Source organism: Quercus suber, unplaced genomic scaffold, assembly GCF_002906115.3.
Source record: "Quercus suber isolate HL8 unplaced genomic scaffold, Cork oak 2.0 scaffold_183, whole genome shotgun sequence".
NCBI lineage: Eukaryota > Viridiplantae > Streptophyta > Magnoliopsida > Fagales > Fagaceae > Quercus > Quercus suber.
This window is the reverse complement of record NW_027069641.1, coordinates 328,922-472,236: the sequence shown is the minus strand read 5'-3', so window position 1 is coordinate 472,236 and position 143,315 is coordinate 328,922. Positions and strand designations below refer to the sequence as shown.

The window sequence follows — 143,315 nt, the reverse complement described above, 5'->3', positions numbered from 1 at the left end:
GTGAACATAAAAAGTTTATACCTTCTGCCTATCATTGATAAAGACCAAATTTAGTTGCTCTGGATTCCCAATATCATCTAAAAATTGTTGAAGGAACCAAACCCAAGAGTCCTTGTTCTCTTGTTCAACCATAGCAAGGGCAATTGGAAAAATATTATCATTTCCATCCCTAGCTATGGCAGCTAGTATTTGCCTACCAAATCTTCCTTTTAGGTGGCACCCATCCAATCCCATAATTGGTCTACACCCTCCCAAGAAACCAACCTTTTGTGCATTATACCTTATATACATCCTCCTAAATTTTGGTTGGTAATTTCCATTCTCCATCTCAATTTGCAAAATAACCTTACTTCTCACATCATTCAACTTTATCATCTTTGCATAGTCTCTTAGCTTTCTATATTGCAACTGCTTATCCCCAGTAATCAAATCAATGGCTTTCCTCTTAGACCTATATACTTGACTCACACTTATGTCAACCTTAATTTTGTTCTTCACATGGTGTTGCACACCCTCTATAATCCAATTAGGGTTCTTGCTAAAATCCTGCATGTACTTCTTAGCAACATAGGCTGATGTTACTTGGCTGTTTTGGAGGGGTCTAAGGCAGATGCACTTAGGTATCCATGTCTTTATTTGGAAGGTCAACTCCCTACTAACTTTGGATGCCTAACACCTCCATCCACACTTGTTCTTACAATAGACAGATACCTTCTCTTTCTCATTCAATTTGAACCAAATATCCACAAGTTTCTGTATAGCACATTCCCTCAATGCCTCCCTAAACACCTTAGCATTAGGAAACTCCATTCCCTTACACAGCTTTGGTTTTTTCATTCTAGTTTGAATAATAAACACCTTCTCTGTTGAACCAGTAGCAGGTTCATCATCATCAGACCCTACCAAACTTTCCATGTCATCCTCAACAGGTGGTTCAAGCCAATCATTTTCATCCACACCATCAATTTCCCAAGCATTATCCATTTGTGGGGCATTATTACCTGTTGCATTACTGCTCTGTGGGGCCTCAATAGCTACTACATTACTCCCCTGTGGGGCCTCAATAGTTGCTACATTACTCCTTTGTGGGGCTGCAGTCTCCCCAACTCCATTCCCCTCAATCTGTGTAAATGCCCCAAATACATCGTCATGAAATCTGGCCTTTCTAGCCCTTCCTCCAACCAATCAAAGTCCACATTGTCATTTTGCTCAATTTCTAGCACTTCATCTCCTTCACCATCCACATTCACTTCTTCATCTACATCACTCACATCACCATTTTCTTCATACTTTACATTACCACCTTTAACAGCAAGTGGCTGCTCACCACCTTCCACATATAATACCAACCTATCTGTAGGCCATGCTATGTGAATTTCACACATATACCGCACCTTAGCATCCCCTTCCTCCAAATTACCTCTAGGAATTAGGTAATAATATGTACTAGTACGGGGTGCACCGTACTTCTCACACAGTCCTTGTATTTCAAAAAAACTTAGAAAATCAGGGTCAACATTTTCATATGCTATGTTGCCACCTATATATTCTAGGTTTGGGTTCCACACAAACTTGCCACCATAATTAATCTCAATAGTCAACTTTAAATCTGCCATCTGCATAAATAAAAGTGTTAAACAAAGTCCACATTTAAATAAAAGTGTTATTTGACAAAAGAATAAAACAAAAACATAGCAAAAACAGACAAAAGTGTTTATTCTGTTTTTGGGAGACAACCACATGAGAATGGACCATAAAGTCCACATGTACACATTTTTTCCTCGATACAAAAAGATTCTTTGGGTCCACACAGAAACTTTTAGCTCATTAAACAATATATAAATTTCAGCAGTTGAAAATTTCTACAGGTTCCTAACGAAATATGCACATTAAAAAAAATAAATCTTTGTTTTGTATTTGGGAGGCAACCACATGGGAATGGACCAATGTCATTTATTTTATTATTATATAAATTGGAAAATTCTACAACAAAACAACTTCAAATAGACCAATGCAAGAACCATATGAAAAAGCAATTCAGTAATTGGTCTTCGACTTATTAACAAGACAAATAGGAAAGAGCTTATGAATGTTTGGTTTACGTGTTGCGCTAGGAACCAAGAAATCAAGTAATCTACAACAATCTATCAAGTAAGCTACCAGCAAATTAAATATATATATATATATATATCTACCAGCAATTTTTGAAAAAGAAATCAAGAACCTTAACTATCAAAATCGTACCAATTGTTTAAATCAAGAGATAAAATCTTCAATATCCTTCACATGGGTTTTGATCAGACTGCCATCTTCTCTTGATGTTGAGAGTTTCACGGGTTGATCTTGATGGAGTGGATCACAATCTTGAACAAAGGGTGTATGGGTAAAGGAAAGCTTTTTTTTTTTCTCAAAGGGAAGTGTTTTGATTCAATTGCTATTGTTTTTGTAAGGTTGAAATTTATCAACCATCTTTTTGGCTTTATTCCGTGCCAATTTGCTTGTAATTTAGCACTTAGTAACCTTGTACTCAGATGGGATTCATGTAGGGGTAGTGTGTGAAGAGAGTGTGAAGAAAAGTTTAAGTTTGTGCAAGGAAGAAGAGTTTCGCGGCTAGGACTCGCAACTGACTCGTGACTGGCAAGCCGCCAACTGCAGGCACGTGAGAAGCACACAGGGGAGCTGAAGGGTCGTGCCAGCTGTCACACTACAGGACAAAAGTCTCAGGCTGGCCAAGCCGTTACCTCGTGACTTGAACTCACGACTTAGACAAGCCGCAATGTCAAGCCGCCAAGTTACCCTGTTTGGCAAAAACTGACTCTTCGTATTCCAAATATACACCACTATATATAGACCCTTATACCCACGAAATCGAGAGAGCTTCCAAAGAGAATTTTGTGAGAGAAACCCTAGAGAAAAACAAGATTATCTCATCCCTAATCTTCACTAAGAGACTCTACAAATTCCTCTACTCTCTTCCTCTCTATTGATACACCCTTGAGAGGTTATTGACCAAATCCTTATCTCACCACACCCACGTCAGTGAGTATGTACATTTGGTGTTAAGAGAAGCAATTTGGAAGGAACCAATGTCTATTGGTTGATGCTATGGTCTAGTAGCGGAATTCGGTAAGTTAAAGAAGAAATAGGTTCGACACAACCTCGTCGGAGTAAGAAGTTTGGAGGGCTTAGGTACACTGGGTAGATTAGGCTTGGAGGGTCTTCTGCTGTTCATGTATCCCAACTACATTCTTTAGTGGATTATTTACCGCTTGGAGGGTGGCGGAAAGGTTTTACGCCGAGGGCTTCGGTTTCCTCTTCGATAACACATCGCGTGTTGTCCTTGTGTTTGCATCTCTCTTCCTTTATCTTTGCCTTTTATTTTCTGTTGTGGATGTGGTTATAATTGGCTTAAATTGTTTATCAATTCTGTGTTTGGCTTATGTTTATGTTCCGCACGTTAATTGTTTGATTATAAGCTTGAATTGATATTTTGTAATTTGGGGTTTAAACATTCAAAGGTGTTTTACACGCATTTTGAACTTTCATTTGGTATCAGAGCAGGTACACTCGTTGGGGTTTAAATACCTGAGTGTGATCCTTGACCCTTTTGAGATGGATAGGTCTCAATCCTTAAATGTTTCACCATTTTTTGATAGTAACAATTTTGCCTTCTGAAAAGTTAGAATGAGGGCATTTCTATATTCTATTGATAACACCGTGTGGGATGCAGTTAAAATAGGTTGGACTAGGGCAGAGGCTGCTAAGGCAGCTCTTGCGGCAGCCAATACTAACAGTAAAACTTTAAATGCTATTTGCTGTGGTGTGTCTCTAGATAAATTTCACAGAATATCTCACGTGATAGTTGCCAAGGAAGCTTGGGAGATTTTGGAGACAACTTATAAGGGGACTAAGAAGGTGAAGGACACAAAGCTCCAAATGTTTACCACCAAGTTTGAAGAGCTCAAGATGGATGAAGATGAATCGTTTGATTTATTCTATGGAAAGCTTAACGAAATTGTCATTGCTAAGCTCAATCTTGGTGAGAAGATTGAAGATACTAAGGTGGTGAGAAAAATTTTGAGGTCCTTGCCTGCAAGCTTTAGAGCAAAAGTCACAGCCATAGAAGAGAGTAAATACTTGGATGAGATCAAAATTCAGGAGCTGATTAGGTCTTTCCAAACATATAAACTGGGACTGCCTTCCCACAAGACGAGTAAATCGCTTACTCTCAAAACCATCATCGAAAGAATGAATGATCCTTCCGAAGAAGATGGAGTGGAAAAGGAAGTAGCATATCTTGCGAAAGACTTTCAAAAATTTCTGAAGATGAAGAACAGTGGGAAACCATTCAACAGAGGGAAATTTTCGTCTTCAAGAGGTGATAGGAAAGAGTTTATGAGGAAAGAAGGGAAGGATTTTCAATCTCATTCGGACATTGTGTGTTATGAATGTAATGGCCATGGACATCTCAAGAAGGAGTGTCCCAATTTCTTGAGAGGGAAAGGCAAGGCATATGCCACAACACTGAGTGATACAGACTCTTCGAGTTATGATTCTAAAGAGAGTTGTGATGGAGAAGGAAACTACTCTGCATTCATGACCATTGCACATGTGGAGTCCTCAGATGATTTGGGTACACTTATAAAGGAGCTTGGGGAGCATTCTAATTTGGAGTCTACTGGAATAAATGAGGAGTCTGAAGATAAGGAAGTTGGAGAAGCAGTGGGATTGCAAGAGACTTACAACTCACTTTTTGAGAAGATCGGTGAATATGCTAAGGTGGCTGATGCAGCCATTAAGAAGATGAAGAGGGCTGAGGAGGATTACAAAAGTCTTCTGGCACGATACAAGGAGGCAAAGTGTGAGATTGAAACACTAAATGATGAGCTATCAAAAGCTTACACAAAAGTGAGATTTCTTGAGCAGGAGATAGTGCAAGCTCATGCCAAGATAGAGAGAGACTCCTCCAAAAAGTTAGAAGATGTTATTTCATCTCAAAAACCTTCCTCAGACAAGTCCGAGTTGGGTTACACCGGAAGGAGTAGCTCATCAGCCAAGGTCGTCAAAGAAGTGAAGTTTGTAAAGGCTAAAGAGACAACTGTGGATAGGTACATTCCTGAGAAGATTAAGAATGAGAAGATGAAGAATGTGGCTGATCAACGGGTGTTTAATGAGTCCCGTAATCAATCAAAAGCCAGATTTGAAGCTAGAGGAAGATCTTTTCCGAGATCACAATGGGGTCCTAGATCGAACCATGTTTGTCACTTTTGCAGAGTGCAAGGACATACAAGATCTAACTGTCACAAGCTGAGAGCATTGAACAATGCAAGTGCTCCTCGGTCACGAGGAAGAAGAAACGACAATATGTCTAGGGGTGGTGAGCGACCAAGAAGTCAAAACCGTGATCCCGGAATGATGGACATGATGAAGATGATTAGTGCCTTCACAAATTGCTTGGAAAGCTTCACATGAAGGTTTGATAGTCCAAACTCTCGTACCCAATCCGTAAAGGATATCACCCCAAACGCACGTGACGTGTGGGTGACAAAGGGTACTCATGCATAAGCATCATAACATGTCCATGCATCAATTCTTCCTATGCCTTGTGAATATGTTTGGGTGTTTGCTTTATCCCTCTGTTTGTTTTGAGTTGTTGCTTGTTTATTTGTTTCGCTTTAAAATGTTTTTACATTATCTTTGATCAATCTTTTATTACTTTTATGTCAAAAATCCAAAAACACATAAAAAGTAGAAAATCTAAAAGTTTGATCAACTTTGTGCATTTAACGAGCTTAGATTGTCTCTTATGCACTCATATCATTGTGAAAGAAATTCTGAAATCTATTTGACTATTGTAAACAGATCTTCAACCTTGTCATGAATGACTAGTGAATGGTTTTGTTGATCTTGAGACATGCATAGACTTGTGTCTATATATCTTCCCACTTTTATTTTTATTGCTTTTAATTAAAGATCTCACCAAATGTAAATCTCCAAATGAAAAGAGATATTGAGCTGCAAAAGCCTGTCGCACATACTAGTATTTGACCAAGAAAAAGGGAAAGCAACCAAAACAAATTATATGATGCCCAAAAAACCAAAGGCTAACTCATCAAAAGTAAAATATTATAAATTTTAGGCATCGATCTCACAATGAGATTTATTTATTCAAAAAGATCAAATGAATTGTTGAAAATGGAGCCAAATGAAAAGCTTCAAAGAATAGTACTCAAGTTTATATGGGATGTCATATATGCACATTTCTATAATTGAGATGGGTCACATTATCTAGTACTAGTTATGTATGCCTTGATTAAATTGATCATTAAAACTTCACATTAGACTAAGGACTATCTCACTTTTGATATTCACACACAACACACAAGTCTATATTCAATGAATGTCATATTCATTTGTGTGATTGTACTTGTTTAAATGTGTTTTCACAAGCTCAATCTCTGTTGATCAAACACAAAAATATTTTTGAGTATTTTAGTTTGTTTTTGGAAAGTATTTTGTTTTCACAAGATTGTCCAAAATTTCAAAAACAGTGTTGCCCTGTTTTGGCAACTCAGTCACGGGTAGGTCCAGTCGCATGCCCAAGCCGCGAGCTTACTCCGAGATGTTTCGCGGATAATTGGCGAGTCAAGGCTGCAGTCGTGAAAAAGACTTAGAAAATATTTCAAAAATTTGAGTTTTTATGGTTTTGCAGCTCAGTGTGGCAACTTGTTCGTGGGTGGAAGGTCTAGTCGCGAGGGGTACACAGAGATTTTCGAGGCTCTCCTGGTGACTATCTCGTGGGTAGACCTTCTAGTTGCGAAAAACACTTAGAATATTTTTTGAAAATTTTGGCCTTACAATGTTTCGCAGCTTACCCTGGCGACTAACTGGCGATTTAACTAAGTCACGAAAAACGCATGTTTTGCATTTTAAAAACATTCTTTAAAATGGTTTTTCAGTTTTTCCCTCGAATATTTGTGACTATTCATTGTCTTCCCAAAATCTCTCTCTCAACACTCCGTGTCCTTTTGCAAAAGCTTTCAAAGTCTGCATCATGTCTTCATCAAACACTAAGAAAAAGGTATGGGTTTTATATATCTCACTTCACTCTTACTGTTTTGGTCATTTTTTTCTTGTTTTGAATGGTGCATCTACGTTCTGCGATATATTGTGTTCAAAAATGGGTTTGCCTAAATTTGTTGAGAATGTTTGTGTGAAGATATTTTCTCTTGTTGCAGAGGTGTTCTAAGGTTTTGTGTCTTCATCAGGTTGATAATCTCTGGTCTGAGAATTGATATTTGATAGATTGTCTTTGGGCATATGGGTTTGGGGTTTTCTGTATTTCTCCTTGATTGAGGTTCTAAGTTTGTCAGTTTGATTGTATTTTTGGTGTTTGTGATTAGCATTAGTTTGTTTTTAAATCACCATATCTCGTTTGTGTTGCTACCTTTGTTTTCTTCTTTGCACAATTCATACTCATTAGGTCATGTCTCATTGACATTTGCTCAAGTCTATCTGAATGTGTCTGCATACATACTGTTTAAACATGTTTGACTTGTTCTATCCAATTTTTGGTTATCAATTGTGCTTAATCTATGTTTTGTCTGGTCATTCTGTTTCTCTCTGTGTAACTAACTTGTTACTAATGTGTGTGCATTTCCACATTCTATGCTATGTCTTGTTGTGGCCTTTTCTGCTTGTTTTACAGATGACTACATCTCCAACAAAGAAGAAGACTGTTGCTAAGAAATCTGACAAAAGACTGAAAATGGACCCTAACCTATTTAGGTCTATTTAATTAACACTTTGAGAGATATAGGGATTCTTTCTCAAAAGGAACCATCATTTGGGAGAGATTTATTGATTTCGGGGAATTGAAGGACACCTTCATTCCAGGTTGTTTTAAGGGTAGAGGTTGGGAAAAATTACTGAGTGACCTACCTCCTGTTTGTAAGCCTCTAATCAGAGAATTCTATGCAAATGCTATGATAAGGGAGGAGGAGTTGAGTTGTTGGGTGAGAAGAAGGGAATTTACCTTAGATGCTCATGACATTGATAGGGTTCTAGGGCTTGAGGGTTTAAAGGATTATGAATTCACTAAGTACAAGGACAGAATACTTTCTCTAGACACTGTCCAGACTAGGATTGGTGGGGTTATAGAAAAGAGATGTCTCAACACTTCTACTTTTCCTAAAGACATGAGGTGTTTGACCACCATAATGATGTACAATCTGTACCCTATAAGGAAGATGACTACACTGACAAATGCCAGAGCCATCTTTCTCATGGAACTTTAGGAGAAAATCTTCATTGACATCAGTTCTCACATTTTTGATACTATAGTGGATGAGACTAGAACCACCTCAAGACCCAAGTTGATATTTCCTAGTCTTCTCATAAGGATTTTCAGAGCAAAGGGTGTTACTATCCCTCAGGATATCAGTCCCATGGCTCCTCTGTTAACCATCAACAAGTTTACCTTCATAAGAATACAAAGTCGTCTTCCAGGTGAAGAAGAGGAAGATGTCCAAGAAGAAGGGGATCAAATAGAGACTAAAACAGAAGCTGTAGAACAATCAGTCACACCCAGAAGCAAAAGAAAGAGGAGTAGAGCCTTAACTTTATCAGCTGTACCTCCTTATGCATTTCAGATCATCCTAGAGAGGCTTGATACACTCAGAGAGGTTCAAAATCAACATACTGAGAGGATGACAGCAATGCAGGATCAGCTTGATGTTCTTTCGGCTAAGATTGACAGTTTTCACACCAACCAGGAGCAATGACCCTTTGGCCATTCCGGTCAAAAAGGGGGAGAATTTTTGGGGCAGTTCTTGAGGGGGAGCTCTTGTTTGAAGGGGGAGCTTTCATTTTTAAGATGTTATGTCTATAGCTTTGATATTGTGTTTTTGGTTATCTACTGGTAGTATAGGTTTGTTACTCAGTAGTTTCTATTTTTGGTTTGGCTAAAACTCTTAACTCTTGGATAGTTTTATTTCAGTAGTTATTCAGTATATAATATGTTGCTTATTCAGTTTTTTTTTTTTTTTAGGTATGTGGACTACAAAAAAAAAAAAAAACAAAACTTCAAGTCTAGCTTCCTTCTAGTTTGATGGTCATCATGTATTGCCCTTCCCACCAACTGGTTGAAACTTTGATGGTTTTGATGTTTTGCCCTTACCACCTATTGCCTATGATTTTGCAGCACTTGATATATTGGCCTTTCCTCTAGTACCCATAGTAGTACCTCTACCATTTATTTGTCTAGCTACCCCAGCAACAACAGATGCACCAACCACACTAGCTACACTAGCAACACCACTTCTTGGCTACAAAATTAAATCATAATCACAGTCAAGTTAATTGATGGTAAGGTAAGACAAAAATTATATAAATAAAGTTGTAATACCTAGGATGATGATGGTCTAGAATCCCATGTCTCTCTAGGTGCTCGAAAGTTTGGTTGGCTAGATGAAGAGTACCAATAGGCCCTAGAGGCAGCTTGTGGAGTTGAAGCTCTATTAGTTGGTTGTGAGGATGAAGGCTGAGATCTAGAGGTGTCAACAAAAAGTTGATATGCAAGTTAGGATGCAGGTTAAGTATAGTTTAAGGCCTTGCTTCAGTAACATTCTTCTTGGTCCTACTTGCAGAATTAACTCCCTATGCATATATCACAACAGTACAAGTTACAAACATACGACAACAATAACGACAGCCTACAAACATATGAAGCAATAAACGAAGTGGGTAGGGTTGAACTCAGTTGGAACCCATTCCGATTGGCCAGGCATTGGTTGAATAATCTCCTAGTAAGTTTGAAGATATGTTTCCCTTAGGTAGCAAGGATGCACATAATCTTCTACCTTCTCTAGGTTCTTAAAAATAGCAGAAATGCCATGTTTGCAAGGCAGTCCAGTTAAATCTCTTATCCTACAGCTGCATGTCCTATTTGTCAAATTAACCACATGCCTTTCACGGTCATTATTAACTTCATACATGAACCTACCAGATGGAGTAGCACAAAAAGGTACACTCTCTAGTTTCAACTTCTCTAACTTGTCTTGAATATTTGGACACACTTTCCCAACATACTTCTCTATACCTTTCCTCTTTTTATAAAGGTTGGCCATTAGCCTAACTCAAATCCACTCTAACATTGCTAAGATGGGCTTGTCCCTAGCCTTCAAAATCATGGAATTGAATGATTCACTAAGATTGTTGGCCAAACAGTCACTTAATGCCCTGCAGGTAAAATGAGACTTAGACCATTGGGCAGGGTTAATGTCAGCAAGATACTCCCAAGCCTTAAGGTCTAGATCCTTTAATTCTTGCATTCTTCTCTCAAACTCCCTAATAGTTGAGGCTTCAGCGCATCTCCATAATGCATCCTTCAACTCCAACCCCTTGTGCTCAACTTTGAAGTTATTGTAGATATGCTTCACACAGTACCTATGCTGCATAGTTGGAAACAACATCTCAATTGCAGGTATAAGTCCCTGTTTCACATAGAATTCAATAGAAAACAATATTAGTATGGCATTGCAAAATCAATGAAGACTACAACATACAACACTGAGAAAATTAGCTAAACAATTCAATGCCTAATTGATAGGGCCTAAACAATTCAATGCTAAACATATTTTAATTGCACAAGTAACGTGGTTTTAAACAAGTTTTGACAAATCAATGCATATTTTTCATACAAAATTCAATAGAAAACAATATTAGTAATATGAATAATGAAAACACGTGCATGTATTACTGAAGTGAACATAAAAAGTTTATACCTTCTGCCTATCATTGATAAAGACCAAATTTAGTTGCTCTGGATTCCCAATATCATCTAAAAATTGTTGAAGGAACCAAACCCAAGAGTCCTTGTTCTCTTGTTCAACCATAGCAAGGGCAATTGGAAAAATATTATCATTTCCATCCCTAGCTATGGCAGCTAGTATTTGCCTACCAAATCTTCCTTTTAGGTGGCACCCATCCAATCCCATAATTGGTCTACACCCTCCCAAGAAACCAACCTTTTGTGCATTATACCTTATATACATCCTCCTAAATTTTGGTTGGTAATTTCCATTCTCCATCTCAATTTGCAAAATAACCTTACTTCTCACATCATTCAACTTTATCATCTTTGCATAGTCTCTTAGCTTTCTATATTGCAACTGCTTATCCCCAGTAATCAAATCAATGGCTTTCCTCTTAGACCTATATACTTGACTCACACTTATGTCAACCTTAATTTTGTTCTTCACATGGTGTTGCACACCCTCTATAATCCAATTAGGGTTCTTGCTAAAATCCTGCATGTACTTCTTAGCAACATAGGCTGATGTTACTTGGCTGTTTTGGAGGGGTCTAAGGCAGATGCACTTAGGTATCCATGTCTTTATTTGGAAGGTCAACTCCCTACTAACTTTGGATGCCTAACACCTCCATCCACACTTGTTCTTACAATAGACAGATACCTTCTCTTTCTCATTCAATTTGAACCAAATATCCACAAGTTTCTGTATAGCACATTCCCTCAATGCCTCCCTAAACACCTTAGCATTAGGAAACTCCATTCCCTTACACAGCTTTGGTTTTTTCATTCTAGTTTGAATAATAAACACCTTCTCTGTTGAACCAGTAGCAGGTTCATCATCATCAGACCCTACCAAACTTTCCATGTCATCCTCAACAGGTGGTTCAAGCCAATCATTTTCATCCACACCATCAATTTCCCAAGCATTATCCATTTGTGGGGCATTATTACCTGTTGCATTACTGCTCTGTGGGGCCTCAATAGCTACTACATTACTCCCCTGTGGGGCCTCAATAGTTGCTACATTACTCCTTTGTGGGGCTGCAGTCTCCCCAACTCCATTCCCCTCAATCTGTGTAAATGCCCCAAATACATCGTCATGAAATCTGGCCTTTCTAGCCCTTCCTCCAACCAATCAAAGTCCACATTGTCATTTTGCTCAATTTCTAGCACTTCATCTCCTTCACCATCCACATTCACTTCTTCATCTACATCACTCACATCACCATTTTCTTCATACTTTACATTACCACCTTTAACAGCAAGTGGCTGCTCACCACCTTCCACATATAATACCAACCTATCTGTAGGCCATGCTATGTGAATTTCACACATATACCGCACCTTAGCATCCCCTTCCTCCAAATTACCTCTAGGAATTAGGTAATAATATGTACTAGTACGGGGTGCACCGTACTTCTCACACAGTCCTTGTATTTCAAAAAAACTTAGAAAATCAGGGTCAACATTTTCATATGCTATGTTGCCACCTATATATTCTAGGTTTGGGTTCCACACAAACTTGCCACCATAATTAATCTCAATAGTCAACTTTAAATCTGCCATCTGCATAAATAAAAGTGTTAAACAAAGTCCACATTTAAATAAAAGTGTTATTTGACAAAAGAATAAAACAAAAACATAGCAAAAACAGACAAAAGTGTTTATTCTGTTTTTGGGAGACAACCACATGAGAATGGACCATAAAGTCCACATGTACACATTTTTTCCTCGATACAAAAAGATTCTTTGGGTCCACACAGAAACTTTTAGCTCATTAAACAATATATAAATTTCAGCAGTTGAAAATTTCTACAGGTTCCTAACGAAATATGCACATTAAAAAAAATAAATCTTTGTTTTGTATTTGGGAGGCAACCACATGGGAATGGACCAATGTCATTTATTTTATTATTATATAAATTGGAAAATTCTACAACAAAACAACTTCAAATAGACCAATGCAAGAACCATATGAAAAAGCAATTCAGTAATTGGTCTTCGACTTATTAACAAGACAAATAGGAAAGAGCTTATGAATGTTTGGTTTACGTGTTGCGCTAGGAACCAAGAAATCAAGTAATCTACAACAATCTATCAAGTAAGCTACCAGCAAATTAAATATATATATATATATATATCTACCAGCAATTTTTGAAAAAGAAATCAAGAACCTTAACTATCAAAATCGTACCAATTGTTTAAATCAAGAGATAAAATCTTCAATATCCTTCACATGGGTTTTGATCAGACTGCCATCTTCTCTTGATGTTGAGAGTTTCACGGGTTGATCTTGATGGAGTGGATCACAATCTTGAACAAAGGGTGTATGGGTAAAGGAAAGCTTTTTTTTTTTCTCAAAGGGAAGTGTTTTGATTCAATTGCTATTGTTTTTGTAAGGTTGAAATTTATCAACCATCTTTTTGGCTTTATTCCGTGCCAATTTGCTTGTAATTTAGCACTTAGTAACCTTGTACTCAGATGGGATTCATGTAGGGGTAGTGTGTGAAGAGAGTGTGAAGAAAAGTTTAAGTTTGTGCAAGGAAGAAGAGTTTCGCGGCTAGGACTCGCAACTGACTCGTGACTGGCAAGCCGCCAACTGCAGGCACGTGAGAAGCACACAGGGGAGCTGAAGGGTCGTGCCAGCTGTCACACTACAGGACAAAAGTCTCAGGCTGGCCAAGCCGTTACCTCGTGACTTGAACTCACGACTTAGACAAGCCGCAATGTCAAGCCGCCAAGTTACCCTGTTTGGCAAAAACTGACTCTTCGTATTCCAAATATACACCACTATATATAGACCCTTATACCCACGAAATCGAGAGAGCTTCCAAAGAGAATTTTGTGAGAGAAACCCTAGAGAAAAACAAGATTATCTCATCCCTAATCTTCACTAAGAGACTCTACAAATTCCTCTACTCTCTTCCTCTCTATTGATACACCCTTGAGAGGTTATTGACCAAATCCTTATCTCACCACACCCACGTCAGTGAGTATGTACATTTGGTGTTAAGAGAAGCAATTTGGAAGGAACCAATGTCTATTGGTTGATGCTATGGTCTAGTAGCGGAATTCGGTAAGTTAAAGAAGAAATAGGTTCGACACAACCTCGTCGGAGTAAGAAGTTTGGAGGGCTTAGGTACACTGGGTAGATTAGGCTTGGAGGGTCTTCTGCTGTTCATGTATCCCAACTACATTCTTTAGTGGATTATTTACCGCTTGGAGGGTGGCGGAAAGGTTTTACGCCGAGGGCTTCGGTTTCCTCTTCGATAACACATCGCGTGTTGTCCTTGTGTTTGCATCTCTCTTCCTTTATCTTTGCCTTTTATTTTCTGTTGTGGATGTGGTTATAATTGGCTTAAATTGTTTATCAATTCTGTGTTTGGCTTATGTTTATGTTCCGCACGTTAATTGTTTGATTATAAGCTTGAATTGATATTTTGTAATTTGGGGTTTAAACATTCAAAGGTGTTTTACACGCATTTTGAACTTTCATTTGGTATCAGAGCAGGTACACTCGTTGGGGTTTAAATACCTGAGTGTGATCCTTGACCCTTTTGAGATGGATAGGTCTCAATCCTTAAATGTTTCACCATTTTTTGATAGTAACAATTTTGCCTTCTGAAAAGTTAGAATGAGGGCATTTCTATATTCTATTGATAACACCGTGTGGGATGCAGTTAAAATAGGTTGGACTAGGGCAGAGGCTGCTAAGGCAGCTCTTGCGGCAGCCAATACTAACAGTAAAACTTTAAATGCTATTTGCTGTGGTGTGTCTCTAGATAAATTTCACAGAATATCTCACGTGATAGTTGCCAAGGAAGCTTGGGAGATTTTGGAGACAACTTATAAGGGGACTAAGAAGGTGAAGGACACAAAGCTCCAAATGTTTACCACCAAGTTTGAAGAGCTCAAGATGGATGAAGATGAATCGTTTGATTTATTCTATGGAAAGCTTAACGAAATTGTCATTGCTAAGCTCAATCTTGGTGAGAAGATTGAAGATACTAAGGTGGTGAGAAAAATTTTGAGGTCCTTGCCTGCAAGCTTTAGAGCAAAAGTCACAGCCATAGAAGAGAGTAAATACTTGGATGAGATCAAAATTCAGGAGCTGATTAGGTCTTTCCAAACATATAAACTGGGACTGCCTTCCCACAAGACGAGTAAATCGCTTACTCTCAAAACCATCATCGAAAGAATGAATGATCCTTCCGAAGAAGATGGAGTGGAAAAGGAAGTAGCATATCTTGCGAAAGACTTTCAAAAATTTCTGAAGATGAAGAACAGTGGGAAACCATTCAACAGAGGGAAATTTTCGTCTTCAAGAGGTGATAGGAAAGAGTTTATGAGGAAAGAAGGGAAGGATTTTCAATCTCATTCGGACATTGTGTGTTATGAATGTAATGGCCATGGACATCTCAAGAAGGAGTGTCCCAATTTCTTGAGAGGGAAAGGCAAGGCATATGCCACAACACTGAGTGATACAGACTCTTCGAGTTATGATTCTAAAGAGAGTTGTGATGGAGAAGGAAACTACTCTGCATTCATGACCATTGCACATGTGGAGTCCTCAGATGATTTGGGTACACTTATAAAGGAGCTTGGGGAGCATTCTAATTTGGAGTCTACTGGAATAAATGAGGAGTCTGAAGATAAGGAAGTTGGAGAAGCAGTGGGATTGCAAGAGACTTACAACTCACTTTTTGAGAAGATCGGTGAATATGCTAAGGTGGCTGATGCAGCCATTAAGAAGATGAAGAGGGCTGAGGAGGATTACAAAAGTCTTCTGGCACGATACAAGGAGGCAAAGTGTGAGATTGAAACACTAAATGATGAGCTATCAAAAGCTTACACAAAAGTGAGATTTCTTGAGCAGGAGATAGTGCAAGCTCATGCCAAGATAGAGAGAGACTCCTCCAAAAAGTTAGAAGATGTTATTTCATCTCAAAAACCTTCCTCAGACAAGTCCGAGTTGGGTTACACCGGAAGGAGTAGCTCATCAGCCAAGGTCGTCAAAGAAGTGAAGTTTGTAAAGGCTAAAGAGACAACTGTGGATAGGTACATTCCTGAGAAGATTAAGAATGAGAAGATGAAGAATGTGGCTGATCAACGGGTGTTTAATGAGTCCCGTAATCAATCAAAAGCCAGATTTGAAGCTAGAGGAAGATCTTTTCCGAGATCACAATGGGGTCCTAGATCGAACCATGTTTGTCACTTTTGCAGAGTGCAAGGACATACAAGATCTAACTGTCACAAGCTGAGAGCATTGAACAATGCAAGTGCTCCTCGGTCACGAGGAAGAAGAAACGACAATATGTCTAGGGGTGGTGAGCGACCAAGAAGTCAAAACCGTGATCCCGGAATGATGGACATGATGAAGATGATTAGTGCCTTCACAAATTGCTTGGAAAGCTTCACATGAAGGTTTGATAGTCCAAACTCTCGTACCCAATCCGTAAAGGATATCACCCCAAACGCACGTGACGTGTGGGTGACAAAGGGTACTCATGCATAAGCATCATAACATGTCCATGCATCAATTCTTCCTATGCCTTGTGAATATGTTTGGGTGTTTGCTTTATCCCTCTGTTTGTTTTGAGTTGTTGCTTGTTTATTTGTTTCGCTTTAAAATGTTTTTACATTATCTTTGATCAATCTTTTATTACTTTTATGTCAAAAATCCAAAAACACATAAAAAGTAGAAAATCTAAAAGTTTGATCAACTTTGTGCATTTAACGAGCTTAGATTGTCTCTTATGCACTCATATCATTGTGAAAGAAATTCTGAAATCTATTTGACTATTGTAAACAGATCTTCAACCTTGTCATGAATGACTAGTGAATGGTTTTGTTGATCTTGAGACATGCATAGACTTGTGTCTATATATCTTCCCACTTTTATTTTTATTGCTTTTAATTAAAGATCTCACCAAATGTAAATCTCCAAATGAAAAGAGATATTGAGCTGCAAAAGCCTGTCGCACATACTAGTATTTGACCAAGAAAAAGGGAAAGCAACCAAAACAAATTATATGATGCCCAAAAAACCAAAGGCTAACTCATCAAAAGTAAAATATTATAAATTTTAGGCATCGATCTCACAATGAGATTTATTTATTCAAAAAGATCAAATGAATTGTTGAAAATGGAGCCAAATGAAAAGCTTCAAAGAATAGTACTCAAGTTTATATGGGATGTCATATATGCACATTTCTATAATTGAGATGGGTCACATTATCTAGTACTAGTTATGTATGCCTTGATTAAATTGATCATTAAAACTTCACATTAGACTAAGGACTATCTCACTTTTGATATTCACACACAACACACAAGTCTATATTCAATGAATGTCATATTCATTTGTGTGATTGTACTTGTTTAAATGTGTTTTCACAAGCTCAATCTCTGTTGATCAAACACAAAAATATTTTTGAGTATTTTAGTTTGTTTTTGGAAAGTATTTTGTTTTCACAAGATTGTCCAAAATTTCAAAAACAGTGTTGCCCTGTTTTGGCAACTCAGTCACGGGTAGGTCCAGTCGCATGCCCAAGCCGCGAGCTTACTCCGAGATGTTTCGCGGATAATTGGCGAGTCAAGGCTGCAGTCGTGAAAAAGACTTAGAAAATATTTCAAAAATTTGAGTTTTTATGGTTTTGCAGCTCAGTGTGGCAACTTGTTCGTGGGTGGAAGGTCTAGTCGCGAGGGGTACACAGAGATTTTCGAGGCTCTCCTGGTGACTATCTCGTGGGTAGACCTTCTAGTTGCGAAAAACACTTAGAATATTTTTTGAAAATTTTGGCCTTACAATGTTTCGCAGCTTACCCTGGCGACTAACTGGCGATTTAACTAAGTCACGAAAAACGCATGTTTTGCATTTTAAAAACATTCTTTAAAATGGTTTTTCAGTTTTTCCCTCGAATATTTGTGACTATTCATTGTCTTCCCAAAATCTCTCTCTCAACACTCCGTGTCCTTTTGCAAAAGCTTTCAAAGTCTGCATCATGTCTTCATCAAACACTAAGAAAAAGGTATGGGTTTTATATATCTCACTTCACTCTTACTGTTTTGGTCATTTTTTTCTTGTTTTGAATGGTGCATCTACGTTCTGCGATATATTGTGTTCAAAAATGGGTTTGCCTAAATTTGTTGAGAATGTTTGTGTGAAGATATTTTCTCTTGTTGCAGAGGTGTTCTAAGGTTTTGTGTCTTCATCAGGTTGATAATCTCTGGTCTGAGAATTGATATTTGATAGATTGTCTTTGGGCATATGGGTTTGGGGTTTTCTGTATTTCTCCTTGATTGAGGTTCTAAGTTTGTCAGTTTGATTGTATTTTTGGTGTTTGTGATTAGCATTAGTTTGTTTTTAAATCACCATATCTCGTTTGTGTTGCTACCTTTGTTTTCTTCTTTGCACAATTCATACTCATTAGGTCATGTCTCATTGACATTTGCTCAAGTCTATCTGAATGTGTCTGCATACATACTGTTTAAACATGTTTGACTTGTTCTATCCAATTTTTGGTTATCAATTGTGCTTAATCTATGTTTTGTCTGGTCATTCTGTTTCTCTCTGTGTAACTAACTTGTTACTAATGTGTGTGCATTTCCACATTCTATGCTATGTCTTGTTGTGGCCTTTTCTGCTTGTTTTACAGATGACTACATCTCCAACAAAGAAGAAGACTGTTGCTAAGAAATCTGACAAAAGACTGAAAATGGACCCTAACCTATTTAGGTCTATTTAATTAACACTTTGAGAGATATAGGGATTCTTTCTCAAAAGGAACCATCATTTGGGAGAGATTTATTGATTTCGGGGAATTGAAGGACACCTTCATTCCAGGTTGTTTTAAGGGTAGAGGTTGGGAAAAATTACTGAGTGACCTACCTCCTGTTTGTAAGCCTCTAATCAGAGAATTCTATGCAAATGCTATGATAAGGGAGGAGGAGTTGAGTTGTTGGGTGAGAAGAAGGGAATTTACCTTAGATGCTCATGACATTGATAAGGTTCTAGGGCTTGAGGGTTTAAAGGATTATGAATTCACTAAGTACAAGGACAGAATACTTTCTCTAGACACTGTCCAGACTAGGATTGGTGGGGTTATAGAAAAGAGATGTCTCAACACTTCTACTTTTCCTAAAGACATGAGGTGTTTGACCACCATAATGATGTACAATCTGTACCCTATAAGGAAGATGACTACACTGACAAATGCCAGAGCCATCTTTCTCATGGAACTTTAGGAGAAAATCTTCATTGACATCAGTTCTCACATTTTTGATACTATAGTGGATGAGACTAGAACCACCTCAAGACCCAAGTTGATATTTCCTAGTCTTCTCATAAGGATTTTCAGAGCAAAGGGTGTTACTATCCCTCAGGATATCAGTCCCATGGCTCCTCTGTTAACCATCAACAAGTTTACCTTCATAAGAATACAAAGTCGTCTTCCAGGTGAAGAAGAGGAAGATGTCCAAGAAGAAGGGGATCAAATAGAGACTAAAACAGAAGCTGTAGAACAATCAGTCACACCCAGAAGCAAAAGAAAGAGGAGTAGAGCCTTAACTTTATCAGCTGTACCTCCTTATGCATTTCAGATCATCCTAGAGAGGCTTGATACACTCAGAGAGGTTCAAAATCAACATACTGAGAGGATGACAGCAATGCAGGATCAGCTTGATGTTCTTTCGGCTAAGATTGACAGTTTTCACACCAACCAGGAGCAATGACCCTTTGGCCATTCCGGTCAAAAAGGGGGAGAATTTTTGGGGCAGTTCTTGAGGGGGAGCTCTTGTTTGAAGGGGGAGCTTTCATTTTTAAGATGTTATGTCTATAGCTTTGATATTGTGTTTTTGGTTATCTACTGGTAGTATAGGTTTGTTACTCAGTAGTTTCTATTTTTGGTTTGGCTAAAACTCTTAACTCTTGGATAGTTTTATTTCAGTAGTTATTCAGTATATAATATGTTGCTTATTCAGTTTTTTTTTTTTTTCTTTATGTGTTTATGGTTTGTACCCATGTTGCTTTTGTAAGCTTTTAGGTTGTGTATGCACACTTGTAGGCCTTTGTGGTTTGTACCATGCCTTTGTGGTTTGTACCATGCCTTTTGCAGCCTGTGTGCTTTGCTAAACTAGTACTTCTAACTTAATGTTATGCATTTCTTTTTAAGTACTGTCACTCTTGTGCCCTTGTAGGATTTTTCCTAGATGCACATACTTATTGTACTGTGTATTGGTTGAGTGTTGGCCATTCAAGTGATTTGCCTTATGTTTGTCAACTTGAATGTTCGGATGTTCATTTCAAGTGTGAATGAGCATTGTGATCACTTGGTTATAGTGATTGCTTGTTTTGGTCTTGCCATGGTTTATTTCTTTATTCCATTGTGCTTGATCGCGTTGTGCTTGATCGCGTTGTGCTTGCTCCATATGCTTTACAAGTTTTCTACATACAATGAACTTATTGTGTTGTTGTGTTTCAGGAGTTCTTGTTCTTATGGTTCAAAAGTTTCACAGATTCTAAAGTTAGGTGTGAGTGAGTTTTCCAACTATTCCTAACTCACGCGTTAAGTCTAGAGTTTGTTTTAAGGTTTTGTCACGGAATAGCCAAAGGGGGAGATTGTAAGGTTGAAATTTATCAACCATCTTATTGGCTTTATTTCGTGCCAATTTTCTTGTAATTTAGCACTTAGTAACCCTATATTTAGGTGGGATTCATATAAGGGTAGTGTGTGAAGAGAGTGTGAAGAAAAGCTCAAGTTTGTGCAAAGAAGCAGAGTTTCGCGGTTAGGACTCGCGACTGGCAAGCCGCCAACTACAGGCACGTGAGAAGCACACAAGGAAGCTGAAGGGTCGTACCAGCTGTCGCACTACAGGACAAAAGTCCCAAGCTGGCCAAGTCATTACCTCGCGACTTGGACAAGCCACGAGGTCAAGCCGGCAAGTTACCTTGTTTGGCAAAAACTGACTCTTCGTATTCCAAATATACACCACTATATATAGACCCTTATACCCACAAAATCGAGAGAGCTTTCAGAGAGAATTTTGTGAGAGAAACCCTAGAGAAAGACAAGATTGCCTCATCCCCAATCTTCACTAAAAGACTCTACAAATTCCTCTACTCTCTTCCTCTTCATTGATACATCCTTGAGAAGTTATTGACCAAATCCTTATCTCACCACACCCACGTCAGTGAGTAGGTATATTTGGTGTTAAGGGAAGTAGTTTGGAAGGAACCAATGTCTATTGGTTGATGCTATGGTCTAGTAGCGAAATCCAGTAAGCTAAAGAAGAAATAAGTTCGACACAACCTCATTGGAGCAAGAAGTTTGGAGGGCTTAGGTACACTGGGTAGATTAGGCTTGGAGGGTCTTCTGCTGTTCATGTATCCCAACTACATTCTTTAGTGGATTATTTACCGCTTGAAGGGCGGCGGAGAGGTTTTATATCGAGGGCTTCAGTTTCCTCTTCGATAACACATCGCGTGTTGTCCTTGTATTTGCGTCTCTCTTCCTTTATCTTTGCCTTTTATTTTCTATTGTGGATGTGATTATAATTGGCTTAGATTGTTTATGAATTCTATATTTGGCTTATGTTCATGTTCCGTACGTTAATTGTTTGATTATAAGCTTGAATTGATATTTTGTAATTAGGGGTCTAAACGTTCAAAAGTGTTTTACACGCATTTTGGACTTTCAGTTTTTTTGAGTGGAATGGTGTTAAAGTAACGGTAGGGACAAAGGTGAGTAACGTTTGGTTAACGGATTAGATCACAAGTAGGTAAAGTGCTATTTTTTAAATCACAGGTGGGTAAAGTGTTTTTTGGACAAACTACATGTGGACAAAGTGTAATTTTTCTTATAATTTATATTAAAATAAATAATATAGAATTTTAGTGAAGAATGAATTCAGATTGAAATGAGACCCTAATTGCTAGAAAATTTCTCACTGTAGAGCTTTCTTAGGGCATGCCCCCATGATAGTATGGACTTACAGTCATGATCAACTGAGCTGATCTTTTCTACAAACGCATTTGTAACAAGTACTGCAGAGGCACGGGTTATAGGATTGCTGCTGTGGTGGGCTCTGGTCTTGATCTTTTATCAATCATATCATTATCACTATATGGATTGAACTTGATCTATATACATACATTATAGAGAGACTGCTCTTTTTACATGAATGCACGGGGCTAGGGCCACTGATCTTTCCCTGTAATTGTTAATTTGTTTTTGTTATCCTGCACTGACATTGGGAGCATGTGATTTCCTGAAAACCATGGCATGCATGCATGCATGAATGGCCTGTGTGAAGTAAACGAGGAGCCATCACTGTCAACAAGGACAACAGATCAGTTCTCTCTCTCGCAGAATTTTAAATGTAAACAACAACAAAAAACAGTAAACAATGTCGGTGAAAAAATATTTATTTCTAGAATCTAGATAGATTGGTTGAGTGAAAGTAAAACACTAATTTCTTCCTTGATAGGACTTTGGAGTCCTAGGACTAGACATTGCAAAAAATAGGACTCTTGACTGAGTATTTGTTTGGATCAACGGCTGCACTTACACGATTTGCATTTTCTCTTCTTTTTTTTTTCTTTTTCTTTTTTCCATTGCTTAAGAATAGTAATTGATACTGTTTATGCATGTGATTATACAGTGTGGGAGAGACAAAGTTACTATTCACACACTGTTTATATTACCTACAACCACTTAATTCAAAAAAAAATATTAAAATTAGGTCTCACGGAACTATTCATACATTTAAAAATTATTTTGCTACAATATTTTTAGTTTTCAGCAAACTAAGTTATATCCAAACGGACCCTGAACATCTGAGTTTCATCTCATATTGAAATAATTGAATGTCACTACAATAAAGTTACACATGGAGCTTTCTGGACACTGGACTGTGTACATGCATGACAATCATTTTCTTTTTCCTTTTTAAGGAAAAATTATTTAATTAATAGAGAAAAGTTTACATTTATCTATAATATTTTTAGCAAAAAAATTTCAATTTCAATAAAATAAGTAAATCCCAAACAGACTCACTCTTAACTGAACATCTAAGTTTCATCTCATATTGAAATAATTGAATGTCACGACAATAAAGTTACACATGGAGCTTTCTGGACACTGGACAGTGGACATGCATGACAATCGTTTTCTTTTTCTTTTTTAAGGAAAAATTATTTAATTAATAGAGAAAAGTTAACTGATAATTTAGGGTATTAGTTTAAAAAATATGTTTTAATTTTTTTTTTTTTAAGTAATTGATTTTTTTTTCATAAAATTGGTGTAAAAGATTTTCTAAAATGATCAATTAACAAATACTTTAATGAAACCTGTTAAGTGTTAACAAAACACATAATTTAAAGTGACAACCATTTTAAAGAGTTAAAAATAATTTTAAATGACAATGGACATTAATTGTACTATCAAAATTAATAAAGTAAAATGACAAATTTTAAATTTAGTAAGTTAAAATGATAATTCAATAAATTTATAGGGGATAGTGGGTTCCAGTTTAACTTAACTGGTAAAGTCTTTAACAGCTGAATAAGAAATCTAGAGTTCAATCACCGCCTATGCACCAATCATTATTGTTGCCACTAGTTCAAAAATCACTTTTTTGGTACAAATTATTAAATAATATATTTTTTTTCACAAGTAGTTTTTTAAAATTAACTTGTTTGGCAACATTAGGCCTACTAAATCTTAACAATTAATAACTTAGTATATTCTTCTCAAAAAAAAAAAAAAAAAAAAGCTTAGTATAGGATGTTGTCTTATTTAATGTATATTTTATAGGACCAAACTTACGCATAGATATCCTTATGTATAATATATGAGGTTCTTCAATTAAATTTGAATACATTGTTGCATTGAATTTAAGTGTCCTTGAAAAAGATAATACTCTTTGCATGTGTTCTAGTGGTCAATGCATGCATATATTAGTATTTTATTAGAAAAATTAACGTACTACACCTAAAAAATTTGTGCATACATTTTATAATAATAATAATAGTAATAGATAAGATTTTTTTAAAGAGATAATTACAACATGCTGCTAACCCTACAACTCTAACCCTTTTTCCCCTAAACCTCCAAACACTTTGTACATAAGGAGGTACCAATTCAACTACGAGGTCTTTGGCATAATAATATATAAAATAAGTGTCATACATTAAAAAGAAAATGATGTATCATAGGATGACCTTATCAATTAAATAAAAATGAAATAACCTACTTATCAATTAAATAAAAATGAAATAACCTACTTATCAATTAAATAAAAATGAAATAACCTACCAATCAACAATGCTCCTCATAATCATATCTTTCCATTATTGCACACCTTATAAAAGAGAAGACACATTATAAATGTTGTAAATTTGTTTCTAGATTGTAGTTTGATCGTTGATGAGAAGACATCGTTGTCATGCTTGCACACCTTACATGTGAACTATATAGGTTAATAATTGCATTGGTTGGTGCATGGAATCTTACGATTCGTATCGGAAATTAATAATTTATTAATTTAGTGTGACATAAGTACATAACAGTATAGCCACAATAAATAAATAAAAAGCGTTTATTTTAAAAAATTTATGTAAAGTGGTTAATAATATCGTAAATCCACAAGTTAAAAGAAAAGATAATAGAACTTTCTGAAATTTTATTAATAAAAATAACATGATGTCCAATGTTGCTATAACATCCATCTTATACATGAAAACTTTAGATAATACTGTTAACTCCCTGAAATTTTGATTTATACCGTAACTACTAAAGACTGAAATTATTAAGGAAATTGTCCAATTAGCAACTCCTGCTGCCTATTCCATTGTCCCACACTCCCACTCTAAATGTGACAATTGGGCACATTGCATCACATTAGATGTCATAGGCTCATTATTGTAATTTAAAAATGTAGCCTAAAAACTAAATTTGGTAGTATATATGCAGATGATAGTTGTAACTCTTGAAGTAGCAATTCCAATGACGTAACCCTAGTTACGAGTGAACCACGTGACATTTGGAAATTACATGTGTAGTTGATTTAATATCTTTTCTTTTTCTTTTTGATAGAGAAAGACTAGAGGTATAATTTTTGTGCCACAAATTTAATGTAATCAATTGCAAATAAAGGAAAAATAATGGATTCATATGAAAGTGATGGTTTAACATTCACAATTGACTATTTCATCAATTTATAACAAATATTGTGGTAATGTTTGTGATCGTAAAAGAACTCCACTTGATGTTCCATCTCCTAAATCTCAATTAGCTAGATTTCCTATTCTTTATATTTTGATTCCCACCTACAAACTTTGTTTGTACACAAGAACAAACATGCTTGTCTAGCCAAGGGCAGAGCTAGAAATTTTTATTTGGGAGGGCCAATATGTGTTGCTAATTTATTAGTCTATACAATATTTCATACATGTACACAAACGCATGCAGATACACATACATAGAAATTAGTATCTTTCATAATGAAATCCTTAAAATTAAATGTTTCATAAAATTAAATTAATCTTTCACCATCTTCCATAGTGAAATCCTTACAATTTTCATTTTCAATATAAGTTACCAAATTGTTTACCATTGTGAGTAAAAACATTTCAATTGTATTAATAAAATGTTCAAAGACTTAAATGATCCAAAACTTTAAAAAATACGAGAACTCACTTTACCATAAAAAATGAATTTGAGAAACAATACGTTCTTTATAACTACTAGACAAATTAAACAACTTTTTTAAGAACATTATTGGACCAACTCAAATATTTGGGGGACCAAGTCCCATTCTTGAGGGCTAATTATTAAAATATTAAATATCTCTATATAGTGAAAAGGAATTTTCAAAAATTTATCCTAACATGTAGCTCCGCCCCTGTGTCTGGCCATACACAACAAAGAATTAAGTAAAAGGCCGTAAAATTGTGAATATATGCTTCAATATGGTTTGGTAGAATAAGGATCAATGCATTATTTCTCAAAAAAAAAAAAGGATCAATGCATTAGCTAGATACAAAAATAAAGCGATCGAGTACAATATGAGATCATAATAGGGGCCGGGTTGTACCTTCCTAATTTGCTCCGTGCATGTGCATTTTGGGAGATGAACCAGCAGGTTCATGTGGTGCTCTCTTTGTCATTCTATATTACCAGACACTCTGCAATTATTACATGGCCATGGGACTTATTGTTTTATAGGTCCCACTGCTCATCCATTCTGCCCAAGTGCCCAAATTGAATGGTCTAAGATTGTTCCATAATTTCAAAATCAAATTTGCAATTGTGAATATATAGAATAATATATACATCATATATTTCTTTCCATTTTGAGTTATAAAAATTCTGATTTTCATATTTATATCTATTTTGTCTCATTACAAATCCTACTAATTGTTTACCAAAAATTCATTTTTTTTAAATATGATATATATTTAATTAAATTAGATAAATTGTAGAAAGTAACTTACATAATTTAATTACGATTTATTTTAAAAAGATAATAAAAAAAAAGATTTTAAAAAAAAATTGTTCAGCGTTGAGTGGATTCTAATTAATTATCTAAAGCAACATAATTTTGCATTATTTGTAACTCTAAAACCAAATTATATATATATATATATATATTATAGAATGGTGATGTGAAAAATTTGTGGATTCTAATTAATTATCTAAAGCAACATAATTTTGCATTATTTGTAACTCTAAAACCAAATTATATATATATATATATATATTATAGAATGGTGATGTGAAAAATTGTTGATTTTCAACTGTTTATGTGACAACTTTAAAAGAAATCAACAAAAGTAATAAAAAAATAAAAAAAATAAAAAACGTTTTTGTTTTGTTATTATATAGGTTATAAATGCATAAATAAATAAAATAAGTTGCAGTTACTTTATGAGCCTGCTACATTAATTAGGTTTACTTAAGCATTAAAGGCTTCAACTAACATTCAACCAAGCCAAGCAGTAAGCATTAAACACTGATTGAAAGGGGTGGCACAAATTCAAGCCAAATCATTTTCAACATTGGCACAAGTTTGCTTCAACTAACATTCAACCAAGCCAAGCAGTAAGCATTAAACACTGATTGATAGGGGTGGCACAAATTCAAGCCAAATCATTTTCAACATTGGCACAAGTTTATTTGTGTTCCTAGCTATTCAAGTAACATTGTATTAATGAATTTCAATTAGCTCAGCTGGTAAAATTTTTTATAAATGAATAAGAGGTTTAAGGTTCAATCCCTACTTACACAAAAAATTTATTGATGTCTTGATCTAATGATAAAGAACTATCATCAAAAGTAGACGACATAAATTAAAAACTCTTTAAAAAAAAAATAAAAATATTGTATTAGACTCTACTCAAATAGGATCACGAATTAAAAATTTTAAACTATATTAGCCTACAAGAAGACAATCCCATCTTTCTCGGTATCAACATGAACCCACGTTGTGCAATGTGTACATTTTTTTTTTTTTTGGGGAAATGTGTGCAATGTGTACATGGTCCCATATCTACCCACCTAACAAATTGTATGGCTCTTAGAGGAACAACTGCATCCAAAGGGGTCAGAAAATCACCGAATTGTGAAAAGGACACAACTTATACTGTTTTAATTCTCATTTACCATAGAAATGCCAATTGATGTTAACACATAACAGAGCATGGGTTATATTATCGTTTCAGAAAAAAATTTCCCACTGGTAAAATTGAATGAAAAGTAGGTGTAGTACTATTAAAGTATGCAAATCAAAATCATATCATGGTCCTACCAGTTATATTATCACACTTACCTGTCCCGAAATTATTGGATTGTAATGAAATAATAGAGGTTGGCAAAGAGAAATGAGGATATTCAATTGTCATTTTATGTCTTTCTGGCACGTTGAAGGGGGTCATCACCCTTGGTACTCTAGTGTTTTATCATATGATTCATTGCCAACAGGAATGAATGACCCCCACAAACACTGCTGCCAATCTAAGTTCTGTTAAGGAAAAAAAAAAAGAAGTGAACAACAAAACAGAAGTACATGTTTAGTTTTTTTATAAATGAATATTTCACTGCTCTTATTATTACCTTGGCTGCCTGCCATGTTAGGGTTCCCCCACCACTGCTCCCACAATGTTTAGCTCGCCTTTCTGTTTTTCAATCAAACTTCTAGTTCTTTCTTCAATTAAACAACAATTGTCCCTACCAATATCATTGTGCCCCACAATGTCTACCTCACTAGATTCTTTTTTGTTTTTTTTTCTTTCTATTTTATAAAAAAATTCACTTTCCTTTATATTTGATACTATTGCTTGCTTTATTTAATTTCCTTGTTAAAGACATATTCTTATTGTGTATTAAAAATATACAAAGGACTGTCTATTTATATAAACAGGATATGTGTGCTCTACAAGCAATATGAGTGCAATACGAAAAAAATATATATATTAGAACAGTTGGCCTAAGCTCATTAGGCTTATATTCTAATAGCTCTCTCAAACTCATGCTGGGTGAATAGAGACCAACAGCCCCTCTCAAACAGTCTTATTGTATATAAAAATTGTATAAAAATAAATAATGGACTGTCAATTTATATAGACAAAATATGTGTATTCTACTAGCAATATGAGTGTAATACAAAAAAAACATGGAACAATGTGTGCAAGTGGAGATCCTAGCCCTAGGTGACCTCAAGGGTCAGGTGAAATATGTTCTGTGCCATGTGGCCTATTCCTATTTATTAAATATTATTTTTAGTTGAATCGAATCATTGTTAGTTTTTTTTTTTACGTTGCAGTGACATCTCTGCTATAAATCAACAAGCTTGCTCATTGGTGGCTAGTGAGGTTCTAAAATTTCTCTCAATTTCTCACTTCTCTCACTTTCTCTATCTTTGTCTTTCTGTCATCTATCTCAAATAATAATGGCATTCAAGAAAAACCTGCTAGTGTGCACACAACTACAATGTGAGACCATGGAAGAAATGCTGGCTTCAATGGAGAAAGCCAAGGCAGAAGGTGCAGACCTTGTGGAGCTTTGCATAGATTCCATGTCATTCTCCCACACTTCTGAGGTTGAGAAGCTCATCAAACAAAGAGCTTTGCCAGCCATAGTCTCTTACAGGTAGCACCTCTTACTCATACTTCTCCCACAATAGTATAGGTCCCCATCTATTTTGTCACCTCCAATTCTCTCCCACAGAATTTGAAAAGGCTCCTCCTCTTCATTTGCCTAAAAAAGATGTCCATTTTGATATTGCTTCATCTAAAATTTTATTCTCCTTCTACTATATAAGGATGATTTTATTTTATATAATATGATACTATATTCAGATTTTTAAACCACCATCTTCTAATATCATCTCCAGCAAATATATATATATATATATATATCCAGCAAAAAAATATCCTTATATCATCAAATGGACCTTCTCCACTCAAATCAAGTGAAGAAAATCTCTGTTCATGAAAAACATAATGTCACAATCTGCTAAATATAAAAGATCTTCTTTTGTTCAGAAGCTTGTCACCTTTAATGAATGAATAAAAATCTTCTATCCAACCAATGAAAGGTATACTCCACTCATGGTAACCAAAATTTAAAATAATATCAGTTGGTAGAGTATAAAATGAAAACTCAGATTGGGACATTAGATTTTTATCAATTATGATTTTCAAAACCATTTCATTAATTATTTTCTTTTTACAATTAACTCAAACTAGTCTAGACTATTTAGCAGAGAAAAGAAAAAGAAAGTAAAAAGAGTAGAAAAAACCCAGAGAAATTTATTCCAGTTGAACAATAAGCCAACTCAAAATCACTTATTGCCACACTATTTTCCCCTATGCCACCTTTTAATTTGCATGTGTAATAAGGGAACTTTTCAATGAGGTTTTTGATCTAATCTACAGGAATCAATAGAGAAGGTAAATCCCTTGTGATACGACAGATCTGGCTCTTTAAATCTATAGATTTAAATACAATTCTTGTGATTTTCCCCTAGTACAGTGTTTAACTGTTAATACACATAACTCTAAGAGTTTAACTAAGTAATTCCTAATATCTCATGATATTCATAAGATCCTGAATTCAAAACTTCTTACTAGCATTTTAGAACTATTCTCAAGGAATTCCTCCCTATAACCCAGTATGTGTGGAACAGAAGGACTGCATATTGTCAAAAGTAATCAAATATTCAGAGATTTAGAAACCTCCAAAACTACTTCGTTGGTCTTCATCCAACTTCGGTTAAGTGGTACAACTTTGTTATTTAGGCAATGAGTTCAATCACATGGAATCGAAGTGAGCTGGTCTCCTTTCAAAATAACTTGTATATAATGGCCCCTTAGATAGGACATGGTACTTTTTTTTTTTGAAACAGTAGGACATGGTACTTATGTTTGGTTACCTCTAACTTTTCAATTGACGAACTTAATTTTTGTTGGCCCTGTCGTACCTATATATGTAAAATTATGTCAGTGATCATATCTCAAAAAAAAATGCAATTCTTACCAAGTGTATAGTTATCATCTAGCTTTTTTGGATGCGTATCACGTGCATACATATAGGTGAGATTTACATCTTAATCATATAACTCGTACAATAAGCAACGAACGACCCGTGGTAACAATGTTAAGCAAAGTTCCCAAATTTTAATTGGAACCAATTCATGATTAATTAGACTGTGAACATTGATATGAATGCCAACACTGGCTTTCTCATCAACCAGCTATTATTAAGTAGATATGTCCAGTTTGGGGGGCTATTGCACTTTTAAAATATTATTATTATTAAGTTTAAGAATATTATTAAATTTTTTTTCTTAGTACTAGTTTGCCAAAACTTTTTTTAGTTTATTTTTAGTTTATCTACAATTTTTTAAATTTTATTTTTTTAGATATAATTGTACTTTTACTTAATAAATAAATAAATAAACTCAATATTCCAATGAAAATAAGATCTCCCAAATTTACACTTAAGAAGTAGAAATTTAGCATAAAAAAAAGATGTAGAAATTTATTGGTATTAAGATTAAATTATGTGGGATTAATGTAAAATTTAAAAAAAAAAAAATCGTCATTAAAATAATCTCCCTTAAATTTTGAAAAATAAAAAATATCCTCCTATTTTTGTAAACGACACTGCATCCCATGTTTTATTTGATTTATACAACAAATGATCCCTAATGACTATTAATGTCCATTACAAATTGAATCAAATACATATTTTTTTAATCCATTTTCCATCCAAAATGATATTTATTAACCAAATTGATTATATGACAAGAAAGAAAAAAAATAGCCTCAAGTGGTTAAATACAATTTTTTTGAAAATTGAAGGGGGTTTCTAAATTCTAACTTTTTCCAAAACTTTAGTAGATGTTAGTGTAATTTTTATTTTTTTTTAAATTAGAGGAAAAGATCATTCCTTGTTCAAATAAATGGGCAATATCCTTATGAGCCAAGAGTACAATGTGAGTGGTAAATCTTCCATCCATACATGTATAGTGAGTTAGCTTATTTTATTTTGAAAAAATTATAATTATCTATTAAAAATGATTAATGAAAAAAAAAAATTTGTTTCCCTACTAGATGAGGGGAAAGTAGATGTGGTCCAAGACTCCAAGACTGTGGGGACTGAGACGTGTAGCTGAGCCAGAGCCATAAATAACTTATCACCACCAAACTGACCTGCAACCATACAAACAACATGAAACACGTATCCCATCAAAAAAAAGAAAAAAACAAAACATAAAACACGTAGTTTGGACAATGTTCTAGAGATCCACAGCTTTCTTGGGTTTGACAAGTACATCTTTACCATATTTTCGTTCTCCACGTTTTTTCTAATTTTTTTTTGGTTTTTTTGGGTCTATCTGCTGCACTCTGGCCCAATAATTAATAAGTGTGACGTATTTTGGCGGTTTTCAATGGAGACATAAATTTACAGACTTTGCCAAACTAACGCAAGTTACATAGCATTTTGGTTTGGCTAGATTGTTTTTACTTTATTTATCTATTTATAATTTGATAGTTAAAATGGAATGAGATTATTTGAATTATAAATTTCTTTATTAAAAATATTAGGAAGTGTTAATTAAATTATAAAACTTTTGATTAGATTTGTTTGATGAGTAATACTACACTCACAAATTATTTTACAATATTTTTATAAACTGTTAAAATGACAAATTTTTAAGGGTTATTATTTGGGTTCATGACTAACATCATTTTTTTACTTATTAATAACTACTCATTACATCAACAATTTGTAAAATAATTTGTGCCCTTTAGCATTTTTCTTGTTTGATTGGTGATGAGTGAGGAGTATTTTTCTTGTTTGAATTGATGATGAGTGATGACAATTATGTGAATTAAAGAGCTTTTTAGAATTATTGATTCATATTTGGGTCCATCATATTGTAATCAAGCCATGTGACATTGTCAAGTTTATTTCATATCACATTATGGCATTTTGTATGGGTTCTTAATGATTGTAATATCTTAGAAACTAAAATTACCTTACTAAAAAGCGCTAAAATTTCTGAGATGATTTCAGGTTGAAAGGAACTCATTAGTAAAACTTAGCTTTTTGATGGGCAAATAGATTACTTTAGTGAGTGTACCCCCACCCACGAGATATTTATTTTGTGAGACAGGCGCATCCTAGATTTTTTCCCCACCCACATTGGATAGGTAGCAGCAGCCCATTTCTCAAATTTCCAACACACACACACACACACACAAAAAAAAAATTACTTTAGTGAGTGTACTTCAAAGATCAAATTGAATGGGTCTTAATCACCATGCCAAAAAGCCAACAAATCACTTCAAGGGTGTCATAGCTTAGTGGCATGTCCGGATAGCTCAATTCCAACATGAGGTTTCTTCTCTAGCTCAATGTAGCCAAAAGTGAGGGGGGAAAACACAAAAATCAAAAACAAAAAAAAAAAACCCACCAAAATCAAATATTGGAGAGACCATACTAGATTAAAGAATGCATATGAGAGGATTCTTTATAATTATTCATAGAAAAGGAAAAAAAGAGAGAGATCTTAAATGACATTTTTTTCAGCAAAATAGTGTTCCCTGCAAAATATTAGCAAATATAATTCAAGCACACACGATTTATGAAATGTAGCACCCTTTAAATAAAAGAACTTCTAAGAATTTTAAAACTCGGAGTTCATTTTGACAATAACAAGGAAAGTAAGAATAAAGAAGTAAATCAAACATGTTTAAATTAGTGTTATAATAATAGCAGTACTAACTAGTAAATATTAACAGTAAAATTAGGTGGATAAAAATTCCTTGATATTTACTACAATTGCCATTCACAGGCTCAAATCATCAAGGACTTCAGGCAAAGGAGAATGCAAGACTACCTGCTTGCAAGTACTGAGACTGGCTCTTGAATTAGATGTTGAATTCGTTGAAATGGATTTTGAGGTAGTCATCCCTTTTTTTTTAAATCCCTCCTCCCTTTGAAATATAAACTATAAAGTATTACTTATCCACTTGTCCTTATATAACTGTCATAACTACCAGAAGAAGTACACTCTACACTATTTTATATTTTTAATTTCGGGTTCATAATGTAAATCTTAAGTCTTAAACTTCTGTCTTCATTTGTGTTAATATGTAAGACATATAGTCTTGAAAACCCAAACTAGTACATTGAAATTTGGTCTGAATATTTGTTTCTGCCATATATAACTATAGTCTATATCTAAAGTTCATTTAGCTTTGTTGTTTTCTTTAATACTCCCAACTAAAGTGAAAAATTTCAGGTGGCTTCTGATATTGGCATGGCTGAATGCATGTACAAGCGTGCCAATAGCAAAATAATTGTCTCAAGCTTTGTGAATGGTGGGAAACCTTCAAATGAAAGACTTGGTAATCTGATTGCATGTATGCAATCAACTGGAGCAGATGTTATTAAGCTTGTTATTGATGTGGATTATATCACAGATTTGGCACCAGTTTTCCAGATGCTTGCTCATTGCCAGGTATTTGTTTATACAATTGATGTCACAAATTCAACAGCATGCATATAAAGTTACGTATTGCTTTCCTCATATTAGTTGTGACATTCTTAATGGGGCGAAGATTTTCACAAGGACATCACAAATTTGCAAGTATTCGGTATATGTTAGTTGTAACATTCTCCAAGTATTTATTGTAATATTCTTTAATGGTCTGTAGTTTCTTTCTTGTGTTTACTGTGATAAATTCTCTTACGTATTGGTATTATATGTTTCCTAATACAATGCAACACTAAAAAGTAGCATTTGTTAGAAAGACTCATGGCTTAAGATATAACATGGTCTCTAGAACACTATAATGCAGCATTTCAAAACAACCTTAAACGCAAAAACTAAAAAGCAGAGTTAGAATTCATCCTGCACCTCTAGTACTCTATTTGTTTTCAAAAGTTTTTCAGGCATAAAGGAATATCAGATATTCTTCTTTCTACTTATTTTTTCGAATTAAATTAATTCAGTTTTCTTTCTGTAGTATAAACAACATTAGTCATTTACTACTTCTACGTGTATCTCCAGGTGCCATTAATTGCTATTGCAGTGGGTAGCAGAGGTCTAATAAGCCAACTATTGGGTCCTAAATTTGGTGGATTTTTAGTGTATGGATCTCTGGAAGGAAAATCAGTACCTGGGTTGCCAACTTTAGTCAGCCTTAAACATGTTTACAAACTTGAATACTTGAATGCAGATACAAAAGTTTTTGGACTCATTTCAAATCCAGTAGGTCATAGCAAGGGTCCTATTCTGCACAACCCTGCCTTTAGACACACAGGATATAATGGAATTTATGTTCCCATGCTGGTCGATGATATCAAGGAATTCTTTAGAACCTATACAGGCACTGACTTCGCAGGTTTCAGGTATGCAGCCACTCTTTCATAAAAGAAAAAGAAGAGGAGCATCCCATTGCTTGTCTTGTAAGATTCTTTTGCAACTTGACTCCTTCAAAAAACTTGTTCTAAATAATGTTATCACCTAGAGTAACAGATACTTCTATGATTTACGTGCACTACCTGTTCTCCATTCATAACAGGCTCAATATTCTCTTTAGCTTATCAACTGTTACATTAGGCATTTGCTTTCTTAAATATCATGGTGCACACTTTTGCACTGGCCAAATGTATGACCTGTGCTTGTTTGGTACAATCCCAATGTTTTTTTCTCTAATGTAAGGTTTTTTTCCCCTTTATTCGATGAAACTTGTAGTGTTGGAATCCCACACAAAGAAGCTGCAGTTGGTTGTTGTGATGAAGTCCATCCACTGGCTAAGGTCAGTAAACTTGGTAATATAAACACTTTTTGAACTGCTACCTGAACAGGAAAAAACTTTTAAAACATTGGTATAGGTTTGTTAACTTTGTTCCTTTAACAACAATCCCTACATATATTTGCTATATATCAGGCCATATATATTGAAAATTTTTAATGTCAAATAAGTAAACCACTTATGATCCTTTGTTACATTACTGTAATTCCACTAATCCAAGTCTGTCTTGAGCACCAGACAATGGCACAAGACCTGGAATGAAGGTGTATTAGATATATACAACTCAGCTGAGTAATTGGGATTATTAAAATCCAGAAGTTGACATTAACAAATCTTCTATGGAGGCCTAGATATCAGATATTAATAATGACACTTCAGGGTTTCAACTTCAAGGCACACTACTTTTTTTATTGCTGTGTTAATTGTAGGATCATGTTCATGTAAGCTTCTAAATTGTGGTATGCTTTTTCAATCAGTCTATAGGAGCTGTAAATACTATAGTAAGGAGGCCTATTGATGGGAAGCTGATCGGTTATAACACAGATTGTGAGGCTTCTATCACTGCAATAGAGGATGCATTAAGAGGTACTGTGATAATTGAAGTGTTACTTTCTTGATTATTTAGATGATGGCTGTATGTATCTTTCTAATTCTTTATATATCATTTAAAGTTGAGTACAACTCGGGCCAGGAATATAAATGTATATTGTTTTGGGGAGAATGGAGTACCTGATTGCTTTGTTTGTTACAGGGTTCATGACCTTTACTTGTTTGAGTTGCAATACGATTAATAATTTGATGTTTTTAAACAGAATTACCAGCAACCTGAAATGGATGATTACTTGATGGACGACCATGTATAATGATAGTATAGGTAAAAGAATAGACTGTTATATCAAGTGGTGTCTAGATAGAATTACTTATGTTTATTTTGTCTGGACAGAGAGACGAGTTGCCAATGGAGAAGCATTACGTACTTCTCCTCTAGCTGGGAAAACATTTGTATTGGTTGGAGCAGGAGGTGCAGGAAGAGCACTTGCTTTTGGTGCTAAAAGTAGAGGTGCTCAGGTTGTCATATTCAACCGGAATTATGGTAATAAGGCAATATTGTTCTCTCCTTTTTAGTATTACAATTGAATATCAGCTTTCTTGTCTCTAATCTTGACGTTTTTCTTTTGAAAAGAGAGAGCAAAGGTGCTTGCAGATGCAGTTTCAGGGGAAGCTCTACCATATGAATGCTTAAAAAGATTTTGCCCTCAGGAGGGAATGATCCTTGCAAACGCTTCTGCTGTTGGAATGGAACCAAATACTGATCAAACTCCTGTCTTAAAGGTTTTCTCTCTCACTCTATCTGAGCAAATAGGTAATAACTCAGAAGAACACATTGAACAATGTATTGCCTCTTGTCATGCTTCTTTAGGAGACCTTGAGAGCATATGAGCTGGTTTTTGATGCGGTTTATACACCTAGAAATACACGGCTCTTGCAAGAGGCTGCAGAGGTTGGGGCCATCGTAGTGAGTGGAGTGGAGATGTTTATCAGACAGGCCCTAGGCCAATTCAGACTGTTCACCGGTGGCTTAGGTATCAGTCCTCCTCTTATGTCAAACCATTAATTTATTAATTTAACAAAAGGGACTTTATTATTTTAGTAATTTTTACCGATCCATTTACTTTGAAATGGAGACAGTCCATTTTAAGGTTGAAGACATGGTATTTCACAAATCTAAAGGTGAATAAGGTACTAAGTCATTTAAAATAAGATATCATTTCTTATTTGGTACAATGAAAAATTTTAAATGATATGGTACCATGTAAACCTTAGATGCATGTAAACTAAATCTTCATCATGAAATAGGCTCTCGTAATGTCAAAGCAAATGGAGAGAATCATTCTCCATAGGTTTAACCTTTTTATTCTTCAATGTATTATTGTTGAATTTGTTCACATGCAAGATTCATTTCTTTTGGTTAAATTCTAACAGAAGGAGCATTAATCTTTATTTTGTTTGAACTGCTTTTCAGCTCCAGAAGATTTCATGCGCAAGCTTGTTCTAGAACAATTTTGATACTTCTAACCGATCAAGCCAAGAACAAATTTGTTAATATATATACTACTTTGTCACTTCTTCTGCGGTATTGAAGTAATAAATCTGTGAAGATGCACTCTAGCTTAGCTCACGTGGTTTGTTTGAGGTTGTCCTACTCGGAGCTCAAACACCGTCATCAGCTTGTCAATCCAAAGGCCCCCCACTCTGATGAAGTTGCATGCAAGGACAAGGCTCTTAAGATTATAGATAGGATACGTTGAGACCAAATAATAAAAGAAAGATTTTTTGGCCATGTGTTTGTTAGAATTACCAGGTGCTCCAAATTGTGTCACTTTTTTTTTTGAGTAATATTTGTTTGATGGAAGTTCAGCTGTGTTCCATGAATTTCTTCTCATGATTGCGCAAGACAGGACTAATCCTATTGTTTGTTTAGCACAGTTTTGAATGAACATATATAGGTAGTACATGTATTTTATTGCTTAAGCCATATATATTGCTTTCTGAAACTAAGCAGGTCACCGACTTGAACTCAACTCTCTATATGCATCACTCTAAACAATGTTACTTAAGGGGATGAGGTTGGTTTTTGCATACACCATGAAAGATTAGCTTTAATGCAGAGAGTCAACTTGAAACAATCCAAGCTTGAATTCTCTCTAGAGGTAGAATGCTTGGACATGTAAACTAGAGTCAATTAAAAGGAATGGATGTCAATACATTCATTTGTGCTCCTTATACTTGCAAATTTCTGTTTCTAGTTTCTCTGTTCAAATTTTTACTGCACTTCATCTGGTGCAGGAAACCCCAAATGCTTAAAAGATGTAAAGCCTCCATCTAATACCAAATTATGCCCACTAACATACTTGGCATCATCAGAAACAAGATAGAGCGCAGCATTAGCTACATCATTGGGTTCACAACTAGTTCCCTCCAAAACACCAGCATTAGTAACCATTTCCACAAGCCGTCGATCATCTACGCCAGGAAAAATCTTACTCATTTCATCCATTACAAACTTAGTTGGAATGGTGAATGGTGATATACAATTCACCAGGATTCCATACTTGCATAGCTCTGCAGCCACAGACTTAACAATGCCTATAACAGCAGATTTGGACACAGAATATGTGTGCTGTGCTAACCCACCCATTAGTCCTGTAACACTAGCTGTGCAGAGAATTGATCCAGTTTGACGTGGGATAATCACACGTGATGCATGTTTGATCCCAGCCATGACTCCCCGCACGTTGATGTCCATGATTTTATCAAAAACTGCCAGATCAAGGTCCACAATGCTTGGGGGAGTTTTGCAGGGCACCCCTGCATTGTTGTACATGATATCAAGTTGGTTGTACTTAGAGATGGCAAAATCAACAGCGTTGGATATGTCGGACTCTTTAGTGACATCACAGGCAACAAAAGTAGCATTGGTTCCAAGCTCTTTTGCAGTGTGTTGGCCAAGTTGATGTTGGATGTCAGCAATAACAACTTTAGCACCATTGTTGATAAATTTTACTGCAGTTGCCTTTCCTATGCCCCACTTGCTCCTCCAGTTATCAATGCTACCTTGCCTTCTAGCTTGCTATGTTATAACATAAGAAAGGGTTTTAAGCATCAAACCAAAACGATCCCAACTTGGGTGGATTCATTAATCAAAGAAAGTTGGAAAATTTCATGGTCCAACATATACCATTTGATCACATTCACAAATTCTGGATTTTTTTGAGAATGTTTGGTTAGCATAATGATGCAAGAACGTTGACCCATGTATTTTGGAGAGTGCAATCAATGAGAATCTTGGCCAATCACATGAGATTAAGCTCACTTTCATGTGATTTAAGTGTGTACTTGTTTAGTCTTTGTTTAGCTAAGCCTAGAGATTATTAGTATGGTTGTAAGGCCTCTTGGCCCTTAGGTGTGTTTTCATAATTATTTTGTAAAAAAATAAAAAAATAAATCAAAAATTTTTTTTTCACTTGTGAATTTAAGCTTCTTCATTAGTGGATTCTAGGTTTTATACTGGTTGTAGAGGTTAGATACAACCTGATCCCTCCAGGTCAAAATGTCTCATTTTTTTCTTTTAGACTAGCCATTGTTTATGCCTAATAAGCATCTTTGACTACAGGAATGGCAGTGGATACACAACTGCCTGATTAAGGCTGCCTCTAACAACACCTCTTCACAGATGACAAATTTCTTACAGAAATATCATTATTTTATTCAACACAACAAACAATGAATACGGAAAAAGTGCAGGACAACAGGAAAAAACAAAAAGCTAGTTCCAGTAGGTATATAATGATGTGATATTAGCTAAAATAATCACTTGTAAACACTATAAAACCTTCACTATCACACAAGTGGTGCTGAAACATACTTCCAGGTAGACCAAAAACTCCCTTCTCAAAAAAAAAAAAAAAAAAGGTAGACCAAAAACTGGTGAGTACTACTAGCAACAGCATTTTATAGAAAGTGTTATATATATATATATATGATAAATAAAGAAATATAAAACATATAATAATGTTTTATATTTTATATAAAGTGTTTTATAATTGTATCTTGGAAAGGTCTGTGCAGATTAATGTGGCAACTCTAGGCACTAACAAACAAATATAAAACATAAAATAAATAAATAAAAAAGAGGCTGACCTTTTATTGTATCATTTAACTAATATAGGTAGACCTTTTATTGTATCATTCTCAAAAAAAAAAAAACTAATATAGGTATTACTATACCACCATCCATGAAAATCCTAGCATATAATAATATTTAACAGCTTATTATTGGATCAGCATGCACATCTAATGTGGTCATATCAAAATCAAAAAGAAAGAAAGAAAGAAAGAAATATCCAAGGTAAGAAAAGTAAATTTGAATATAAATATATGGTAAAAGTATAGGTAACTTTGACACACCTTCCAGTCTGGGTTGAGAGTAACCTGTAGAAGCTCTGAGCAAGCAAAGCTCTTGAAATGGAGACATTTTTGCTGTTAAAACAATAGGAACATATTACGAGCTATATTCACTTCAGCATATATGAAACAAAGCAAACAAAACTAAATTTCATTAATTAAAGGGCTAATTTAAATGGGGTGCACCCATATTGATAAATTTTGAAATGGCCAGCAATTATGCCATTTCAGTAACCCATAATTGAGAAATGAGTCCTCCATTCACATAGAAAAGACATGGGTCGAAATGGGACTTGAAATCAAATCTGCCTTGTTTTTATATGCCCAGGAAGAAGATGATGCCCCTTAAGCTCTTTAAACCCCCAAAAAAAAAAAAAAGGATTCGGTTGAAGGAGAAAGAAACAAAAGCTGAAACTTCAAGTACTTCTTTCCAAGGATTAACATAGAAGAAGTAAACACAAAGAGAAACCAACCTTAGGCCATACCTTAACATACTTTCTTGCAGAAAGATTGTATTCTGAGCCTTCGGCTAGGCTCACCAGACAAGTACAAGGTTTGAGAGAGAGAGAGAGAGAGGGAGGGAGCTTTAAAATAGATAGCAACGTGCCACAGTTTGTAACGACCCAGCCCCAACTGTGTAGATATTGTCCGCTTTGAGACCCATAGCCCTCACGGTTTTGTTTTTCCCCAAGTTGTGCTGGGGAAAATGCCTCTACATATTGAAGGAAAGTCACTCCTTATAAGCACATCCTCATGTGCTTCCCTAGGCAATGTGGGATTCCATAGATTGCAAGACCCCCTTTCGGGTCACCACAATCTACCCCCCTTACGGGCACACGCGTCCTCGCATGTGGGGCCCACACTTCTGGCTAGGGCATGGCTCTGATGCCATTTGTAACGACCCCGCTCCAACTGTATAGATATTGTCCGCTTTGGAACCCATTCCCCTCACCAAAATGTGACGGACAAAAAAAAACCCTTCCAAGTTGCAACTTCTTGGATTGGACCATAAGACAAAATATTAAAAACCAAAAGTTTTGAGGGGTAATTTTGTTAGGTCAACCAAAGCCAGTGTAATGTTGTTTGTGCTACAATAGTATCAATTATCAAAGCCAAGCACACTGATGAGCTTTGACCAACCAGCACACCTACTATCTAAGATTAAGGTTGATTAGGGACTAGTCAAGGCTTAATAGGTATAAAAGGTTGTACTTACCAATAAATCAAATCTATCTAAATGAGATGGAAAACGTTCTCCTCCCAAAATTTGGAAAGTTTAATAAGGAATCTCCCAGACTCAGTAAAGAAGGAAATTTAAAGGCTGCTGATTGCTCATTTAAGTCCTGCTTTGTTTTTTAGTATGTTTTCTTGTTTTAAAATGTGAAATCTGATATGAGAAAGTGGTTGTATTCCTGTAATATTGTGTTTTTGTAGTTTTTAGTCCTGCTGCTAGTTCTTTGTAACCTGATATACAATTCAGGTCTCTTTTGGTTTGAATAAAATGCTTGTTGATTCAATAAAGGTTTATGTTCTGCTACAGCAACTTGCCAAGTAACTGCTATGAAAGTAGCATCTCTTATACACTGGAATTTCTCTTCATACTGTGTATCCAAATTACATCATTAATTGTTTCTCAAAAAAAAAAAAAATTACATCATTAATTTTTTACCTAGAATCGTGGGTACTTAGCAAATTACATATACACTCACTTAAGGCATCTCTTGCAAAAACTAAGATTTTTCATGAGTGGTGAAAGAGTGTGATTGATTGGAGTGCCATACTGCCATTTCTCACAAGGCAGTCTCCAAGTTGCCAACCTCAAATGTCTTTTTTACTGCATTTTGTAAGGAGTGTCGATAAGAACACGTACCATAAAGGGAGCAGAGGTCAACTCTAAGCAAGGCTTGGACTGAAACGAAAAAACTAATCTTCTGGTTTTGATAATAATAAGTATTACTAGTCTTTAGGTTTTTTTTTTTTAAGTTATTGGCTAAGCTATTAAAGTGTTAATCAGCAAAGGAAAAGGGGTAGTTATAATCAACATTAGCATTCCTCATAAATAAAAAAGGTCTCAATGGCATAATCAACATTAGCCATATCTCTTTTCTCCATCCAATTTTTCAGTTAAAAAACGACATGTAGTTGTTGTATTATCCAACAAGCTCTTACAGCTTACAAGTATGTATATGATAAGCTGTAGTGATGACTATTGTTTGTTTTGTGATTGGTCTGGTCTGGTCTGCTAGGGTTGAAACGTTTTTGTTATATGCTCCTTTAATTTCCAAGGCTTCTTGGGAAGGTGTTGATCAAACTCGTCTTCTTCCTATTACTCCTGCTAATTAGTTACCACTGGATTCCATGGCTCTGCAAGCGTTCTGCTTACTTGTACCTAATAAAAGCTCAGATGCAGCATTTGCATAATAGCAATTTGCCTGGCTTTTTCGAGTTTTTTTTTTTTTTTTTTTTTTTTCATAATAGCAATTTGCCTGGCTTTTTCGAGTTTTTTTTTTTTTTTTTTTTTTTTGGCTGTGGCAATGGAAAAAATAAAACTGATAAGTTCTTATTGCTTTTATTTGATTTGTACATTAATAAGTAAATCCAATTCATTCCTTAAATTCTTTCCTTAAATGGAAATTGAATACAAGAGAAGTGCGACAACATTGTGCTTTCTCCATTTTTAATTCTGTATGTGAATGTCCTATAATTGGCTTTTGACTTTTGATTGCTACAAATTCCCTGTTCAGAAAATCTCAGACTCTGCATTACAAAACAATAAATCATAGCAATATATTATAACATAATCAGAACTAGATATAGATACTACTAGTTGGTAATGAAAATAGCATCATTAACTGAGTTCACCAAAATAAGAACCAATTCGAAGTCAACTCTTTACGTGAGAACAAAATCATTGATCTCAGTGTTCCAAATAATACAATAAAAAGTATAAGGAGTAAAACTTTGCTAAAAAATAAGAGCCATAAAAAATCAAGCCCTCAAAGTGACCAACTCTGATTTTGAGAGAGGTGAAATCTCAGTGTTTCTATAATACAAGAGAAAGTATGAGTAAAATTTTGCTAAAAAAAATAGCAGGAAGAAATCAGCCCTCAAAATGACCAGCTCTGATTTGGAGAGAGGTGAAAAAATCTTGGTTGGATCCATACCCCTTTGAGGTAACAGCTTTCAAATTCTTCAGCAGACTCAACTTCCTCATTACATATAATAATGTCAGTGCTATCATTCTGTACCACTGTTCCACAGATAGAAATTGAAACATCTTCACCCAGCCCCAATTTCTTCCTCATGTTTCTTCTCACAAAATGACTCTTACTACGAACATATGGGAGATGCTTTATGGTGGTTGAATTCTCATTCTTAAGTAGAGTGTGCTGTACACAGGTTTTCTCCTTGACAGAGTAGGTAATTAATTTGTTTATTTTGTCAAAAAAATAGAAATTTTGATTCCCATATATAGCACTACATAATTCCCTTACATTATAAAATTGAACGAGTTCACACTTAACCCATGCATTAGCTCCACGTTGAAGAACATATAGCGAGAATCCAGACATGATGTCACGATGCATGACAGCAACAATGCATTCAAGAGTGGTGGGAGGAGATGAAAATGCTGCAGCATGGTTGGAGAGTACCGAAAGGGGAAACGTAGGAATATCTATTTTTGCATGAGAGAATGGGCAGTAGAAGAACATTGAGCCTCCTTGAAATACAAGAATCCATCCTTGGTGTGATGCAATGCAAGTTGCTCCATCCAATTCTGGGATGCTATTGGTGTACCTTCTTCCAGATTCATTATACAAATGGCATTGTGAATTTTCACCATAGATTAGAAACCAGGGTTTATGATTGGCTGAGGCTTCAATCTTAGATAAAGCTGTGGATGCAGCAGCTCTCCAAGCCTTACATACACCATGAAAACTCAGAAGCTCAATTAGATCTAATCGATCCACAATTAATGATAGAAGGTCTGCAGGAAGACCAGACCAAAGTCCTGTCATACCACTTTCTTTTCTTTTTTTTGATGAGGTCATACTACTTTCTTCGACTCTGAGAATACCAAGTTGTCTTGCTGTTACTTTGCCATTGCTAGCGCAACTAGGTTCTCTGAGCATATAACATAACATTATAAGTGAGAAAAATAAAAAGGCATTGCAGATGAAAATATTCAAATGAAAACAAACATGTGAGCACAATATTTAATTATTAGTAGTTTGTTCAAAGAGAGTTTGTCCCTTGCATAATTTTTGAATAGTTATGAATGAAAGTAGGGGTCTTTGTGCTGATGCTTCTAATTAAAGCCAATGCACTCAATACCTCAAGTTGATATCCGACTGCGATAGTGATGCAGGCTTTTTTTGAAGGTTATATTACACAACACAACACATATCAATGTTTATTTTGCTAGTTCAGCAACATCATAATATCATAACACTAGAGACAAGCTATAAAAAATTATAAAAATCAAATCTTTGAAATAAGATTATGTTACAGAGTAGAACAGGTCTATATGCTTGTGAATGGTGCTTCTACAAAAACGTAATAATCCTTGTGTGATGTGATGTACAAACTATATATATTGCATGATCAACAGCATTTGGGTCATAACAATCATAAACAATAATAATACGGGTAGGAATCAATTTGTTTACATATTGTGGTACAATCTCAAATAACTTCACGTCATTTTACACAATGAAAAACTTATTGATCATTGTTGCCATACAACCACCCCCCCCCCCCCAATGAGTAAAAATCTCATCTTTTCAATATTCACTGTGAAGAAGAGAATGAAAGTTATAACAACAAAGCTATTAACTTTTTTACTTTTAATGAGAAAGTCCTATGTTACATGAACTTTAACAAGAAAATTCTTACAAAAAGAGAAGAAAAGAAAAGAAGTTGATCTAGTGATCTTGATTCTTGTCTCACCTTTGTGCTTTTGCAAAACAGAGTCCCATCTTAGAAAGTACAAGAAAGACTCTGAAAAAGAACACCCAAACAAACCATCAACGATGAGGTTTGGTTTTCTGTATTTGCAGAGCCAAATCCAGTACAGTTGTTTGTTATCTAGCTTCTCCTGTTTAAACCGGATTTCTTTTATTTTGTTCCAAAATACCTCTTATTTCTCTAGGTTAAAGTAGAGAGAAAATTAAAGGATAATTTGGTAAAATTATATGTCTAACTTGCACTAAAATATTACCTACAAAATAGAAATACTCTCCCACTAACCCACTTTTTCAAAGCAACTACATGTTTAATTTTTTTTAATACATTATTATTATTTAAAAAAAAAAAAAAAAGAACCCCACGTACTGATTGTTATAAAAAAAATAGTTAAAAAAAAAAAAAAAAGCTAACACACGTACTGATAAAATGTGGGTGTTTAAACACATCTTTTTTCCTTTTTTTGGGTAAATTGGAATTTTATTAAAAGCAACTAAGCAGAGAAAACAGAAGCAGCAATGCTGCGATCATACAAAGTTTCAGCCGAATCTAAATTCAAAAGTAAAGACACCTCCGGCGGAGAGTCAAGAAAAACAACAACTCCAAACTTCTCCAGTTATTGCAAAGTACACCCACATTTTAGTCACACACAACTCCAAACTCCTACCTAACAAATTTAAATCTCCACTATCATTAAGCAGTTATAATGTTATCAAATTACTTCTCATCTCTTCCATAAAAAAGAAAATACTTCCCATCTCCGTCCTCAAGTCTCTACTTTTTATACTAAGAGGAACAATAGTAATAGGTGATCATTTTCTTTCCATTCATGTCAAATAATTTATGAGTTCTATTTGAACTTAAATTTTCTTATATTCACGTTTTTAAATATGAGTTCTTATATTCCTAAATGTCATCACATGCAATTCAATGGATCAATGCAAATTATTCTTAACATAACGGTATTTCCCTATAAAATAAAATAAAACGTAATAGTGAGGGAATGTTTGCTTTTCAGCCTTTATAGAGATAACTTTCATAAACTAATAGTCATGTTCACATTTTCAAATATGATTTCTATTTGAACTAAAATTAGTTTTTAAAAACTCAAATTGATATTTTTTTTTTTTTAATTTAGTTCAACGCTGACTTAGAGTTTGGGAAAAAAAAAAAAAAAAAACCTTATTCTTTTATGGTGATTTAGACTCTGAAAGGAAAAAAAAAATTAACTCTCACGTAAAATACTGTCTACAAAATATGACCAAACTTTGTGATCATTATCTTATTATATCTTATCTTATCTTTTTTAATATTTTATTTTTTTTCATTTGGTCAGTTTGATGGGTGTTTAATATTTTCTCTAAGTAATGAGTACTTTTTAAAGAGTGAGAATGATATAAATTTTTGTCTATCTTCAAGATTTTTGATAGGCCAAGGATGTATTAACCCCTTGTCTGTATATATTAAAGGATTTATAAAATTAGTTATTGTTTTTTTTCTCTGTCAAAAATACCCCTAAAGTAATTAACCAACAACTTTAAAAATGAGGTTAAAATAGTAATCTGTATATATTAAGAGGATTCAGAAAGTTAATTATTTCTTTTTCTCTGTCAAAAATACCCTTAAAGTAATTAACCAACAACTTAAAAATGAGGTTAAAATAGTAAATTGGAAAAAGAAAGTTAGTTTTTTTTTTTTTTTACTGTAAAAAATACCCTTACCTAAAACTTTAAAATGGGGTTAAAATAGTAAATTGACAAAAATAATAAATTCTTATTTCTACGTTGAAATGCCTTCCTGTTTCTAATAAACTCCTACTTTTACGTTAATTTAAATTCCTACTTCTACTCACTAACTCCCTACAAAATAATATTACTCTTTTGTTAGTTTAAAACTCCTCCAATCTACAAAATTCACCCCACATATTCATTTTTTTTTCGTTTTACTTCATCACGATGTATTTGTTTCTTCTATCCTCCTTTTTTCAATTTTTTTTTTAAAAAAATTCATTACACCCTTAGGTTCTTTTTTTTTTTTTTTTTTTTTGTGATTAGAAAAAATAGAAATCTCAAATTATAATAAATGCACATTATTAATCTTTACCCAAAAAATAGAAAAGCCATTAAGCAAGCGCATGAGTACGTGCTCAGAGGCTAGTGATATATTAATTGATTAATTAACCAAGTTTATTAATTAATCAAATTAACATGCAATGTACGAGGCAGTACTGTGAGACCCATTTTTAATGAAAGTTTTGTTAAAAAAAGAGGTTTGTGGGTCTCGTGAACAGTGCACGGATCCACTGGAAAGCACTGAAACGTGCTTCTCAATGAAAAAAAATAAAAATAAAAAATAAAACTCTGAAATGCAGACACACTACATTTCAGCTGTACCAAAATGGGTACTTATGGTTTGGCAAAAATTTAAGTTGTATAACTGTGGTTTGAAATTCGACACTTAACCTACCTGAGGTTTGATCAAAATTTAAGTTACCTACATGTGATTTGAAATCCCATGAATCAAATGTTTCGTTAGATTCTTTTTTATCAATTTTTTTTTTATATTTTTTTGTGTTTTTCAAGGAGAGAGACATAAAAGTAGAACATAATTACATATTTAGCCAAGTTTTTAACATAGATGGGTTACGAAACTCTAATTGAGCTAATCTCAGATGGATAAAGTGTCAAATTTCAAACCACAGGTAAACAACTTAAATTTTGGCCAAACCACAAGTAGGTAAGTTGTGATTTCCCAAAAAAATAAAAATAAAAAGAGTTGTGGCCATTTGTTTTTACTATTATGATTAAAATAATTTTTATAGAAAAAATATCATAATTTTCCTACAAAATATTTAGCCAAATCTTTCCACTGTCTTTTTCACTTCCCCTCCAAACTGCGAAGCCTTAATATAATAATGATGATGATAAAAATCTCATAAAACCCTCTTTTATTTCTCATCACTATCTCTCTTTTTTTTCAAATTTTTTAAAATATAACATGTTTTGTTGTGGTTTTCTTTAAGTAACGACAGTAAACCAAACAAATAATTGCCTTAAAGATTATATTTATATATTTAAGGCATTTACATTTAGAAAGACTTTCACTTAAATTTAATCATACCGAAGTGAACTGAAATGCTACATTAATGTGACTCAACAAAAGTGTAGTAACAATAAATACTATACTTAGGATTTTATATATTACAAGTTTGAGATTTATTTTTAATAATAAATTTGTATTTAAATTAGATGCTTTCAACCCAAACATGTCTTTTCCCATCATGTAAGTGCACAAAAATAGATACCAAAATGAACTGAAGTGATATGAATGAACCAAATTGGACCAAATAAAGATAATAGGATCAAATAAGAACAAATGGACTGAATAGGACCAAAGTAGGCAGAATGGACTGAACGGAACCAAATACGACCGAAGTGGACCAATAGAAACAATTCATACTGAATAGGATAGAATGGATCAAATAGAACCAAAGTGGACAAAATGGACCAAATAGGACCAAAGTGGACTGAATAGCCCGAATAGAACTGAAGTAGGTCAAAGTGGATAGAATGGACCAAATAGGACTAAATAGAAACGAAGTAGACATAATCGACTGAATAGGACCAATGTGGACTGGATAGACCGAATTAGACTGAAGAAGACAGAATAGGACCAATGTGGACCAATTAGAGCCAATATGGACTGATGTGGGCTGAATAAGACCAAATGGGCCGAATTGGACAGAATAGAATTTTAGTGGAAGAATGGACTAAATAGTACTAAATGGACTGAATAGGACCAAATTGGACCAAAGAGGGTAGAATGGACCTAATAGAACCAATGTGGACCAAATAAGACTTTTGAATATTTATCATTTTTATTTCATTTTTAAGGCTCATCTATATATATATATATATAGGTAAAACTGAGAGAAAATCCAATTAGATTTTAAATTGGATTCCAATTGTTGTCTAATTTTGTGCCGCGTGTCTTATTTAAGGTTTTTTATTTTCTAAGTGAGTTAATGAGGTGCAAAAGATGAATGGCCTAATATAAATAAATCATCAAAAATCAATAAACAAAAAAAAAAGGAAAAAAAAAAAAGAGTAAACTCATGTGTATATCCAAAAGAATTTAAAATAAAATAAAAGAGAGAGAGTATAATTTGAATCCATATATATGTGTAATTGTAATTTTTTTTAATTGTTCTATGCATATGCACAGGTTATACACTAGTATTTCAAATTTCTAATGTCTATTTTCGTATTTTTCTTTGTATTTTTTAAACTCAAAACTAAAGATTTTAGGCCAAATATAATAAAATTTCATACTTTTCAACCAAAAAATGAAAAAAATAATAATAATAATAATTTTTGAGCTAAACTTGAAAAGAAAACTTACAAAAAAATTCACTTTTAGGCCAAATTAGTCTAAAATGGACTAAAGGGGGACCGAAATTGATTAAGTGGACCAAATTGAACCAAAGTAGACCTAATTGGACCAAATAGAAATTGTTTAATTTTTAGGGAGAACAAATTATCTTCAAAAAAAAATTTAGAGAAAAAATTATACATTATATTACAATACAAAATAATTTTTATTCTCACACATCACGTAGATATGCGACTAGTAATAATAATAATAATAATACAAAGTAGGCTAATCCATTTCTTTTGCTAGTTGAACAATTTCTATATATGATACCACCACTGTAAGTATTCTTGATTTTAGTTGCAACAAGTTCTGAATTTATGCTTTTACATTTTTTACTTTTATGTCAAGTCAGTAGCTTATGATTTATAAAAATTTCAAGTTCAGAAACTATATGCCCTTGGCCTAGCAATAGAAGATTATAATATTTTCTTAAAAGGAAAAAAAAAATTAATAGATTACTACTTGGAGTTGGAATCTTCTTACTAAGTACACCAAAATAAAAGATCTTAATAATTATGCAAGTAGCTATAAAGTCAAGTGCTTCCATAAAACACAGAAGAATGTGCCTAAACAAAAACTTGAAAAAGAGCAAGAGAGAGATAATCTGAAAAGGGATAAGTCCTCGTGGTCACCAGCTCTGATTTGGAGAGACTTGGAAAAATCTTGGTTGGATCCACACCCCTTTAAGTTGGTAGCTTATGGAATCTTCAGCAGCTTCAATCCTCTCATTAAGTACGAGCTTGTCAATACGATCATGAACTAGTGTCCCACAAGTAGAAATGGAAACATTCTCTGGCAACCCCAATTCATTCTTCATGTTCATATGTATAAAATGTCTCATCCTACGACCAATTGGTAGATCATTTATACCCGGAAATTTATCTTTTGGACGAGGAATTATAACAAAGAAATTCCAGCTTTTGTCAATTGAAAAGGTAACTAGATTCTCTGAATTGTCAAAGAAGTAAAACTCTTCATCATGATAAGTAGCACCTCTGATTATCTTTATGGCATCTCGCGGAAGATACCCTTTGTGATTAGTCCAAACCATAGCCCCATGACAAAGCATATTCAACTCCAGTGTGGTTTCACTACTACGATTAATAACAGCAACAAGACAATCTTGAGAAATAGGAGGTGATGAAAACGCAGCAACGTGGTCAGTGACTTGCGAGTGAGGGAACCTTGGAAGGTCTATTTTAGCATGAGAGAAGGGACAAAAGAAGAACATGGATCCTTCTTGGAACATAAGAAGCCATCCTTTGTTTGATGCAAGGCAAGTTGCTCCATTCAATTCTGGGATATTAATGGTGTACTTTTTACCCGAGTTGCTTAACAAAATGCATTCAGAATTCGAACCATACACCAGAAACCAAGGTTCATGATCTGGTAAGGACTCAATCTCAGCCGAAGCTGTGGTAGAAGCAGATTTCCAATCCTTGCAGACACCACGGAAACTGAGAAGCTCAATTAGGCCTAACCTATTTGCAATTGGTGATAACAGGTCAGAAGGAAGGTCAGACCATTTTCTCTCTGCCATTTGGCCATATGTAGTCCTGATAAGACCCGTTTCTATGGACATTATATGCCTGCTAAACATGTTATAACTTATAAGAAAATAGAAAATGATTACTGGAGAACTAGCAAGAAAGGAACTGATAAAACATAAAGATTTTTACATTCATACAGGCATACCCTGATCAATGTAGTGGAGTGTCCTAGAAGTAGTAAAGCTTCCTAATGCTTAAAAGGACACTAGTGGTGGAGCTACTCATATCATTGTGGTCATCATCATCATCACCATCATTAAAGAAAGAACAAAGAAAAAAGAATAAGGGCATTTAATGAAATCAGAAAAACAAAGCCCATTCAACATGATGAATTATTCATTATATGTTATATGGTCTTATAGAAAATGTGAATGAGGTCAAACAAATTCTAACGACAACCAAACTGGTAATCGTGTATAGCTCAATAACCAAACAATCAATTCATCACCAAAATGACTGTACTCAAAGAATGCAATTCATCACCAACAAGAATCAATAATCATAAAGTAAATACCTCATGCATGAGAGCATGAGGTTCGGTTATGTAGCACATTCCTTCAAATTCTCTTTATTTAGGCTTCCATCTCAATGAAGTTTGCATTTATATTTAAATATTAGTTCACTAAATTATATTAATTACGATTTGCTAATATTGTTTAGTAGAGAACGTGTCCAAAACAGGATTTAACCAAAGCCTAAGCATTGTTTACAGGATATATATATATATATATACACTCTTCTCTTTCTAATCAATTAATTAACCCCAAAAACAAAAACAAAAACCCTGTTTGAAGCTACACAAAACATTAACATACCAGACATTGTCAAGAACAAAATTTTAAGAAGGGGGAATGAAAGATACTCAAGCATCAAGGCAACATATTACTAAAATTACAATCAGAATTGCCACTCTCTTTTTTCTTGATTGGTAAATTGCCACTCTTTTTTGTTTAGAAAAGAACCCAGAAATGTTGATGTCACGTATTGTATATGTATTCATGATTTTTGAGACGGGTGTGAAAATACAACTTTAAAATGAACACTTGTTGATCATAATCATGGATCATCTATGCATGACATGTTATGGTAAACCTGCTACAATTGAGAGAAAAAAAGACAAATCAACAAGAACACATGCATTATATTACTTTGGAGATTGGGGTGAAGAAACCCCCTCCTCAAGAGAACAGAGATCTAAATTTACAGAGTGAGGATCAGCCATCACAATGTTAATTTGCGATAAGTGCAAAAATACTAAACCACATAGTATTGTTTTATGTGTTGGGAAAGTCCAAACCAGTAAACCGCGCGCGCGCGCACACACACAAGAATTTTAGTTTCACTGGTTCACTAACAGCTGTCAGATTTTCCAAAGATAAATACTAGGTAGTTTTCACAATCTTTAACATATCTTTTTTTTTTTTTTTTTTTTTTTATCTTTAACATATCTAATAACGTACTAATCAGTTATTATTTTTATGATTTTTTTTTTTTTTTGATATCTTATTATTTTTATGATTGAAAACATCGTGGCTTTGAAATAGATTTTATTAAGAGACGATATCATATCACATAACCTCACTTTTATTAACAACAATCAAATCAAAATACATTACACGAGTATATATAAAACAGATTGTGACAATTTTGCATCTTAAAAATAAAAAATAAAAATAAAGAGAAGAAGAAGAAGCTAAATTAGACTCCAAATGCAATCGGATGGGAGAGCGAGACCCACTGGCTGTGGATTTTAATGAACCTGAAATGACCACCTCATTACATCGATCATTAATGTATAAATAATAATAAGCAACGAAGTATTAACAAAGGAGGGCATTTGGTCTAGTGGTATGATTCTCGCTTTGGGTGCGAGAGGTCTCGAGTTCGATTCTTGGAATGCCCCTAGAAACTATTTTGTTTTTCAACTTGTTTTTTTAGCTCATAACGGTGTCGTTTTGTTGGTACTTTTTATGAATAAAACATAGAATAATATCACAAAAAACAAATTTCCCTCCCAAACATTCTCAGCTCTCAGCCAAATCTTTTCCCACTGTCTTTTTTCAGTTACCCTCCAAACCCCTAATAATCTCCTAAACCCCTGTTTAATTTCCACTATTTCTCATCATGCTTTGTTGTGGTTTTCTTTTACTTTTGGGCTAATCAAGAGTGACCCAGATGCAAAAACACACTTTTTTTTGTTCTTCTATGATGGATAAGGAAATTTAGCACCAAAATAATGTGTGTGTATATATATATATATATATAGTTCATAAATTTTCCCAATGGCTGATGTTAGCGACTCTAGCAATACTCAGATTCTTGACTCTCAGCCTCAGCCCCCATCATCACCACCATCTGGTAAACTTTTTTTTTTTTTTTCCTCTTTCTCTATTGATTTCTCAGCTCTTTGCTTTTGATCAAATGATTGAAAATGGGAAATTGTAAACTACCCATGTCTTAAAAAGTAGAATTATTTTTATTATTTGGCATTAGATGTTGATAAATGATTCTTTTTTTATAATAATAAAGTGATTTTTATGTGGTAAAGTAGACAAATATATGGTAATGTTAGTTTGTGGAATGAGATTTTTCTTTTGGGTACAAAAGTAGGTAATGAAGCTAATGATGTGACTGAAGTTGGGTATGCTATGGCTTTTGAAGATACTGTTGTGCTTGATAGTCCATTAGCTGAAACCCAGTTGGAGAAACTTGTTTTTGATGATGAGGTTGTGGGTGATGGGATTGGGGGTGCAGTATGTGAGTATGAGGAAGAGGTGGTGCTTGACAGTGAGGATGAGGGAGTGCAAGGAAGTAAAGTGGTTAATGTTGTTAATGGCGTATTGGTTGGTAAAGCCGGTAGAAGATTGAAAGGGAATGTGATGGACTTGTGGAAGGGGCGGCTCAGTTCGCCTTGGAAGCGAGTGGACATGGCATTGGCATCAAATGTCTCCAACCAGGAACAATTTGGAGCAGGTTAGTGTCCACTAGTATTATCTGAATTAGTATTTTGTTAGGGGGTTTTGAATTTTATTTTCTTCGTGTTATTTATGACTATTGTTGAGTCTTCATGTTGTGTTATAACTTATAAATGAACTTACATTTACATGTATATGCATTTCTTTAATCCTTCTGTGAGAAAAAAAGGGCAATTTTGTGAAAACCATTCTGTGGATTGTTTGAAGGGAATAAAGGATCTTCTATAAATTTTGAGAGCACTGGTAGGGGAAAAGATCTATCTCATCCACCTCCAAGTGATTACAACCTTGCTAGATTGAATTAGATCAATTCTCAAGAACCTGGGGAGTCGGCTGAAGCCAATGCACTCAGATTTGTGGATCACCTCTTGTCATCTAACAATGTTGGCATGTCTCCAAGTGTTGGCCATGGAAAGACTTTTAGGGAAAAATCACTTCCTGTATTCAGTGCAAAAGGAACTCAAAGTTTGGCAAAGAGAATTAAACTTGGAACTGCAATTGTAAAAACAGGAGCCCTTGAATGGACTGATAGTGATCAGCATGGAAGTGGTGAAATTGCTAGCAAAAGGATGGAGACATCTATTGATTTTGGAGGTTGCAGGCAGAAATCAGTGACAAGTCATCAGGACATCAGGAATCTTCACATTAAACAAGGTGGCAGCTTAGTTCCTGAGGGCAAAGAGAACAATGAGTTCTTAAATCTCAGTAAGGAAATGATGCATTCAACTTGTGCTGATTCAAGATCTGCCTTATTCAGCTCAAAAGAGATTAACAGGACATTACAAGTAATTGAAAATAACCCTGTTGGGGAATTAGAGGATCGGTTAGACGCTAGCTTAACAGGACAACAGTTGGAAGCTAGCAATATGGAAAGAGAAACATCTGACATGTTTGATATTGGTTTTAAAACTCAAGTGGCTGCTGAAGTTATGGAAGCTCTAGCATATGGGCTCCCTGCAGGCGACAGTCATGATAATGCTTATCAAAGTCCAGAAAACACCCTTGATCATTTTACAAGAGGTGTAAATGAGAATGAAGCTCATTTTGGACATTCGTCCTTCCAAGAGACTGCTTGTTTTGATTTAGGAGACATAGCAAGAAAAACAAAGCGAAGAAAGCGTTCTGCTAGAAGATTTAGTAGAGGAAGTTCAGGTTCATTTCAGAAGCAGTTTGTAAATCAGGAGTTAGATCTTGAGTTGGCAATAACAACAAAAGTGAGAAGAGGCAAGTCCTCTGATCAGAGACAGTTAAATAGTGGAAATTCTGGTGATGCAATTGAAAGTTTAGGCAGAAGATCTGTTATGCCTAATAAGCAAAGAAAGGCATAGGGATCTTCAGAAAGGAACAAACTTAAAGATTTTAAGATTGATGTGTGTTTACCTCTGTCAGTTGAAAATGTTTCACTTGGCAAAGTAGAGTCCCAAGGAAAGTGTATGAATTTATCTCTGATTGCCCACCAAAATAGGCAGTGGATGTCAGGGGGTAATGTGATAAAGACTAAGAATCAATTAGATAATCCAGGAGATGTTATAGTTCAATACAGAAGAAAGAAGAGCCGTGTAGTTGCTGATCCAGTTGAAGTTTTGAGAGCCAATGAAGGAAATTCCAAACTGGACTTCAATTCATCTAGGGAAGCTAGAAACAGCAAATTGAATCACAAAGATCAATTTGTTCAAAGAAAGGCAGAGGCATCTTAAGAAGGTACCAAACTTAAAGAGTTTGAGATTGATGTGTGTTCTTCTGTGTCAGTTGAAAATATCTCACTTGCCAAGGGACAGTCCCAAGGGAAGTGTATGAATCTATGTCCTGTTGCCCAAAGAAACAGCCAAAGGATGTCAAAGGGTAAGTTGATAAGGACTAAGAATCTAGGAGAAAGGATAAATGATGGTGTTATAATTCTATACAGAAGAAAGAGGAGCCATGTAGTAGTTGATCCAGTTGAAGTTTTGAGTGCTGATGGAGAATATTCCAAATTGGACTTCAATTCATCTTGCGAAGCTAGAAACAGCAAAATTGAATCAAGATGATCAATCGATTCAAGAGGTCACCGCCATAACCAATTCCTTAAGATCAAATCCATAGAGATATCCAAGAGGGAAAAGAACATGTCGTAGTGTACGAAGACATTCAAGTGGACCTAATAACATGCATGCCCCATTCACAACAGTAGATGGAAATGACAGAAATCTTCATTGTATTGAAAGTCAAAAAAGTTCAGAGGGCATTGAAAAAGTGAAGGGGAAAGCAAATTCACCAATATATGCTTGCCCACATCGGCATTCTACAGAAACTGATGAACCAGGTTCTGCTGGTGCTATTTCAAACTGTGAATCATATGCCATCAATACAAGAGTATTTCCTACAGGTTTGTGCAGAGCCAGGGCATCTATGCAATCTGGAAGTCTAAATGGGAAAGATTCTATATCATCTACTGGTGGTGCAGGAAAGAACCATAAGTTGGAGGTGTTATCAAACAAGACTACTGAGCCATCTGGTTCAGAAAAAACTATTACATTTAGCTCCACCAAGGGCATAAATGTGGCAACATCCAATTGTATATATTATGATTATCACAGAAAACCATGCAACAAAAACCTACCAACATCATCCTTTTTGAAAGAGCTTTTAAGACTGGGTGTCCCTGAGTCAACACCTGAGATTACCTCAAAAGACTCAAGAAGACGAAGAGATATGGCATTTGTTCGAGTCTTGTTTAGCTAGCACTTGGACAACAATATCATCAAGCAACAGAAAAAGGTAGATCTTGGAAGCTTTTCAATTAAAATGCTTTTCGTATTTACTTGTTCATGATTTCTAAATCCCAATTTGTTAGCTATTCTAACTTGGAGGTCTGGACTATCTTGAAGTAGTTCATTTTATCAAATTTGGAGGTTTTGGTTCCCTTGAAGCAACTAACAAAAACACTGTCCATAACACTTGTACATCGCATGTGAAATTACCATAATTCATGTCATAACTTATATTTATTTTCTTCTGGCAAATCCTGGGACGACTGGGCATATCCATTGCGTCATGTTGCAGGGATGCCACACATTTCATAGCTGACAAATTTGCACGTACAAGAAATATGTTGGAATCCATTGCTCTTGGAAAACTAGTGGTGACACATTTATGGCTAGAGAGCTGTGGACAAGCAAGCTGCTTCATTGATGAGAAAAATTACATTCTGAGGGATACCAAAAAGGAAAAGGAAATTGGCTTTAGCATGCCTATCTCACTAACTCGTGCAAGCCAACATCCACTTCTAAAGGTAGGCATTTGTTAATTGGCTCTAACCAGATAGAGCTTTGGCCTGCTTGCAAATTGGTTATCTCTTGTCTTGTCAATTGAGCTATTTTTACATGCTGATGTCTGTTACCCTACATTTTTTTTTTTTTTTTAAATAATCGTTACCTTACAATTGTCGCTTCTTCCCTGTAGGGTCGCAGAGTCGTCATTACCCCAAGTATAAAACCTGATAAATAAATGATTACAAGCTTGGTCAAAGCAGTTCATGGCCAGGTATGTAATATGTCAATATGTGTAAATCCAAAGCTAGTATCTATTAGTTCATTGTTGGTAGCAATGTAGTGCCTGTCCTAACATAGTTAAATCATATTATGATCTGTTTTCTGTTTTCTGTTTTTTCCCTGCATCTCACAGATGCAATGATTTTCTATGTACTATTTACCTATTTGATGTTTTACTGAGTTTCTGATAAATTGCTCCTCAGCCAGTGGAGAGAAGTCAAGTATTTCCAGCAAAGGATGAAAAGATCCTAGATGATCTTTTGATTCTTTCTTGTGAAGAAGATCATGCAATTTGTAGGCCTTTCCTTCAGAAAGGTATACAGCTATCATCCATCTTCTTTTTCTATAAAACAAATACTAGAGTTGTTGTAAATGACATATTGTACTACCTGTTCTTGCAGGAGCAGCAGTTCACAGTTCAGAGCTTTTACTGAATGGAATAGTTATTCAGAAATTGGAATGCGAAAGGTTGGTATTGGTATGACAACTATATTGTAATATTGAAGTGTGCATATGCAAGCTGGGGTTTGAGTTTGAATCTAGCATTCACAGGCTCTAGAAATCTGGTTCACACCAACTCATCATTAGCTAGTATCCACCTTGAAAATATTTTTCATGCTTTTAAAAGCTTTTCACTGAACAAATGATTAACCAGGCACTTTTTTAAGTCCAAGTGGCGCTTAGCTGGTAGTATGGGGTTACGGCAACTCAATTCATGGAGTAGCATAAAGTGCTAAAGGTCTCACCAAATTACTTCAAAAATTTGATCTGGTGAAGATAACTTAAGTTAACAGTAAACAACAGATAACTTTGGAGACCAAATAAAGTATTAACCAGGGCTCTTAATTGCCCTAGTAAGAAAATACCATGCGACTCTGATTTGATTAAACATGTATTTCATGTATGGGATTTATGCTATTCTCATCAGGCAAATGTAGTGAATATTTTCAGCCATTTGTTATTTTTCTAACTCTCCGTTTCATTTTGTTTATGACAGACATAAGCTGTTCAAAAATCAAGAGGACTCTCTATAGCACATGATCAAGAAGCCACTTGCTATAACAGTAGCATTGCATTTTTGTAATCGCATTGATAATCTGAATCTTTCTAGCACAAGATCAAGGAATGATGATGACTTTTGTCTTTGTGTAAGCAATGTATTTAGTTTTCCCTTATTGGTTTTTGCGTTTGTGGGTGCTAGAATTCCTTGCAACCGAATCAGCTTTCTGCTGGAAAGGGAGGGGTTGGTTATTTTTGTTGTAAATTATATATCAGAAGTTCACCGGAGTTCTTTTGGTAATCATAGAAACTTTTGCATATTTGTTTCATGTCAAAACTCATCAAATTTCTTTGGGAAAAAAAGAGCACTAAATTGTTGTCTACTAATCAATGTAGTGTAGTTTAGTATAGCGTAAGCATTATGCCAGGATTTGGGGGTTTGTAATTGCTTTTTTAAGGACACCCTGCAATATATATACCCCAAGAGTATTAAGCATATATTGATTTGTGTAACATCGTTGTTCAGGGCATTAGTGCCCCAACCTAGTTATATTGTAAATTTCTTATTCCTTTGCCTTTATTTCTTTAAAAAAACATTAAAGCAAGAAAAATATAATGCAAGCGTAGCATTGAAGATGCATTTTGGTCCACAACTCACACCTTCAAAACGATATACCCCATATATTTATGTATATATGAGTATAGAAGCATCAATCAAGTTGCTAGTATTATGTCCGAGCAAATTACAGGCATTGAGTGTGATGGAGGCAAGTGATCTCTTTCCAATATTTCTTATATTATAAATGTGGCAGATGGTAAAATACCAGTGCCAATCAATCCAAGGAGTGACAAACTAATAGGAAATAAAGCTGTAAAATTGGCGTGAGGATAACAAGCCACAGGATGAGCAAGGACCTTAATGGAGCCAAGTTATCTTCAAGCCCCAGTGCCATTCTAACAAAAAATGGTCCTTGAACACAATTTCCTTTTACTTAGTGAGAAGAGGGAAGAGAAAGGGGGTTGCAGGAAGCCACAAACCGAGAACCCAAAAAAAATTACAATACAGATTGGCCAAAAATTATGTCTTTTCCTTGCAACCAGCACTGGCTTGCGAATTGGTTTCTGAATACATATTTCAAGCAATAATTGCTGCTACAGCATAAAGAGCATGTCAAAGTAGATAATAACTCCCTGCAAACAGTTCTTTTCAAGTAGCAACAACTAGATATGCATCTATGACATGATTCTTACAAAAATGAGAATGCACAACTATTCTTTATGTTCAGCATCAGGTGAAAAGCTCTTAATGCACATTACACAGTAGGAACTGAAAATCACTGGACCAAATGATGGAAATCCCAACATAGGAGTTGAACCACAAGAATTTCTTGGCTTGCTTCATTTGCCTGTGACAAGAGCATTATCACTAATGTCACCATCGTAAATACAGGGTATGATACTTGGTGCATCAAACAGATGTACTTATCAAAAAAAAAAACAACAAATTAAAGACATGGAGGATTTATGTAATTTTCTTCAATTATATTAAGGATATACAATAGAATCTATATTAGTTTTCAATAGTCACTAGAGTTGATAAAAGAAAATAACAATGTGGGGAACTTCATTTAAAACTGCCTTAGTCCCCACCCATTGTAAGTTAGAAACAATATATATTTCGGTTTCTTAAGATATTAGATATGGAAATAACCAACCAGAAGATCAAGGCTAATGATTAGCCTCAGGAGCTTGAGTGTTGGCATTGAGACTATCATAGCCTCCACCTGTTGATGCCACTGGATTGGCTTGATACAATGGTGGTGTGACCATAGGTGGTGCACCGTTGGAAGATGTGGGTGCTGCTGTGCTTCCAGGAACTGTTGTGGCTACACTACCAGGAGGCCTTGGAATAGGATTTAATTGAGCTGGTAAGGAAGGAGCACCAGGTGGAGCCATCATAGGTGCCATCGCTGGAGAAGGCATATAACCTGCCAAACCCAAGAGAATTATTTAACATAACACGTTGCTACATGCTTACGGACAAAGAACAGTTTGCATTGCATGTCTTGCACATGGATCAAACATTGTGTACCAAGATCACACATTAAATATAAACCTGGAAGAGAACTAGCATCAAATTTATATTCCATGTGTCTGACAAAGGAGTTTAGGGTAGAACCATTTGATTGATGAAACATAGTGATAACTTTTTAATGTAGTAAACATGCAGACACAAATCATAATAATCTGCCAATGTTCTTGTCTATCCACCATTTGATTGCTAAATATTGGGAACCCAATTAAAGATGGATAGCATACAGTAGCAAAAAGTTGCCTTCCCCTATACTGGTTGTCTAGGACCGACCTAGGCCCGACCCTATCAGGCACCCAATCTTAACCAGATTAAAAAGGTTTGCTCATGGGATGGAGCAATAGCATCCCAATTCAGTGATTTGCTCACTTGTTCACGCAAATAACAAAAGAAAGAAAACAGATGTGCACAATAATATCAACTAGCAGTGGCAAAAGCAATGCACCAAGTCAAAGAAAGATAGCAGGCACAAATGAATTCAAACAATTCAAAATATGAAAATCTACATGCAAAATATGCTAACACAAGGATAAATGCAAAATGTGTTTCAATTTACCTGGAGCACCAAGGGGTCTTGGCAAAACAGGAGGCCTAATCCCTGGGATTAATGGTGAACTTCCAGGTAACTGTGTGCTACCAGGCATCGGCATTACAGGTGTAGGTAGAACAGGAAGGCGGGGCCTCTGAACCATTAGATGTTGATTGTAAGCAGCACCAACCTGCTGGAATGCTGCAGTTTGCCCAAGATGTTCCTTAATCCTTTGGTCAATGAAGTTTTGGGTTTGTGCCTCCTCAAATTGCTGATAGTATGACCTAACATTTGCCTATATTTATTAAAATAATTAGCATATAAAAATAATTAAGAGAAATTACACTTTACCACCCTAAACTATGCACTAGATTATACTTTGCACCCTAAACTATCACACCCATCACGCTTTGCACCCCGGTGTTATTTTTGCCGTTATATTTAACAGAATCTTGCTGCATGTGACAAGCACATGCTTCTTACTTAGGTGGAACAAAGTTAAAAGACTGAAACACCTTTCCTCAAAATCAATTAAAACAAAACCCAATTTTTTTTCTTATTTGTTTGGTTTCCCACTGCTTCATCTGCACTCTCCCTCTCTCTAAAAGAACACAAAATCTTAGAGTTTCTCTCGTATCTTCCTTGGCCATTGACAAAGTTTAGATCTTCTATTACAGGTTAACAAAATCAAAATGCATTCAGTTTATGAGATTATTGTTCTAAAATTTCAATTTCGCTTCCTAACTGCCTCTTTTAAATCGGTGATTTATTTTATGTGTGATGTTGCTTTGGGTTCAGATTGATATAGATATATATACATATATATATGGTTTTGTGTTAAATTTCATATGATTGGGCATCTGTCTAAGCGGATTTGTGGAAGGTTTTGTGTTTGAACCTCGCACTCTCTCACTCTCTCGCTTATCATACTCTCTCACTCTCTCGCTAGTTTTGTGTTAGTGATGAGTACTGGAACTAGTAGTCAGGGATTTTACTAATTGGTAGCTTTTTGAATTTTTTAATTATGGATGGGTGTGTGTGTGTGTGTGTGTGTTTTTTTACACTGTTATAGAATATAATTATGTGTTTGTATCGACTTAGGTGGTGTCTTCAATTGGTCCCCACACTGTATAGAATAATTTTTGTCCCACTCGTAATATTGAAAGCATGTTTTTGACTAGAATATTTTAATGCAGAAAAAAATACAGCCAAAACATGGAAGAAGGTGATTTAATATTTGAGATTAACCACGGGGGAAGGTTCAAGAATTTGAATCGGTTAATTTATGTTGGTGGTGACATATCAATTCATGGTGAGGGATATGATAGGGACTGTATGTCTTTTATTGAGGTTGAGAGTATTTTGAAGTCATATGGATATAAAAGGGGGGATTTAGTTTATTACAAACAAGTTGGCATGAATTTGGATGAAGGGCTTGTGCAGATAAAAACAAATCCAGATGTGTTGAAGATGGTTGACTGTCATAAAAGCGTAGAAAGTGTGGTAGTATACACTGTTGGTCAAGAGATTGACAGTGATTGCATACCATTTACTCATAACCTACTTGAAAGTGATATTATTGGTGGTAGCAAAAGGAAGGGAAAAGAGAAGTGTGTTGCTAATGCTGCTGGTTTTAATAGACCAAAAATGCAAATTAAGGGTGGGAAAAACAAGTCTACTGGTAGCAATAGGAAGGGGAAGGAGAAGGTGTGTGATGATGTTGTCCCCCTAGGGTATGATGCCAATGGTGACCTTGATGTGGATTGGCTGAAAATATAGCTGAAGATGAATATGAAAGCTTGAATGAGAGTGAAGAAGAGGAGGAGTTTGATGTAGAACACAGTAGAGCTTATAAAGATCGTTTTTGGGGTGAGGTACTGAGTGGTGATGAAGACATATTTGAGCCAATTGGGAAGGAAAATGACCCCAAGAAGGTATTGTATTTGACACATGGAGAGCAAATGGGTAAGGATTGTGGTTCTGATAGTGGCAAAAGTGATGAGCTGATTTCTCCTAAGCCCACATCTGAAGAGGATAACTGTAACACCAACAAAAATCTTGAATTTAATGAAATTGATATGGCCTGTCCAGAACTTGTAAAAGGTTTGAAGTTTGGTGACGTTACCACTTTTAGAGAAGCTGTCAGAGAGGCCAACTTGATTAAAGGCAAAAATTTACATTTTGTGAAGAACAATAAAGACAAGGTGATTGTGAGATGTAAAGCTGAAGGATGCAAATATAGAGTTTATGGTTCTCAAGTAACAGATGAAATGACCTTCCAAATTAAGACATTGAACCCCACTCACACTTGCACTAGGGCATACAAAAATTCAGCATGTACATCAAGGTGGATTTCTAAGAGGTATATGCAGAAGTTTAGATATGATTTAAACTGCCCTACCGCTGGACTGCAGAAAGAGATCAAAGATAAGTTTCATGTTGATGTGGATAGGATGCAGGTGTATAGAGCAAGGAAAAGTGCTGAAAAAGTAATTGATGGTGACGATAATGAACAATATAATAGAATTTGGGACTATTGTGAGACATAAAAGGCTACAAATCCAGGTACCACTACATTGATGTTGGTGGATAGGCCTACTCTTGATGTGGCAGGTACATTTTAAAGGTTATACATTTGTCTCCAAGCTACAAAGGAAGGGTTCAAGGCTGGATGTAGAGTAGGATGCAGGTGTATAGAGCAAGGAAAAGTGCTAAAAGAGTAATTGATGGTGACGATAATGAACAATATAATAGAATTTGGGACTATTGTGAGACATTAAAGGCTACAAATGCAGGTACCACTACATTGATGTTGGTGGATAGGCCTACTCCTGATGTGGCAGGTACATTTCAAAGGTTATACATTTGTCTCCAAGCTACAAAGGAAGGGTTCAAGGCTGGATGTAGACCCTTAATTGGGCTAAATGAATGTTTCTTGAAGGGCAACCAAAAAGGACAAATCTTAAGTGCTGTGGGAAGAGATGCCAATGATAACATGTACCCCAATGCTATGGCTATTGTAGAAACTGAGAGCAAGGACAGTTGGTCTTGGTTCCTTGATTCTTACTGAAGGATCTTGGCCTAGTTGAACAACATGGATGGGCATTTATTTTAGATAGACAAAAGGTATGGGCAATTTTCATTACTTTTATTTATTAAATTTGACCTTTATATATTTTGTTATTTTTATTAAAGTATTTGTCTTTCGTATGTAGGGCTTGATCCAAAGCTTTGACGAGGTATGTCCTATGGCAGATCATAGGTCATGTGTGAGGCATTTGTATGCCAATTATAGAGATAAAGGCCACAAGGGGAAAGCACTTAAGGCCAAGTTGTGGGCTGCAGCTACAGAATATACAGAGCATGAGTTTCTTGAACAAATGGGTGAGCTTAAGAAATTGTGCCCAAAAGCTTATGTGTATTTGGATAATGTAGATCCATCCATGTGGTCTAGGTCATATTTCACAAACTATTCAAAGAGTGACCTGCTTGTGAATAATCTGTCAGAGAGTTTCAACTCATACATTTTAGATGCTAGGGACAAGCCTATAGTAACCATGATTGAAAAGATTAGGAGAAAGCTGATGAGGAGGTTCCAATTGAAGAGGGAAGGGATGTCTAAATTGACAGGGAAAATATGTCCCAAAATTCAAGCAAAGTTGGACAATGAAGGTTTGAAGTCTTCTAATTGTGTGTCAATATATGCTAGAAATGGTTTATTTGAGGTTGAGTGCAAACATCAAAGGTTTGTTGTGAACTTGAGCAAGAGGACATATGGTTGTAGGAAGTGGGATCTTACTGGCATCCCATGTCAATATGCCATATCTGTCATACTATTTGATGGAAGTGTACCTAAAGATTATGTGCATCCTTATTACACAATTGAGACATACATGAAGGCATATGAACCAATAATTTACCCTGTGGCTAGCATGGAACAGTGGAGAAGGACATCAATAGATCCTTTGGAACCACCTAAGGATAAGATACAATGTGGTAGACACAAGATAAAGAGAAAGAGGCATCCTTCAAAACCCAAAAACCCATATAAGCTAAGCAAAGCTGGTACAATCATCAAGTGCTCTGAGTGTAAGAAGGTGGGACATAATAGCAGAACATGTCCGTCCAAAAAAGACAAGGTTAGTTTTGTGTGCTCTATGTTATGTTTGCCATCATTAATTCTTCATATTTATATATTTTTTTTGTGTTATAATGTAGGGTACAGTGTCTACCAATGCTAAGAAGACACCTACAACAAACAAGAAGCAAGCAGCTGGAGGTGCAAGGGCTACTACTGCAAGTGCTGTAGATTCAAGGGCTAAAGGTGTAAAGACTATTGCTGTAAGTGCTATAAATTCAAGGGCTAGAGGTTCAAAGGCTTTTGTTGCAAGTTCCACCGGTGTAAGAACTTTAACGACACCATTAACAATATATGGTGGTGGTGGTGGTGCTAACAGTGAGCGTGTGGTGGTGCCAACTTTGGAAAAAGCCATTCAAAGGATGCATGCATAGAAGAAGAAGAAAACCTTGGGTTTGAGAAAATATTTTGTGTTGGATTGTGCAAGCTTTTTGTATTAGGCATTAACAACATGTAATCCTTACATTTGGGTTTTTTTTTTTTTTTTTTTTTTTTTTTTTTTTTTTTTTTTTTTTTTTGTCATTGTCAATTTGTAAACAATGATTTTTACTAGGCATTAACAATTTTATGTTCTGCGTAATCCATACATTTGGATTATTTTTTGTCATTGTCATCTGTGAACAATGAGTAGATGTAAAAGCACTTTATTTTGTGTCATCATCATGTGGAACTCATACAATGTAGCATCATGGTGGTTTAGTACCAGGTACCCTGTGAGTTCAAAAATATGTTGCTTTCCAGCAATGATTTGCAAGGTATTTTTACACTTGTTAAGGCCATGGTATTGTATCATACAATTTAGCAATTTGTGAAAAGTGGTAAATTCTCAGATATTTGATTTGCAATTTGTGGAATTCAAAGCATTTCTAACCTGTAATAGAAGATTTGAACTTTGTCAATGGCCAAGGAAGATATGAGAGAAACACTGAGATTTTTGTGTTTTTTTTTTTTTTTAGAAACAGTGCAAATGAAGCTGCGTGGAATCTGGGGAAGAGGATGGCCCCACGTTAGATAGAGGGAGATGTGGAAAATTTTGGGTTTTGTTTTAATTAATTTTGAGGAAGGGTGTTTCAGTCTTTTAACTTTATTCTACCTAAGCAAGAAGCATGTGCTTGTCACATGTAGCAAAATTCTGTTAAATATAACAGTAAAAATATCACCGGAGTGCAAAGCATGATAAGTATAATAGTTTAAGATGCAAAGTGTGCAGTCAGATAGTTTAGGGTGCATAGTGTAATCTAGTGGATAGTTTAGGGTGGTAAAGTGTAATTTTCCCATATAATTAAGAGAGAGAGAGATATGTGAAGTACCTTATGTTTGTAACCTGCATTGTGCTGCTTTCTCACGGATGGCTGAGATAGAAAGACGATATGATCAGCAATATAAAAACATTCATTATGTCAATTTCTAGGAACTGTAACTATGATATACAGGAGAAGGCGCAGTAACAATTTCAAACTTCAAAGGACATATATACGGTAAACCATGCAGATTTTCATGGTTACTTTTTATGAATAACATAAAATTTTATTAAACAAACACACAAATCCAAGGACACAGAGAATACATAAGAGAAACACTAAAAACATAAAAATAAAAAATAAACAAGGCAATGAACAACAGTGAAAAGTGTTCTTCTACCCTTTAAAAACTCCATACCCATTGCACAAGCTACTCTCTCTGCAGGATCTTGAACTGAGAGAGGTTGTTATTAAGCAGTCATACCAACAATTTTTAAGGAACTAATTCCCGGACTTGAACCCTCAACATATTGTTTGAATGGAGGACACTTGCCATCACACCAAGGTCCAGAGTCAGACTCTAAGCAATATTGTATCCTTGATATTTAAAAATCCTAAAATACTATTTACAACCTCTTAAGTTTGAGGTTGTTTCTAAATCGGCCCCTTGACTATGAAAACTTTTAATTTACACACTGGAGTATAACAATATTGTCAATGTGCCCTTTCCGTCAACATCCATTAGAATCTCGCAATTAACCCACACAAAAAACGACATCATTTTCAGGAAGGTTAATGGCAAAAATGTGGCAGACCATTACAGTAGGAGCATATTGACATCATTATAATATTCAAGGGTGAAAATTGGCAGCTTTGAGACACCGACTTAAAGGCTACCACAAACTTAAAGAGTGTGTAAAGTGCATTTTTAGCCTTTTGATAGTCATAAGAACCCAGAAGCTCCCCACAACACAAGACTCACCAAATTGAGCTCCCACATAAATAATAATAATAAGAATAACAGTTCAACTTCAACCTAAGACCTCAATCAAGTTCACAAAGATAAACCCATCAGCTCCTAGTAAAAGGCATCAAGTACAAGAAAAACCACACTTTTACTAACAAACAATACCAAACATATGAGGAGCCATCGCATTTGAATGATTTAAGAGAGAGACTTACAGAATCGTGAGTCAAGTAGGTATCACAGTAATCGCAGTAGTAGCGTGGCATGGCTGTGTTGAATTGAAACCCTAAGGCTCAGAAAGAGAGAGAGACAATCAGAGAGAGCTCTCGGTCCGACTCAAATCTAGGGATGGGTTAGAAACTCACTTGCTACCAGTAAAACGACAACGTGCTGTGGAATTCCCTTTCTCCTAACCCGGAGCCAAGCTTTTTCTTTTAACCGGCGTCGTTATACGCTTCTCCACAGTCCACACTCTCTCTCCTCTTCTTTTTCTTCAATACCTTGGACACCGCTTTAACTTCAGCTCTTTCTTCGTCCCTTACTCGTCACGGCAAATATATATATATATATATATGTTTTTCTTTTTCTTTTTTTAAATCACCGAGATTCAATATAAAAACAACTTTTTTCCTGAATTTTTTTTTTTTTTTAAAAAAAAAAAAAAGCAGATACAAACTAACATATAAATATTTTTTTAAAATTTTTATTTAGTTTTTTCTTTTTTAAGATTGGTTAGTTTTTATGTTAAAATGTTTTGGATTTAAAAATAATAATTAAATGGGTATTGATATTCTGATAAGATTCAGAAATGGATACTAATGGGTATTGATATTCGGATATCCATAGGCAAACTTTTCAGGTAAGGTATAGGTATACTCGATTCATACCCTACCCATGATCATCCCTACTCAAATCTCTAAGCCCACATATCCAAAAAAAAAAACCTCTCTAAGCCTAAATGCATTTAAACGTTACCGTTTACGGAAAAACTACGTCGTTTTGATCAAAAGTGCAGCTTCTTAGGATTGTCTAGTAGAACAATTTAAAAATTGTTTTCTTTTAGAAACAATGTTAAAAATTTATAATAAAAAAACAAAAACAAAAAAAAAGGAAGAAAATCCTTCATAAGGATGTTTGGTTCAAAGTTTTTAGTTTCGATTTTTTAAGGTTTGCTCTCAAAATATATTGAGATCAATTTTTTGAAAATAATATTTTTGGTGTGTGTTGTGCATAGTTGTTAATCAGCTAATTTCAATGATGGGTGTGTGAAATTGGCATGAGTCTCGTGACAAACTTGATCAAGTTGTGGTCGCTAACTTTAGCTTGGTGAATTTGAGGAGTTACAATACTTTTGTGTCCGCTCTTCGTGGCAACATGGTCAAATTGGATTAATATTGTGCACCATCATGGTAGCTTTATTGACTTCAGTAGTGTTCTTTAAAAAATAAATAAAAAATTTATGAGAACGCTAAAAATGTTATTCATAATTGAAAACAGAAACAACGTTTTGGATAAGAATTTCTTCTATAAAACAAGGATTCTTTTCAATACAAGCATAGAAATCACCTGTGCCTAAAGTTGTCATGTTTTTGCTAAAACATGGACCGATCTATTACCTTGCATACATACATGAGAGAATTCAACCCTACGAAACTCATTACAAAGAGCTTGCATGCCAAAGATAACAGAAACCACAAATGAGAAGGGGAAAAACTCTTGAATGCCAACATTCTTTCCAAACTAAAGATCAATTTCAAAAGCCTTTGCCTTCGCTTCCATGGGCCCCAAAGGTGCATGTGTTTTCTTACTCAAAGCCACTTGGGTGGGTTTGCACAAAGAGGTGTCAATTGTAAAGATTTTTGGTAAAAAACAAGTTAAAAAGTCAAACACTTTTTAAAAACTCCAACTAAACAATCCCCCAATTGCTCCAAAAACATAACCACCTTAAATCGATTCAAGTGGCTTAGTTCATGATTTTCATCGTTAAAACAATGGTTAATAGTTTTCTTCTTTTATATATATATATATAGAGAGAGAGAGAGAGAGAGAGAGAGAGAGAGAGAGAGAGAAAGAGAGAGAGAGAGAGGTCTATGTGAGAATTGATCGTTATTAGGACTCTTTTTTAATTAAATTTGAGCCACATCATTACCAATTTGGTTTAATCATGACATGGGAGAAATCGTAATTAAGGTTTATTGTAATTGTTTATATAGCTTAAAGTGACTTAGCATATTTTACGAGAAATTCAAAATATGGTCAAACATAAATTTTATAATCCTTCATAAAATCCGACGAATGTGTGTTAAGTCTCACAATAAACATGTACCAAGTGTGTGCATATACAAAAATACATATGTGTGTACATATATATGTACATATATACACATGCGTATGTGTACATATACTATATGTTTATTTCCGTCCGTGTACTGAAAGGAAGAAGATACTTGAGAAACTAATTTTTTAAAAGGTTGAAAATAAATATTTATAGTGTTGTCTAATTTTGTGTCATGTAGCTTAAGTCTCCAGATGCATTATTTTATATTTTTGGAGGAGGAACAATGTTTTCTAATGTCCATTCATTCGTGAGACGTATGTCATTCCATGTTATTTGTTTTAGTATTTTAATACTATGGTATTTGCTTATAATAATAATATTTGTCATTTAGGGCTGAATATCAAAGCTTGTGGTTGTAATGTGGTTCTCATTGGCTCATGCTGAAAATTGTAGAGGATATTTTATATCCTTGAATAACCTCACTTTATTTATATAACCTATATCGACTGATGGTGCTACTAAGAACAATTATTTATCAATAACACATAGTATGTGAAATTTGGTTGCACATAATCCAATTGAAACACAATTTAGAGGTCTTAGGTTGTTGTTTGGGGGAGATCATCCAAATTTACAAAATACCAATGCAAGGTATTGTAATTTTTATTTTTGAAAAGAGATATTGTAATTTTAAGTTTATTTAACTTACTTCAACATTATTATATATAGTCTCCCCCCGCCCCCCATTCTAAAAAAATAGTGTATGTTTTTTCTTGGATGGTGTGCTGTAGTTGATTTGGTGCCAAATATATTGTCTTTACAAGTTTTACCCTGTAAATATTTTTGCAACTCAAATTTGGTTACAACATAAAAGTTTTGAATATTTATATATATATATATATATATTTTTTTTTTTTTTGTGTATTGCATGGTACAAAAAGTGCACATTTTGAATGAACATTAAAAACAATTTTATTTTATGTGTTTAAATACATGTTTATGTTTAATTTTGGACAAAAAAATTTGAAGATTTAATTCATTGTCACTTGAAGTTGATATTTCTTTTTCTTTTTTCTTTTTTTTTTTCTTTTTTGAGAAAAGCTGATACTTTTATAGTTTAGCGTTGCCCATCAAATTTAATTTAATATTTTTTTTGAGAAAAAATTTTAATTTATTTAGATTTTAAGTTAAACATCATTTGTTATGTTGTTTGCTTCATTCCTTAAAAAAAGAAGTGATAATAATTAATTTTCTTTTAAAGTAGTGTTTTTCTAATATAAAAATAGTTTAGTTTGCTTTAGGACTAAGGGCTGTTAAGCATGTGTGCAACATTATGTAAAAATAGAAGAAGATGAAAAAAATAATTTCTTATTCTAAATCAATCAATTAAAATACATTGAGTTTTTTTTTTTTTTTTGAGAAACAAAATACATTGAGTTTAGTTAATTACAGATTTACATTTATCTTAATGGAGTTTTATAAGACTATAACTAATTCCACTCATTGGCCATCCAAAATTTCATGAGTTTCCATGTAGACGTTTTTTTTTTTTTTTTTTTTTTTTTTTTTTTTTTTGTTGGGAATTTCCTTGTAGAAGTTTTTTTTTTTTTTTTTTGAAGAGTTCCTTGTAGAAGTTAATATATCTAAACTTGGTTTGAGTTGAGCATGATTTTCAATAATAATGTAGAGTAAAAAAACAAAAGCAGTACAAGATTATAAAATAAATTAAGTAGGTTTATCACTATAGATTGAGATTGTTGTAGTGATTCCTAGATTTCTTGTTGGAGATTGAGATTGCCGGGAAAGCAGAAAGAAAAACAATATTTTAATTTGTTTATTTTACTTAATGTTTCAATTTTAGAAAATTGTTTTATTTTTTAAAAAATTAATTTAATTGATTTGGCTTAACTTAATCGACATGACATGATTTATTTAGTCCAACTAACATTAATTTTTTTGAGAAACTTGGTCTAACTAACATTTTTTTTAGAGAGTTTCAAACGATGACATTTGCTCCTGATGATATCTCTTTATTATCATACCAAAATATCAATTGATTTTTGGTATAGGCGGAAATTAAATCTCAAATCTCTTATTCAACTATCAGAGACTTTACCAGCTTTCAATGGCATTTGATAGACACATGATATAGACTCCAACTTATTTTTAAAACATTGTGTAATGTTAGACAATGGATAAAAAATTTAAATTTAACTAACATAGATTTCAGACTTCAATGGCATTTGATGGACATATGGTACAAATTCCAATTTATTTGTTTTCAAACACTAATTATCGTTAGAATATCATATTAAAAGAATAATTTTAGAATATTCATTTCCTACCCGTGTTTGGAAGTTTTAATAGAGGGAATGAAAAGTTCATTCCTTTATTTTGGAGTTTAAGTGTGAGATAATAGAACAGATAAGAGAGAATACTTATTCCTCTCAATTATTTTAAGACCCTCAAATTTTCATTCCCTTAAATTGAGAGGAATTGGAGTAAATGTAATTAAATTTAATGAATTTTTTACTAAAACTCTCAAAATAACTTCTCTATATTTAGACATTTATTCTAAAAGAAGCGTTTAATAGTAATATCATCATAAAATGAACCCATTAATTTCCCTCTATGTTACTTATTATCAAACAAGTCAAGGCCCTTGTAACTTAATTGACACTCCCACTCCACACGCACAAAGTACTTGGAGGTAGGAAAAATAATTCGAGTTGTAGGGTTAACAACATATTGTAATTATCTTTAAAAAAATTTACTTCCAAATAAAGTTACTTACTTTCTATTCATTTATTTTAAAAAATTCAAACAAAATTATTTTATTTTATTTTTTTCCATTCATTTATCATACTAAATACATTTCATTCTATTCCATTTATTTCCCTCACTTAAATACATTTCATTCTAATCTATTTATTCATTTCTATCCTTTATGATTTACTTGTTTAATTCCATCTCCTTATATGAACTCCAAAGCGACGCTAAAAGGCAAAACCACAAAGAGAATAAATTAGGCTAGGAGCTGGCGAAAAAGTTGTGTTTTACGCCAGCCAATGCCAACCCTCCATGTCACCAAATTTTTTTTTTTTTTCAGCAAAAATGATTAAGNTTTTTTTTTTCAGCAAAAAAGATTAAGCGTTAAGCCTCTCTTCTCTTCTCTCCTCACCTGATCTCTCCATCTCTGAATCAAACCCACGATCTCCATGGCTGGAGCTTCAAAACTCAACACAAAGCCACCAACACCACTGCCATGGCCAAAACTCCATGGTTCAACCAACAACTGCCGCCACGAGCCACCACTAGGGTGGCCCCATTTTCCCTTGCCACCCACTCCCTATGAATAACAACCACCACCATCACAAACTCACCTTAATCACCATCACCACAACTCTGATTTAAAAAATAAATAAATAAATAAATAACAACAACAACAACAACAACCACCACCACCACCATAAAACCCACTTAATCACCACCACCACAAATTGAAAAACCATACAAAACCCATATCCAACACAAACCCATATGAAACCCACAAACCCATGACCCAAAATCAACCATCAACAGATGGGAAACCCACAAAACCCAGCAAGATAGCAACCCAAACCACCATTGCACATGCATGCCGCTGTCCACTGCACCACCATTGCACGCCTACGGTTTGCTCCACAAAAACCAACGGAAACGGCTTGATCAGCAGCGTAACCCACCCACCACAACAACGTGATCCATGGTGTTGGCGTGGAGCTTTAAGAAGAATGAGGAAGAAAGAAAAAAGAAAAATGAAAGGGGGAGAGCAGGGACGGAGATAGGACTTAGAGTTAGGGGGGGGGCAAAAGTATAATTTTTCTTTTTTTTTTGAAACTCCAAGTAAGCATTCATTTAGAAGAGAAATGCTATGTCCACAAAATTTTCACAACAAATCGTAAGTGGTATGTTATTATTGATTGTTATAAGTGAGGAAAAAAGTAATTTAAATTGTAGATTCAAATTAGAACCAATAACAATTTACCGCATGTGATTTGTTGTGAAAATGTTGTGGACGTAGCACTTCTCAATTTAGAAAGTCAAGCTTTTTTTTTTTTTGGTGTCTTGTGTGTTGTCAAATATGTGTGGGCGTTCACTTAGACTAGTTAGAATTGGCTTAGGAATTATTTATTTTTATTTTATTGCACACTGCAGGAACTTGAGCCCGAAGGGTGGCTTCAGTCTTAGCCACCCCATCTGCGAAAGCATTCTCCTCTGCCTGTTCTACAGAGCGCTCAGCATCTATTTTTGCAAATACCGCCTCGTCTTTGGCTCTCACAGCCTCGTCCCTGGCATACTCGGCAACACCTTTCTCATGGATTGCCGCGGTCAACTTTCCCTTCATATAGGTAATGTTCTCTTTGGCAGTCTGTAATTGACCCTCAACGTCTTGCAAGCGATTAGTTTGATCCTTAGCTTGCTTCCTGGCCACGGCTAGGTCGGAGACAGCAGCATCCCTGGCCTTCGTCATCTCTTCCAGATCCTCGGTCGCCTTTTTTAGGTCGGCCTCAGACCTCTTGAGAGTATTGGCAGCCTCCAAGAACTTGTCACGCTCTTGCACTAAGGCATTGCTATGGTCATCGACCTCCTCGCCTAACCTGAAAAGGGCCTGGATAGCCTGCCAATAAAAACGAGTAACTCCGTAAAGAGAAAGGAAGACATTAAGTGACAAACTTTGAATAAAGTAAATAGGTGCCAAAGGACCCACCATTCCTAGATACTTCTTAAGGTCGAGGACAACCTCTACCCCACTCATATTTCTTAGCTCGGCCATGTCAGTGGGAAGAAGAAGAGATTTCTCCAGGGCCTCGGCTCCTTGAGATTCCCACATCGACGCGTTATCCATCAGGGGCTGATCATGGAGCATAGCAGCGGGCAGCCAGGCTTAAGCCTCGGACTGCTGGATGGCCTTCTTACTCTTCCGTTGATCACCGAGCTTCAATTGCTTCGGAGGCCTGCGAATCCTACCCTCCTCGGGCGGGGAATGGGATTTGCTCCCATCCATTGGCTCCTTACCCTTGGAAAGTCTCTTCCTCTTCGGGTCATGAGACTCGGTCTGAGGGTCTGTTACTGTGGGAGCAGAAGACGACCTAGTTTGCACAGTTAAAATTTGGGGCGGAGGTGCTGGGGGTTGGGGCTGCTTCTCTTCTGGTACACCTTTCTTGGAACCGCCTTCGAGCAGGTCAAGAAGATTGGTGTGGGGCTGTCTTTTTAAACCCATCTCAGTCGGAGTACCAACTCTTAGGGACTGGAGATCGGCTTCGGACAAATGCGGATCTCCTAGATCACCAGAAGGATCCTCGGACTGATCAGCTAGGTTGAACACGCTATATTCGTCCTCAGAAGAACTCAGTTCGACCACCTCCCTTGCCTTCTTAAATAGTCCTTCCTCAGCCACCGTTACTTGCTGGGATGAGGAGGGACCTGCTAGCGGAACACCTTCAGGTATATAAGACCCCTCAGTAAATGCAAAACCGTCTTCCACCACAGTGATCTGCGTAAGCCAAGGGTCACGAGCTTTAATTACGTGCTTCGGGACTGGGAATGATTTTTGAGCAGGGTCGCATCCGAGGATGTGATGAGCAGCTCTGACCTGGTTATCAGTTTCGTTTAGGAAAAGGTCCGACCTAAGAACGGTCTCCAAATCCGCTTTGTTAACCAGATGGAAATGACGTGCAAAAGCGTGCGGATCTGTGACAAGAAAAGTGAAACTCCTATGGTTAATCAACCGAATCAAATATACAGTTATAAAACTTGAAAATACTGTAACCTAGATCGTCTTTTACTTGGGATATCCTACCTGGCTCCCCCTCTACTGTTGGGCAATGAAAACCGTTGTGCCACTCTCCCGACACTATGAGGAAATCTTGGGTTAACCCCTTATTGGAATCAGGAAGACACTGGATGAGACGAACCCTATCATCCCTTGTCTTCATATAGTACGTCTTACCCCTCAGGTGATGAAGGTTGTAACACCAGTTCACATCGTGGTGAGTCAGTCTCAGCCCCATTTTCTCATTCAGGGTATCTACACACCCTAATATCCTAAATACATTCACGGCACACTGAGTAGGAGCCAGGCGAAAATGCCTAAGGTAATTGAGAGTTACTGGCCTCATAGGGATTCTCATCCCTCCTTCTACGAAAGCAACTATTTGGATCACAACTATTTGGATCACAACTTCACCCTCTCTCCTCTTAAGGTACCACTCCCCTTCTTCACAGTACTTCAAACTCACATTATTGGGTATTCCATAGTCGACAATGAATTTGTTCATCATCTCGTCGGACTCAACCAACTTCTTAAACTTACCCATTCCCTAAAGATGACTAAAAGTTCTAAAAGAAGAAAAGGATGAGTAAAATCAAGGAAATTTGGGGTCGTTAGAAAAAGAAGACTTACAGAAGTATGGCGATTCTCTTCAGGAAGAGTGCAAGTTGAACTAGACTTAAGTCATACGCATCAATGGTTGTAAGCGCGAAAATGATAAAACCAGGCAGTTCAAACAGGTACTTATACTCCCCCTTAGGTTCCCCAAATGTAACCGCTTGTTCATAAAAGTAAGAGATCATACTGTTGAAAGTGGGAAACGTGGTGCCGTCAAAATTTAATGTGGGCACCCATTAAGTCTTGAAACGCTAAAAACGCGCATCGGGCAGTCAAAAAGCCGCCAGCATTAACACGAACCGAAGTGGGGCGACTCGTCTAGAGGACTCGCAGGTATCAAAACCCTCCTCCCCGTCCGAGGGAACGTGCAGCAGGGTTTTGAGGGGCTATTGTGGGGTCCGTGGGCCTGACAACCTCGGCCCATCGGGTAGCAGTCCCAAGGCCCATGCCGAGGAACACTGACTATTCAAGGCTAAATTGGGGAAAACCTCTTTTCCCAATCCACGCCGAGAACCTCCTCATCCTCGGCCTGACAAAGGTGATTTTCGGGAAAGACCAAGCCCAAAGTAAGCTGTCACCCTCGCATTTAATGCATTCACCTAACCCCCCTGGCCGCATTAATGGGGATATAACCCCTTAGCAGGGCAATGTTGATCAGAGTAAACCACTCGAGTACTGATAAGGCCTCTGATGAGACGGAGGGCCAGAAGAAAGGCAAATGAATGATCAACAGATGGAATAAGGAGATAGGAAGATGAAGACTATATAAGGAAAGCAAGTAAAGTAAAAAAGGGGGGGGGAAAAAAGAGAAGTAAAAGGCCTCCTCGGCCCATGGCCCAGGAGCATCCTCCCAGTTGTGAAGAAACTCTAAGTATTTTTTTATAAAGGAGAGTTCATGCTTGATGAATGACGGCCAGCGCCTAAACCTTTAACCCACTCTCTATAAATTTATTGTTTGGGCTTGATTGGGCTGAAAACCCATTCATACTCAGGGTCAATCCAAACTGAGTCCCTACAGTAAATTTTTTTGTTAAGCTTGTTAAATTTATTTCAAATTTTAGATCAATAAAATTTTTTATAACCTTTAAAAAGATCAATAATATTGTTGAGAGGGAAAAGTGCAAATTTATTAAAACAAATTGCTAAAATTAATACACACACATATATACTAAAAAAATTTGAAAAAATTTTAGGGGGGCCACTGCCCCCCAAGTCCAACTATAGTTCCGTCACTGGGGGAGAGGATAATGGACACTGTGATTGACCTGTGAAGAGGAAATAGAAAAAAGACAAGGGACTAGGGAGAGAGAAAATATTATTTAGGAAAAATTACAATTTACTCATCTGTGGTTTGCTCGAAATTCAACTTACCTACCTGTGGTTTGATTTTTGACACTTTATCCACCTGTGATTCTTTTTGTAACCCACCTCTCCACTTGCCGTCAGACTAACATCTTATATGCCAAAATTAGAACACAAAACAGATCAAACATCCTCTCTCCTCAAAAACACTCTTACACATTTTCACCCACTCAAAACCAAGGAAGAAGGAGACCATTGAAGAAGGCAAGATCAAAACTCTCAATTTTGTGGGTTTGTTGGAATCATCTGGGTATTTCAGAGGAGGATTCATCCGTTGTGGGTCTAGTTGAACACATCTCTGAGCGCAATAATCTAGTTTATAATAATCTTTGTACATATTTGGAAAATTATTTTTTGAGCATTGGTTGGTATCCAAAGTGACTAGCTAGCATAGTCATCCAAGGGGCTTTGTAAATTTAATGTTTGGCCATAATTTGCAAGGAGCAATGATAGAAGGGGAATTCCAAAACAGTTACATGGATGCTTTGAGAAATCCCAAATTGATTTACTGATTGAAGCACGTTGATGCTAAGCTGCTAATGCTAAGGTGTTTTGATATTAAAGATGCATGATTTGTTTGTTTTGTTTGAATCTCAAGTCAAAACTAAGGTGCTTTAATCTTTAATTTCTTTAGGATAACATATGTTGGCTTATGTTCCTGGGATCATCATTTTTAACATAGCTAAGTATTGTGAACCCATCTAACCATCATCTGACATTTTAAATTATTTAGGTATCAAGCCCGACTTCAGTATAAGTTACCTCTAACATTGAGAGTACCACCAAATTTTAAAGAGATAGATACATGTGCCTAGCAATAAACAGGAACTTAAATAATAAATAATTACATGAGAAATGCTTTAAGCCAAAAATAATAAATAAAGGGATTAGCAGCAGAGGCAATAAACAGGGACTTAGGGTCTGTTTGGATACAGTTGAAAACTGAAAAATACTGTAGCAAATAATTTTCAAATGTGTAAATAGTACCGTGAGACCCATTTTTAATGAAAAAATTACTGAAAAGGGAAATTTGTAGGTCCATGAACAGTACACACTGTGCACTGTTCACAGAAAAAGTCAAATATTGCAGCTACTGGTCATGAACAGTAGTTGCAACAGTGAATGAACAGTAAAAAATATTGGCCTGAAACACGTGAAAAAAAAAAAAATGAAACGCAAATGCGCATTTCAGCCCAATCCAAATGGGCACTTATATCTTCAGTGGTCTCCTTCACCCTTAGTTTAAGTGGGTAAGCAAGTGTGAGAGTGTTTTTGAGGAGAGGGGGTGTTTGATCTGTTTTGTGTTTTGATTTTGGTAGATAAGATGTTAGTCTAATGGCAAGTTGGAAGGTAGGTTACGAAGTACTAACGGAAAGGACCACAAGTAGGTAAAATGTCAAAAATCAAACCACACGTAGGTAGGTTAAATTTCAAACAAACTACAAATAAGTAAATTGTAATTTATCCTATTATTTAATTAAGTTAGGAGAGAATGAATAAAATAATATTTTTTTTACTTTAGCTTTTTAAGTTGGTAACGTGACGGATGGGGATTGATTGGCATAAAGCACACTTTTTACGTCAGCCCCTGGCCTAATTTAATCACAACCACAAATAGGTGTAATTTTGTAATAAATTTATCGTTTAAAAAAAGAGAAAAGAAAGCAGAATAGAATACGGCATCGTGTCGCTTATCATACGTGCGCACATCTTATCAATCCCTTTGCTCGTCTCCTTTTTCCATTTCCTCAGGACACGTACGAGAAAGCAACTAGGAAACAGTTAAAATGGACAACCAACCTGGCTCCCAGAAATCTTCGATTATTCCAGGTTCTATTTCCCTCTCAAATTAACTCAAACAGTTTCTCAAAAAAAATAAAAAATAAAAAAAATAACTCAAACGATTTCTCCAAAAAAAAAAAAACTAAAAAAAAAAAACCATTTAAAAAAAAAAAAAGCAAAGATAATCGGCACCCACTTCTGAAAATTTCATGTAAACAACTGTGGCTTCTCTCTCTCTAACATTTTCCTTGGCAACCCAAAATGCAAAAAAGTCTTTTTATTTGTAATTACGATCTTCTTATGAAAGTAAAGTTTGTTTATGTATTTATTTGTGTTTGAATGAATTGGAACTATTAGGATCTGGGAAAGTCAACAATTGGGCAGCCTCACCATCGCATCTATGCTATCACTTTGGTACAAGTGGGCTTTCTATTGCGGTTGCCACTGGTGTCACCCATCCTCTAGGTTTTTATTCTTGATCACTTCCTATGCATTTTTTGTATGTGTTACTTTAGAAAAAATTATACTTGTGTATGTGTTTGTGGGTGTTATGTGTGGTTCAGTATTGTTTGTGTGAATGAAATTGTTTAGTTACAACTTAATGCATAGTTTTAAAGTTAGAGTCCATGCTCAGCTTCAGCTTATCAAATTTGAGGTTGTTAAATGCTCACCTTTGAACTCCAAGAAAGGATTCATGGGTTGTTGTTGAAATTCTGAAGGGGTCACAGCTTTTTGAACTGTTTGGGAATTTGAGATTGCTATGCAAATGTATGCTGGATTGGGTGGGTATATTGGTGCTTTGGAAATTTGAAAATTTTGCTCAACTACCAGAGTTTAACTGCAAAGTAGATTTACACATGGGGGAAGTTTTAATTCATTGCAATAAATTGTGCACTGGTTGCAAAGCACTACCATGGTCTCTGAGCTCTTCAAAGACCATAAAAGACTAAAATGTACCTTAGATTCAAGTTATTTAAAGAATTAACAGTTATTTTTTAAAGAGAAATTATTGATTTTTTGTTTTGAATTTGAACTTATGTTTTGGACAGAGGAAGATGGGAGGGGGGCAGAGGGGAAGGTGGCTGGAATGTGGTAAAAATAGTATACCCTGGCCACCAATTCCTCTCCCCCTTGTCTCCCTCTATCTAAACGTGGTGATGTTGCAAGTGGATCCATATTCAAGAGAATCTTTTATAGTTAACACAAAGTTTCTCACTGACTCTATGTGGATGATGAGTAATGTATAGTAGTTAGCCTATGGATTATGTTTCTATAAGCTCTTTGGCTTGTTGAAGTTTTGTCGAAGATTATCCCTTGAGTTAGAAGAAGCCAATCTATGTAGTTCAGTACCATTGTCAAGTTTCATTATTGCATTCGAGCATATGTGTATACTTGTCTACTGGCCCTGCAGCTTAGGGAATAGGGATCAAGTATAAATTTCAAGATGGTTTGCTGACTTTTTATCACACAAGATGGGAGGCTTTGTGTAAAGAAATAGAGTGGCTAATATAGTCTGATAATTTTCTTGGCATTTATTCTTGAGTACTGGAAGATGGAATGCAGAAAAAATAATAAAAAATGAAGTAAGGGTAGGGTTACAAATCTTGACGCAAGTATTTGCAATGTAATTTTTTGCAAGGTGGCATTAGATCAAGACTTTCTGTGGGATGTTGAAGTTAAGTCAAGAGTTTTGAAATTTTTAAATAAGAGACTATAACATAAGAACTCAGGAAAAATAAGAAATTCTAGAAGGAAAATCTTTGTGTTGCTGTTGAATCTATAGGTTTCTAATTTATCTCAGATTGGAATGCAGATGTACTCAAAGTCAGGCTACAAATGCAACTTGTTGGCCAGAGAGGTCCTCTAACAGGAATGGTATTTTGCCAAGCCTTGGGTGTACTTTCATTATTATGATCTGTTTTATCATATTTTTTTCTCTGAGGCTTGTATTTATGGATGTACAAAGGGAAATTTATTAGTTCATACATTGAAGAATGAAGGACCAAGGTCTATGTATCTAGGATTGGCACCTGCATTGACAAGGTCGGTTGTTTACGGTGGTCTTCGTTTAGGCTTGTATGAGCCCTCGAAATATGTTTGTGAACAGGTTTTTGGGTCCACCAATATCTTTGTTAAGATTGCATCTGGAGCATTTGCTGGTGGTTTTGCAACCGCACTGACCAATCCGGTTGAGGTTGTAAAGGTAATGTTTCCATGTCAGATGAATTTAAACTGTTTTTCATAGATATGTTCTGAAAAATAATTTCCTGTTATCAGGTGCGGTTACAAATGAACCCAAACTTGAGAAGAGGACCGATTGGAGAACTGCGCAGAATTGTTTCTGAGGAAGGAATTAGAGCTCTGTGGAAGGGGGTTGGCCCTGCTATGGCCAGGGCTGCTTCTATGACTGCATCACAGCTGTCAACATATGATGAATCCAAGCGGGTCAAGTTCTAAGCATGATCTTTTTCACTTTGAATATCCACGATGTAATTTCCACTGTATCTGAATAGTTAATGTCATTTGATTGGCAATATGAAAGGAATGTTTGTCTTAAAATCTTCTTCTCTCTTTTTTTTTTTTTGTTTACTAAAGGTTTTCTCCATCTTCCTATATGTGCAGATTTTGATCAGGTGGTCACCACTTGAAGAAGGATTTCATCTTCATCTCCTGTATAGTACTACTCTTAACTTATGTTTTGTTTTGTTTTGTTTTTTTGTGTAGATCTGTCCAAACCTGCAATTCGAGCTAGTGTAGGCTGGCATGGTCTGAAAACCTGGACTCTGCTTGTAAACTGTAGAAGTTGAGGTCATGATATGATGAAGATTATTTTACTTTAAAACAAAAATAATTTTAAATAAAATGATAAAAACTAATGTATAAAAAAGTAGTAAATCTATGTTCTATTCTAAAATAAATGAGAGATAATTTCTTTCCTTTTGGGACATTGGTAAAAATGGTAATTAGTAATATGAAATGGGTATGTATATATGTGTGTATGTGTGTGTGCATGTATGTCTGTATTGTGTCTAACCACATTTGCTCATAAACTATTGAACTTGAAAACCTAGCCTGGTGATTTTATTCAGGTTGATCTACTATTCAATCTGGGGTTAAATAATGTTGGAGACGTACATTATAAGCATACCCTCATATTATGCTTTACTGGCTAACTGTATATTTCACCTTTTGAAGCTCAAGTATGGTTGCAGGCACTGTCAGCACCCTCATAACTGCACCAATGGACATGATTAAAACCCGTCTCATGTTGCAACGAGAATCTAAAGAAGTTGGGAACTACAAAAATGGATTTCACTGTGCATATCAGGTTTTTGAATTTGTTTTCATTTTCATTTTACATTGATTTTTTATATTTATTCCTTTCTTAAATGTGTGGGTGATTGTTACTGTTGGCAATTTTGTAACTTTGAGAAAGGAATATTTATGAAATTTCCATGAATAAGATACCCATGGATGCATGTAACGTACCCAAAAAAGAAAAATTCTTAATTTTCCTTCTTCCTGGTGTTGTGGATAGACAACATGATTCTGTGGTGGCTATGTAGCATGAAACAACAAATTCTAGTCCTGTTAATTCTTGTGTCTCTGATACAGACTGGGTACTTATTTTTTCACCATTTGTTTCATTTTCTTAATTGATGCACGTTGGATTTCACCTTATTTATTTACAAATTTTCCAGTGTATTTGCTCTTACTGGCCACTATGAGGACACCAATATATGAAGAATAATACTGACCAGAATTATTTCTTTCATTAGAAAGGGTGCTGCTGCTTGGCCTTTCTTGTCTAATGTGTTTGAGATTTATGGTTTCAGGTTTTGCGCACTGAAGGTCCCAGGGGACTTTACAAGGGGTGAGTTTTGGTTTAAGCATCCACATTCATGCTCTCTAGTTTGATCCATGTATTATATATGTATATGTCTAATTCTTTGCAATATTCAAAGATTTATAGAAGCCATGAACTAATTGCAAAGCTCGACATGAAGTTTCAAATAATCTCTATTACTAGGCTTTAAGCAATAAAACTAGATCGTGTAACTGCTTTTTTGGTTTGAGTAACTTTACAATCACTAGCTCAGAGAATTTTGAAGATTTTATATTTGTGTGCTTGAACAAATCAGGTAGCTAACTTCTATATTTTATCAGGGGGCTTGCAATATTTGCAAGATTGGGTCCACAGACTATGATTACCTTCATACTTGTTGAGGAGTTACGCAAGCTTGCTGGATTAGATGCAATCTAGCCATGGGATTTGTCTTTTTGCAACTGCCATTATTTTCTTGCCGTAATGGCTTTATTGTAGCATGGGGGGGACAAACACCATCATCGCCAGAAAGCCCCAGTTAAGAGGGAATTTATTTTAGTATTCATATCCAAAAATTTTGGGGTGACTGAGAAATGTCATGCCATTACAAAGGAACCCAAAAATTCATTTTGAGTTCCAGAGTTGCAGTGGTCTAGGATTGAATCACTGATTTTGTTGTAATAATAATATACTTAAACCTGTCCCCACTTTTTTTTTCCTGGGGACTCAGGCTAGATTCAATTGGAACAGAATATCCTTGTACTTTGATGTTGTTTTACTATCATGGTTGTTGTATTAATAAATGATTGGTGACTTACTCATTCTGACTTGAATGAAATCCAGCAAAGTTAGCCAATCCTCACTATTTTTTCAGTGATATTGCACCTATTGTTTTGTCTTTTTCCATTATTTAAGGTAAGATGTCCATCAAGAATCTGCTGGGGTTGACCTGGATCAGTTGGAAGCCCATTAAGAAACAGCTTGAAACTTGAAAGCCGGACTTCTTATTTACTATACTTTTGTTTTGTTAAAGATTTGTTAGGTACAGCTAACTCCCATTTGACTTTAGAGGAGCTTTTCACATTAGGGTCTTATATTTCTATGACGGTCGGTGCTACACTTTTTGTCAAATTCCCATCTCATTTTAATCTTTTGTTATTTACTTTGATATTTTCACTGCTACATTCTTGTCCTTTTATCAGGCTCTCTCTCATTCTCATTTTTCTTTCTTTTTCCGTTTCCCATTTCATTTTTTCACAAACAGTGATTGGCCTCTCACCTAGTTTGAGACATGAGATTTATAACAACAGCGGGCCACTGGAGATGTGACCCAACCTCCTGTTCAATAATCACTAAATCTTTTTTTTTTTTTTGAGAAACTTTTTTATCAATAAATCTAGTAGAAATGTTTGGGATATAATTTTTTTCACTACAAATTTCATAATTATTTAAGTAGTTTTCTATGAGTAATAAATAGGATTAACATTTATGGATCCATTGGTTTTTTCTTCCGGGCACTCATAGTTGACTACTTCAACAATTATGAAATTTGTTGTTAAAAAGGTTGTCCATAACATTATTGATAATAATGAATTAATACACATTTTCGTCACTTTTTTGGTGTGATATATTTTAATAGCAGTAATATTATTTTCACAGGTGCCACTAATTAATTTTACATGTTTTATATAAATTAAAAAAAAAAGTAATTTTTTTTATAGAAAAAGAGTTTCAACTTATGGCATTCACTTCTGATGAACAAATTTTCGTCACTTTTTTTACGTTGACATGATGTGTTTTAATAGTAGTAATTTTCACATGCAGCACTAATTAATTTGATATGTTTTATAAAAAAAAAAGATTTTTTTTGTGAAAGAGAGTTTCAACCTATGGCGTTCGCTTCTAATAATAAGTTCTTTATTATCAGACCAAGATACCAATCGGTTTTTGAATTGAACCCTAAATCTCTTATTCAAGATTAGAGACTTTACTAGTTGAGCTAATTGGAACCCACAAGTAGGGGTGTTCACCAAACCGCAAAAATTGCAAAAATTGCACTAAAATTGCCCGCAAAATGGCATAACCGCATCGCATTGCAAGTAATAATGTATTGCATTGATGGTGCAGTGCAGTTTATGGTTTTATGATTAAAAAAAAAAAAGAAAAAAGAGTATAAATATATTATTAATAGTTTATTTTTCAAAAAAAAAAAGTTTGATATCCCTAGCAAGTGTTAACTAGGAAAACCAGCTCAAAAAAAAAAAAAAATAGCTCAATAGTTTAAAATTTGGCCCAAAACAAAGGAAAAAAAAAAAAGGTTTTGGGTTGGGTAGAAAAAACCAAAATTTTTAATATGTGACCGCACTACAAAAATTTTAGCTAAACTCTAAACTGCATCGTATTGCACATATGACTACAAAAATAAGATGCAGTGTGGTTATAGTTTTAGCTAAACCGCATTATAAAGTGCGATACTAAAAATAGTCCAAAACCAAACCGTATCTCACCACGAACACCTTTACCTACAAGTGACATATTTTAAAAGGAATGAATAATATTACTTTTTATGGGTCATTAATTAATACCACTTTTAATAAGATAAGGCTTGGGGCCAATGTCTTGTTACATTGAACGTGTCATGATCTTAACGAATTTAATGTAACGGGACATGATCTTAATGGGTTCAACGTAATAGGGCACTCGACAGGCTGGACCCATGCCAAGTCCCTTTTAATATGCAAGAATCACGTTTAGCATTATTAGTTAAGTTATTTCTAACCAATGGCTTGTGATCCAAGGCGTATCCAAATCCACTTGGAATTTCTTTTTCGTTTTTATAATTTTGGTGGGGGAAATGGAAAGTGCACTTGATCACAGCTTTGAAAATTGAAACAAAGACTTGAGGTCACCGTCAGCCCACTTTGAGCAATTGACCAAGGAGGAGGAGAGATATTAATTCCAACATGGCATGCAAATGGATTAGGGTCCCACAACTCTTTTGTTCGCTGCTTATTGGTGGCTGCCAATCAATTCATTCACGCTTTTTTACTATTCAAAGTGGATATACATATAAATAATTACAAATATAGCTAATCCAAAATGGATATATTGTATAAGACCTTTTCTTTGCTTTAAAGGGTAAAAAAAATAAACCCAGAAACTTGGTTCTACGTATCATACTTTTTATGTGTAAAAGTATAACTAAATATATGCTTCTCTTTCATTGTGTTTTTACTTTTTAGTATATATAGGTCCACAAAGAACCACCTTTTATGTGAAAAAGTTCCTATTGAAACAATTTTACTAAGAAATAAAATAGAGCTCAATGGCAAAATTACTTGTTTAGCAACGAACGTATATCCATTTGCCAATGTTTTTCTAGGTATGCATAAATGAAAATCAAACGTATATCCATTTGCAACTTTGGTTAACTGAAATTTAAGGATTTTAAAGTTAATCTGCGCAATCCATTACTATGACATAAATATGAAAATTCATAGATTTTATTCCTTTTTTTTTTTTTTGGCAGGTCTAACTCGAAAGTTGAAGGTTGTGAGTCCAAGTGTCCAACTGTTTTGAGGACCTACTCATTTTATTTAGTAAAAGTTCTTCAAATTCTTTTATAATTGAAGACACCTTAAATTTACTCATTTTTACGCAGGGACGGCACCATGTACAAGCTGATGGTGGCTGTGGCCCCCCTCTCAAAATTTTTTAAAATATTAAATAGTAGATATATATTTAAGATTTTAGAAAATAAGTCCGAAAAAAATTATATTTGCCCCTGGGTCTTTGAATCCTAGTTTTGCTCCTGTTTTTACCACATACTATTATAGTTTATAGATAAGACTATTGCACGCACCATATCATCATACTTGAGATCATTTGACTAATGAAATTCTAGTCGAAAAAACTATCATTCAAGATAATAAAAACTTGATCAAGCCACTTTTGAAAAGGAAAGTAATTACAAACTTTGATGGGTGCATGAGAAAATTTTAGATGAAAACTTTTAGGTTCAGTTTATCTGTTAAAGTAGCTACAATACGAGTGCCACTCTTATTGTCACTTTCCAAATAGCTATGGCCCAAAACAGATTCTGTAGAGGTGACTGGTGATGAGGTAATTAGACACGCAATGTTTTGTTGTGATGGATGCAAATAAAAAATGACATCACTTTGAGAGAGGAACAGTAAATTTAACAACACACACACAGCGAGTGGGGATGAACCTTTAATATCACACAACTCACCCACAACAAAAGCCGGTAACTCTTGTTGGAGTGTGAAGGCTTTAAAGGGAACTCAAACACACAACTAGGCGATGTGGGACAAGCCCACTATTCTTTTTCTTTTGAGAGAGGAACAGTAAATTTAACAACACACACACACAGGGAGTGGGATGAACCTTTAATATCACACAACTCACCCACAACAAAAGCCGGTAACTCTTGTTGGGAGTGTGAAGGCTTTAAAGGGGACTCAAACACACAACTAGGCGATGTGGGACAAGCCCACTATTCTTTTTCTTTGAGAGAGGAACAGTAAATTTAACAATACACACACACAGGGAGTGGGGATGAACCTTTAATATCACACAACTCACCCACAACAAAAGCCGGTAACTCTTGTTGGGAGTGTGAAGGCTTTAAAGGGGAACTCAAACACACAACTAGGCGATGTGGGACAAGCCCACTATTCTTTTTCTTTTGAGAGAGGAACAGTAAATTTAACAACACACACACACAGGGAGTGAAAAATGACATCACTTAAATCACAACAAATTATTTTTAACGTTACTCCATATGGTCCTCAATGTTATCATTGAGTTTTCAAAACAATACCATCTAAACACGTGTTTTCATACCGAATTTTACGATTTGTTGATTTGTATGTGACTGTGACTGGTTAACGAAAAGTGGTGGACTAGACTCGTAATATATCATCGAGTTTTCAAAGCAATACCACAGACATGCCTATTTTCATTCCGAATTTTACAATTTGTTGATTTGTGTGCGACTGTAATTGGTTAACGAAAAGTGGTGGATTGGACTTGCAGTATATCATTGAGTTTTCAAAACAATACGCCTATTTTCATATTTTTCACAACTTGCTAATTTGTGTGTGATTGTGACTAGTGTACATTACACTAGCCAGGGCAAACCTGAGTGCTGATGTGACCAGATCCGAACCTTACACGTGGGCCAATTATGAGGAAAAGGGGAAGAACGTTGGCTGAAGGAATAGTACTTTCAGCTCATTCCAACGACTTGACCATCTTGGGGAAGAATGAAATATGCTCCTGGCATGGACACCCAGTACCAGCGTAAAAGGAAGATAGTGACCCCTTATGGTTAGAAGCTATAGAACACCCCTCATTGGCTAAATTTATGTTGGACCATCGCTAAGGGCACGAGTATCACTCCTGACCTCCTTGATGTCCCTTTCCTTATCTATGACCTATCCTCCATGGTGTAGCAGAGCCGCCCTTAATCCCATTACCCTGACATTGGCAAGTCTTCTTTCTTCTCCAATCGAAGTATAGTACAATGGTTGTATTAGAGTTTAAATGAGGGAATGAGGGCTTGACACCTTTCCTTATGTACCTAACAATATTTCTCGTACTATAAGAGGAACATGTTGTTGAACAATTAGGGTGAGAGGCAAGAAAGATAGATCAAGGGAAAATGCAGAAGTTTGGGTAGAAAAGTGAGGTAAAAAGTGAGCCTTTCTTTAGGAAAAACATCACCATATGTAAAAACCTAAACTTTCATATAATAGAAAGCTTGAAGGAGTGAATGATATTCTATCCTTCACTCAACCGTGGTTTTTCATCCCTACCCAAGGGTTTTCCACCATATGTTATACGTCTTCTTTACTTTTCTTATTTTGCCTTTACATTTCTTTAGATGTTAAAGTATTAAAGTTCCCATTTTTATTGTTCATGAGCTTTTGCGCTTAAATGTAATGTTAGATCCATATCTTATTTTCCTTTACAAGCTTGATAGTCTAAGTTGCACGTACAACTAGTTAATGAAAAGTGATGGACTAGAGTTGCACTATCCTATAAATCAGTAAGTTGTGAAAGTGGGAGTTTCTCATAGTTTTAAAAAAGGACCGGATTGACCGATTCAATCGATTCAACTGGGAATCGGCCTTCAATTCGGTCCAGTTATGGCAAAAAACCAAAAATAGCCTAAAAATCGATAAATGGTGCAAACCAATTGGTTCAACTTGAGAACCAGAAACCGGCGTGGTCGAACTAGTTTTGCTCCTCAAAATAAACTACGTCATTTTTGGCTTTTTGCTCCTCAAAATTAACCCTAAAGACTCACACCTAACTCCTAAACATTCTCATCCGTCATTTCACGCCTCACTCTCTGAAATCAAGCTCTCTTAAACTCTCTGCCTCTCTACCTCACTCAAGCTCACCCTCTCTGAAATCTTGAATATCCCTCATTCTCTCTGCCTCACTCTCATGGTCTCACCTCTGAATTTTTTTTTTCCCCTTCTCATCATTCCTCTCTGCGCCTGAAGCTGTGTTTTGTTTTGTTTTTTGTTTTTTGTTTTTTTTTTTTTCCCTTTGCATAATTGATCTCGCCCTGGCCCTCTCTGCTTTCTGCTTCTTGGTGTTTGAAGGTAATATTCTTTTCTTTTGATTACTTCATTTTGATTTTGATTTTGATTTTCTCGGTTCTGTTTTTTTTTTTTCCATTTCTCTCGACTTCATCAGGTAATGTAATAATTAATATTCTTTTCTTTTGATTTTGATTTTGATCATTTTCTCTCTCTTTTTTTTTCCCTCATTTCTCTCGGCTTCATCTCAGATTCTCAGTTCATGTTCTCGACTTCATCTTAGGTTCTCCTTTCGTGGCTTCATAGATAGAATTCTCAGTTCATGTGAAGTTATTCTTTAATAAGTCACGAGTTTTAATATTCTGTAATGTTCATGGGTTTTGCTTGGGTTTTAATAAGTCACAGATAAAATTTTTTAAAAAGACTTGTTTGGTTTGGACTTGTTAACTCTGATATGAGATAGGTTTTGCTTGGTTGTTAATTCTTAATCTGTTTTTGTATTGCTTAAACATGTAGTAATCTAGATGACTAGAATATGAGATTATGGATGTAATTCTTTGATTTTGATTTCTGATTTCCTATAAATTTCATAATTTTTTTTTTTTTGTTGGGGTAAATTTCATTATTATAGTTGATTTTTGAAGTTTTTGACTTTGATATCGGTTGGGTTTTGCTCAATCTAAATCTGGATTCTATTTGAAAGTTAATTGAGGATTGGAAAATTTTTGTCTGCATAATGGTTTCTTCTGAGCTTCGGCACTTTATTATTTATTGATTTACATGCTTTATTTCAATTTGTTTTGCTCTGTTCTAGGCACCGTATTATTTATTTATTTACACCCTGCCTGCAAATTGTGTTTGGATTTTAAAGTTAATAATTAAGTATCATCAATGACCAGTGTTTGTATAGTGTTTTATTTTTTGTTTGTTGTTAAACTTAGTAGTAATTTGCCATTTGGATGTAAATGTAATGACTAATGAACTTATTTATTTGGTTTTGTTGAAAGTTTATTATGTTAAGGATGATTGTTTTGTAATGTTATTATGTTAAATTCTTTAAAAAAATGTTATATATTTATATACTTGTATTTTTTTTAAAGGAAACATATTTATTACTATTGGTTTGTTAGTTTTAGTATATTAAAAAATTATTAATTATTTATCTAATTTAAATAAATAATAATTGAATTATTTATGATGTCACCGGTTTGACCATCGATTGGACCCCAGTCCCACCATAGAACCGATAATTAGCTCATTTTTTGATTCTCTCACCTAATCGATTTTTAAAACCATAGTTTCTGTTTCTTCCTTTTATTTATTTATTTATTTTTATCTTCTCATGTAAATGTCGGTAACTTTGAGTTGGGTTTTGTCTCTTTGGACGTGGAGACTGAAACAAGGGTGAAAAGTGCCACTTGCTGCAAAGACTTGAACAGTAGCTTAGGCAATTGGCAACAATACCTTGGAAGAGGAGGAGCTAACTAGAAAGAAAAAAGAAAAAAAAAAAAGAAAAAGAAAAAGGAAAATGAAAGAAGAGGAGCTTGGCGGGACAGTCTGGCGTACTTATATATGTGCCTTAGTTTTCACTGTTATCTACCATTGTACCCTTCTCTATCCAATTTACGGTTTTGACCTTTTGTTCTAATCACAATAACATTCATGCACTCTCCACACACCAACAAGTAACGGTATCCGTACTCCTTTACATGACAATGACCCGGATACCAGCTGGTCAACTACGGCATAAAATAATATATTGTCTTTTTTCTTTTTTGGATTTTGAATATCTTTCTTATTTTTTTTTTATATGTTTTTTTTTGGGGTCAAAATTCTGTATTTTTAGTTCTCACTCTCGGTCTCGGTGCCTGATTTGGAAATTCATATTTGTTTTCAGTTTACCATAATGAGTAATCAAGTATTGAGAATCTCTCTCTCTCTCTCTCTCTCTCTCTCTCTCTCTATATATATATGTATTGAGAATATACTTCTCCATTGCTTTCACAACTTTTCTGTCCTATATAATAAAAGTATCTTTACTAAAATTCCTGCAAAAAAAGAGTTTCTTGTATCCTATAATATATATATATATATATATTCTTGTAAGTACCATGTACAACTTCTTGGCTCTAATATGTAATTGTCCAAAATAGTCTCAAATTATATATACTTACACTCAACGGATCTACGATGAATATACACGTTATAGAAATGCTAATAGGTATGTAAAAAAAAAAAATCTCCATAAATTTAAGGAGACAATATTTTTCACCGCTATTAATGTGTTTGATTGTAATTAGTGTATAATAAAAGAAATGTTAGTAGTAGATTTAGTTTAGATAAGTGATGTTGCTCAAATTACTACTTAATAGATTGTAACAAAAGTATGTCTATAATATTAATTTTTTAATGAGAGATGCTATGTCTACAATAATTTTACAACAAATTGCAGATGGTTAGTTGTTATTAGTTCAAATTTGAAACTAACACTAAGATTACTTTTTTGCCCCAATAATAACAACCAGTAATAACTTGCCACTTAGAATTTATTGTAAAAATATTGTAGACATAACATTTCTCTTTTTTAAATCCACTTATGTATTTATCTTTTCGTTTGAATTTGGACTCAACATAAGTGTTAATGGACTACTGATTCTGAATTTTTATTGACTATTTAAGCTCTAATTAATGAAATTCCCTTATTATATTAATAAAAAAGAATATACTTTTATGTTTGAGGGGGAATAAAAAACTAAAGAAGACAAAAACATAAAAGAAAAAAAAAAGTGCAAACTTTTCCATTAAAAATTGAAAACGAACCCTTCAATTTCCTAGTGGGAAATTTTGACTGACTATTAGATATATTATACATTGAATGACAAAGTATCGTTTAATAAGAAGTTTCACTGATCTGCAACAATCAACATGTTATAGGATGCATTCTCAAAAAAAAAAAAAAAAAAAAAAACATGTTATAGCATGCTTCTGTGACTAACTTAACAAATAAGAACATGTCAAAGTCATACGTATAAAAAAGATCAATAATAATCCATAAGATTAGGACATATACAAATTTTTTTTCCTATATTTAATACAAAGCTTAAGCAATAGAGTTGGGTAGGTATTTTCCCATCAATAGTGGTTGAAGTCAGCATTAATTTCCCACTAGTAGTTGAAATGAAGGTTCAAGAAGTTATAGAAGGAAAATGTTTTTCATATTGGTCATAGATAGTTACCTAAAACCCATTGTCTACAAGCTAACTACGTAAATAACTTGTACCTCTTTCCTAACGTAGACAGATACATAGTATATTGCCTCTATGGTGACCCTTTGACGCAAGAATATACTATGCACCATCATTTTCGAATAAAAATGAAGGAATAGAGAGAGAGATAGTGAAAATCAATTGCAAACAAACAAAGTAAACGAGGAAAAAGGAATTGAGAAAGCCAAACAAACATAGGTACGTGTGTCCTCTTTTGGCGTGGTGTTAGCTAGGGTTGCATCATGACCAAAAAGAACAAAGCTTTTAGGGACCTGTCACTTTTTATTCTAGTTAAACTCAAGCTGAGAAAGGGAATTTTTTGTTTTACAATAATTGAAGTTGGGAGATCAATTTACCAATTAAAAGTAAACAAAGTTGTGCCGCAATCTTCTCTTCCAATGGAATTTATCGTCATAATTAGCATATATATACCAGTTTGAATAGATCACAGGAATGGTTAGTTGTGACCCAAGGTAGCATAACTATTACTTTCATTGCTAGAAGGTAGCCTGTCACAAATTGTACTTATTTTTTTCCCTCAAAAAAAAAAAAAAAAAAGAAAAGAAAAAGAAAAAGGAAGAGAAACATAGAGCTAAAATGAGTTTGTACTTTTCCAATATTGATTCTCATATATTTACTTAATTCACTTCAAATTTTATAATACCACAAAATCTTATGATACTGATCAATAGAATATAGTTGGCAATTACATTATTTTTATAAATGGTAAAAGTAAAACATAGTCATTTTTTATATTTTATAAATATTTAAATCAGTAAATAAAACATTTTTTATTGAAACAAGAACAAACAATTAAGAAAGATATTCTCCAAATCTATATTAGAAGTCAAACAAAAAAAAAAAAAAAAAAAGAAGAAGAGAAGAAGATAATGTTATATCATATATGCAACTCTTCAATATAATCTTATCGTTAAATAAAGATCATGTTTTATTGTCAAGAGTCTTATAATTTTTTTTTAATTTAAAAAAAAAATTTTATAACTTAATTGATACATCTTGAAAATTTTAATAAAGAAATCTAGAATTGTAATCTCCTATATTTAATTATCAAATAATAAAATTGTGAAACAAAAATGAAAAAACATATAAAAATGGTCAATATATAGCATGGAATTTTTAATTTAATTTATAAGGGTAATAGTGAACTGTATAGCTTATATAGTATTAAATTTGGCCAAAAAAATAAATACTTTTGTCTCCGTCATTAACTGAACTCTAAGAAATGTACCTTAATTTAGTACCTAACGAAACCAAACTGTACCCTTGTCTGCAAAACAAAAGTATAATAAAAGGGCATTAACGTTAATTCAGTTACATACGGTCTGACAAAGCGCGAGGCTACTAGCACAGCTGTAAATGGAGTCTTCGTAAATAAAAAAGAAAACCAAACCCAAAGACAAAAAGTTCAATTATAATAAATCCAAACTAAGATCCATCCATCTTCTCCACTATATAGATTTAGAAATCGAAATTTTTACAAATCAAAAACCTCATTTTTTCCAAACAAACAAATTTAAAAAAAAAAAAAAAAAAACCGCTAGAGAGAGAAAGCAAAGCAAGAATTTAGAGAGAGAAATCAGAGAGAGAGAGAGAGAAGCTGTGAGCGTTAATGGCGGAGGGGAAGAGAGAGAGAAGAGAGAGTAGCAGCGAAGAGAGCGTGAAGCTATTCGTGGGTCAAGTACCGAAGAACATGACGGAGGTTCAGCTTCTCACAATGTTCAGAGAGTTTGCTCTCGTCGACGAGGTCAACATCATCAAAGACAAAACCACGCGCGCCTCGCGTGGTTCGTTCTCTCTCTCTCTCTCTTTCTCAACTCACATTCTCGAATTTTCTTTGGATTCAAATCGAAAAGTTTCAGAGTGTGTCACAAGGCTTTGTTTGAAGAACCCTAATTTTTTTTTTGGTTTCTGTAGGTTGTTGCTTTGTGATTTGTCCGACGAGGGAAGAGGCAGACAAGGCAGTCAATGCGTGTCACAACAAGAAAACTCTATCTGGGGTTAGTTCAACTTTTGATCTTTAAGATTTTTTTTTTTTAAGAAATTCGAGGCCACTACTGCTAACAATGCGTGCTCATTATTGGTGTAAAATTTTGATCTTTGACTAAGTGGTAAAAATAATAAAGAAGAAGAACTGGTTTCCCACTGGGTTTTGTACTGTAAAGCTGGTGCATTGGTAAATTTATGGGCTTTGTTGTAAATAAAAATGATGTTGACTATAAAGGGGTTTATGTGTCAGTGTAACTGTTTGTGAAAAAATGGGTATTTAGCGGTGGGCATTTATAGCAATTTTTATAGCTGGGGTTTAGCATTGAATTCTGAACAACAATGTGGATTTACTGTATATGTACTGTAGCTTGTTTGGGTTGAAGGTAGAATTGTGGAGTTTGAATCCAGCTAGTGGAGGGTTGTGAACTATCAATTATTCAGATTAATGGGGGAAAAAGGTGTTTTCATAGTGTTTTTGTAGCTTTACATTTGACACTGTATGGACTCTTTGCACTTGAAAATCAATGCTGTGTCTTTACGACCAAAATTTCATCTCCCCCTTTTACTCTCCCTTTAAAGAATCTTTGTTCTTTTATTTATTTATTTATTTTTTATGTCTTTTCTCTCTTTATCCTAAAAGAGTTTTTCTCTTTGTTTAAGAAACTGATTGAAAGCATTTTAGGTTTGATCGCTATTGCCATAATTTTAGGGATTCTTTGTTGGGTTTTGACACTTTGAAATTTCATCAAATTAAAAAGGCTGGGGGAAATTTTTACCACATTGACTGATTTGCTCTGTCAGCAATATAGAATTTTGTGAAATTAGTTTATTATGCTTGAACACAAAAAGAAAAGGATGTATCTTTGATAGCATGTTGGTTGCTATTATGTTGCATTAATTGCAATTAGCGAATGTAAATGCTGTTGGTCTTCTTTATATTTTCACTTTTTAATGTGTAACTTGGTGCATTGTGTACATTATGAGTTTCAGGTTTGTTCATGAGTAGAACAGTAGAAGAAAAATAAATCAAAACTGTGAGCGAAGCCTTAGTCTTAAAATTTTGGGGTCAACTATGGATTCACAACAAATTAGTTAGGATTGACCACATGTATTGTTTTCATCAATTCTATTCTATCAAAGGTTGCATGCTCTATTACTTTCTTAATTGACATGTCTTTTTTTTATTACTTATACTAATGTGAAAAATAGTGTATCTTAGGTGCATAACATTAGTTCCAACTAACCAATTGTTCATGATTGTTAGCGCATAAGCATTGGTATGCAACATATTTACCAATCCAAAAAAATAGAAAAAGCATTGGCATACAACACCATGACACATAATTGGCTGATGGTACCTTAGTAAATAGATCCTGGCAGCTTGCTCTAACAATGTTAAAATTTTGAGTGTAGCACTACTAAAGTGCGGCGCTAGTTTAAAAGATAAATATTAGAAGGAAATTATGCAATATATTTGACCAGCATTACCATGCAGAAATAGTCACATGAGTGTAGTGTATGCATGGCCCATAAGAACCTAGATGGTAATTTACTTGCCCGACTAATCAATTTATCTGGTAAATTACAGGGAGCTCATGTAGCCCATGCCAGATTAATCGTTTTACCTAACTAATGAACAATATAAGATATTTTCTTTCTAACACTATGACACAACAACTTTAGGGTCTGTTAAATACTTAAATAAAAAAATAGTTATGTTTCATGGACAATGAGAATTGATCTAGCTTATATTAATTTCTTTCATTTCCTCATGAATTTGGACTGCAAGCCCTTCCAAACAATGTCATCCATTTGATGCATAGATAATTTGTTAGATCCTTTGCTGCTGACAGTGATGTTGGTAGTGTGATCATGTTGCTAATCACAAAGCAAAAATGTTTGGTAAGGACTAGGGAATGTCTTGCTGGAATGCCTATTGTGATTAGCAAATGCTGACACATAATTGGTATGTGGGTAAAAAAAAGTCAATTTATGACAAATTGTTGCAGATTATGAAGACAAATGGTATGGAATGAGAAATTGGCCAATTATTGTGGTTTGAGATGAGATTAGATTAGATCCATTAGCAAGAGCTAATTGACAATGAAAATTTTAGTTTAGTGGAAATAGTTTTGAATTTTTCTTGGCTTTGAAATAATGAATAGAAAAAATTACTAATAGGTAAAATGAATTATAAGGGAAATGCAAATTGGCCTAACTTTGTTAACATTGTTTAGATAGAGTATTTATTTTCACATTTTAGGAAATTCCTCTTTTTGTCTGATTTATGCACCAAAAATCATGATTAGCAGGTTGATATATGGACCAATGATTAAAAATTTTGCTCATGCAATTTGGCATTTTTCTGACCTAGGTGTTAAAGTGACTGGCGGAGCCCTATGTAGGCCTTGCTGGACCTTCAAGTGATTGCCCAGGCAAGCTTCTCATTTGGGCTCTTGCCTTTGCCTGTATAGCAATTGTGATTTGTTATTGAGCCAAGTAGGAATATTTATGTACGTGAAGTTAATTAAAAAATATTTTTTTTTGATAAGTTAATTAAAAAATATTTAAAAAGACAGACAGAAAATTCATAGAGTTCTTGGTATTTTAATAACCTGAATTCTTGCCCCAGACTTCACTGACTTTGCACAGCTTATGTTATCTCTGTAGCATTCATGTGTGATATATTCATATTTTTCTCACTCTGATTGTAAGGCGTCCTGTTCTTTCTGTCCAATTCAGGCATCTAGTCCGTTGCAAGTGAAGTATGCTGATGGCGAGTTGGAAAGACTAGGTGTAATATTTATTATTTTAATTACATATTTTTTCATTAAGATTGTTCCTGTGATTGTTGCTGCTTCAGTTCTCCTTGCTTGATGCAATGTTTTTTTCTCTTCTTCATTGAATTCTTTATCCTACATTGCATGTTTTGTAACCTGATAAATAATTTTGACCGTGCCTGCTGTCCAGAACACAAGCTCTTCGTCGGCATGCTTCCAAAGAATGTTTCTGAAGCTGAAGTTTCTGCTCTCTTCTCTATATACGGAACTATAAAGGACTTACAGATATTACGAGGCTCTCAGCAAACTAGTAAAGGTACTTGTTAAAAATCTTGCATTCTTTTCTGGCTTGATTGCTTGTCAACCGCTAAAATTATAAACTTCACCAGGCCTTAGCTTATGTATTGGTTGTTCTGTATTGCCTTTTCCTATTGCAGGCTGTGCATTTTTGAAGTATGAGACAAAAGAACAAGCCATTGCAGCCTTGGATGCCATCAATGGAAAGCATAAAATGGAGGTTGGTGCATATTATACATTTTAGTGGAAATTCATTTTAGTACCATCTCTTCTATCGTCTTTAATCTTTCCCAAGTAGTGGGGCTGATTGAGTTGAGTTAGTTTTTGTCTGTTATTTGCTTATGCATGTAAATAGCTCAGCATTGGTTGATCTGGTAATCTGAATCTGATCATCTTTTGCTCTAATAGGGATCTAGTGTTCCTTTGGTTGTCAAGTGGGCAGATACCGAAAAGGAAAGGCAAGCTCGGAGGGCTCAGAAAGCTCAATCTCAGGCTTCTAATGTGCCAAATACTGATTCACAACATCCTTCATTATTTGGAGCTTTACCATTGGGTTATGTTCCCCCATATAATGGGTTTGGTTATCAGGTTGGTTTCACAGCTGTCACACACACACACACACACACACGCACGCACACACATCATAAATACATTTTAGCACTTTGTAACCATGCTCCATTATTGCACCATCTTGCCTCCTAGAAATCATGTCTTGATTGTATGGTTTTGTCATTGACACTGTTGATCTTGTGTCTTAGTAAAGTTCAGATTGTAATGGTCATCTCCCTTTTTCTGTAGGCTCCTGGATATGGACTTATGCAATATCGCTTGCCACCAATGCAGAATCAACCTGGATTTCATAGTATGATTCCTACAGTAAACCAAGGAAATGCATTGCGTGGAATTGCACCTGACCTTGGCCCCAGTATGAACCCTAGAAATTATGCAATCCCTCCTGCTAGTTATATGGGATCTGCTTATCATCTTCAGCATCCCCTGGCATATCCTGGAGGAATGTTCAGCCATCGGCCTTTGAGTAGTTCACCTCGGTCAGTGCCACCTGTAGTTTTAAGCAGTAACTCTGCAACATCTTCCAGCACAGGAAAAGGTTCTGGGGGTCAGGTTGAAGGTTGTTATCTATATTTCATTCTGTTTTTGTCTTGTCTCTTGTTTTTTGTTTTTTAGTGTTTTTATTTGGGGGGAAGTTCTTGGTGGTGTTATTCAGTTAAGCATTTTGTCTCCTCTGACTTAGGTCCACCTGGCGCTAATCTATTTATTTATCACATACCTCAAGAATTCGGAGATCAAGAACTTTCAACTGCTTTTCAGGGATTTGGTAGGGTCTTGAGTGCTAAGGTTTTTGTTGACAAAGCAACTGGTGTTAGCAAATGTTTTGGTGAGCACATGGTCTAGTTAACCTTCCATCTGACATAAGTTATATCAAGATTTCTATTGTCTAGTTAACCTTCCATCTGGCAGTTTATATTGATATTTCCATCTCTAACCATTAACGCTATTTGCAGGATTCGTTAGCTATGACTCACCAGAGGATGCTCAATCCGCTATTAGTGTGATGAATGGATTTCAATTAGGTGGCAAGAAATTAAAGGTTCAGCTAAAGAGAGATAACAAACAGACTAAACCTTATTGAGCTGGGGGCAAGTCAAGGAGGAAAAGCAGAATTCTTAATGATTTGTGGTTGCATGCAACCTGGTCATATTCACTGCAATATCATTATTTGGGGTGGACTAGAGATTAAGTGTGGTCCAATGGGTTGCTCCATCCAACTTGTAATTGCCTCATGGGATTGAAATCCCAGAAACTTGTAATTCATGGTGCATTTTTGTGCCAATACAATTTGTAATTTGTGTATCATGGAAGTACATTAGACATTCATAATTAATTTATTGATTTTTCCCCAAAAAACGTCTTTTTAGTCATATTTTTGTGGAAACAATCATGATGATCTCTCTCTGGTTCAAAAATTCTTTTTTCATTGTGTTTTCCTTTTCTTTTTGGGTCTCATTTCCTAATCTGCATAATTTATGCAGGGGTGTTGACTATCTATTTCGAAAAATATCATGTATCGATCTCCTTTGTATTTTGAAAATTGTGTGCTGTACTTTAATTATTTAGGTCTCCATCTCTCTCTGCCTCTGTGAGTGTGTGAAATGCCTTTGAAGTTCATAGATATTGAGTAGTCAACACAAGCAGTCTTCCTGGCCAAAAATTGTTCTAGAATTGATCCCTAGTGCTTGTCCATGTTGTATCTGTTGAAGACATTTTTTCCTTTTACATTCAGGTTATATGCTACTATCAATCATAGCCATTTAGGTAGATTACCAAATAGATATTAAGTTGCCCTGCTTCAATTTTACTCATCACAATGTCAGGTTGTTTCAGCATGTTGGTTTTTTCAGTTACGTGTTGGAAGCAACTTTCTCTTTCAGTCATTTATTTGAAAATGTTGGATATATGTTCCATGGATGGTTACTTATCCAACATATATATATATATATATGTTCCCTGGATGGTTCATTTGATGTAAAATTCAGGTATTTTTTCAATTGAAGTCTTAGCATGTATTGTTATGTAAATTTTTTTTTTTTGTTAATGAGTATTTACCTTCCTGAACGTCACTGCTGTTGAAGGGCAATTGTGGATTCTACATTCTCTGGTCTCTGTTGGTGCTTCCTTGCTACAACCAGTCCAATATTCTAAGCACGACCGAGGTAGTCTCTATATCAACGGGGGAAAGAATGAAGAGAAGCATTACCATGCTCCCATTTTTTCAATGCTGGTGAGGTATTTTGCCCTTGGCCTTACAGAAGTTCTTTAGTTTCCACTGTCTTTCGTTTAATTTTGGCATCATTATCATGTAAATGAACTGGTCTTCAATTGTGAATTTCTAATCTCATCAGGCTGATTATTGGTCATTATGATGAATCTTGTATCTTTTCCACCCCCTTTTCTTTCAATATCACTTATAGGGAGATTTGGTCTCCATGTTGGTGTTTTAGGCTGTTAATCTAGAGTTCAGTATACAGACTAACATACAGTGCTCAGATGTGGAACTGTAGTTGTTGACTTTACATTTGCTTTCTTATATATTAAGCAATTAAAACAATTTCACCAGGAAATTTTAGGTCACAAAGCATGGAAGAACTGAATTATCTTGGAATTGATTTCTTTAGTTTTTATGTTAGTTCTGGCAGCTCATGGCCAGATTCTCACTTCGGATAAATTTATGCTCCGTGGTCACCCTTTGTCAAATCGTTGTTGTATGTGCTGTTGTAATGAGGAATCTGTGGATCACCTTTTTATTTTTTGCCTGTTAGCTCATTCTATGTGGATGCATATGCTTTAGCTATTTGGGATTGATTGGATCATGCTAGGTTTAGTCGTAGACTTACTATGTTGTTGGCACCATTGGCTTGGGAAATATAATTCTGATATTTGGAATTTGGTTCCAAGTTGTTTGATGTGGACTATTTGGTTTGAACATAATCGGCGTTCTTTTGAGGATATTGAGAAATCACTGGTCCAGTTGTTAGATTTGTGTCAGTGGACTCTCTTCGATTGGTCTCGGTGTTGGAGTCTTTCAGATTGTTCTACTATTATTGATTTTCTTTTGTCTCTTAGAATAGGTTTTTGACTCCTTTATTTCTTTGTTGTTTCTTTGTTGTTCTTTGTTCACTATTGGTGAATGCTGTGCATCTTTTCTTCTTTTCTATTAATAATATTACTTTCTTATCTATCGGAAAAAAAAGTTGTCTTCTTGTAGGCTTGCCTCCTTGGTAAAGAGTTAGTTAGGCCTTCCACGGGTTGACTTGAAATAAGTTCATTTGGAAGTCTGCACTGTAATCAGTCACTGCACAATTCGTCTGCTTAAGATCATGTGTAAAACTTCACAGCTATTAATACCAATGTTGAAATTAAAAGCAGTTGGGAGGATTCCATTGTATAGCCGAGAGAGAAGATGAAACCCTGGAACCTAGTCTTTTAAATTGAATGATGGGTTCTGTTTCTCAGAATTCAGGGTGAAAATACAAAAGCACGATTGAGAAGTCTGGACAGAGTAGGCAATGGGCACCAGCAGCTAAATGTAGTTTCAAGTTTTTCATTGTACTGGCTATATTTGCATATTTTTAACTTTATGGTATTGAAATGCCAAATATGATATGGGGTTTGTTTTGAATCAAAATATAATTCAGCTTTTCCTCTGCTTAAGTTGCATATTTTAATATAGTTAGCGTGCGTTTGGATGTGGATTAAAATTATAAATTATTTCATTATTCAGCTTATTTTTTTACTATTCATGGATCTCATTGCACTTTTTAGTATTATTCATGAGTCCCACTGTACTATTTTAACTAATTTTTACTTTTATCTACAGTACTTTTAGCAATAAATTTTCAGTTTCAACAAAATAAGCGGTATCCAAACAGCTTTTAGTACAAAAAAAAAAAAAAAATTGCATAGTTTTAATAGTTTGTCTTCTTTAATATTTGTACAGGTGTTTTATCTTAGCCGTGCAACCAGACAACTAATGTCCATCTGTCCAGTACTTATGCTTATTTCAATTCTGGCATCATCATAAAGCTTTAGTAACAATGTGGAGTGCCATCTTTTAGTCTTTTTCAGAGTTCAATAATGAGGGAGCAGAAATGGAATTTTTGGGGGATGATTTGACTATTATGTTGTTTCACTTGTCTAAGAATTAGTCTTGTTATCACTTCAACTGAACTTTGATGTGGTTTATCCAAAAGTCAATTTTTATTATTATTATTATTATTTTTTTGTATCGAGTATTTTGGCATTGATTGAAATGGCAACGCACCAGCCTAATTGATGCTTAATTTCCGGGTGGTGGGGGCATGGGAGATAATTTGAAGATTTGACAATGCTGAAAAATGAAAACTTTGTCCTATCCCCAACTCTACAAACACATTCTCATATTTTTTGGTGATGGGTGTTTGATCATTCTATCTATTAATCTGGTTCATTCTAAAAAATCAATCTTTTTTTTGTATCTTGGTTTCAGATTCAGGCATTTGGTCATAACATGGTTGGAGAACAGTAGAATTGAATTTTTGTTGTCACATAATTTGACATGCAACCTATTTTCTTCTCTCCCACTTGCTGGAGTTATTTCAACGTCTTTGTAGAAATTTTCAAGTCTTAAACCCCTAGTTAGTCAGTTCCAACCTATTGGTTGTATTTTCAAAGTTCTTCATTTATTAGATGTAGACAGCAGAACATGCAGCATGTGACTGTTGTCTGCAGACACCTGATGTTAATGTTAAACTAACTGAAATAACTGTTACCAAGTAGTTCTAGCTTTTCGGATAACTTGTCATTTATCAGTAAGGCAAACTTCTCAAAATAAAGGAACAAGGGCATTATTACTGTTTACAAGGCCCATGATGATACACACACCGTTTTAGAAACTATCTGAAGGTGGTCCAAGATCCCATTTTTCAAGACAGCTTATCTGCTACTAGTATGATGAGTCTGGTGCTCTTGGTATCTTGTGTAGCCTGGAATTTACCCATTCTAATTCTATGATGTCAATCGAAGCAACCTGTTTATAGAATTACTTTTGAGATTGGTTTTTATGACCGGTTTTTAGTAATAGGGAAAAGGTTGCATTTTGGGTTCAATTCTTGGTTTGATACTCACTCTATCCTTGCCTGTAGCAATCCTAATGCATTTTCAGTTTCTGTATTACAAGAAGGGTAGGATTTTCAGTCCCCAGCATTATGCTGAAAATGGCTTCAAACCGGTTAAAAGTACGGTTCACCCCTTTTATTATTATTATTATTATTATTTATCTTCATATTGTGAACTGGAAAAATAAAAAGATAATCTAGTCAATTTAAGGCAACTAGCTTCCTTAATACAAGATATAAATTCTACTCTAACTTAATCTAAGTGTATGTATGTAAAACTCCCTTGAACTCCGGCTCTTGTCCCTCACATCCTACAAGTACTTATACTTGTGGAGTGACCATTGCGTTAAAGTATAATAGACTGTTTAGGTTAATTTTATGCTTAATTCTCATTAATGCATTCAGCGTACATAAATAGCCATTAATAAGATAACCTCATCAAGTATAAGTGTTTGTGGAGTGTGGAGGGTAAGGGTCGGGGTTTAAATTTATAGGAGGGAGCTTTACATACATATACATTTAGATTAGGCTAGAATAGAATTTCTATCTTGTCTAAAAAAATAAAAAAAATAAAAAAAAAATAACCTCGACAAGAAATTCTAAAACATAGGAATCAATCCTATCCTAAAATATAGGATTTTGTTGTTGTTGTTGTTGTTAATAATCTAGGAATTATTATTATTTTTTTGATATGAATCTAGGAAATAATTTGAATACAAATAAATAACAATACTAATCCATCTAGGAAGCCATATTCTATCACTAAACAAAATTCAAATAATTCATCTAGCACATGAGTCATAACATCATCCTTGTAGGCCTTTAAATTTGTTCCACTTGCATGTAATATGCTGAATTTTATAGCAGATTACATGCTCTAGTAAAATCAAAACAACAATAAATCCGGTGACTAAAATTTTACTGCATAATAAAAGTGGTTAAATGATGTGTCAAATTGAAAGTAATGTTCTAATCATAACTTTGACATCTTACCCAATTGTGAAATTGGTTACGAAATTTTATATCTATAGCATTGCTATAAAAACAAAGGCCGTATTTGGCGGAAATGTGTGGAAGCATGTCTTTTCATACTGTTTTAGTTGTGAAATGGGTAGGATATGAATCTATGATGATCTTGATGCCAGGTAGGACCTCCCTGTCTAATATAATTTTGATCAAGATATATCCATAAATGAAAAAAAAAAAATTAAAACTATTTTCCTTTTCCTTTTTTATTGATTAGGTATGAAACACAGAAATGGGCGCTCAACTTTTCTCTATAAACAATTATTCAGCAAAACTTATTTAATTTCTTAAAACTTAGATTAATTAAATTATTCAACCAAATCCATAATAATATCATAAAAACATGACAAGTTTTTTGTGATCTTTGGTGGGTATTTGTCCGCTAAACCAAACAAGACAGCAATTACAGGTGGTTGATTTGTAGTGATTTTACTTTAATCAGATGTTTACATTATATGGGTCCTCATGATTTACTTGTGCTTCATAGTTCTTAGTACACGTTATGTTATTCTGAGTTTGTACATATAATAACGCAAAGCAAAGCAAACTGGTACAAAAGTTGACATGTCATCGGAGGTGTGCTGCCACAAAAGTCAAGCAGAGATATGGATTTTTGGACAAATTGATGAACTTACATAGTTTTTGCCAGATTGCAACTTTAACTTTTTCCATTTTGTTTGGTCGTATATATCGGTTTTTAATGGACCTGTGGACCTGTTATCCTATTGTGTGTAATAAGCACGTTTCGATCATGTAATGTATGACCATGTTTCTCTATTTTCCAAATTGTTCAACAGCCAATAATGTTGAATTGCAGATTATTCAGTCATGACTCGTGACCCATAACTTTTCATATACTTCAGTAATTTTGCCTACAATACATTGAAACTTCCTTTCTTTTTTGTAAGGAAATGGATAATCATGGACTGAATAAATCATGAATGTTTACTTACCCCACCTAATGTCTTAAGTTGCTTTACCTTCGTTTCAAAAAGGAAAGACCCACACAATAGTCAATACAAGTAAACAAATTACATAGATCCTAATCCTACATAACTTGTGGTCAAAATCCACATATAATTTTACATTATATTCCTTATCATCTATAAACTTTTTATTTTTATTTTTATCCAGAATAAGTGAAACTTTCTCATTAAAAAAAAAAAAGAAAAAAAAGTGAAACTTTATTATCTGTTTGGTAGGAGGATTTTTATTTTTGTTATCAAAATAGTATGAAAACAATTTTCAAAAATTGAAATTGAAACTACTTTTCAGATAATAATTTTTACATTATACATGTAGGGACTCAATTTGGATTGGACCCAGAGTATGAATGGGTTTTCAGCCCAACAAGCCCAAACAATAAATTTTTAGAACATGGGTTCAAGACCTAGTACCGTTTGACAGGAAAGGTTATCCTCATCAAGTAAAAAGGGATATTTTAGGTTGATTGAATGAGAAAAACTCTCCTTGGCTAGGTTTCAGTCTCTCATTTTCTTTCTTTTTTCTCCCCCTTCTTTTTTGGAATCCCCCCCTTTTTTTGTCATCCGTTTCTATGTTATATACTCCGTTCTACCCTCCATTTCCATCGTACACGTGTAGTTCTTATCTTGGGAGCTCCTTTCTGTCCCTTTTTTTTTTTTTTTTTTTGTGATGAAGATAAACTCTTTAATTTAAGAGACAGAATAGTTTAGACAAATCTAAGGATGGAGGGAGACTTTGACCATGGGGGGCAATGGCCAGCCCCTAATTTTTTTGTGAAAAAAAAAAATATTAGTATATATAGGTATAAATTTTAGTAATTTTGTTCTATAAAATTACACTTTGCCCTCTTAATAATATCATTGATTTTTTTTAAGAGTAATACTATAACCACAAACTTTTCTACAACATTTTTACAAACTACTGAGTCAGTAAAACTCTAGCATTTTCCTTATTTAAAAGGGTATAAAAAAATTTATACACCTAAAATCTAAAACAAAATATACAAGTACAAAAAAGTTAGCCCAATAACAAAAATTACCAATAATAGCTTAAAAACAATTCAGCCCAATTAACTAATTTTACCCAAAACAACTAACTCAGCCCTTTAAAAAATTTTAAACAAAATAATTTTGTCCTTATCCAATAGGAAACGCACACATAAAAAATAAAAATAAATTAATTTAAAAAAAAAAAAAAAACTTAGTAGTTAAGCAATAGAGTTAGAAGCTAGAGCAACAACACGAAACTAGTAGCAAAACTGTCCTCCAACTTCAAGTTCTGGCTTCATCCCTAGACAAATCTATGAGGTCTATTGTTTTCAATTTATTTACAATTATGATATTAAAAACATCTTTTCAACTGTCTTAGAAATTCTGTTTTAAACTGGGAAAATAACTATTTTTTTATATCCAAAAATCTACAACATTGTTGTAATGATAGAGTATAGGTTAATTTGAGAATTTGGTGAATTTTTGTTGTGTCTCTAATATATATATATATATATATAAAAGCAGAGACCTCATGCGAGAGTGCATGAGGTCATGCCATGTGGCACTCTAATTTTGCTTTTAGTTTCTTTTACCTCTTTTTATTAAGTATTTTTTACTGTTACCCAAAATAACACATTAACTTATTTTTACTGTTACTTCATTAATTGACTAAGTTTACACCACAACTTTCTTTTTTCTTCATGTCTTTTACCATACCCACCATTTTAGTATTAAAAACAAAAGCACAAAAATAAATAAATAAATAAGGCACTAACCCAATAACTAAGGGCTAATATAACTAATCCAATAAGGTACTAGGGAGAGATAGAGAGACACAAAAATATTTTTGATTGTTAAATAAAATGCATTGTTCCACAATTACCAAAATAAAAAATTTGAGATTGACAAAGCATTTGTAAGAGAGAGAAAGAAAGGAATTTGAGGGGCCACCACCATTGTCATGCTCGCTAGCCTCCCACCACCATCATGCTAGCTGGCCTCCCACTACCATCAAGCCGGCGAAACCTCTACCGGCGAAACCTCTACGGGTATTTCTTACCATGAACTCATTACTACTAAAATTCTATAACAATTATGCTATAATATATGTATAACATTCTCAAAACCATAAGTAGAATGTGATGTTTATAAGAATTGTAGCAAAAGTGCATTACTTGAACTATGCTAATCTTATTTAAATGGTTAAAAATTAACTCTTTTTATTGAGATCATGGTTCTAGAGACAAAAGTCCAAGGTTAAGTTCTTTTGTTTTTGTGATAAATTGCCAGTAGTGGAATGTAATGCTCTAAGAGCCCGTTTGGATTGAGAGGGGAAAAAGGGGAAGTAGAAGAGAGTAGAATAGAGTTGGCTAAAAATAGGCTAATTTTGGGCCAAATCTACTTTATTCACCCTCCCTCTCCTTCAATCCAAACGGACCATAAAGTAGAAACCTCATAAGGGAGTGCATGAGGTCATGTCATGTAGCGCTCTAATTTTGCATTTAGCATTTTTTACCTTTTTTCATTAAGTTTTTTTTTTTACTATTACCCAAAATATCACATTAACTTATTTTTACTGTTACCTCATTAATTGACTAAGCTTACACCACACCTTCCTCCTTTCTTCATGTCTTTTAGGCTTTAGCATACCTGCCATTTTAGTATTAAAAACAAAAGTACCAAAAAAAAAAAAAAATTAAGGACTAATATAACTAACACAATACGGTACTAGAGAGAGATAGAGAGACACAAAAATATTTTTGATTGTTAAATGGAACGCATTGTTTCATAATTACCAAAATAAAAAAAAAAATTGAGATTAACAAAACATTTGTAAGAGAGAGAAAGAAAGGAATCTAAGGGGCCACCACCATCATCATGCTGGATGGCCTTCCACCACCATCAAGCCAGCGAAACCTCTACATGTTTTTTTTTTTTTTTTTGGGTTAACTCTTATCATGAACTCATTACTACCAAAATTCTATAACAAGTATGCTATAATATATGTATAACATTCTCAAAACCATTAGTAGGATATGATGTTTATAAAAACTGTAGCAAAAGTGCATTACCTAAACTGTGCTAACCTTATTTAAATGGTTAAAAATAAACTCTTTTTATTGAGATCATACTCCTAGAGACAAAAGTCCAGGGTTAAGTTCTTTCATTTTTGTATAGATAAATTGCCAGTAGTGGAGCATAATGCTCTAAGGACCCATTTGGATTGAGAGGGGAAGAAGGGAGAGTGAAGGAGAGTAGAGTAGAGTTAGTTAAAAATAAGCTAATTTTTGGTCAAATCCGCTCTACTCCCCCTTAATCCAAACAGCCATAAAACATTGAAAGATAATCACAAGCAGCATATGCAATTAGTGCTTTCCTAAGTCCAACACATTCTTTCTTCTATTTTTGCCCAATCAAAATAAGTGATTCTCCTATTTAACTTAAAGTGAGTTAGTGCTTCTTTTTCGTTTTATTGCAATCATTCATAATTTGCAATGTTAAAGATAAAAATTATGTTAATGGAAAAAATAAATAAATAAATAAATAAATAAAACAAAGACCTCATGCAAGAGTGCATGAGGTCTTGCCATATGGTGCTCTAATTTTACATTTAACATTTTTTTACCTCTTTTTATTCAGTATTTTTTTACTGTTACCCAAAAGTTTACATTAACTTATATTTTACTGTTATCTCATTAATCTCCTGTTGATTGGCTTAGCTTATACCACACATTTTCTCTCTTCTTCAATTCTTTTAGCATACTCACCATTTTAGAATTAAAAACAAAAGAAAAAAAAATAATAATTAAGGACTAATACTAATAACTAACCATGTTCCCAAAATAAATAAATAAATAAATAACAATGTAAGGCACTAGGTAGAGATAGAGAAACACGAAAATATTGTGGACAGTTAAATGAAACGCATTGTTTCACTATTACCAAAATAAAATACTTGAGTTTGACAAAGCATTTGTAAGAGGAATCTGAGTGGCCGCCACCTCTTTCATATTGGCCTCTCCCCACCATCAAGCCGTCAAAATCTCTACAAGTTTTTTTTTTTACCATAGTTTTAAATCATTTATATGACACGCATATACAGTTACTCACACTATCTATTAATGTTGCATTATTGATGAGTAAATCATTTATATGACACACGCATATACACTTGCTCACACTATCTATTAATGTCGCATTATCGATAAGTGGAAGGCAACGAGAGAGTTGGACGTATTTTCATTTTATGGTATGCAATATGTGAACACAATACAGATTAATTGATTTTCATGGTCTTATTACTCTTTTTTATTTATTTTTGGTTTCATGATTTAAAAAGAAAAATTAAACTTACATTAAGAATGCTACAAATGTGCAGTGAAGTTACTAATCTAACTTTTAATATCTCAAAATGTATATGTTTCTTTACTCTAATTTAGATTATTTTTCATTTAAATATATATATATATATAACATTCCCCAAAAACATCTTACATAAAATATTACAAAATTATCCGTGCATCGCACGGGAAACTTACTAGTATGAATAATAACACGAGTATCCCTATATTCACATTAAAAAAAAGCAACTTGATTTTGTGTTGCCTACTTAATATTTGCTAGAAGCTTACAAAAAAAGACAAACAAATGCCACTAAAAATTAGGAAAATAGAAACAGATAAGTTCAAATCCCATGGTTTTCCCTATATCCATGCTCTAAAGTTGCACCAGTTTGTTCCCTCTACTCTCTTTTTTATGAACGTTCCCTCTACTCATTTTGTGTTCCCTAACTTCCAAAATAAAATAAAAACAAAAAACAAGTAAGTGTAGTACAAGTTATTATCAAATGGAATAGAATTGTCCAATAATAATTGAAAACCACGTGCCATACACGTGTAAGGATATGTGGAATTCCCTTCTAGATGGATTAGTTGGTCCACCGATATGAATTGTTGCTTTCTTTTCTAGAAGATTGGGTTGAACCAGTTTTGGCATGCATTAGTTGTCTTTGTTCTAGAAGAACAGCCACACTTTAATACAGTTTACTTGTATTATATTAACTAATATAAAATAATCATTTTTTTTCCCATTGTTTTCGACAATAAAAGTTCAATTTGATGAGGCTAACTTAGAAAGCCAGCCCACCACTACTTAATAAAGTGTCAAACAAGAGAGCCCACGTTCTTACTTTAGATTTTTTTATTATCTCTGGAAGTGTCTATTTATAATTTCGTATATATAGAGGCAGACTTGGAAATTATTTTAGAATTTTTAAAGTGTGACAAAATTGAGAGAGAGAGAGAGTCCATGTTTACAATAGATTTGTTTTCATTGTGGAAAAAGAAGATGAACTTGGAGAATGTTGTGGACGTGTCTTCTTTCTTGCTCTTTGAAGCAACCGGAGATTCTGAAGGTGACTGTAATACCATAAAGGGTGGTGGTGATGATAAAATTGGCCAAGACATTGCTATGGCTGATGATGATGATGCTGAATCATGTATCTTTGATTTATCTGATTTTCCTAGAGTGAGTGAGGTTGATGATTCTGATATTCAACCATGTGTTCATGATGATGATGATGGTGACGATGTGGAAACGCACACATAAAAATAAAAATAAATTAATTAAAAAAAAAAAAACTTAGTAGTTAAGCAATAGAGTTAGAAGCTAGAGCAACCACACGGAACTAGTAGCAAAACTGTCCTCCAACTTCAAGTTCTGGCTTCATTCCTAGACAAATCTATGAGGTCTATTGTTTTCAATTTATTTACAATTATGATATTAAAAACATCTTTTCAACTGTCTTAGAAATTCTGTTTTAAACTGGGAAAATAACTATTTTTTTATTTCCAAAAATCTACAACATTGTTGTAATGACAGAGTATAGGTTAATTTGAGAATTTGGTGAATTTTTGTTGTGTCTCTAATATGAATAATAACACGAGTATCCCTATATTCACGTTAAAAAAAAGCAACTTGATTTTGTGTTGCCTACTTAATATTTGCTAGAAGCTTACAAAAAAAGACAAACAAATGCCACTAAAAATTAGGAAAATAGAAACAGATAAGTTCAAATCCCATGGTTTTCCCTATATCCATGCTCTAAAGTTGCACCAGTTTGTTCCCTCTACTCTCTTTTTTATGAACGTTCCCTCTACTCATTTTGTGTTCCCTAACTTCCAAAATAAAATAAAAACAAAAAACAAGTAAGTGTAGTACAAGTTATTATCAAATGGAATAGAATTGTCCAATAATAATTGAAAACCACGTGCCATACACGTGTAAGGATATGTGGAATTCCCTTCTAGATGGATTAGTTGGTCCACCGATATGAATTGTTGCTTTCTTTTCTAGAAGATTGGGTTGAACCAGTTTTGGCATGCATTAGTTGTCTTTGTTCTAGAAGAACAGCCACACTTTAATACAGTTTACTTGTATTATATTAACTAATATAAAATAATCATTTTTTTTTTCCCATTGTTTTCGACAATAAAAGTTCAATTTGATGAGGCTAACTTAGAAAGCCAGCCCACCACTACTTAATAAAGTGTCAAACAAGAGAGCCCACGTTCTTACTTTAGATTTTTTTATTATCTCTGGAAGTGTCTATTTATAATTTCGTATATATAGAGGCAGACTTGGAAATTATTTTAGAATTTTTAAAGTGTGACAAAATTGAGAGAGAGAGAGAGTCCATGTTTACAATAGATTTGTTTTCATTGTGGAAAAAGAAGATGAACTTGGAGAATGTTGTGGACGTGTCTTCTTTCTTGCTCTTTGAAGCAACCGGAGATTCTGAAGGTGACTGTAATACCATAAAGGGTGGTGGTGATGATAAAATTGGCCAAGACATTGCTATGGCTGATGATGATGATGCTGAATCATGTATCTTTGATTTATCTGATTTTCCTAGAGTGAGTGAGGTTGATGATTCTGATATTCAACCATGTGTTCATGATGATGATGATGGTGACGATGATGATGATGATGATGATGATGAGGAAGAGGATGAAGATGAAGATGAAGATGAGGTCCTTAGTTATAGAAAATCTACTGGCAAACAAGATTGGAAGCTAATGGACCATCAAAAATCAAGTGTTTCTGTTGATACAAGTAAGGATTCGATGAATGAGGCAGAGAGGAGCAGACTATTTTGGGAGACATGCTTGGCATCCTAAAAAAGTTCCCTTTTTTTTTTTCTTAGCTCTTTTCTGTGTTTGTTTCATAGAATTCTCTTTTGGGTTTCTCTTCTTTTTGAGTGGCTTTCGAAAGAGAGAGGATGAGAGGGTAGTGGTTTTGTTCATTAGATTAGGTTCAAACAACTGTACATATGTGCTAATAGTAATAGACAAGATAACATTTAACTCTTCATACAAGGCATGTTTGCCATCAATATTCTTCTTTGTGCATTACTGAAACCTTTGCTATAGTGATTTTGTTACTAACCCAATTCCATAGATCTCAAGAGCTGTACATTGCAGCTACCTTCTTTGTAAATGAAATTTTTAATGGAGCTTGGTATTGCAGGAAGATATGCCTGGTTCTAGTTCAACTAAGACCATTCAAGGCTTTGCATTAGGAGATCAAATCACATTCTTTGGTGCCCTTTTCCTCTTTAACAACCAGGACAGTGTAGTCGCTTGGGAAGAAGATGACTGTAAGGCAATAAATATGGTAGAAACTTCTTACAGTGTTCTCTGACATGGTGGAGGAGAAAGCAACCAAGAGGACATGACAGTGAAGAGATGATAATTGGGTTTTCCATATTCAACACAGTGGCCGCATCTAAGCTCAGATTACAAAGAATATTAGGTTGGCACTATCATTTTAAAAGATAACTTGAATGACATGCAATTAGCAAGAAAGTGGTTCATGATTAGATTAGGTTCCACCATCTCAATATTTAACATGTTTATGAGGTGTTATAGGTAAAAACTTGTAAAAGAAGAGAGATCATTGGTAAAAATTAATTAATTGAAGAGCATCTAAACTAACTGATCCCTTTTTCCAATACTTGATAGAAATATGAGGGAGATAGTTTGGCAAAGCAAGATCTTCTATAGGAAATGGGGCAGTCTTATTTTATTTTTTATTGCATTTCATTGAAAACACAAACCATCACAATTTTATTCCTCATAGCATCCCTAAAAGGTAGTTACTTAGGATACTTTTCTCCATTTATTTCCCTTTTTTGGTAAGTTACCACGCTGTGATTTTAAAATTACTAGAACTCTGTTTGTTTTGATGAAAAATATTTTCTACAAATGACGTGTTTCTCGTGTCTGGTTGCAATTCCAAAATTAAGAGTACATTTTTAGATGATAAAATATTTCCTATATTTTTGCATCATTTGAGAACCTTAAATAAATAATAAATAAAAGAGAAATCCCAAATTTGGAATTTAAATGCAACTGTATCTGAGAAAACAACAGTTTTGAGTAAAAATCTTCAATTGGGAAAAAGTCAATCAATAACGATCAACAGTTGGTCTGTGGTGGCAAAAGAGAGAGAAGTTATGATTTTAAATTTTTTATTGTGGTGTGAAGTCTATTAAATTTGTTTTCTGTTGATGACCAAAAGCATTTTCCGTTGACACATGTTTTTCATTTTTCCTACTAAGGACTCCAACATGAGCGTAATACAAGGACTGAAGACTCAGGTCCCTTAAATTCTAACCATACAAGACATGTCAATCAGGTATACATAACAAGCTGAATTTCAGACCAAATTAAATCAAGCTCCCTAAGAATTCAATACAAACTTTCAAAATGTTAAACGAGAAGACAGACTGGACTTCGGACAACAATTCCTTCCAATCTGAAAATGTCAAGGTTAGAAATTGTTCACTACTGAAAGATAAAGAACAAGCACAAGTTCAGCCCTAAGCTGAATCGTGACTCTTTCACAATCCACAAGCAAACACTCCCTACTTCACTTTAACACAAGCCTCACACCCATTGCCGTATTAATTTACACAAGTAAACATGATTGTAGAGAGCAAACAAAGTATATTACCACTGGTCAAATAAAACCAGTCAAGGAGTTTAAGTAGACGCAAACAATGGCATGGGTGAAATGAAATCCATACTATCCATCATCTCCATGTCATCTGTGCTTGCACATCCTATTGATGTGCTCTCTGTATCAGTCTTTGATTCCACAGCTGTAAGACTACTCCCCAAGTCTTCTACATCACTTGATCTCAAATCAGGATTTCCATTCTTTATTTCCTTGGATGACACACCATCGTTACCAGACTCCACACATTCTATCCGCAAATCATTTGCTGGTTGTTCCGACAAACTATTTTGAGTGTCATTACTCTCATCCAATTGTCTTAAGAAGCATTCTTCTATCTCACCTAAAGACCTCACCTCAACTTCATCTTCATCTTCACTGCAGTGTTCATAAGGGACATTATCATCATCATCATCATCATCATAATCTGACACTGGTCCTCTTGATTCACAGCTGATATCCATCTCTTGTTGACTGTCAAAATCGTCATCAGTTTGCTGATTAGATGAACGAGATGACATAGGTGAATATGCTCCGGTTGCGGACTCTTCACGTTCTCTTAGTGTTCTCATAATCAGGGTCTTGAGCAAGTTCATTACTTGAACAGCATGCATTAGAGCCGTCAATGGATCAGACATCTAATCAAAGAAAAATAAAATGTAAATTTACTTAATGAAATTGATAAACAATGCCAACTTTAAATAAATTATTGGTTACCACTTTGTACATATCTTTCTTGTGTTTAAAAGCCAAAAAAGAGAAAAAGAAATCCATTATTTCAATTTTTACTGCTTCTGTAAGCAAGAGGAGGCAATTCCAAAATGCTAACTAGATGATGGTTTTTTACCTGAGTCATATTTGGAGCAAAAACCATGGCAATGTTTCTGGCATTCATTTTGTTAGATTCTTCTTCTTCAACGACATCAGCCATAAGATCAACTGCCCAATTAAGCAATGCAGCATCAGTTGGCTTTAGCTGACTCACAAGCTCGACAGATTCTTCTTCAGTATTGCATTGGAGAACTTGTTCAGGAGAAAGCCCATCAAGGACTCCTGAAGGAAGTTCTCGGAACCAGGCTTTTATAAGCCCTGCCAAGCAATGGACATCGATATTGTCAGGGACAATACCCCTGTTCAGCTGGTCCCTTACATGCTCCTCTTTGCTATTCTCTGGGTTTATCCTGAAAATTCCTTCTGCCTACAAAAAAATGAAAATCACTTAAGGAAACTTATTATCAAACAAGCAACTACATGCAAGGAAACTAATAACACTATTCAAACAACTAGTACCTTTAGGCCTTCTTGAGAGTATAAGCGCTCCTGCATTAGCAAGAGTATCGTTGGTACGCTATTTCCTTTTGAATCATAAGAGCATTGCATTGACTCCGCAGATACACCGAACACACTTGCACTACAAAATTTCAGAATAAAAAGTTAGAACAATCCACAAAAAATGGATTTAAATCATTAGAAGATAACATACTAAGAAGCATGGACACTTCAAAACTTCAAGTCTGTGTCCAACACGCCAGGGACACTTCTGCATGCGTGTATTGAAAATTTATAAATAAACATGAAATAGGTCTATAAATAAATAAAATTACTATATATATAATATATATTAATCAATTAATTGTGGTATCTCCACCTTATCAAGTCCTAATTTTTAAGAATTGTTGTGTCCTTGTGTCCATAAATCATGGATAACAAGTAGGGTAAGATAGGGGGGAAATTTTGAATCAATTTGAGTTACTTGCAAATTGTTGAGGCGAAAATTGAAAAGCAAAAGATACAAAAGTGAACATGACAAAAATGGAACAGTAGAGAAAATAAACATTCTTGATAGGAACTAAATGTAAAGGAATTTAGGATTAAATCCAATTTGCATAGATTTTGTGGCTAGAGAAATCTAATAAGCAAAACCCAATCTCATCTATACCATTAAGAGTTTACAAAGGCCTGGGACACTAACAAGAACCCAACTCATCAGTTCAAAGGAGTTCCCCAAATATAGTTGGGACTCCCTTCCAGTGACTAATACATTCCCAAATATCCATAAATTTTCCTGCTCATAAAAATACAAGAATTTCTTTGAATACAAAAATTTACTATTATTAGTAGAAATGTTTGGCTTAGTATTAGTAGAATTTTCTTTTTCTTCAGAAAATATTTTCTAGGAAATAAAACTGATAAACAACATAAAGGTCAGCATTGTTATTTCTCTATTACTCCACTTACTCTACGAAAAGATGAGGTTTATGTCTTTTGATCACCACATTTTCCCCAACCTTCAAAGCCCTAAATAAACCATCCATAGACTCACAATATATTAAGCTAAAAGAGAGAGAAATTTCAGCTCAAATGTATTTGAAATCTGAGTTCCAGTCTGCTCAAATGCAGCTAAAATCTCAGGTCCTCTGCAAATCTCCTTCTCTCCAAGAACCATAATTGTAGTTAAAAAATAAACAAAATAAAATCAACTTGCTTGCTATTACTACTCTGTCAGATCTAATTAGCTGCCAAAGAAAAAGAAAAAAGTCTACAATTTCAAGCATTCCAAGCAAAACCCAGATAAAATCTAACAAAACCAAACCCACCCAGAAACCAAAGGCAAAAACTTTATCATTACCTAGCACTTGGAACTCGACCTGGGATCTCAACCTCAAACTCCACAGGCAGACCCAGAAAGCCATTGAACCTATCGAATGTCACATGTGTAATATGTTGCACGTTGGTGGGCCATCCGATCTCCATGTGATGAACAGTTGACATCACATCTTCTCCCCTCTCAACTCGACAAGCCACCATTGATTTCCTCAGAGCAGTCATTAGAAACGCCACCAGTGAAAGCTGGTTTTGCTCTTCCTCTGAGCTCTTCACTCCCCTTGTTCCTTTACCACCACCACCACACCCAGCTCCCTTTGTAACCATCACAAGCCCTGTCATCTCTCTCTATGAGAACCAGTGTGAGTGTGCGTGTGTTTTTTTTTTGTTATCTGTAACTGTCTTATGTTTGTGTTTATCACTTTATTGTTCCAGGAGTGGAGCAAGTGAAAGAGGGTGGTGTTTTAAATTTTGAGGCTGAGAGTTTGTTTTGTTTTAAATGATTTTTGTTGGGTTGCATTGAATTCAAGTTTGGTTTTTTGTTTATTTTATTGTTTTTGGGGTTTGAGATTTACGAAATTGAAGTGGAACGGTGAGACTATTTTGAAGTTCAAACGGCCACTTGTTTCAAATATCTTTCTCTCACGGGTTTACTTTATCTACTGTATTGGAAATGTTTGACCTTGTGTTTTGAACCTATCGAATGTCACATGTGTAATATGTTGCACGTTGGTGGGCCATCCGATCTCCATGTGATGAACAGTTGACATCACATCTTCTCCCCTCTCAACTCGACAAGCCACCATTGATTTCCTCAGAGCAGTCATTAGAAACGCCACCAGTGAAAGCTGGTTTTGCTCTTCCTCTGAGCTCTTCACTCCCCTTGTTCCTTTACCACCACCACCACACCCAGCTCCCTTTGTAACCATCACAAGCCCTGTCATCTCTCTCTATGAGAACCAGTGTGAGTGTGCGTGTGTTTTTTTTTTGTTATCTGTAACTGTCTTATGTTTGTGTTTATCACTTTATTGTTCCAGGAGTGGAGCAAGTGAAAGAGGGTGGTGTTTTAAATTTTGAGGCTGAGAGTTTGTTTTGTTTTAAATGATTTTTGTTGGGTTGCATTGAATTCAAGTTTGGTTTTTTGTTTATTTTATTGTTTTTGGGGTTTGAGATTTATGAAATTGAAGTGGAACGGTGAGACTATTTTGAAGTTCAAACGGCCACTTGTTTCAAATATCTTTCTCTCACGGGTTTACTTTATCTACTGTATTGGAAATGTTTGACCTTGTGTTCGATAATTATTACATGGCCAGCCACTCACAGTTGTTATCTGCAGCAATGTCAAGGTAAATGGTAATTATATTTTCACAATATTTTTTGTGGCAAGGACCTCGTAAGTTGTGTTTGGAAATTTTTTACTTTCATCGTTTATTATTATCACTTTTATTAGCAATTAACAATAATCACAACATACCATCTAGGTCATACTTGAAACTCGGTTGCCCATAGATTGTGCGTCATGCAAAAAATATTTTTGATGATGAAATTTGGTTGGAGGATTCTTCGCCACTAGCTTTGGAAGTCTTGTATCATGACTCCCTATCTATTCAATGAATGAAGTATTGTTTCATTTTCAAAAAAAAAAAATTCAACATACTATTTAAAGTTTTTAACAGTTATGAAAAAAAAGTCATGTTAATAAACCACATTAAGAAAGTTTTTACACAATTTTTATGAGAAATATAAAAAACTGTCAAAAAAATTAATTGTTTTATTATTTTTCCATAAAATGTTTTTAAAAATAGTTCTAAACCAATGCCACATCCATAACATTTCCATAAAAGAATATAAAGAGTTTTGAGATTCTAGACTTATGGCATGCTGTGTAGGATTAGGATCGTTATGAACTAATCTTGAACTTAGCTTAACTGACCAGCTAATTGGGGTTTATTCTAGACTTGTAGTGATTAAAAAAAATTACTCCTAATCTTTATCTATAAAATATAGGAGTTCACTTACTATCCAAGCCATTTGAGTATCTGTATATCTAACTGATTAATTAATTATGTATTTTAATTATAAATTGGTTTTTTTTTTTAATAATTGGATAGTCAATTGGTATTTTAGGTATATCCAACTGATTAATTAATTAGGTATTTTAGGCTCTCTCAACCCTTTTTTTTCCTTCTAGAATTTGTTCTCTAACTGTTTTAAGCAATACCATTAAACCCAACCAAAAGGGCATTAGTTATAATATGTTTGGAGTGGGTCTGACTCGAATAATGATAAAAAGAAAAACAAAAGGACGAAAATAACTACAACAACATTGAATTAAAAAATAATAATAATAATAATACAGGGTCATTTAAAAAAAAAAAAAAAACTTTACCTTTATTCTAGGAAGACCGGAAGATATAAAATTATAAATAAATGCTGCCATGTTGCATTGAACATTAACGAGCTCTTGATTTTATTTAATCTTCTTCTTTAAAAAAAAAAAAATTTGGGAGAGAATATTTTATTTAATATTTTGCTCAATAAATTAATACTAGCTTGATTAACTTAATTGATATTGTTGGTCTATTTCTAACACTTGTCAACTAATTGGGTCTTCTTCTTTTTTTGTTAATAATTCTTGTTCAACTTAAGGTCTTCAAGTTGTTTCTAATATAGGGAAAATTGCAATTTACCCTTATGTGGTTTGGCCGTTTTAACAGTGTCCACCCGTGATTTGAAATTTGCCACTTAACCCACCTGAGGTGGCCTCCGTTAGACCCCCCGTTACCCTACCATTTTCGTTAGAAAATCTCATTTACTATATAAACCAAAATTAAAATCCAAATAGAACCCTAAAAGGAAGAATGAGCTCTTTCCCTCTCTCTACCCTAGAATCCCTAAAAATCCCTAACCAGTCTCTTCACTCTCAATGGCAAACCACTCGCTCGCATTCTGTGCACGGCCACCGAGACTTGCACCTAGAAGCTCGAGTGAATCGCCGATGAGACCTCACCAAGCTCGAACGCTATGAGCTCAACAAGTATGGCCTAACAGTCTTCGGGCTTGGCCCATCAGCGGCTTTTGGATCAAAAGCCAGGTCGGGTGTGGAGGCCAAAGCCGCCAAGAAGAGCGCGTTCGATTTGAAGCTGGAGAAGTACGACGCGGCGGTGAAGATCAAAATCATAAAGGAGATGAGGATGTTCATGGATTTGGGGTTGAAAGAGGCCAAGGAATTGGTCGAGAAAGTCCCTGTGGTTAATGAGAAATGAGAAATCCATTAAACCCAAAAAATTTGAACAAATTGCTGGGTTTTTTTTTTCGCAAATTTTTTTTGTTTACTTGCAAAGTCCCTGTGGTAAATGTTTGTTTCCTGAGAAAATGAAGGAAAATGAATAAAAGGTTACCGTGTCAGTGAAATTTAAATGTGATTAGTTTACTTGCTTCAATTGATTTTGAAGAGATTATTGAAATTTTATTTCTTCATTCTTTGTTTGTTTACTGAGAAATTGAAGAAAATGAAAAGAAAAAATTGATGTAACTAAAAGAGACAGATTGCTGGGTTTTTTTTTTTTTTTACTTGCAAATTTGGGTTTTTTTTTAGAGAACCCAGCAAAAGAAAGAGGGTTAGAGTTTTATTTTATTATTGTTCTATGAAGAATTATGTAGTCAATTTTTGGATTTTTGCAGTGGAAGGCTAGTGAATCTGTGGGTGTATGTTCACATGGATTTGTAGTTTTGTTTGTGACTGTAGGTGTATTGGTTTTATTTTTATTTTTATTTTTTATGTTTATGTTTTATGTGAAGAAGAATGAGAAGGGGAGAAAAAAGGAGAGAGACATAAAATATAATGAAAAAGACACATTTATCCCTATTTTTAACGGTGAAAAGAGAGAAGTGGGTAATGATGGTCTAACGAAAGCCACCTTAGATAGGTTAAGTAACAAATTTCAAATCACAAGTGAACACTGTTAAAACAGACTAAATTACGGGTGGGTAAATTGTAATTTCTCTATGAATCTTTAAATTCAGACTGCATTTTTTTGGTTCTCATAAAGAAAGGTGTTTAATCCAATCAAATCTATTTTAATAAAGTAATTATAAAATTTAGTTTCAAAAAAAAAAAAAAAAGTAATTATAACATCTGGTAAAAGAAATTATTTTGATATGACGTTCAGCGTCGGATGCATGGACAATAGATAACGCCATTTTCCAAGAGAATCCAGATTCCATTCCACAACATACTTCTTTCATTGGAAAATAAAAAGGAATTCGAATTTGTGGAAGACCGTTGGAAAACTTTGATTTTCTCTTCTTCTTTTTTTCCCCACAAGAAAAAGTAGTGAACTATGATTGTGATTGGCCCAGTCAAATGAAGACAACTTTGATATTTCCAATGATCTTGGGTCCTTTTTATGATTCGCGTGATTAAAGGAAGATAGATTATGTTTTTGTTTTGTAAAAAATTTTAAAACCATTCCTTAAAATATTTGTCAATTTTTATCTAGAACAATGGGGTCGTATGCTACTAGTGGTTTTGATTTGAGAGCTGGGTGTTGGTCTTTTCTATAAAAATCTTTGAGAATTTTTTCATGCTTTATTCAACCAATTGCATTGACAGATTTGGACTCTATATCATTCTATAGTACAATCCCATCAATATCATTGGGTAATTAAAAAAATTTTAAATAAAAAAGAGGGAGAAAAATCTAGGCTGTGACATAAAGGCTTGGACTTTGGGCCAACCCAAATCTTGCATGATAAAAAATGTGACCCTAATTTGTAATTTTCCTAAAAGGTTTTGTTGATATTCACCACGTGATTCTGTCCCAATTGATGCCAAATCACAAAAATGTAAAAAGCATATTTGTCAATTTTTGTAACTATCACTTTTCTCACATTCATTCCAATAAATAAATAGAATATTTAATTTTTTAATTTTTTCTGGCCCAAAAAAAAAAAAATTATGGGTCCGACTAATTTGGTTGCTGACAGATGAAGAATTATGGCTATATTAATAGTTCAACAATGTAGTAGACAGTGCTGCTCCACTCCACTCCTTCACATGTTTCGCATGTACATACATATCTCTCTCCCTAGCTTAAAGCCTTAAACAATGACTCATTATGCCCAAAATCTACCAAAAGTTCATTCGTGATATATACACACTAACACATCAGTTCTATTCTATACAAACAAAAAGATTTTGGGCAATCTAATCAATTTGCTTTTGGACAACTTTTAATATCAATTACAACAAACTTATGATATTTTTATGAAGATGGGAAAGCTTAAAGTCCGACTCTTCTTTTGGCCTTTTGCAATCCCCCACCCCCTAAAAAAAGTGATAAAAACTTGGGGAATGATCATTTTGTTTTGGGAGCATGATGATACCCATATGAAGCAAATGATATCTTCATTGGCAAACACAAAATTGGAACTAGGAATAACTATGGAGCGGGATAAGGTTAGATTAGGAATGAGTTCTTTATTTGGGATGGGAAAAAGCCATGCAAGGCAATAAAGAACAATTTGGGATAAGATGTGTTGATGATATTTTGTTATCTGTAACGAGATGATTTCAAAATTAACAAGTTAGAGAAGAAAGAGAAAATGGAGAATCACTTAGACTTAAGAGTACTAAGCAAACCAAGTGTTTTAGACAATAGTAATAGCATAAGTATAACAAAATAAAATGTATATAGGATTTAAATNAAAAAAAAAAAAAAAAAAAAAAAAAAAAAAAAAAAAAAAAAAAAAAAAAAAAAAAAAAAAAAAAAAACAAAAACAAAAACAAAAACAAAAATTTTCACAACTGCTAATAAGTAAAAAAATAATGTCATAAGCATATATATAGAATTGGTCAACTCAATTATTTTTAAAAATGTGAAAAAAAATTTCTTTTGTGTGAATAGAATTGTTGCCTTGTTGGAAAGGTTGGAAGAGGCTCATGTGGACCCATTGAATCTTTGTGGAGCCTCAGAAGGCAAAAGAAAACAGTGGGCCACCAAGACAAAATGGCGTACCGTAAGGGTCACAACTATGGCCCAACCCCTTATGCATGTGATTCCATTACGTGCATCTCTCTCTCCCTCCAAAACCTCCTATTCGAATTTCAAAATGTCACCTGACCAAAGTCCAAACACTCAAAGCAAAAGAATTTCAAAATCTAGAGACCAATTTGACCGTTACCTCCTGTCTCCTTGCTTCTTTGTGTACTTCCTCTTACACAGTCACCAGTCACTGACTTGTCTTTTTACTTACTTTCGTTAAGGTTTACGGTACGTTCCGTAATATTATGGGATGTTCAATCAATCACCAATACTATTTTTCGTTTTTTCATTTTTTTTTAAGAACTGGTTCCATTTATGTTCTCTATATTCAGAGTGTGCATAAACTAAAGCTAAAACTAACATTTTAATTGATTTAGCCGCTAGTTATTATACATATCTTTACATTGAGTATTTAACTATTTATTAACAAATTACATTAATTCTTACTTCTATTTTTCTCTACTCTTTCACTTTATGTTTCTCTCAATCTCCTAACAACAAACTTAACACATTTAATTATCGACTTGAATCTACTTTTAAGGCACATATTATATATGCATTGCTTTCCAAATTTTAGAAAAGAAAACTATGCTTTTTAAAGCAACTTAATCAACGAAGGATCATTTTTTAAGTTGCTTATTTATATACATTGCTTATAATTACTCTTTATGTATTATTATAGATAAGCAAAATGATGAGTAGTTGGGGTTAAAGGAAAAATGAGTTTTCCTTTGGCAGTAAAAGGAGTAGGATTATACATGCATATTATTGCCACAGATCTATGGGGTAAGATTTAAGATTAAGTATTAAAACCCACAATTTGTTGAGTTTAATGCCAAAAAATATAGAGTACTACTAACTAGAGTATTTGACCATTATTCTTTTTTGAAAAATTTTAGTAAAAACCGTAACAATTTATATAATATTTGCCATGACTCCTCATATAATGAGTTGTGGATGAACCCATCACTTTTTCCTCCACTACTCACAACTTGCAAAGTGATGAATTATGACAAAAATTGTGTAAACTATTATGGTCTAAATATTATTATAATTATTATTTTTCAAGTAAGGATGAAATTACTGGATTCAAATCTAAGTTCTCTCTATAGTCCATAGAAAAGGATTGAACATACAACTGCTTTACTAGGTTAAGAAGCCCTTAGTTTGGCCAAAAGTTAGTTGACTCTCCTAAATTTCCTTCTCTTCACAAGAATGAAGTAGGGCATAGCCTCAGGTAAGATGCTAATTGTTAAGCCATCTTTGATCTTACCAAACCCATCACTGTGATTTGGAATTTGGAACTTGGACCAAGTACTATATATGTTTCTAATTGTTAAAAGTTTGCCAGGTCCAATATTCTTGTACAACTAGTAACACTTCCCTCTGGCTCTCCCTGAGGGGCCGTCTCTGCTAATACATAAATGGATTAAGTATCAAGGGGCCTCTGGAATGAGCTGGTTTTATGTAGATCGACTTAATTAATTTTAAGTATACAATTAAAGACCCAATGAGCTGAGCTCTTCGACTATGAGCTTGCCATTTGCCATTATGTTTTTCATACAAGAAGAAGAAGAAGCAAAAAAGCAAGTAAAGAAACAAAGAGACAGAAAACCTGTGCTAATAGAACCAAAAAAGGAAAGCCCTGCCGGCCCATTGTGTTAATAATGATTATTATGTTAGATAAGATAACAGTACAGTAACACTCATCCAGCTCGGCATGTGTTAATCGATCTTTAAAAAAAAAAATTAGAATCTATAAAAAGGTTCCAAAAATGAAAAATCCGGTTGGAATTAATTCAATGGTCAATTCCTAAATCTATTTACTGAAAAGTTCGCTTTTGTATTGCACTCTGATGATTTTATAGTGCAAAACAGTAACACTTGAGGCTTGCATTACATTTACATATGGCAAATTCACGTTGTGTTTCGTACAAAATTACAAATACAAGTTATTTTGCTCCACGAGGTCTGCATCGAATTTAAATTTTATAATCTTCTTTTAATGTTTTACTTTATACTCTACTAAATTTAGCTAAAAAAATGAAAAAAAAAAAAAATATTATACACATAACACATTGCAATTGATAGAGTATAATGTGAAACAAAAAAAAAGGACAAATTATTGACGTTTATCTGCATTACTCCTAAATTAGAAAGAAGTTAAAATTCTTAAACTATTGTAGTGTAATGGGCGACTGACCTTATCCATTACTCTTTTTTTTTTTTTTTTCTTTTTTGGTACTATTAGTTATTAATTGTGCATTTTTAATTATCTTTTTATTGAATTAGACAAAATACAAATAAAAATAAATAAGTTAACTAAAAAAACTGATCCAAATGCACTATTCTGATCATTTCAATAACCTCATAGTGTAGTGAATACATTTAATAACCATCTAGAATACTAGTCCAGTGTGTATAGATTAGTCCAAATCTATTCCTCATAATTCTTGATCCAGTCAAGTTAAAGTTCTTTTGTTTATTAGTTTCATAAGTAGCATTAATGATTGAATTGCGTTATATATTAAAGATGTGACATGAAGTAGTAGGATTGGGTATAAATAATTGCAAAATGCTTAAATTAAATTAAATTGGAGGTGAGATCGGAAATCAAAGCGTAGAATTATTATTTTTTATTTTTCCAAATTGACTTCTGAATTTTTCCTTTTGGCTCTACTAACATTACTTAAAAAATTCCATGAGCACCGCATTATTAAAATGCCCAACTACAGCAACTTCATAAGGGTGTCTGGAATTTTTCAAATAATTCAAAAAAAAAAAAATTGTGAGTTTGTGGCTGTTGTTATAGCAGTTTCAGTCAAAAAGAGTAAAACAAAGAAAAAAAGTATAATACTAAACTTAAACAGCTCAAAGAGAAAGGTCGGCAACTCAAATATTGCTCAAAATCATAGTGAATCATGGAAAAAAAAAAGACTTTAATTTGGAATAGCATAATCTATTGGAAATTTGGAATCACTCTTCGTACATAAAACCAATAAATTTGTTAATTCAAATTTCTCCCTTCCTCTTTTTCTCTATAGAAAATGTTGAAGGTAGTATGAATTTTATTATTACATGAGACTTGCAAATAATATAATAATTGAATTTTGTGGTGTGGCATTGACAATTTAATAAAATAAATTTATTAATTATTTCTTTTATTTTGTATTTTTATTTTGAGAATCGTTTTATTTTTCATTTAAAACATTGATACTTCAATATCTAAAGTTTAGATCACAAAATTCTATAATATCCTTAACTTCACTCTTAGCTTATTGTAACCACTTTCTCAAAAAAGAAAAAGAAAAAGAAGAAGAGTTTATTTTAACCAATAAACGATAAACTTACTCTTAAACAGATTTTTATTTTTTATTTTTTAAAGTCTTAAGATCTTGAACTACGATTTTCATATTCCCTTGACCAAATCTACCCAAACCAGAATTCCTCAATGATAATAACACAAAATGTTAAGAAGAAGAAACAATTTTCATACATTTTGGGGCTTCTTCAACCGACAATTTTCATTTGACTTAGAATTTGCAACCAAAATACCAGATACGTAGTATCATACTACTTATAAAAAAAACCTTCAGTAGGTAGTACATAATTTTCATTTTTGGTCATTGGTACTTGAAACACAATTTGATAAGTCATTGATCTTGTTCATTGGAACAAGTTTTTATTTATTTAATTTTATTTATTAATGTCTAATTGGAACAAGCTTATTTTTTTTTTGAATGGAACAAGCTTAAAAGTCACAAATGGACCACGTGTAATTAAATTAAGGATATGATGCAATTCCATAACTTTGCAAAAAAAAAAAAATGAAAAAGAAAAAGAAAAAGATAAAAGAAAAAAATAGAGTAGAGTATAATGTGAAACAAAAAAAAAGGACAAATTTATTGACGTTTGATCTGCATTACTCCTAAATTAGAAAGAAGTTAAAATTCTTAAACTATTGTAGTGTAATGGCCGACTGAATTATCCATTACTCTTTTTTTTTCTTTTTTTCTTTTTTTGTACTATTAGTTATTAATTGTGCATTTTTAATTATCTTTTTATTGAATTAGACAAAATACAAATAAAAATAAATAAGTTAACTAAAAAAAACTGATCCAAATGCACTATTCTGTCATTTCAATAACCTCATAGTGTAGTGAATACATTTAATAACCATCTAGAATACTAGTCCAGTGTGATAGATTAGTCCAAATCTATTCCTCATAATTCTTGATCCAGTCAAGTTAAAGTTCTTTTGTTTATTAGTTTCATAAGTAGCATTAATGATTGAATTGCGTTATATATTAAAGATGTGACTGAAGTAGTAGGATTGGGTATAAATAAAGCAAAATGCTTAAATTAAATTAAATTGGAGGTGAGATCGGAAATCAAAGCGTAATTTTTTTTTTCCAAATTGACTCTGATTCTGAACTTATTCATGCCTTTTGTGACTCTATCTGTAAGATGATACTCATCAAATAAGAGGTAATTAGCCGTGTATGTTAATAATAGTAAATTAGTAATTTACTGGTCATGTTTAGTTCTATCCCTCCAAATCTCTCCAATTGGAATTAAAATGGCTGAGAGTCACTCAATCCTCCAACCTTCTCATTCTTTAAACTTCAAACAAGTAATTGCATTACTCTCTCCCTCTACTACCTCTCTTTTTTAAACATCCAAACATGCCAAAAGGTGTCTGGAATTTTTCAAATAATTCAAAAAAAAAAAAAAAATTGTGAGTTTGTGGCTGTTGTTATAGCAGTTTCAGTCAAAAAGAGTAAAAAAAACAAAAAAAAGTATAATACTAAACTTAAACAGCTCAAAGGGAAAAGTCGGCAACTCAAATATTGCTCAGAATCATAGTGAATCATGGGGAAAAAAAAAGTCTTTAATTTGGAATAGCATAATCTATTGGAATTTGGAATCACTCTTCGAACATAAAACATCAATAAAGTCGTTAATTCAAATTTCTCCCTTCCTCTTTTTCTCTATAGAAAATGTTAAAGGTAGTATGAATTTTTATTACAAGAGACTTGCAAATAATATAATAATTGAATTTTGTGGTGTGGCATTGACAATTTAATAAAATAAATTTATTAATTATTTCTTTTATTTTGTATTTTATTTTGAAAATCGTTTTATTTTTCATTTAAAACATTGATACTTCAATATCTAAAGTTTAGATCACAAAATTTTATAATATCCTTAACTTCACACTTTGTTTATTGTAACCACTTTCTCAAAAAAAAAAAAAAAAAAAAAAAAAAAAGAAAAGAAGAAGAAGAAGAGTTTATTGTAACCAATAGACGATAAACTTACTCTTAAACAGATTTTATTTTTTATTTTTTAAAGTCTTAAGATCTTAACTACGATTTTCATATTCCCTTGACAAATCTACCCAAACCAGAATTCCTCAATGATAATAACACAAAATGTTAAGAAGAAGAAACAATTTTCATAGCGATTTTGTGGGCTTCATTCAACCACAGTTTTCCATTTGACTTAGAATTTGTCAACGAACAAATACGTGTGTGTACTCATATGTACTTATAAAAAACCCTTCAGTAGGTAGTACATAATTTTCATTTTTGGTCATTGGTACTTGAAACACAATTTGATAAGTCATTGATCTTGTTCATTGGAACAAGTTTTTTTTTTAATGTCTAATTGGAACAAGCTAATTTTTTTTTGAATGCAACAAGCTTTCTTCTTAGTCTTTTCTAATAAGAATACAGTAACTTTCTTCTTAGTCTTAATTAAGGCTACATGCTTCCCAATTTAATCATTTTTCAACATTTCTCTTCCATAAAAGTCACAAATGGACCACGTGTAATTAAATTAAGGATATGATGCAATTCCATAACTTCTGCAAAAAAAAAAAAAAAAAAAAAAGAGAGAGAGAGAAAAAAAGAAAAAGAAAGAGAATAGAAAAGAACAAATTAAAACCTATATATACTCCTACCAGATTTTAGAAAGCCAGATTGTAGATTGTTGGCGACTATAACATAGTATTAATTGGCCCCCTGTGGCCCTGTTACGTGGTATTGAGATAGTTTTGTCTCCTTTGACCCCAGTTTCATATCTCACTAACTAGAATTTACGCCCCTTAAATTGGTCCAAGGCCTGCAATCGTTATTATTATTATTATTTTTAAATGATTATATATATATATATATATATATATATATCACATATATATAAAAGTAGATAATGTACTCATATGATATTATTCTTAACTTAAAATGAAACTAAATAATAAAAATGTGCTCTTATTTCCATAGAATTGGAACGAACTATACAAATAATGTCAAAAGCATTATAATTCAATTGACAACTCTTTATATAGATATGTCTAGCTAATTTATATCTTTCCAACCCATTAATTTATTTTTGTATATCTATATGTATATAACTATACATGCATTTTTTTTGGGTAGAAATGGGAAAGTCTTATTTAATTATAATAAAGTTTATACAGTCACAACTATATCCAGCCTCAAGGGACATATTCTGCTTCTCTCTAGGCCTACTATATCCCTTACAAAACAGTGCTATACAAAATTGGGACAGGTGTCATAGATGTTCAAAAGTTGCTGCCGGTGGTTTCCCTGTTTCGCTAAAGCACATGGTATATCTGGACCACCTATGCCCGCTCTATAAGACTCTGCAATCACAGATTAAATATATACATTTTTTTAATTAATGCTATTAACTGCTCTTTATCCTTTTATTTTTATTTTTATATAAGGACAAGGGTACCGCGGTGTAAATGTGACAATCTATAAGGAAACTTCTCGTCTTAGTAAAAGAATAACTTTTTTTTTTTTTTTTGATAATAGGATATATATACTTCCTATTTTAAGAACAAGTCACAATCTTTCCTACAGGTCGCTTTTCCCTGTCAAAAATTAAAAAGAAAGAAAGAACAAGTCACAAAGATAATTGTAACATTTCCTATTAGAATAATAACTTAAATTAATATATATGTTAAAGTATTGAACAATCATGTGGGGGAGAGAGAGATCTACTTTCTTGAACTATAAGTATAATTAAACTGACTGGGCCATGGTGGATTTTGTTGACTTTCGAACATTTAAAATTTTTTTTTTTCCTTGACTGACCTAAGCTACAAGCGGTGCACATGTAGATGGGTAAAGTATTTGTGCGATAATAATGATGACAAGATTAAGGTTTATCTGGCCTGAATGAAATTTGTATTCCTGTTGAATTCAGAATTCCATGCATTAAAATAATTAAATAAATAGCCATAGGACATGATAAAATTTCATGGGTAATACTAACTAGTGCCCTAAGGGTACTCGTTAGCATTTTTCATATTTTCATATATATGCAATCTTGGGATTTCTAAAAAATGATTAAACTCAAAAGAAGATAGAAATGAAAATTGATTTAGTTTTCTCGTGTATGTAATGTTATCCGAAAAAGAGTTAATCTATTAAGTAACATATTGACACACTTGTGATTCTGACATAATTTATTAATTTAGTCTTAATTCCAACTGTCAAGTCTATGAATTTGAACCATTCGTTAGCATAAAAGGACGCATTCTTTGATTCTCAACTTGATATATTTTAGTATCAGTACTAACTGCCAATGTTGCCAGACCGAATTTAGGCCCAAAAAACCATGGTTGACCAAGAAAAAACTAGGATTATCATAACAATATTGGAAATTGCCTAGTGATCACCACTCACAATTCAGATAAAATACTTATATTATTTATTTAATAAACACCATATGTTAAGAAGGTGCAATGCAAATGAATGATATTAGCACCATTTGAATGTTTCCGGTCTGCATTTTCATATATTAGCTAGGATAATCATCCGATTGATCATGTCAAAAATCAAATGGTTTGTAATTACTTAATGTCATTTTACAACAATATTTTAATATAAAGTCGGAAATGATGGATCTGAATATATAGAACTATATATTAAACAACTCTCTCTCTCTCTCTCCATAAAGAATATTTTGCTTTACTGGATCTTACTGTAAAGATGCCATCAGATGTGTATATAAGGAAGGAGTTTGTTGTTATAAACCAGGGCATCCTGGCTTAGAGTTGCTAAATTAAGGAGAGTTTGAGCATTAGAGTTACTTCAAAGATATTTGGAAATGAAGACTAACATTCTCCTTTTGGTCTGTTTAGTAGTTACTGCCACTTTTGGGGTTTGTCAGGGAAGCAGTCTCAAGAAGAGTTTCTATGAGAAAACCTGTCCACGTGCGGAGAAGATTGTCAAGAGTGTCACCTGGAAGCATGTCTCCAGCAACCCCAACTTGCCGGCAAAGCTTCTCAGAATGCATTTCCATGACTGTTTTGTTAGGGTAATTATCCATTCAAATTAACATGCATGGCAGTGAAGTTGTATAAATTTCTTCATGCTAGTTTATATGTATATATGTGTGTGTCTATATATATATATCTATAAACACTCGCATGCATTCATGCATACTTAGAAACATAAAAACCTAAACACTATAACATGCATGTATATATATGCTGGCATTTAGCACTCATGCGTTTAGTAAAACTTCATATATTTTTAGCTTACAAGAGTTTTGTTAGTACTTGGAGTTGGAGCCACTAGCTGCTACAGTTGAAATACCTTGCTAGCTAGCTACATCTTAAAAAACTGTGACGTTTTAACATAATATTTTGATATGAAAATAAAACAGTCCGCATATACAGCTATGAAAATTTAATTTAAGCTTACAGAATTTAATGGACTTTTTGCAGGGTTGCGATGGATCAGTACTATTGAACTCAACAGCAAATAGCACTGCAGAGAAGGCAGCAATACCGAACCTATCTTTGTCAGGCTTTGATGTTATTGATGATATTAAATCAGCAGTTGAGAAGGAATGTAGAGGAATTGTATCTTGTGCAGATATCTTGGCTTTGGCTGCTAGGGACTCCGTTTCATTCCAAGTAAATAAGTCAATTAATATCAAAATCAATATTTTGAATAAGAAATCATAGTATATATGACAATTAATAATGTTAAGTTCTTGGCTCATATAGCTTCACTTATTTGTAATGTTTTGCAGTTCCAAAAACCAATGTGGAAAGTGCTCACAGGTAGAAGAGATGGCCTTGTTTCACTCGCCCCAGAGGCCTTAGCCAACATTCCATCGCCTTTCTTTAACTTCACTCAACTCCAGCAGAATTTTGCCAACAAAAATCTTACAGTGCATGACCTCGTTGTATTGTCAGGTACATCTACATAAATATATCTCAATAAAGAGAAATGTACTCAAAAAAATTTCTTAAAAAAAAACATGTTTAAGGGTTTGACTTGCCAAATTAAGCATTAATTAATTTATCCCAAATTATTAATGGAGTTGGTTATAGTGTCCCTCTTTGCTAGAGTAATGGGATATTATATTTTTTACAATTGCTTTTTTTTTTTTTTTTTGGTTGTTGTTGTTGTTGTATTAGTCACAATAATGTCGTGTCATAACCATTGTAAAAAATTGTATCCATATACTTATTATTTTTTTGTCACTCTAAAGCATTCATGTCTTCGTTTCCGAAGAGCAAAGTAGAAACAAGATTGTTTTTGTAACACTAAAGCATTCACGTCTTCATGTTCTAAAGTAAAAGTAGTAACACGTACAAACAAATTTAAATACGTAGGTGGGCACACAATTGGAATAGGTCACTGCAGTTTCTTCAGCAACAGGCTCTACAACTTTACTGGAAAAGGTGATCAAGACCCTTCTTTGAACTCATCCTATGCCCAGTTCTTAAAGTCAAAATGCAAAAGCCTCAATGACAAAACAACAACTGTAGAAATGGACCCTGGTAGCTTTCAAAAGTTTGACAGCCACTACTATAATATCCTTCTGCAGAAGAAGGGTCTCTTCCAATCTGATGCGGCTCTTCTAACAAACAAGCAAGCCAAATATACTATCCAAGAATTGGTTAGGCAAAACGAATTCTTCGAAGAATTTGCGAAATCAATGAAGAGAATGGGGGCAGTTCAGGTCCTTACTGGCACTGCTGGCCAGATTAGGAAGAAATGTTGGAAAGTCAATACTTAAAGGTGCTCCAGGTCAAAGTAAATCTGCATGCTTTGTTTCATTGGATCGATTTTAATAGGTTTTAGGTGTTGGCAACGTATCATTGCTTTTGTAACATCTTTTTCATTTTTCGGGTTGAATCTGCATTATGTATCTTTATTGAAAAAAATGAGTAAGTATTGTCAATGATGTGATTTACAGATTGAATGAACTTTCCAAATTTCTCAGTATAAAATTTTATTACATACCCTCCCTTATTAACTCAGTCTATGGGAGTAATGTGTGTACCATGAATATATATATATATATATATGCAAAACTTAGAAAAAAATTCAATTAGATTTTATAATTAAAGTCCAATTTTGCACCATATGTCTTAAATTGTTTATTATTAAAGAGAGTTTTATTTCTTAATTTTAGAGTCAAATGTGGGATTACATCATAAATATCTATCCAAGTGAGTTATTGCGTACAAAAATCAAAGAGTCTAGAATTATTGAACATAAAAAATAAAAAATAGACAATTTATATTTTCTACCTAATAATATTTTTACATGACTTTTTAAAGAGTTAAAAAATATATATAAAAATAATCATCAATAATATTTATATTATATGTAAAAATTATATTATACATTTTAATGTATATCTTTTAAGTATATTCATACAAATGTATGGAGTTACGAAGTAGTTTGTAACAAAGAGTGTGCGACTATTATTAGTTTATTACTCATTACTTGGCCAATTGACTCCTCTAAACCATGTTTAATGTGTGTAAAGTGAATGTCTAAATAAAGAGTGTGTGACTATACCAACTGATACCTCTAAATCATGTGTAAAGTTAGAAAGAAATACGGCACAAAATTAAGAATGTGAACTATTGTAACCAAAACCAAAATTTCAAAAATATGCTAAAATCACAACTTTTACCATAACTTGTTCATGTGACAAGTCGTGAGTAGTGGAGCAAAAGTGGTTGGTCCACAACTTAACCACTCACGACTTGCCACTTAAACAAATTGTGATAAAAATTGTAGCAAAAATTGTAGTCCTAGCATTACTCAAACCTCAAACTAGCCAAATATGTCTTAATGAAAAGTATGATATCTGAGACGCTGGGTTAACAATGATGTCATTTTGATAATATTTCTTCATAATTTATTTACAATAAAATCATCTTTATCTCTCTTGTTACATAGGTTTTATTTGATTTTCAGAATTAAGAATGGATATGATCTATACAAGAAAAGATTGTTAGAAAAATTCTAAAACTAATTTTACTGACAAATTGACATGAGGTACTGAAAACGATCTTGTTCCAATAAATGAATGTTCCATAACTAAATCAGTTCAGTAAATAAATAAATAATTGCCCAACAGTATCAAGACTAATAAAAACTTTGCATCTCCTAAAATAGTCTAATGCCTTCACTTTTAATAAGTCACATGTATGCCTCATTATACCGGGACTATAAAAGTTTTTATAGTACTTGGTTTATACCAGCTGCATGATCATGAGTTGCTTGTTTCAAGTTACTTTTAAAAGATGTGAAAACATGATGTAGATAGCTCTAACGCACCTATGAATGTCTCATGTCATAAATTCTGTAGGTTTAATTGGGCTAGGTCAATGATCACATGCGCAAGACTACCCTTTTATTGTTCAAAAAAAATTTATATTACCGTTCTAGTAATCTCGTGGCTTTACATCCTCTTTCTTATTCTTAAAAAAAAAAAAATTAAAAATCCTCTTTCATATTTCCTTGCATATTCCCATAGTTCTAGGGCCAATCAATCACTCCCTTATGCCACTTTATTTCGAGCGATATTAAACTCTTGTTTAGCCTGGGCCTGGGGTATTTCCATATTGACCGTATTTCTACCCAAAATCAATATCTATATATAATAAGTCTACCTCTTCAATGTTAAAACTTCAAAAAGTATTCATCCAAAAAAAAAAAAAAAAAAACTTTCAAAAAGTATTGTTTTTTATAGACAGAAAAGGAGTGACTACAAAAAGAGTCGGTGTTGTGCGAATGGAGGTAAACTACTTCTTTTTCTTCTCCTTCATCACTATATATATATATATATATATATGATAAAGTCAAAAGCTAGGGAAAGAAAGCTAATTGATTCGTAATGCTATGAATAATGATCTCTCATACCTTTGCTTGAGGTCTAATGTGGTTTTGCCTTTCTAGCTGTTGGAGGCTTTCAATGGTAACTTAAATGCCTTTCATTGTAATGCTTCGAGTAAGTTAATCGGGTGAAGATCCTCCCAATGGTCATCTCTTTCACAACCGTTTATATGTTACGGATCATCCCATCAATGGTCATTTATGGAGCTTTGGTCGTCTAGCGCCTTCTCTAGACGACCAAAGCTTTTTGGTTCATTAAGATGGATTCAGATCCTCTAGATTGTTTAGAGTACTCTACCAAATAAATTTCCTTAAATCTTAACATTTCTTTAATAATTTAATGGTCTAAATTCTGCTATGTCAGCATTCCACTAACATTAATCTTAATTGTTTTGTTTGCAACATTATTTTATTATTTTAAGAATATTGTTAGTGGAATGCTGACATGGCAGAATCTTCACCATTAAATCATTAAAGAGTGATTAGGATTTAAGAAAATCTACTGATAGAGTACCTTAGAAAATCTAGAGGATTTGAATCCAGCATGGGGGGGGGGGGGGATATGGATTTATAAAACAATCACTGCTAAGGATAAAATTCTGCTATGTCAGCATTCCACTAACATTAATCTTAATTGTTTTGTTTGCAACATTATTTTATTATTTTAAGAATATTGTTAGTGGAATGCTGATATGGCAGAATCTTCACCATTAAATCATTAAAGAGTGATTAGGATTTAAGGAAATCTACTGATAGAGTACCTTAGAAAATCTAGAGGATTTGAATCCAGCATGGGGGGGGGGGGGNGATAATCATTCGATTGATCATGTCAAAAATCAAATGGTTTGTAATTACTTAATGTCATTTTACAACAATATTTTAATATAAAGTCGGAAATGATGGATCTGAATATATAGAACTATATATTAAACAACTCTCTCTCTCTCTCTCCATAAAGAATATTTTGCTTTACTGGATCTTACTGTAAAGATGCCATCAGATGTGTATATAAGGAAGGAGTTTGTTGTTATAAACCAGGGCATCCTGGCTTAGAGTTGCTAAATTAAGGAGAGTTTGAGCATTAGAGTTACTTCAAAGATATTTGGAAATGAAGACTAACATTCTCCTTTTGGTCTGTTTAGTAGTTACTGCCACTTTTGGGGTTTGTCAGGGAAGCAGTCTCAAGAAGAGTTTCTATGAGAAAACCTGTCCACGTGCGGAGAAGATTGTCAAGAGTGTCACCTGGAAGCATGTCTCCAGCAACCCCAACTTGCCGGCAAAGCTTCTCAGAATGCATTTCCATGACTGTTTTGTTAGGGTAATTATCCATTCAAATTAACATGCATGGCAGTGAAGTTGTATAAATTTCTTCATGCTAGTTTATATGTATATATGTGTGTGTCTATATATATATATCTATAAACACTCGCATGCATTCATGCATACTTAGAAACATAAAAACCTAAACACTATAACATGCATGTATATATATGCTGGCATTTAGCACTCATGCGTTTAGTAAAACTTCATATATTTTTAGCTTACAAGAGTTTTGTTAGTACTTGGAGTTGGAGTCACTAGCTGCTACAGTTGAAATACCTTGCTAGCTAGCTACATCTTAAAAAACTGTGACGTTTTAACATAATATTTTGATATGAAAATAAAACAGTCCGCATATACAGCTATGAAAATTTAATTTAAGCTTACAGAATTTAATGGACTTTTTGCAGGGTTGCGATGGATCAGTACTATTGAACTCAACAGCAAATAGCACTGCAGAGAAGGCAGCAATACCGAACCTATCTTTGTCAGGCTTTGATGTTATTGATGATATTAAATCAGCAGTTGAGAAGGAATGTAGAGGAATTGTATCTTGTGCAGATATCTTGGCTTTGGCTGCTAGGGACTCCGTTTCATTCCAAGTAAATAAGTCAATTAATATCAAAATCAATATTTTGAATAAGAAATCATAGTATATATGACAATTAATAATGTTAAGTTCTTGGCTCATATAGCTTCACTTATTTGTAATGTTTTGCAGTTCCAAAAACCAATGTGGAAAGTGCTCACAGGTAGAAGAGATGGCCTTGTTTCACTCGCCCCAGAGGCCTTAGCCAACATTCCATCGCCTTTCTTTAACTTCACTCAACTCCAGCAGAATTTTGCCAACAAAAATCTTACAGTGCATGACCTCGTTGTATTGTCAGGTACATCTACATAAATATATCTCAATAAAGAGAAATGTACTCAAAAAAATTTCTTAAAAAAAAACATGTTTAAGGGTTTGACTTGCCAAATTAAGCATTAATTAATTTATCCCAAATTATTAATGGAGTTGGTTATAGTGTCCCTCTTTGCTAGAGTAATGGGATATTATATTTTTTACAATTGCTTTTTTTTTTTTTTTTTTGGTTGTTGTTGTTGTTGTATTAGTCACAATAATGTCGTGTCATAACCATTGTAAAAAATTGTATCCATATACTTATTATTTTTTTGTCACTCTAAAGCATTCATGTCTTCGTTTCCGAAGAGCAAAGTAGAAACAAGATTGTTTTTGTAACACTAAAGCATTCACGTCTTCATGTTCTAAAGTAAAAGTAGTAACACGTACAAACAAATTTAAATACGTAGGTGGGCACACAATTGGAATAGGTCACTGCAGTTTCTTCAGCAACAGGCTCTACAACTTTACTGGAAAAGGTGATCAAGACCCTTCTTTGAACTCATCCTATGCCCAGTTCTTAAAGTCAAAATGCAAAAGCCTCAATGACAAAACAACAACTGTAGAAATGGACCCTGGTAGCTTTCAAAAGTTTGACAGCCACTACTATAATATCCTTCTGCAGAAGAAGGGTCTCTTCCAATCTGATGCGGCTCTTCTAACAAACAAGCAAGCCAAATATACTATCCAAGAATTGGTTAGGCAAAACGAATTCTTCGAAGAATTTGCGAAATCAATGAAGAGAATGGGGGCAGTTCAGGTCCTTACTGGCACTGCTGGCCAGATTAGGAAGAAATGTTGGAAAGTCAATACTTAAAGGTGCTCCAGGTCAAAGTAAATCTGCATGCTTTGTTTCATTGGATCGATTTTAATAGGTTTTAGGTGTTGGCAACGTATCATTGCTTTTGTAACATCTTTTTCATTTTTCGGGTTGAATCTGCATTATGTATCTTTATTGAAAAAAATGAGTAAGTATTGTCAATGATGTGATTTACAGATTGAATGAACTTTCCAAATTTCTCAGTATAAAATTTTATTACATACCCTCCCTTATTAACTCAGTCTATGGGAGTAATGTGTGTACCATGAATATATATATATATATATATGCAAAACTTAGAAAAAAATTCAATTAGATTTTATAATTAAAGTCCAATTTTGCACCATATGTCTTAAATTGTTTATTATTAAAGAGAGTTTTATTTCTTAATTTTAGAGTCAAATGTGGGATTACATCATAAATATCTATCCAAGTGAGTTATTGCGTACAAAAATCAAAGAGTCTAGAATTATTGAACATAAAAAATAAAAAATAGACAATTTATATTTTCTACCTAATAATATTTTTACATGACTTTTTAAAGAGTTAAAAAATATATATAAAAATAATCATCAATAATATTTATATTATATGTAAAAATTATATTATACATTTTAATGTATATCTTTTAAGTATATTCATACAAATGTATGGAGTTACGAAGTAGTTTGTAACAAAGAGTGTGCGACTATTATTAGTTTATTACTCATTACTTGGCCAATTGACTCCTCTAAACCATGTTTAATGTGTGTAAAGTGAATGTCTAAATAAAGAGTGTGTGACTATACCAACTGATACCTCTAAATCATGTGTAAAGTTAGAAAGAAATACGGCACAAAATTAAGAATGTGAACTATTGTAACCAAAACCAAAATTTCAAAAATATGCTAAAATCACAACTTTTACCATAACTTGTTCATGTGACAAGTCGTGAGTAGTGGAGCAAAAGTGGTTGGTCCACAACTTAACCACTCACGACTTGCCACTTAAACAAATTGTGATAAAAATTGTAGCAAAAATTGTAGTCCTAGCATTACTCAAACCTCAAACTAGCCAAATATGTCTTAATGAAAAGTATGATATCTGAGACGCTGGGTTAACAATGATGTCATTTTGATAATATTTCTTCATAATTTATTTACAATAAAATCATCTTTATCTCTCTTGTTACATAGGTTTTATTTGATTTTCAGAATTAAGAATGGATATGATCTATACAAGAAAAGATTGTTAGAAAAATTCTAAAACTAATTTTACTGACAAATTGACATGAGGTACTGAAAACGATCTTGTTCCAATAAATGAATGTTCCATAACTAAATCAGTTCAGTAAATAAATAAATAATTGCCCAACAGTATCAAGACTAATAAAAACTTTGCATCTCCTAAAATAGTCTAATGCCTTCACTTTTAATAAGTCACATGTATGCCTCATTATACCGGGACTATAAAAGTTTTTATAGTACTTGGTTTATACCAGCTGCATGATCATGAGTTGCTTGTTTCAAGTTACTTTTAAAAGATGTGAAAACATGATGTAGATAGCTCTAACGCACCTATGAATGTCTCATGTCATAAATTCTGTAGGTTTAATTGGGCTAGGTCAATGATCACATGCGCAAGACTACCCTTTTATTGTTCAAAAAAAATTTATATTACCGTTCTAGTAATCTCGTGGCTTTACATCCTCTTTCTTATTCTTAAAAAAAAAAAAATTAAAAATCCTCTTTCATATTTCCTTGCATATTCCCATAGTTCTAGGGCCAATCAATCACTCCCTTATGCCACTTTATTTCGAGCGATATTAAACTCTTGTTTAGCCTGGGCCTGGGGTATTTCCATATTGACCGTATTTCTACCCAAAATCAATATCTATATATAATAAGTCTACCTCTTCAATGTTAAAACTTCAAAAAGTATTCATCCAAAAAAAAAAAAAAAAAAACCTTCAAAAAGTATTGTTTTTTATAGACAGAAAAGGAGTGACTACAAAAAGAGTCGGTGTTGTGCGAATGGAGGTAAACTACTTCTTTTTCTTCTCCTTCATCACTATATATATATATATATATATGATAAAGTCAAAAGCTAGGGAAAGAAAGCTAATTGATTCGTAATGCTATGAATAATGATCTCTCATACCTTTGCTTGAGGTCTAATGTGGTTTTGCCTTTCTAGCTGTTGGAGGCTTTCAATGGTAACTTAAATGCCTTTCATTGTAATGCTTCGAGTAAGTTAATCGGGTGAAGATCCTCCCAATGGTCATCTCTTTCACAACCGTTTATATGTTACGGATCATCCCATCAATGGTCATTTATGGAGCTTTGGTCGTCTAGCGCCTTCTCTAGACGACCAAAGCTTTTTGGTTCATTAAGATGGATTCAGATCCTCTAGATTGTTTAGAGTACTCTACCAAATAAATTTCCTTAAATCTTAACATTTCTTTAATAATTTAATGGTCTAAATTCTGCTATGTCAGCATTCCACTAACATTAATCTTAATTGTTTTGTTTGCAACATTATTTATTATTTTAGAATATTGTATAAATCTTTCCTATTTGGACAGAACCTAAAACCAAGACCACTTTTAAATTAGACCCAAATTCACTGAACTCACAATTCATTCTCAACGATAAATTTCAAATTTGCAGAGAATATCCCAAACTCTAATCTCAATGCACAAACCCACCATGAAATAAACATTAAAAAATCAAACCTTCTTCTCAATATCCCTTAAACTTTCAAATACATAATTTCAAAGACCATTGTGTTTCAATTCATCTCCTTTCTACTATATAAACCTATCCTATTTGCAAAACCTGAAATTGTCTTCAAAAGTTAAATACCAAAACGTTAAGACCAAGTCCAAGTTCAATACCAAACCCATGACTAATAGTCCACTAAATCAGTAAAAATATCTAACATATGACCTCATATTCACAGATCCACCTCTAAATCAAACCCAAACCCACAATTCAAAAGAAACCAATACCAAACTCTAATCTCAAAGCACAAACCCACCACAATATGAATCATAAAATTCAAACCCAAAGATCAGTTTTCCCTAAAAGTTCAAATACACAATCTCAAAGTCTGTTGTGGTCCATCTTGGTTCAAATTAGAATCTATAAATCCTAAATGGAAACAAAAAAGAATTAGAATTTAAAATTCCGTGTGAATTTCTAATTTATATTTAGAAGAGAAACTATACCCTAAAATCAAGTTTCTAAGTGATAGCCACATGAACCCAAATAAGAATTCACCAAAAAATAAAAAAAACCTAACAAAAGTAGCATTAACAATACCCAAAAACAATATTAGCAAAAGCCTAACAAAAGTAACACTAACAATACCCGACAACAGTATTAGCAAAAGAAACTGAATAGAAAATATTACTAACACAACAACAGTAATTTAGTCTAGGAATCAACAAAAAGAAGCAAAGCCAACAAACATTAATAAAACAAATATTTAGATTGGATACAAATGATCTTAAGAGCATCTCACCTGCGAGAATTGAGAGAGGCAAAAAGAACAGCTAAGAAAGTAAAAGAAGAAGGGTTTACCGGGTGGGCAAGAAAGAAATAACAAAAACATAGAGAAAACAGTTGTTTGAGAACCGAGAGAGATTTCTCAGTAGTAAGGGAAGAAGAACAGTTTGTTGCGCCTGCGAGGCCACACCGTTTCAATCTCTTCTACCAAAAAAAAAAAAAANATGTAATAATTTATCACTTTTAAGTGACAATAGGCCCAGTACTTAAAGCCACTTTTAAGTAACAATACTCCCACCCGCTCCATTCCGTCCCGTCCCATCTACTACTCCCCATCTCCCCCTCACTACCGGGCTTTCTCAAGCCATCGGGAAAACACCTCACCTACACATTTTTATACAATTTTAGAAGAGCTGATGGAGTGCATTTTTGAGCAAAAATGTGTAAAAACTGTGTTTTACATGATTTTAAAGGCACTGATGCGAATGCTCTAATGTTTAATATATTTCTCTTTTAAAAAAAAAAAAAAAAAAAAAGAAAAGAAAAAAGAAAGACAATTTGTCCACACTTGACGGACAAGTTTAATTAACTGTAGTTAACTAACTACAGTTATCCTAACCCCTCAGTATGTCTATAAATCCCCTAAAACCCCACCAAAACCCATACACTGTTTTATTTATAAAAAAAACTCAGTCTCTGAAAATGGCATTCCTGGCATTCCAATTCCGATTGCTCAAGAGGTTTACCCCGACTCCGACCCAACCCCAACCCGTTTTCCACCACCACCCCATCCCCTTCTTTTGCTCCTACCACACCACCACCACCACCACTCCTCTCACCCCAACCCCAACCCGTTTTCCACCACCACCACCACCCCATTCCCTTCTTTCTGCTCCTACCATCACCCTATGCATGAGGTTACAAACTAGTTCATTGTAATAGATAATTGCTTTATATTTTTCATTATAATAGATTATAAAATAATTAGTATTAGATTATTGTAATAATATATTCGTTGCAACTTCATGTTTGTTATTACAATAGATTGTAAAATAATTTATATTTAGTTATTGCAATGATATATTTGTTGTAATAAGCTGACACTTTGAAATTTCTGTTGTA

General features: G+C 34.1%; 14 protein-coding genes, 1 non-coding gene and 1 pseudogene across 21 annotated transcripts in view; 9 read left to right on the top strand and 7 right to left on the bottom strand.

The window, feature by feature from the left end:
• The window catches only part of LOC136069672 (uncharacterized), a 2,243-nt gene extending 627 nt beyond the window's left edge, over positions 1-1,616 (bottom strand). The window contains exons 1-3 of the mRNA XM_065778429.1: positions 1,224-1,616; positions 712-1,122; positions 22-669 (exon numbers count right to left, since the gene is read on the bottom strand). Coding sequence (XP_065634501.1) covers positions 22-669; positions 712-1,122; positions 1,224-1,616 — 1,452 coding nt within the window. The remainder of the gene's footprint in view (positions 1-21; positions 670-711; positions 1,123-1,223) is intronic.
• Positions 1,617-10,136: 8,520 nt separating this feature from the next.
• LOC136069671 (uncharacterized) lies at positions 10,137-12,379 on the bottom strand. Its single transcript, XM_065778428.1, has 4 exons — positions 11,987-12,379; positions 11,475-11,885; positions 10,785-11,432; positions 10,137-10,493 (listed from the first exon to the last, which is right to left on the bottom strand). Exons 1-4 carry the CDS (start codon positions 12,377-12,379, stop codon positions 10,137-10,139), a joined length of 1,809 nt encoding a protein of 602 aa, XP_065634500.1.
• Positions 12,380-28,652: 16,273 nt separating this feature from the next.
• On the top strand, positions 28,653-37,679 carry LOC112003968 (bifunctional 3-dehydroquinate dehydratase/shikimate dehydrogenase, chloroplastic). Its single transcript, XM_024036191.2, has 10 exons — positions 28,653-28,962; positions 33,179-33,287; positions 33,629-33,847; positions 34,400-34,740; positions 35,087-35,150; positions 35,624-35,732; positions 36,091-36,240; positions 36,331-36,479; positions 36,568-36,730; positions 37,171-37,679. The coding sequence occupies exons 1-10, from the start codon at positions 28,763-28,765 to the stop codon at positions 37,212-37,214; spliced, it is 1,548 nt and encodes a 515-aa protein (XP_023891959.1). The 5' UTR covers positions 28,653-28,762; the 3' UTR covers positions 37,215-37,679.
• A 289-nt stretch (positions 37,680-37,968) lies between these two features.
• On the bottom strand, positions 37,969-40,672 carry LOC136060997 (secoisolariciresinol dehydrogenase-like; annotated as a pseudogene).
• Positions 40,673-43,219: 2,547 nt separating this feature from the next.
• Positions 43,220-44,131, bottom strand: LOC136069670 (F-box protein At3g56470-like). Its single transcript, XM_065778427.1, has one exon. It carries the CDS (start codon positions 44,129-44,131, stop codon positions 43,220-43,222), a length of 912 nt encoding a protein of 303 aa, XP_065634499.1.
• A 5,858-nt stretch (positions 44,132-49,989) lies between these two features.
• On the bottom strand, positions 49,990-51,056 carry LOC112003944 (F-box/kelch-repeat protein At1g57790). The gene has a single exon (XM_065778418.1). The coding sequence runs from the start codon at positions 51,049-51,051 to the stop codon at positions 50,140-50,142; it is 912 nt and encodes a 303-aa protein (XP_065634490.1). The 5' UTR covers positions 51,052-51,056; the 3' UTR covers positions 49,990-50,139.
• Positions 51,057-52,892: 1,836 nt separating this feature from the next.
• On the top strand, positions 52,893-52,964 carry TRNAP-UGG (transfer RNA proline (anticodon UGG)). The gene has a single exon. It is a non-coding gene; the product is annotated as a tRNA-Pro (tRNA).
• A 379-nt stretch (positions 52,965-53,343) lies between these two features.
• LOC112030454 (uncharacterized) lies at positions 53,344-54,343 on the top strand. The gene is made up of 3 exons (XM_024063145.2): positions 53,344-53,419; positions 53,672-54,034; positions 54,244-54,343. The coding sequence occupies exons 1-3, from the start codon at positions 53,344-53,346 to the stop codon at positions 54,339-54,341; spliced, it is 537 nt and encodes a 178-aa protein (XP_023918913.1). The 3' UTR covers positions 54,342-54,343.
• LOC112030465 (uncharacterized) lies at positions 54,342-58,995 on the top strand (the record flags this gene model as incomplete). The annotated part of the gene is given in 8 exon segments (XM_065778426.1): positions 54,342-55,358; positions 55,506-55,724; positions 56,119-56,791; positions 57,036-57,307; positions 57,478-57,562; positions 57,774-57,881; positions 57,968-58,034; positions 58,564-58,995. Coding segments are annotated over 8 exon segments (2,478 nt in total), but the record flags the coding sequence as incomplete, so codon positions are not given.
• A 637-nt stretch (positions 58,996-59,632) lies between these two features.
• LOC112030699 (U1 small nuclear ribonucleoprotein C) lies at positions 59,633-68,092 on the bottom strand. The gene is made up of 6 exons (XM_065778465.1): positions 67,898-68,092; positions 67,748-67,818; positions 66,635-66,676; positions 61,214-61,481; positions 60,281-60,553; positions 59,633-59,971 (listed from the first exon to the last, which is right to left on the bottom strand). Exons 2-5 carry the CDS (start codon positions 67,796-67,798, stop codon positions 60,294-60,296), a joined length of 621 nt encoding a protein of 206 aa, XP_065634537.1. The 5' UTR covers positions 67,799-67,818; positions 67,898-68,092; the 3' UTR covers positions 59,633-59,971; positions 60,281-60,293.
• An 11,184-nt stretch (positions 68,093-79,276) lies between these two features.
• Positions 79,277-84,083, top strand: LOC112015258 (uncharacterized). Of its 6 annotated transcripts, none has more exons than XM_065778462.1 (9): positions 79,277-79,432; positions 79,742-79,849; positions 81,186-81,259; positions 81,351-81,587; positions 81,662-81,829; positions 82,007-82,061; positions 82,597-82,712; positions 83,221-83,258; positions 83,552-84,083. In XM_065778462.1, the coding sequence occupies exons 1-9, from the start codon at positions 79,390-79,392 to the stop codon at positions 83,646-83,648; spliced, it is 936 nt and encodes a 311-aa protein (XP_065634534.1). In that variant the 5' UTR covers positions 79,277-79,389; the 3' UTR covers positions 83,649-84,083. The 6 variants fall into 6 exon arrangements, with proteins under 6 accessions (XP_065634534.1, XP_023903413.1, XP_065634535.1 ...); XM_024047645.2 differs by having other exon boundaries at positions 79,278-79,432; positions 81,198-81,259; positions 81,492-81,587; positions 82,007-82,056; positions 82,580-82,712; XM_065778463.1 differs by having other exon boundaries at positions 79,278-79,432; positions 81,492-81,587; positions 82,007-82,056; positions 82,580-82,712.
• A 10,454-nt stretch (positions 84,084-94,537) lies between these two features.
• Positions 94,538-100,146, top strand: LOC112015252 (RNA-binding protein BRN1). 2 transcript variants are annotated; one of them, XM_024047637.2, is made up of 9 exons: positions 94,538-94,856; positions 94,987-95,069; positions 97,801-97,852; positions 98,029-98,154; positions 98,276-98,355; positions 98,544-98,723; positions 98,934-99,264; positions 99,388-99,531; positions 99,659-100,146. In XM_024047637.2, the coding sequence occupies exons 1-9, from the start codon at positions 94,682-94,684 to the stop codon at positions 99,784-99,786; spliced, it is 1,299 nt and encodes a 432-aa protein (XP_023903405.1). In that variant the 5' UTR covers positions 94,538-94,681; the 3' UTR covers positions 99,787-100,146. The 2 variants fall into 2 exon arrangements, with proteins under 2 accessions (XP_023903405.1, XP_065634533.1); XM_065778461.1 differs by lacking the exon at positions 97,801-97,852 and having other exon boundaries at positions 94,717-94,856.
• A 12,218-nt stretch (positions 100,147-112,364) lies between these two features.
• On the top strand, positions 112,365-113,183 carry LOC112015241 (uncharacterized). The gene has a single exon (XM_024047622.2). It carries the CDS (start codon positions 112,503-112,505, stop codon positions 112,983-112,985), a length of 483 nt encoding a protein of 160 aa, XP_023903390.2. The 5' UTR covers positions 112,365-112,502; the 3' UTR covers positions 112,986-113,183.
• A 1,340-nt stretch (positions 113,184-114,523) lies between these two features.
• LOC112015257 (rho GTPase-activating protein 2) lies at positions 114,524-118,024 on the bottom strand. Its single transcript, XM_024047642.2, has 4 exons — positions 117,455-118,024; positions 116,116-116,236; positions 115,673-116,023; positions 114,524-115,463 (listed from the first exon to the last, which is right to left on the bottom strand). Exons 1-4 carry the CDS (start codon positions 117,769-117,771, stop codon positions 114,852-114,854), a joined length of 1,401 nt encoding a protein of 466 aa, XP_023903410.2. The 5' UTR covers positions 117,772-118,024; the 3' UTR covers positions 114,524-114,851.
• A 13,496-nt stretch (positions 118,025-131,520) lies between these two features.
• Positions 131,521-133,761, top strand: LOC136069684 (peroxidase 3-like). The gene is made up of 4 exons (XM_065778460.1): positions 131,521-131,828; positions 132,241-132,432; positions 132,552-132,717; positions 133,141-133,761. Exons 1-4 carry the CDS (start codon positions 131,619-131,621, stop codon positions 133,545-133,547), a joined length of 975 nt encoding a protein of 324 aa, XP_065634532.1. The 5' UTR covers positions 131,521-131,618; the 3' UTR covers positions 133,548-133,761.
• Positions 133,762-136,674: 2,913 nt separating this feature from the next.
• On the top strand, positions 136,675-138,916 carry LOC112015256 (peroxidase 3). The gene is made up of 4 exons (XM_024047641.2): positions 136,675-136,982; positions 137,395-137,586; positions 137,706-137,871; positions 138,296-138,916. The coding sequence occupies exons 1-4, from the start codon at positions 136,773-136,775 to the stop codon at positions 138,700-138,702; spliced, it is 975 nt and encodes a 324-aa protein (XP_023903409.1). The 5' UTR covers positions 136,675-136,772; the 3' UTR covers positions 138,703-138,916.
• Positions 138,917-143,315: the final 4,399 nt, after the last annotated feature.

Excerpts from the sequence above, each read along its gene's own strand:
- LOC112015258 (XM_024047643.2), top strand. The coding sequence starts at position 79,390 with ATGGACAACCAACCTGGCTCCCAGAAATCTTCGATTATTCCAG. Across the intron at positions 82,057-82,579 it reads GGATTTCATCTTCATCTCCT|CTCAAGTATGGTTGCAGGCA; the intron begins GTATAGTACTAC and ends CACCTTTTGAAG. Across the intron at positions 83,259-83,551 it reads CCCAGGGGACTTTACAAGGG|GGGGCTTGCAATATTTGCAA; the intron begins GTGAGTTTTGGT and ends ATATTTTATCAG.
- LOC112015252 (XM_024047637.2), top strand. The coding sequence starts at position 94,682 with ATGGCGGAGGGGAAGAGAGAGAGAAGAGAGAGTAGCAGCGAAGAGAGC. Across the intron at positions 98,155-98,275 it reads CTCTCAGCAAACTAGTAAAG|GCTGTGCATTTTTGAAGTAT; the intron begins GTACTTGTTAAA and ends TTCCTATTGCAG. Across the intron at positions 98,724-98,933 it reads ATAATGGGTTTGGTTATCAG|GCTCCTGGATATGGACTTAT; the intron begins GTTGGTTTCACA and ends CTTTTTCTGTAG.
- LOC136069684 (XM_065778460.1), top strand. The coding sequence starts at position 131,619 with ATGAAGACTAACATTCTCCTTTTGGTCTGTTTAGTAGTTACTGCCACT. Across the intron at positions 131,829-132,240 it reads TCCATGACTGTTTTGTTAGG|GGTTGCGATGGATCAGTACT; the intron begins GTAATTATCCAT and ends GACTTTTTGCAG. Across the intron at positions 132,718-133,140 it reads TGACCTCGTTGTATTGTCAG|GTGGGCACACAATTGGAATA; the intron begins GTACATCTACAT and ends TTAAATACGTAG.
- LOC112015256 (XM_024047641.2), top strand. The coding sequence starts at position 136,773 with ATGAAGACTAACATTCTCCTTTTGGTCTGTTTAGTAGTTACTGCCACT. Across the intron at positions 137,587-137,705 it reads GGGACTCCGTTTCATTCCAA|TTCCAAAAACCAATGTGGAA; the intron begins GTAAATAAGTCA and ends AATGTTTTGCAG. Across the intron at positions 137,872-138,295 it reads TGACCTCGTTGTATTGTCAG|GTGGGCACACAATTGGAATA; the intron begins GTACATCTACAT and ends TTAAATACGTAG.
- LOC112015241 (XM_024047622.2), top strand. The coding sequence starts at position 112,503 with ATGTTTACAATAGATTTGTTTTCATTGTGGAAAAAGAAGATGAACTTG.
- LOC112003968 (XM_024036191.2), top strand. The coding sequence starts at position 28,763 with ATGGCATTCAAGAAAAACCTGCTAGTGTGCACACAACTACAATGTGAG. Across the intron at positions 34,741-35,086 it reads ACTGACTTCGCAGGTTTCAG|TGTTGGAATCCCACACAAAG; the intron begins GTATGCAGCCAC and ends TGAAACTTGTAG. Across the intron at positions 36,731-37,170 it reads ACTGTTCACCGGTGGCTTAG|CTCCAGAAGATTTCATGCGC; the intron begins GTATCAGTCCTC and ends ACTGCTTTTCAG.
- LOC112030699 (XM_065778465.1), bottom strand. The coding sequence starts at position 67,798 with ATGCCACGCTACTACTGCGATTACTGTGATACCTACTTGACTCACGAT. Across the intron at positions 66,677-67,747 it reads CCTACTTGACTCACGATTCT|CCATCCGTGAGAAAGCAGCA; the intron begins GTAAGTCTCTCT and ends TTTCTATCTCAG. Across the intron at positions 61,482-66,634 it reads ATGCAGGTTACAAACATAAG|GCAAATGTTAGGTCATACTA; the intron begins GTACTTCACATA and ends TAATAAATATAG.
- LOC136069670 (XM_065778427.1), bottom strand. The coding sequence starts at position 44,131 with ATGACAGGACTTTGGTCTGGTCTTCCTGCAGACCTTCTATCATTAATT.
- LOC136069671 (XM_065778428.1), bottom strand. The coding sequence starts at position 12,379 with ATGGCAGATTTAAAGTTGACTATTGAGATTAATTATGGTGGCAAGTTT. Across the intron at positions 11,886-11,986 it reads TGGATGGTGAAGGAGATGAA|ATTGAGGGGAATGGAGTTGG; the intron begins GTGCTAGAAATT and ends GCATTTACACAG. Across the intron at positions 10,494-10,784 it reads TTATCAATGATAGGCAGAAG|GGACTTATACCTGCAATTGA; the intron begins GTATAAACTTTT and ends TATGTGAAACAG.
- LOC112003944 (XM_065778418.1), bottom strand. The coding sequence starts at position 51,051 with ATGGCAGAGAGAAAATGGTCTGACCTTCCTTCTGACCTGTTATCACCA.
- LOC112015257 (XM_024047642.2), bottom strand. The coding sequence starts at position 117,771 with ATGACAGGGCTTGTGATGGTTACAAAGGGAGCTGGGTGTGGTGGTGGT. Across the intron at positions 116,237-117,454 it reads GGTCGAGTTCCAAGTGCTAG|TGCAAGTGTGTTCGGTGTAT; the intron begins GTAATGATAAAG and ends GAAATTTTGTAG. Across the intron at positions 115,464-115,672 it reads TTGCTCCAAATATGACTCAG|ATGTCTGATCCATTGACGGC; the intron begins GTAAAAAACCAT and ends TTCTTTGATTAG.
- LOC112030454 (XM_024063145.2), top strand. The coding sequence starts at position 53,344 with ATGGCTGATGTTAGCGACTCTAGCAATACTCAGATTCTTGACTCTCAG. Across the intron at positions 53,420-53,671 it reads CCCATCATCACCACCATCTG|GTAATGAAGCTAATGATGTG; the intron begins GTAAACTTTTTT and ends GTACAAAAGTAG. Across the intron at positions 54,035-54,243 it reads CCAGGAACAATTTGGAGCAG|GGAATAAAGGATCTTCTATA; the intron begins GTTAGTGTCCAC and ends GATTGTTTGAAG.